Source organism: Cyprinodon tularosa, unplaced genomic scaffold (genome assembly GCF_016077235.1).
Source record: "Cyprinodon tularosa strain WSP-4 unplaced genomic scaffold, ASM1607723v1 ctg482, whole genome shotgun sequence".
Taxonomy (NCBI): domain Eukaryota; kingdom Metazoa; phylum Chordata; class Actinopteri; order Cyprinodontiformes; family Cyprinodontidae; genus Cyprinodon; species Cyprinodon tularosa.
In genome coordinates this window covers 264,214-408,392 of record NW_024039210.1, presented here as the reverse complement: position 1 = coordinate 408,392, position 144,179 = coordinate 264,214, and the positions used below count along the sequence as shown (strand labels likewise).

General features: G+C 38.6%; 6 protein-coding genes and 1 long non-coding RNA gene across 10 annotated transcripts in view; 5 read left to right on the top strand and 2 right to left on the bottom strand.

The window, feature by feature from the left end:
- LOC119794518 (immune-associated nucleotide-binding protein 13-like) overlaps positions 1-1,073 on the top strand; it is a 15,993-nt gene extending 14,920 nt beyond the window's left edge. The window contains exon 2 of the mRNA XM_038302136.1: positions 306-1,073. Within this exon, the coding sequence (XP_038158064.1) occupies positions 306-1,042 (737 nt within the window). The 3' untranslated portion in view covers positions 1,043-1,073. The remainder of the gene's footprint in view (positions 1-305) is intronic.
- A 19,324-nt stretch (positions 1,074-20,397) lies between these two features.
- Positions 20,398-30,059, top strand: LOC119794511 (E3 ubiquitin-protein ligase TRIM21-like). Its single transcript, XM_038302127.1, has 10 exons — positions 20,398-20,435; positions 23,545-23,775; positions 23,860-24,235; positions 24,336-24,431; positions 26,354-26,587; positions 26,788-26,935; positions 27,064-27,090; positions 27,237-27,301; positions 27,410-27,532; positions 28,752-30,059. Exons 2-10 carry the CDS (start codon positions 23,549-23,551, stop codon positions 29,136-29,138), a joined length of 1,683 nt encoding a protein of 560 aa, XP_038158055.1. The 5' UTR covers positions 20,398-20,435; positions 23,545-23,548; the 3' UTR covers positions 29,139-30,059.
- Positions 30,060-41,939: 11,880 nt separating this feature from the next.
- LOC119794512 lies at positions 41,940-42,718 on the bottom strand. Of its 2 annotated transcripts, none has more exons than XR_005282227.1 (2): positions 42,691-42,718; positions 41,940-42,340 (listed from the first exon to the last, which is right to left on the bottom strand). It is a non-coding gene; the product is annotated as an uncharacterized LOC119794512 (long non-coding RNA). The 2 variants fall into 2 exon arrangements; XR_005282226.1 differs by having other exon boundaries at positions 42,554-42,708.
- Positions 42,719-49,243: 6,525 nt separating this feature from the next.
- Positions 49,244-55,484, top strand: LOC119794510 (E3 ubiquitin-protein ligase TRIM21-like). The gene is made up of 10 exons (XM_038302126.1): positions 49,244-49,322; positions 49,942-50,172; positions 50,259-50,634; positions 50,735-50,830; positions 51,779-52,012; positions 52,213-52,360; positions 52,489-52,515; positions 52,662-52,726; positions 52,835-52,957; positions 54,264-55,484. Exons 2-10 carry the CDS (start codon positions 49,946-49,948, stop codon positions 54,648-54,650), a joined length of 1,683 nt encoding a protein of 560 aa, XP_038158054.1. The 5' UTR covers positions 49,244-49,322; positions 49,942-49,945; the 3' UTR covers positions 54,651-55,484.
- Positions 55,485-82,157: 26,673 nt separating this feature from the next.
- Positions 82,158-88,700, top strand: si:dkeyp-74b6.2 (cerebellin-1). The gene is made up of 4 exons (XM_038302131.1): positions 82,158-82,263; positions 83,936-84,597; positions 88,044-88,163; positions 88,332-88,700. Exons 2-4 carry the CDS (start codon positions 84,292-84,294, stop codon positions 88,527-88,529), a joined length of 624 nt encoding a protein of 207 aa, XP_038158059.1. The 5' UTR covers positions 82,158-82,263; positions 83,936-84,291; the 3' UTR covers positions 88,530-88,700.
- A 5,342-nt stretch (positions 88,701-94,042) lies between these two features.
- Positions 94,043-114,317, bottom strand: ripk3 (receptor-interacting serine-threonine kinase 3). 2 transcript variants are annotated; one of them, XM_038302104.1, is made up of 13 exons: positions 114,182-114,317; positions 109,720-109,883; positions 109,478-109,646; positions 108,780-108,935; positions 105,651-105,799; positions 105,329-105,378; positions 103,665-103,826; positions 102,083-102,165; positions 101,897-101,960; positions 101,753-101,823; positions 101,053-101,104; positions 100,797-100,972; positions 94,043-94,674 (listed from the first exon to the last, which is right to left on the bottom strand). In XM_038302104.1, the coding sequence occupies exons 2-13, from the start codon at positions 109,875-109,877 to the stop codon at positions 94,486-94,488; spliced, it is 1,479 nt and encodes a 492-aa protein (XP_038158032.1). In that variant the 5' UTR covers positions 109,878-109,883; positions 114,182-114,317; the 3' UTR covers positions 94,043-94,485. The 2 variants fall into 2 exon arrangements, with proteins under 2 accessions (XP_038158032.1, XP_038158033.1); XM_038302105.1 differs by having other exon boundaries at positions 108,780-108,932.
- A 3,607-nt stretch (positions 114,318-117,924) lies between these two features.
- On the top strand, positions 117,925-142,645 carry khnyn (KH and NYN domain containing). 2 transcript variants are annotated; one of them, XM_038302118.1, is made up of 9 exons: positions 117,925-118,336; positions 120,081-120,348; positions 126,989-127,123; positions 129,040-130,913; positions 134,075-134,205; positions 135,500-135,596; positions 138,260-138,367; positions 139,470-139,571; positions 140,946-142,645. In XM_038302118.1, exons 2-9 carry the CDS (start codon positions 120,118-120,120, stop codon positions 141,322-141,324), a joined length of 3,057 nt encoding a protein of 1,018 aa, XP_038158046.1. In that variant the 5' UTR covers positions 117,925-118,336; positions 120,081-120,117; the 3' UTR covers positions 141,325-142,645. The 2 variants fall into 2 exon arrangements, with proteins under 2 accessions (XP_038158046.1, XP_038158047.1); XM_038302119.1 differs by having other exon boundaries at positions 117,925-118,414.
- Positions 142,646-144,179: the final 1,534 nt, after the last annotated feature.

The following is a 144,179-nucleotide window of genomic DNA, read 5'->3' as shown; positions in this document are numbered from 1 at the left end:
GCCATAACTCAGTAGTAAGGAGCTTTTATCATGTATGAGTTTGTTTTTCACTAGCCTGTCAATCAGTTGGTTAAATAGCAAATTGTTACTTTAAGGTAATGCTGATCCATTTGCTGTTGATAAACTATTAAATTAAAATATTATTTTTGTGTATCTTTTTAATAATTCCCACTTGACCTAAACGTGATGTAGTGCTCACATCGAAATGTTGTAATAGAATATTTATAAACCTGTAAATTGGTTTAATAATTGTTATATCATTGCTATCATTTAAGTAATCAAAAATAACATGTTTTTTTTTTAAGGACCAAAAGAAATCTGTATTTTCCTGCTGGGAATAACTGGTATTGGGAAGAGCAGCCTGGGAAATACCATCCTAGGAGACAGCGAGTTTAAGGGAAAAACATCTCCTACATCTGAAACAGATTTGGGCCAAGCAGAAACAAAATACATCAATGGGGTACCTATCAAAGTGATCGACACTCCTGGCTTCTTTGGCAACACCATGGATGAAGAAACACTAAAGCGTGAGATAATACACAGTGTCAAACTGTGTGGAGGCAAGATTGATGCCTTTCTTATCGTGCTGAGAGTGGATCGATACGCAGCCCAGGACAGGGAAGTCATCAAGCAAATAGAGCAGTGTTTCTCAGAGGAGGCTCTGAAACATGCTGTGGTTGTGTTTACGCATGGAGACCAACTGAAAGATGGAGAGACAATTGAGGATTTTGTTAAAAAGGATTCTGATCTGAAAAAGCTAGTAGAGAGGTGTGGCGGCAGATGCCAAGTTGTTGATAACAAATACTGGAAAAACCAGCAGAAAGGTTACAGGAGTAACAAGTCTCAGGTGGAGCAGCTTCTCAACACAATAAAAACAATGAAAAACAGCCAGGGCTCCTACATCAATCAGCTTCTTGAGTTATTGGGGGAAGAAAAAAAAGGGGGGGGCTTGGGGCACCTTTTGATTACCTCAGCGAGAGCCACAGTGAGAGCACTTTTCAGTGCTTTTGCGCATATACCTAACCCTGCAGATTGGCTTTAGTAGCTAAAGGAGCAGTGGTTGGAACAGCAGTAGGAGGTGTAGTGGTGGTAGTGGTGGTTGGGGTGGGGGTGGGGGTTTTGGGCGGGGGGTTGCAAACTAGCACCAAAGTGCAGATCCAAAGGAAGCTGTGCTGGAATAATTTATCAAGACAGGCGGTAAAGATTAAGACTTCAATTGGAAAAACCGAAAATGGAAAAAATAACATTTAAGGTCCAATAAAAGAATAATCGAGAAACTTACAACTGCAACATACAATTTACCGTAAACACATACTTTTTATGTTTGTCTTCATGGAGAACTAAAACTGAGGATGAATAATAAAATATAAACCAAACAAAACTATAGAATACTAAAGTAAAATCAATGTGTAATTCTCATTTTATTCTTTTTGAAATGTAAGAATTTGTGCATGAGTTTGATAACATGAAGCTTTTTGTCCATATTATTAATTAGCAGTGGAGAAGAGTGGTTTTACAACCATGATAATTTAATCTTAAATGTCTCATCTCTGATGTAATGTGGGCCAAAAAAGTTAATTACAACCATTTAACATATTTCTGTTTGATCAAGCGGTGTGAAGCTAATTTTAAGACATTCACAGTTTTTTGCATAAGTTTTAGATAGTTAGAATGCTTTCTCTGTTACGACTGTTACGATTTTCTTGTTCTTGTCTTTGCAAAGACCAAATAAACTGCAGACTAAATGATTACCAATGACCTCCCTTTTTTCAACTGATGTAGCATAGATGAATAATGTTTTCCTACAACAGGTAACCAAAGTCTAAAATACACTTTTATAATAGATATCAGTAACATTGGCATACTATGCTTCACCGTAATTCTACATGGTTTTTTATTTTCATCTTGCAGTACATACATTAAGTCAATTACCTCAAAAGCTATCTAACTGTATGTACCAGTGACTGTTTACCACATTGACAAACTTCAACTCCATTTTTTTCTTTGCAATGTTTTAGTTTATTTTATTTCTCAAAACAAAAATTTTAATTATTTTTAACTTTATTTCTTACTGAGGTGGGATGGTGTTTAATCCTCTCCACTTAGCCTAACTGATTATTTAATATCATTGTTAAACAAATTTGTATTCACACCTTTAAGCTTTCTCTCCCCGATTCTTTCCTGAGAACACAGTAGTTAAAGGTTGTTGGGGTTCGAGTTTGTGGGGGTTGTCTAGTTCTTTTTCAGTTCCTCCATGCATCCACCAGATGGTGCCATTTTTCTCTGCTAGTCTGGAGGGCTTTGTGTTCTTCTCAACCTCTCACACCTGCAGCCTATTTGGTCATCACTACCTGTGCAGTATTTAAGCAGTAGACTGTCTTCACAAGCCTCCACAAACGGGAACTCTGGAACCTCCCCAAACAACCACAGTGAGTCCAAGCCAACCCTTGAATTCAGACATCACAGCCAGTTTTCCCACAGACTTTGAACTCATCACTCTGATCTCCTCCTAGAGCTTCCGTTTCTTGTTCACCAGACTGCTGGATTTCCCCCAAGCTGAGAAAACCCAGTTTAGTCTCTCTGAGAACCTCCTTTGTTTGTCTTTCTGAGTGCCACATCTTCAATAAACTGTTTAACTTTTTCCGTGCCTCTGAGTGGCGTTCTGCATGTGGGCTATACTTAGAAACCCTTCATAACAAAGGTATGGTGAAGAATTTTAGCAAATTTTTGAAAAGACCCGCACCCTCCACTTTAAAAAAACAAAAATGCACATGCAAAACCCTGTAGCCACTTCTGAAAGGGAACGGCTATTAAAGGTGCACGAAGGCATACACAAGCCCATTTCTCCTCGTACATGCTTTGTTTAAAAGTTGCTGTCTGTGTCGCTCATACAAGCTTACTGTCCAAAAGAAGATTTGCAATTTTCTCACTGTCAGACTCACCACTGCTAAGTTAAAATTGGGACAGCACATAGAACGTCTTATGTAAACATATCACCAGAATGATTGACAATTAGGAGAACCACTTTTTTTGACAATCCACCCACAAAAAAATAACACCCTCCATTACTTAGACTTAGTCAACGTTTATTGTCATTTTGTATACATACAAAACAAAATTTCGTTTTGTATTGCACAGCTCTCATGACATTTCTATTTCTTAACCTCTTAACACCCATCTCATTTTGGGTATTCCTCGCCTATTTGCATACCCAAATGGAAAAGCAAATAACTTAGGAAATGTAAACCCAAATTACATTTGCAATACTATATTTGAAAGCTAGCACCATCTTATTTCCTAATATATAATTTAAAATTGGGTGACTAGAACACAGACCAACCTGCATCAGTTCAAAGTAGTTTTTTATTATTCTCGGAAATGATAGGTCTTTTTTGAAAAGCAGTAATGAAGACATTCTTGAGGAAAAAGAAGGTTTTATTGTATTACATTTCTTCTGCATCATGCCAACCACAAATGCAGAAAATTACAGACCTCTAGCTATAATAGTTCCAGAGCTGTGGGGCTTTGAACTTTTGGTGTCAGCTTGAAGCTGCGCACAATTGCTCCACCTGCTGGTTTAAATTTTACCGGTGGAAGTTTATGCATTCTGAGTTATTACCCCCACTTAAGGTTTTAAGAGGTTAAAGTGCAGCAGTAATCAAATGTATACATTGTGGGAGAAAAAAACAACTAAACATGGTGCAAAAAAAACGCATTGATATGATCAGTTAATGCAGAGTCTGTGACATAATTTAGAGTTTTTTCAACATTCAGCTGTCTAATGGCGGTGGGGAAGAAGCTGTTTTGGAATCTGTTGGACCTGCAGAAATCATTACACCTTTAAGAAATCACTCGGAGCAGACACTTTAGATAACACTTCATAATATCTACGTTTTTAAAATAAGCATGGGACATGATTAACAGAATTTAAGAAAAATTGTAATCTTACTCAGACCAGAGAAATTGCTCAGGCTTACAGAGCAGCACTTACCAACCAGGCTACCTGTTTCTTAAAGTTGAACCTGAATCACATTTAAAGAACAAGCAACATTATCCGGGTGGAACCCATATGAAGTACAACACGTGATAAAGGTTCAGGATAGGGCCACAATTTCAGAAATCGGCCAAGAAGATGTAATGATGCAATTCTCACTTTCCACTGTACTGACAAAGTGAGCATACCGAGGCGCAACAGACCAATCCAGGAACCCACTAAAACTAGTCCTCCTCCTACTGTGGTCTGTTGCCAAAATTTCTCTTAAATGACAAATTGTTTATCTTTGAGACATGTAGTCATCGCTAAGCACAGTACTAGTCATTTAAAAAAAAATGTCACTAGTTGCAGGTTAAGCTTATGTCGGAAATGTCTGTGAAACATTCATACAAATGTATTATTATATAATAACTGATCTATTTCCAAGCACCACTCAATTCTTCCTTCATCATGAAGATGTGCACAGTACTCCGCTGTCGTTTTGGCATATCTGCATTGAAATGCCATTTAGAGAGATTTTTCAAACTCTCCTTAAAGACAAGTAAAAACAAAACATGACAAGCACGGGACGGATTGTAAAGCGCAAGAAATTTGAAAAGAGAATGTAACTACATCATTGTCCGTCTACATAGAGCAATAAACCCATTCATTAGCCGAACATACTTCAAAGCATGAGAGGCTAGTAGCAACAGTCGCATCAGGCAAAAATAGACCCAAATCAGCATGCCACAGCGGGCAAAATTAAAAACCAAATGTCCTTACCTTAACTTAAAATGGTGTGTTGATCTCAGGGCTTCTCGCAATTGTCCCACTTAAATCCACAGTTTAACAAAAGCAACGCAGCTAGCAAGCTGGATATATGGAATGCAAATATTGTTTTATTTTTTCTTCCCATTTCTTCAGTTCTTTCCGTTCTTCCAGATGCTCTTCTTTCCTTTTTCTATTCTGGAATCCGCTTAAGTACTTCTTTTCGGTATCTATCATTGCTAACACATTGTACGTAACGGTTATGGTTTAATCTACGCTCTGGTTTTAGTCTAACATGATATGATGTCTTGCACGCTGCACGCACGTTACATACGCAATATGTTCAGTCAGTTCATCATAACCTATAATTACAAGTCATAATTTAATAAAAAAAATACTCAAATACATTGTTCTTTTAAGGTCTTTATTGTAGTTTGAAACATATTATACGAGTGTATTTTTTACCAACCGTTTAATGAACTATACACAGTTATTAACATACTAATTAACAACTGCTTTGCTATCGGTGTCGTGTTTAAACAGCTCACCATCATGTTGAAATCTGGCATACTGAAATGCGGTCAGTCACTTCAGTATCACGTGGGTTTCAAAGGAATTTTTTGCACCATTATATGTGCAAAGAGACGTCCTAGACCTGTTTGTTACACGTCTCAACTGGGTTGAAACAATTGCAACAAATTATATTTCGTTGACCTCTTCACTTCTCTTCCTCTCAGAGTGCAAAGCCTGTCAAAGAGCTGTCAGCGTCATCAGACAAAGTCCGCGGCTGGGACTTCCTTCGTCTATGATGCCCCGGGGAGGATCCTGTGTGCTGGTGATGAAAGGGGAAGCATCTTTTCTTCCCTCTTTGACATGGCAACAGGGAAGTTGACCAAAGCCAAGTGGCTGGTGGTGAGTGAAGGCAGCTCCATCTGCAGCATATCTGCTCGTTCCTGGATCAGCCGTGAAGCCAGAGAACGCTCCCTGCTGGTCAACGCCTGTGTCAATAAGCTGCTGCTCTACAGGGTTGTGGACAATGAAGGAACACTACAGCTGAAGAGAAGCTTTTCCATCCAGCACGGATCTCAGCACGTTCATAGCATTTTTTGCCCCCTCATGTCTTTCAGACAAGGGGCCTATGTGGTGACCGGCAGCGAAGATGCTACTGTCTACTTCGATGTCGGACGGAACACCAAGGCCATTGTCAACAAGCTGCAGGGTCACGGTGGACCGGTTCTGGATGTGAGTTTCAACTGCGATGAAAGTCTGCTGTCTTCTGTCGACTCTACCGGCATGGTTATCATCTGGAGGAGAAAGCAGAAATAATTCCATCCACTACATGTAAAAAATAAAATAAAAATCTTCCTGCTCTTTAACCATCCAGTTCCAATGTGTAGGTTTTTCACTGGAAAAACAAACAAAAGTGCAATCAAGTAAAACATTTTCCTGTGTTGGTGATGAGGATGTTGTAGAAATTCGTTGGGAGTGTTGAAGAAAAATTATTATTTTTAGTCTTTAATACAGTTAATCTTATGGCATGTGTAAACACTCTCACTTGAACATATTTCTTAATTTTGAACAAGGTTGTGTTAATGATTTAAAACTAGGCTATTGAGGGGTAAGTATTTAGAGCACCAGGCCATAAAATGAGTATCTCCTGAAGGCGAACATCATTTAAGCCTGCAGGAGAGATTTCTGCTTGGTTTACAGAAGGTCAAAAGTCTTCCAGAATAAACAACCAGGGATGTTGTGAAACTGAATCAGGAAGAGGCCCGCATTCCACAAGCTGTCTGTGAAAGCTTATCTTGTGTTTTATGACTTTAAGAATTCTAGATGCCAGGACAAGCTTTCCGCTTTTTCTTGTTAAAACAAAGAAGCAAATGACCCCAGATTGTTTGCAGTAAATTAGGTGAAGCTCTAGGCAGTGTCAGAGATGGCTTCTGGTTGGAGGACCAAGGGCCAGCCTTATTTGAATAAATTAAATACAAGAGGATAAAGCTTTCTACATAGAAGTAAAAAATCAGATTTGCAACATTCTTGCAACTCTCCAAAGATGTCTTTGTACGTCTTTGCTTTATTTTCTTCTCTCCATTTATGTCAGGTAAATTGAATGTATGTCTCCGTTGTTCTGCAGTTTCTGGTGTAAGTTTGTGCATTGTCTTATTTTTAGGTTTATGCATTGTCTTATTTTGGATTAAACTCTGTAATTCTGTGACGTCAACACGCAATGCTGGTTTTATTACCACACGCAGCTCGCCGAGTGGACCTGGGAAAGGAAGAATGAAAAGCCAACCTTTTTCCAAAGTTAACTATGTTAGAATATTTTCTTCCTTAACAGGAGGGAAGGTGGGCAGTGTGTGCATGTCAGCCCTCCCACAGCTGCAACTGGGGGACGGCTTTACTACCATCCATGCGTCATGGCTCACCTCCAGCTCGCCTGGCTGTGGTTGAACTCGTGAACGGGGCGCCATGTAATCTTCCTGAAAAAAAGTGATGGTTAGAATTTCCCACTTTATGGTGTATCACATTTACAATTGCGTAGGGGGCCCACCAGGTGTCAGTGATAGGGCCCCTAAAAGATTGTGGTCCCGTCAGCAACTGGTGTTACGCCATTGACTCCAGTATAGCACCCTGCCACATCTTCACATCACATTACATCATAAGTTTTTATAAATGTTTGGATCCCTGGCCTAAGCCATATCAAACTATTACTGTTTGTTTGTTTGTTTTGGATCCCCGTGAGCTTCGGCATAATTTATTACCTCACATTACAAACTATATAATACATGCTTTACAATTAATGCCATTGATTACAAAAAAAAAAATCAATCAATCAATAACTAATAAACATAAATAAAATATTACTATTCCAAATAGATCTATATCAGAGAATAACCTAACAGCATCTACAACCGTATCTCCTTAATTAAAATAACATTAGCTATCTACAGTAAATGTTATAACATTTCTAAGTAAAATTTTGAAACCATACAAAGTGTTTTGCAGTTTGATAGTATTTGGGAGCGAATTCCATTCACACATTGCCCAGGTGAAGGCTGGTGGAGTTTTCTCCAGGGGGGCTAGAAATTCTCAATAGATGTACACAATAAACTGTAACTACAACATCTTGTAGTTTGGTGCCCACACAGCAAGCAAATTTGAAGTTATAGATGATTAGTTAAAAAAAAAAACAGGACGACCTTTACTGTGCCATTTTGGAACAGTTTGGATCAAATGTTGAAATTTGGAATTCATTAATAAAATTTTAAATTTGCTTATATATATATACATATATATATATACAGTGTTTGGAAAGTTCTCTTTCTACGTGAACTAGTTCAAAGTTCAGTTCACACATTTTCAAATGAACTAGTTCAGTTCATAGTTCATAATTCAATTCCAAAGAACGAACTAGTTCATAGTTCTTTTTTTTTTTTTCATATATTGCTCAATTACACCATAGCCTACTGTAGAACCACAGACAGCAATTATTTTATCAGTTGTAACTCTGAAACTGTGCGTCAGATTTCATCTTCATATCCAGTTTTGAATCCTTATCCAACCAGGGTTTACATTAGCATTGAGGGGACAGCATTTCCCCATTGTTGCTTTAACGCTTTGTTGCTGTCCATTCACTTCACACCTTAGCAGCTGCAGCTTTCACCCCTACAGTATATTCTCAAAAACATCAGGAAAAATTTGCTGCTTGAATGGTCTTTTTTATGAGTAATTATTAAAAGAAAAATAGGAAAGTAGTCTTTAAGGTGCAAATGTTTTTTTTTATTTTAATAATTTTTTCCATTTGAAATTCCATTTCAATACATACTAAAAAGGAATCCTGGAAAATTATACCAGGCAGGTTTAACAAACAAGTTACATGGATAGTAAAACCCTCAAGAACAGGGGTCTTCTATGTTTTCCAGACCAAGGACCCCCAAACTGATGGCGAGATGGAGCGGGGACCCCCTAACTATGTAAATAATGACCCATTGGTTATTCCTTGGTGACCGGACTTTTCCTTTAAGAACCAACCGACAGTTTGCATTTTCATTACCTTATTTTAAAGGCACACTATGCAACATTTTTCAGTTAATTAATGTGTTCCATAACGTTATGGATGACTAAATGAGTCATTTCAGGTTGAACAAAGGTATTCTCGGCCGCCCTGGTGGTCTGTGGGGGAAATACTGCACTTGCAACTGCAGGAGCACCGACCCGCACCCACAGGCTCAGAAGTCTTGCGAGAGTCAGTCTTGCTTTACGGCGAGAACTGCTACACGCCCCCAGTTAAAAGCATTCTCGTTGCTAGCACAGTGGTAATCTTTGTGCAGTTATGCTACGTTCACGCAGCAAAAGCAGCAAAATCGCGTCTGCTGCTTCATTTTTGCTGCTTGTACCAGTTAGTTCTGACGCGCGGCTGAAGCAGCTTTGCTGCTCTGGTGCAAAAGTGTGTCTGAGGCGCGTTGGGCGGAGCTTCACTATCCTTTCTCTGCCTTGCAGCTATATTTGCTGTGATCAGTGGGAATAAAGTAGTTTTAATATGTGTTTAAGTGAGATAATACACCTGAAAACGTAATCAGTGCAGTCAGTTCATTCAGATTATTATCCTGCCTTCAATATTTTTTCTGTCGGAGCCGCTCAGACCCCCACATACCAGCGGTGCGCCGACAGTATGGATCCCTTCATCAGCAGCGGTTCACCGCGGCAGCTGGTAGGTGTTTTTCATCTAAATAATCCAAACTGCATATTCTGCCGGCAGATTTCTGCATTTTCAGTTAATTTAGGCGTCAATAAACTGTTTAAGGGGAGTGATCATCAGCGCTGTGTCTCTCTCCCTGCGTTAAACGCACCCGATGCGCTGCTTCAGCTGCTCAGACGTGCTGCGCCTGGTGCGCGGGACCTTTTGCAACACCTTGACGCGCGTCAACCATTGACTTTGCATGTAAACTCGCTGCTTCTGTCGGGCCAGCTACGTCCAGTGTGAACGCAGCGTTAGTCATTCGCTGCTAAGCTCAAAACAACCGCGCCTGGCTTGACGGAGAAACCAGGAGAACAGCTGAGCATATTTACGACAGTGCACTTTTACTTTCGCCCTCTGGAGGGAGCCTCGCTGGAAAATCAACACCAGTTGCATAGTGTACCTTTAAAAACTGCTGGCATGCTTCTTGCAGCTTTTCCAAATGAAGCAAAGCAAGTGTACATCAAATACCTTACATACCCGGATTTGTCAGTATGTATTCTGTCACTTTTATACCCTTTGTTTAAAATGTATATGTCAATCTTAGGGACTTTATTGCTTATTTATCTTCCTGGAACCAGCAGCTTCGTGCTCCAGTTTTTATGCTTGGTTACCAAACTTTGTTGGCAGCAGAGCCAGTAACAGTGGATAATCTGGTTTTACAGCTTATTAATCCTCGTTCTCTGTCTTTCCATCATGTTTTTGTTTTTCTTGCATTAGAAGCATAGCTTCACGTATTTTAATGTTCATTTAATTTTTTTTCTACACACAGCTTTTTTGATGTTTGTTTTTTAGGAAGCTTGAGTTATTAAACACTGGAAAAATGTATCACTTTGAAACAAGAGAATAACTGATTAATTTTTAAATGTTTAGAACGAACTGTATAAATATAGCGTGACAGTGTGGGGTCATTTCCCAATGCATCCGACCGATGCACATCGGTTAATTATGATTAATAAAGTCTTTTTTATAAAGGAAGAGAAAACCATGTACTGGTTGTGCAACATGACTGCACATGCACAACGTGCAAACATTGTTCTTTCACAAATAAATTCTTGACGAAGTTAAGAGTACAGTTCTGTTTAGACTATTATTTTTAGCAAAATTAAACACCACCCTGTCTATCATCTCAAAGGAATGTTCATAGATGTATTTTAAAAATATATCAACTCTACTTTTAAATTGTGAGTAAACAAAGACTTTGGGATATTTAAAAGAAAAGGATTATATCATAAATTCCTTAATAAAAAATTATGTATGCAAAGAATTGTTAAAGGCACAAGCTAAAATTAGGGGGAAAATCCTGTTTTGTTCATACATTAGGCGCACCTGATTTAAAGCCGCAGGTATTTTAGTGGTTAATTACCATATGTAAGAGAATATGCACAAAGCTGCATTACCAGGAAAAAGACTGCTGTTTAGGAACAACTCTCTTTTACGAACAGTTTGAAAAGCAAGCTATCGCTACATATTTAAATAACCTTTAATCTATATGCTCGACTACTGTTAACTACAAGTACTAAACATGTACAGTGCTGTTTAAATGAGTAGCAAATGTATTCTATAACAATAACCTGCAGGACACCAGAAAAAAAAATAATCCAAATCTTGTCAAATTGTCTGCAAGACACAAAAAACTGGATGGCACAAAAGTTCTTAAATCTAAATGGAAACAAAACCAAAGTTGTATTATTTGTAAATTTTAACACTGAAGATATTGCCATACTTGGTTCTCTATCTCCCTATGTTCGTCCATTTGTGAGGAATCTTGGCGTCATGTTGGACAACTCCTTTAAACTATACAAGCATATCAGCTCAGTCGTCAAAATTAGCTTTTTCCAGTTACGCCTTTTAGGCAAAGTAAAATCTTACATTCCCTCAAACGAACTGGAAAAAGCCATATATGCCCTCATCATAATTTCGTTTGGATTATTGTAACGCCTTATGCTATTGTTTGAACCAAGCATCCATTAAAAGGCTGCAAATGGTCCAGAAGGCAGCAGCCCGTTTTCACTATTTCACTATTTTTCTTCAGCCTGTGTTAAACTGACAGCATTACAATCATGACTGTATTGTTGGCTAAAAGGGTTTTTGGACTGAATATTGCTCTGTTGATACTGGAATTGTAAAGAGTTAACATTAACTTATTGGATTAGATATATCTCTGTTGATACTGAAATTGTAAAGAGAAAACATTAACTTTTAGATTAGATTTTGCTCTTCTTTAATGCAGCCATTTTTTTTTGTTGCATATATTTACCAGGCCCATTTCTGTTCATTTAGATGAGGGTTAACGTTCATTTGCAGATATTATACAACAACAAAAACAACAGATTTCTGAGCTGAGATACTAGGTATATTTTTAACCACATTCAAGATCCCTGGTTTCCAATGAGAAGAGGGCTCTTTGAACCAACTGATGTTTGTAGAACCTGGCAGCCTTGTGCAAGGCTCAGCGTTGTACAGAGGTTCCCAAGCCTTTGTAAAAACAAATGCAGAAACTGAAAACAAATGCAGTCCACATTAAATACAGTATCTATTAGTCAAATGACAGTACACTCCTTTCTGCGCCCTTTTTTACAGGAAGGGGTGCTGAAGCGAGCCAAAGCACAAGTGAAACAGAAAAGTCAAACAATGTTTGAGTCCAACTAGCAAGAAAGAAAACACCCTGGGAGGACAAATGCCACATTTTACAGAAAGGTCTGATTACCACTAAAACCTTTGCTTTGTCATCAGAATCAGAATTGTTTATTAATCCCTTGCGGGAAATTATTTTCTTGCAGTGCAATCAATTACAGAAGAGATAAAATTACCGTAACAGAATAAAATAAAGAACTATAAGACAGAATAAAATAAGTAAAATTAGCAAAGTTCCAACCCACACAGCAATATTACACCCTTCCCATATAAAATGAGATATAAGAATAAAATAAGATAAGGATCACGTTATATACAATTGGTTGCAGTGGTGGCTGGTAGAGTTTTCTCCAGGGGGACTATACATTCAAAGTAGATGTGTACCAACAACCCATCTTCCGGTCACCCTCAGAAGGTGCTTCTGTGGGTGACCAGCACATCCTTGAGAGGATGTGCAGAGTTGTCCAGCTAGACTTTATCCTGGCAAATATTCAGAAAGGAATATTATACCGTTTGTGCACTTAAAGAGGGACACTCCCAAGCACCAAGAAGAGGGCTCTTTAAAGAAGAAAAGAAAACACATACAGTACACAGCAAATTGAAAAGTGTTAAATAATATGGTGTTACTAGACTTTGTTCAAAGACAGTGTTAATATAGCTCTTAGAGTTATATTATACAAATATAACTCTACATGTTAGTAGTTAAAATTGAGTGTTAAAAAATAGTGTTACATAATAAATCTGGAGTTGTTAAAATAGAAAAAAACAACTCTTTGTCTATCAACTCTGAACTCCTATAGTGGATTTGTCACCCAAAGAGTACATTCACAGAATCAGGCTCCAATGCTACATGTACGGAACAAAGCTGAGGGAAAATTTACTCTCCATTTTGCTCTTATACAGACCCGTTTACCCAGACTGGTAAATAATTTCTCTCAGATGGTTTAAGTTTTTGATTTGCTTTCGAACTCTATGGCATTTTTTGAGTCAAGATAGAGCCGTGTGATAGACATTTGCTACATTGCTTTGGTGATAGCCTAATCATGTTAGGGTAACTTGTAATCTTTGTAACTATAGTGTTGAAAACAGGTTTGTAGACAAATAATTTAAGTATTTTTTGGCTGAACTAATTAACATCGATACACCCTAAAGTATTATTTGGGAAATGTTATCGTGAACACATAAAGTGCTGATCATTCAGCACACTTTGAGGAGGATCCAGTATTTAGGCTAGACAGAAAGTGAGATAATTCAAAGGGCATTTATGTATGCCAAAAGCAACTCTCGCCACTGGCCACAGGAACGAGAACAATGTCATCTGGCCCTGATAGCTGGATTCAAGTACCTATATCAAAGCAAAAGTGGCATAAAACCTGATCTTGGTGGGTCTGTCATGGTGTTTTAAAGAGATCTGACCCACATGCAGGAAACCACTCAGAGAAACCAGAGTAAAAGTTTAACAGGTTTATTTGGAGTCCAAATGGGTTGGATTCAGGTGAAATCAGAGGGCTGGTGAACCGGAACTGGAAGTAAGAGGGGAAGTTCACCGAGGTTAGTTAAGGGTCCGTGGGAACTTTGACCGACATCTTGCAAAAACAGAGGTTAACTGGACTCAGTATCCAGTCAGTGTGGGTTTTTCCAGAGATAGAGTGGCTCATTGGAGGGCAGACAGGTTTTTGTTTGGTTGGTTCCTGAGGAGCAATGGAGCGGACTGCCACTTTGATTTCCAGGAGTACTTAAACAGGACGTGTGGAGATAAATCCCCTGCTCAGTGTGAAGCTCAAACAAATCCTTCCGGGGGGGGAGAAGGCCAATAATCCAATATGCAGGATGACTTTCTGCCAAAAGGCAAAAGACAAAAATGTTAGAACTCAGAGAAACAAAGACTCAGTTAGACTCACCTAAACTCAGCATGGCTAGAGTACACAAAACGGGGTAAACACTCTGGCGTCGAGGTAGTGACAGTCCGCCGCTCAAATACTCCTCTGTGATGAGCCAACCAGCTGCAGGTGTATGGGAGAACCAACGAGAACAGGGCGCCACCTGGTATTGGAGGGGGAAAACACAAAAACACAGCACACACAGACTGGATTCCTAACAGGGTCTGGAGCAAAATGTTTTCATGTTCTTCATCAAAACAAAACAAAATTAATCAAACACAAAAGACTTGTGAAAGAGATTTCGAGGGATTTTAATGTAGAAATTAGGATATTGTCAGCAAACAAAGAGATGTAATGTTATGTATTGAGAATTTTGATTCTATATCCTTAGATTACAGGATTGTCTTTGCCAAGGATAGGTAAATATATTATCAAACAATCATTAATTTACAAATTAGACTTGGACCATTTTTATTGTCATTTTGTATACACAGAGTTTATACAAAACAAAATTTTGTTTGTACAGCTTTCAGACATTGAAAGAGCAGAAGCTTAGCAGTAAAATTATCATTCCCTTTTCATAAAGTACAGCAGCGATCATATTTAAACAGGTGCTAAAAACGCATAGATATGGAAGTTTAGAGCAAGGTAAATACATATGGTGCAGATATGCAGTATTTTGGTTTGGTATTATCAGTGTGCAGTGTATGCAGAGTCTGTGACATGATTCAGTTTTTTTTAACAGTTCAGCTGTGTAATGGCAGTGGGGAAGAAGCTGTTGCAGAATCTGCTGGTCCTGCATCGAATGCTGCGAAGCCTCTTCCCAGGGGGCAGCAGGGAGAACAGTCCATGGTGGGGGGGTCATTGATGGCGTTACATGACGCGCAGCGATAGGAGGTAATTGTGCACTTTGTGGAACGTCAAATATAATAGCAAGGCAGACGTAAGTTATTTTGAGCATTTGTTGCACCCTTAAAACAAAATGCCACATGGATTCTTCTTTAGTGGTTTGCAAATTTGATTAATAAATAAAAATAAATAAAATAAAACACACAGGCATACTCTTTTTTTATATACATTTTCCATTACTCCTCTACATCTTTATCTCTTCTTAAAGGAGCAGTACAACATTTGCATCCTCTGTCTAAAGGCAATAATTGGGTCATTCCATGAAAACTGTTAAGTTTGGGTCCATAACATTCAAAGAGGAATAGGAAGCATAATAAAAGTCAGTAATACTTTAAGTGTCTAAAGCCATTGATTCAAGTTTAGTTGGTAGCATGAGGTCAAATAAAATTTAATAAATATATATTTTGCACATTAACAACTTTTTATATTAAACTGCAATCATTTTCTAATGTCCGCTCTGACCATCTTTCTCATTCGTGTAATGTAAAACTAAAGAAATGTGAAATAAATCTCAAAACTTTTTGTTGTTATGGTTAGAAATACTTTCCTCTTAATAGGAAATGTGTTAATTATATTAAAATGTCATTTTTTAAAATTAAAATAGCATGATTTTTCTGTCTATGAATTTCATATTCCACCCCGTCACACCAATGTAATTTTGCACCAAAATACAATACACTTCCTGGAAGTGACATCACTAGCATGAAGTGACATCATTCAAGAGTTTGAAGAAGAGAAGTCCAAACAATGGTGAGTTTTGATTTTTCTTTAAGAAATTTTTTGGTAAATTTTTCCTTCAAAATCTTTTCTGTTAACCATAACATATCCACCCCGTCACACACAAAAAGTGGGAAAAACAATTTGTTAATCAAATTTTGAAATTATATTTTTCTTAATCATTCATTTTTCATTGTACTTAATGCTAACAGCAACATTTGAAGAGATTGGCCAGAAAAAAAAACAAAGACAGACTACATAAAGAAATTGAGAGGCTAAAAAAAACACCTGAAAAAGGAAATAAAACAAGCAGACAAATTCCCGTAAAACTCAGGGCACCTTTCCTCAGTCAAAAGTGACAATTTTCACCAGAACAGGCAGAGTAAACCCAGTTTAAAAAAAAACAACAAAAAACATTACTCAAAATGTTCTTGCTGAGAACAGCTGTAAACTATCCTACTACCCAAAGTTAGTTGTGATTTTATTTTTTGGAGGAGCTGTTCTTCTTAGATTTGTCACTTCCATCCTGTCACAGTGTTCCACTCCGTCACACTATATTCCACCCCGTCAGAGTGATTTTTTTTTTCAAAGACAAAAGGTAATTTAGTGGTCAAAGCAATACACATAGTTTATATTTGCAATAATGTACATATTATGTAAGTTTCATTGTAGATTCTGAAGTCAGACTGTAAATGTTAGCAAAGAGAGTATAATCTCTTGCATATTACATTTATTAATAATGCTGTACATCAAATAAAAACATAAAAAAAACACAACTCACTATTGGTATTTTTGAACAAAATGACACTTTCTGAAGTGAATAACATTTTGTTTGTCTTACTTTTATCTAAAATTACCCTAGAATTTGTTAACCTTTGTACTGTGACGGGGTGGAAAAAGAAACTCTGTACTCTCGATATAATGCACTAAAATATTTGCAGAAAACAGTGTCTGAGCTTAAAAAATATGTTTTATTGCAAGTGTTACATGTTCTATAGGCTATGAAACCGGAAAAAAAGGTTATGATCAAAAACCTCTAAATTCAGAGGTCCAATCATAACACTTTCCATGGAATGACCCAATTAACTTTGTGACATAAATGAAATGAACTTCTCAATAATGTAATTTAAATTATTAAGCTCATAATGACAAATAAAACCCAGATAGAAGCAGTAGCTTTTCTTTCTTGAACAATACACTGAATAATAAATTTATGTTTGTTTGTTTTTTCAAAGTTTTAAGAAGTGAAATGTTGTGACTTCATGTTATTTAATCACAAATCTTTTGGATGTGTTGTTCTGTAAATACATGCCCAACTGCTTCAAGTTCATTAAAAATGATCAGTGTAGAAAAAAAAGACACATGCACTAATAAGGCCTCAAGGTGGCGCCACACAAACAAGTTTAGACAAGTAGGATTTCATGTCAAGTACATTGACAAATTAATGGCAGGATATGTGGACAGCACTATAACAAACAAATCCATGATCCAAGAAAACATATATAGATATCCATATGTATATCTTCATATATAGATATACATATCGATATATAGAGCATACACACAGGGTAGCAGACCTATCCACCCCCACATACCATATATAAAGTACCACAGAGCAATAAGCAATGATGAATAGCAGACCAGAGTTTTTTTCAAACAAGACATGCTGAGTTAGAATTCAGCGGCTTTGTCCTCCGAACGCCGGATTCGTTGGTCGATTACATCATAGTGCTGCGCAGAGGCCTGTTAAGATTGGAAGACTCCAAGTCATGCAGTGTCACTACCTGATCCATACCAGAAGCATGATCCATACCATCAGCTCATTTGCGCAAAGCAAGGTCTCCCACTGCAGGGGCAGGGTGCTAGCATTTTTTTTACAATACATCATTCCGGAAGTGCACACTGGAACTAAGTGAATTTAGCCTTATTTTCAAGCCTTTTTTTTATTGAGTTATTTCATTTTGAACGTTCATTTTTTTAGTTTATGCCCTATTTTCCAGCTTTCTTACATACGTTAATTCTGAATGCTGTTTGTAGAGATGTTTGAACACTGTTCTTTGTTTACTTGAAAATCTATATTTTGCCAAATAAATTATTTCAAACAAACACAGAGAGAAAACAAAAGTTAACACCGATGTTTCAAGGCAAACCAAACCCAAAGGTCCTTGGATATAATACCTGATATGTTACCTTTGATGGATGTGGGAAGGTGTCAAATGAAAGAAAACCAAAACAAAACAGTTTTACCCTCATGGATGAATGGATTTCTTGACACATCTAAAGTGAAACTTATAGTATAGAGGAAAACTGGAGTAACTAGTCTGTCTCAATCAAAACACATGTCTTAAACACATCCACCCATGGACTTTGGAGCGCATTGGAAGCTGGGCAAGCCCACTGGGCAATATTCCAAATACCTTTACCTAATGCACATGGGCATGCACATGTTCCTTGATAAGACATCATTGGACAAATTAAACCTTTTCTAGACACCAGGATGTATTGCTTTCTTAGGCCACTGTCCCTGAACGAAATAAAATGGACCTTATAATTGAAGGTCAGCTACCAAGTCTTTATTTTTCACTTTTTTCCAGCATTTACCCACCCAAGGCCTAATTTATTTCCACTTAGGATTATTAAATCACAGCTAATAAAATATAAAATATAGTCATGCTGTGTGAAGTCCCGGGCTATCCTCACAGCATCCAGCGCTGTCAACACATGCCTGTGTGTATCAGTGCACATCAAGTTACTAAGTCTTATCTGGATCATTGTTGATCTTAGATATATTTCTATGAGGCTGTCTGTGTCTGGTACTGTAGCATAGTGGTAAGGTGGAGCAGTAGACCTTTCTTCCTCAGAAAGCTGTTCTTTTTTCTCTGTTTCATTATTGGTAAAACTTTAATGCTAACAAAGTAGAAGCCATTAGCAGCACCAGGCGGCTGGTATTTGTGTGAGAAAAGTTTTGCTTACATAACATGGCAACTAGCCAATATATTTTTAGGTTATTTCTTCCTCTCTCATAGGAGAATGATACTGCTGGTGTTATGAACTACAGCTCAGGATAAAATATGTGTTAAATAGTTCAACTTTATTTATATTTATTTAAGATGTCATGTTTAGTGATGAAAAGAAGGTAGAGCCTCCCATACTGTGGTCCTTGCATCATCCAATAAGAGCAGGCAGTGTTCAGACCACTCTCCCTTTTGACCAGTTGGTTAAATCTCCGTACCCTTTACACCCACACATGCTCTCCTTGGGTTTCTGTTACTTAGTAAAATCGTTTCAACCAAAATGATTTTTCCATCAGGTGCTTTGGCCAAACCATTGCTCCAGCAAGTCTGTTGGACTCTTGTTACCTTCCTTCTTGTTATTTTCCCTCCTCTCTGATGTTGACATCTTCCTGCTATGTTGATCTTTTAATGGCATTCCCTATTAAAACCTGTTTCTCTCTCTCTGATGTCAATCATTACCAGCATTATTATCCACTACTCTTTGTCTTCTGTGTTGCCATTGCTGCATTTAAACCTGTGACCATTACTCCTGTCACTAAAAGAACAGGTCTCGACACCTCACACTTCAAAAATCTTCATCCTATCTGTAATCTACCCTTCATATTCAAAGTTTTTTTTAAAACAGTCACCAGTCAACTGAAATTAAATTGACCATACAAAAGGTTGGATAAAGAGTTTTAATTTGATTTTGGAAACTACCACAGGATTTTTTTTAAAAAGATACTCCTCCTCACTGCTGACTGATGTTTTATTTGTCCTTTTTCTTCTCGACCAGAGTGCAGCCTTTGAAATCCCTGATCTTTCCATCCTACAGACTAATATCAGTTTCATTTCTGATACCCCTTTAGACTGGTTCGTATCATACATCTCTGGCTGCACACAGTTCATTCAAATTCAATGTTTTCATTCTCATTCCTAACCAGGGTATACTGGTGTGCCCCAAGGTTCCATCCTTGGGCCCCTCCAATTATTTATGTTCTTTCTCTGGGCCACATCTTCTGCAAATTTCGGATCAGGTTTTATTTCTAAGCTTATGAAAACCCGGCTGTTCTCCAAACAAAACTCCAATATCCCCACCCTCTACCTCTAACCCTCTACCTTATAATTTGTTTTAAGGAGCTCAATCACTAGTTTTCAATATTTTCTGAATTGAAACAGAGGAAAAAAAGAGCTCTTCCTTGTTGACACAAAAATCGTTTTAGTAAATCTGATTAGTTTCTTTTCTTGCTCTCAACCTACGGATGGTTTAGAGATTGGACGTCTGTGTTGTCATCAAAAATCCTTCTTATAATCAGATCACTCCTGTCCTGCAGAAGCTTTCATGGCTCTTGTTTAAATCCTGCATCCTCTGCAAAATTATTTTACTCACTCTCGAAGCTATTCATAATCTCATCCCTCCAGATTTATTTCACCTACTGGTCCTCATTGCCATGCATTCAGCCTCCTTTCTGCTCCACCAGTCATCACCATGGGGTGCAGGGTCTTTAGTCCCTCTATTACATGCTGACCAAAACTAGTCAGAAAGCCCATCTCTTTAAAATAGCCCATCCTTTTAACCCATACGGATATACTTTTCTTGATCTTTTCTTAATCTTTTCTGTGTGCTGTTATGAGAGCAAACATAGTAAAAAAGGAAGTCTTTAAAGGATTTCTCAGTTAATGAAACTTAGAGCGGACAGGAAAACTGGAGTAACAAGTTGCTCTTTATGCCCTTGTGGGAGTAGCTTACCCATATGTCTTAGTGTCATAACAGTCAGTTGGTGCTGCAACAGTCACACACTTGGTGAAGGCTGCTACAGGTAAGACATTGTCAGTTTTTGTACCTTGCATAATGGCCATGCTTTATTTTGGATATTTAAAAAATAGATAATTGCATTTTTGAAAAAGGTCACCAAAATTGTGAAACCTAAAAACAATGTGATTTACACTGGCATTCTCCTCCTGCAGTCCTGTGCATGTTTCAAAACCTTCCAGGTGTGAATATGAGCAGAACTGTTTCGTATATGCCTGAGAAATCTGCAGGATATTATTCTTTCTTTTATTATTATTTTTTTTTTTTTTTATAGTAATCTTGAGATCTCCTGGGTGTGTTAAAATAAAAAAAAATAAAAAACAGAACTGAATGGAGGAGTTTATGAAACATTAGAAAGGGGATTACAGCATGTGCTGGACTAAGCATGGTACATGCTAGAAATAATCGTCAGGAAATTTAGATTTTTTTTTTTTTTTTGCAAGACACCGTCCCAAATAGTTTTCCTAAAGTGTGTTTTAAGAAATTATTCATTTGAAAGATCTGTGTAATAATTTAGCAATTTCCTTATGGAGTTACATCAGTGCTTTAGGTCTGTGCTCTGCATTAGTTTTACAGGTAGGAGATAAAACCGACTGGGATCTTGGTGTAGCCAAGGAGTCCATTAACAGGAAGGGCTCCATTACTGTCCTTTTTCCTCTCGACCAGAGTGCAGCCTTTGAAATCCCTGATCTTTCCATCCTACAGACTAACATCAGTTGCATTTCTGATACCCCTTTAGACTGGTTCGTATCATACATCTCTGGCTGCACACAGTTCATTCAAATTCAATGTTTTCATTCTCATTCCTAACCAGGGTATAGTGGTGTGCCCCAAGGTTCCGTCCTTGGGCCCCTCCAATTATTTATGTTCTTTCTCTGGGCCACATCTTCTGCAAATTTGGGATCAGGTTTTATTTCTAAGCTTATGAAACCCAGCTGTACTCCAAAGAAAGCTCCAATATCCCCACCCTCTACCTCTAACCCTCTACCTTATAATTTGTTTTAAGGAGCTCGATCACTAGTTTTCAATATTTTCTGAATTGAAACAGAGGAAAAAAAGAGCTCTTCCTTGTTGACACAAAAATCGTTTTAGTAAATCTGATTAGTTTCTTTTCTTGCTCTCAACCTACGGATGGTTTAGAGATTGGACGTCTGTGTTGTCATCAAAAATCCTTCTTATAATCAGATCACTCCTGTCCTGCAGAAGCTTTCATGGCTCTTGTTTAAATCCTGCATCCTCTGCAAAATTATTTTACTCACTCTCGAAGCTATTCATAATCTCATCCCTCCAGATTTATTTCACCTACTGGTCCTCATTGCCATGCATTCAGCCTCCTTTCTGCTCCACCAGTCATCACCATGGGGTGCAGGGTCTTTAGTCCCTCTATTACATGCTGACCAAAACTAGTCAGAAAGCCCATCTCTTTAAAATAGCCCATCCTTTTAACCCATACGGATATACTTTTCTTAATCTTTTCTTAATCTTTTCTGTGTGCTGTTATGAGAGCAAACATAGTAAAAAAGGAAGTCTTTAAAGGATTTCTCAGTTAATGAAACTTAGAGCGGACAGGAAAACTGGAGTAACAAGTTGCTCTTTATGCCCTTGTGGGAGTAGCTTACCCATATGTCTTAGTGTCATAACAGTCAGTTGGTGCTGCAACAGTCACACACTTGGTGAAGGCTGCTACAGGTAAGACATTGTCAGTTTTTGTACCTTGCATAATGGCCATGCTTTATTTTGGATATTTAAAAAATAGATAATTGCATTTTTGAAAAAGGTCACCAAAATTGTGAAACCTAAAAACAATGTGATTTACACTGGCATTCTCCTCCTGCAGTCCTGTGCATGTTTCAAAACCTTCCAGGTGTGAATATGAGCAGAACTGTTTCGTATATGCCTGAGAAATCTGCAGGATATTATTCTTTCTTTTATTATTATTTTTTTTTTTTTGTATAGTAATCTTGAGATCTCCTGGGTGTGTTAAAATAAAAAAATAAAAAACATAACTGAATGGAGGAGTTTATGAAAAATCAGAAAGGGGATTACAGCATGTGCTGGACTAAGCGTGGTACATGCTAGAAATAATCATCAGGAAATTTAGATATATATATATTTTTTTTGCAAGACACTGTCCCATAATTAACATAACCAAAACTTTATATTTGAAAAGTCAAAAGCAGACATTTGTTACTGTCTCTATTTGTTTTGCTTTATTTCGTAATGCGCCTTATGAAATGTTGCTCGCATTCACATGTTCTGCATTAAAATCAGTAATGAAATTTCTCCTACAAAGATGTTTAATTAGACTCAGCATGGCTGCAGAAAAACGCTAGATCCAAATACGATGCATTTATTTTAGAATCATGAGGATGTGATTAATGGTACAGTATTTATTATTAAGAAATTGTGATTACGAGCAGACGTAGTAAACATGCATAGAAATTAGTCAGATGGGAAAATTGAAACATAAATATGAATAAATTTGTCCCAGGGAAAATTTTTAACAAAACTGCCATCATTATCTACGTTTGCTTTAGCTACACCATTCAGGTCTGCATCTTGCCTGCTCCCGCTCCACACAACATACAGTGACCCTTTGAGAGTAAAATTTGCAACATATTTATCCTCCTTTGAGATTAAAAAGTACTTTGTACTCAAAGTCAATTAATACCTAAACCGAATTTAACTCAGAAAATGGATAAAAGTGTTAAATAATATGAACTTTCTTGACACTTTGCTTGTGAGGATTTCAGGATAAAAAATCTGACTATGCATATTCATTTATTTATTTAGATGTATTATATAATGAGAAACTTAGTTTTTATTAATAACTAGTATATATTTTTTTACCTTTTAAAAATAATTAACATGTAAAGGTCCACTGTAATTTCATTTGTGAAATGTAAAAAAAAAAAAAAAAAAAATCATATGGTCTGTAATATAATAAAACACTCACTAGTTTATTTTATTTTTTTTGTTTGTTAACGTTCACAACTCTTTTAATTGTTAGGTAATAACCACAGTTTTTTCTTGCAAACAGAATAAAGCATATTTTATTTTATCTGCCTCTCACTTCCATGAAAAGGTAACCTTGAATCTCTTGTTTTCTTACCCAGAAACATGGCATTTATTCTGACTCAGGACCAAGTTCTGTGCGTCATTTGCATGGATAGTTTCACCGATCCGGTGTCTATCCCATGTGGCCACAACTTCTGCATGGATTGTATTCAGGGTTTCTGGGATGCGAGCCGCAAATGTGAATGTCCACTTTGCAAAAAGGCATTCCAAACCCGACCAACCCTCAGGGTGAATGTAGGCTTGAAAGACATTACAGAACAATACAAAAGGTATGGAGCTAGTACAATATTTTAAGCATATTAAATATGTCTGTTTTCCATTTTATTAAACATATGTTCTTTTTTAACACAAAGATCTATAAAAACAAAACAAGATTGCAAACCAGAGCCAGCACCAAGGAAAAATTCCTCCAGACGGTCCTTGAAATCTGACACTATAGCTTGCGACATCTGCAGAGAAAACAAGCTGACAGCAGTGAAGTCATGCCTGGTCTGCCAAGCATCTTATTGTGAAAAGCACCTGGCCCCTCATCTGAGGGATCCGGTGATGATGAAGCATAGTCTGACGGATCCGGCCACCTTTAGCACAAGACACCTCTGCAGAAAACACAACAGGCCGCTGGAGATGTTCTGCAAAAAGGACCAGACTCCTGTTTGTCGGAGCTGCACTGAGAGAGACCATAAGCAACATGAAATCGTTCCTATGGAGAAAGAGAGCAGGAGGATCAAGGTAACCCATAATAAATACCCGTCATAATTCCAAACTATCTACTACTATCCTAATGAATCAAACTGTATTAATCAATGCTATAATTTTAACTCTTTTCCAGGCACATTTGAAGGTGGCTCAATCTGAGATTCAACAAATGATTCAAAACAGGCTCAAAAGATGTGAGGAGCTCAAGAACTCTATAGAGCTGAGCAGGGTAAGGCTTTTATTTCATTTAAGATTGAGTTCAAAGTATCTTTTGCTAAATTAAAAGTTTTCAATAAACGTATTGCAATGTATACATTATTACAATGTCAGTACGATACCAGTGTATGATCAGGAGAGCTATTTGTAGTGAATTCTGCCAGTTTAATCTTATCTGGTTTAATAAGATTGCTTTTCTTACCTTACATTTTTTTATCTGAATTTTTTTTTCTCACATAACTTTCTGTAAGGATATGACATTTGGGCTGTTTTATCATCTTGTTTTGAAAATACATGAGCAGTAACACCATCTTTCAAGTAGACAATAATTCAGCCATAAATGTATTTTTTGTTTGTTTTTTTGAAAGTCCACAAAGCAGGTAAAGGCATTTCGGGAACTGAAAGAATTTGGTTAACAGGAAACCATAGTTTGACTTTCAGTTGAATTGCGGATAACAGTAAAAGAAAATGACTGAACTTGACAAACGTGGATTTTCACTTTAAGCTCTACCATTTTCTCAAAAGAAGTGCATTTATTTTGCACTATTGGGCTTTTGCAACATAAAAACTGTATTTATTGAAAATGTACATCCAAGATATGTTCTGGTTAATTTTTTTCAAGTTTTTTTTTTGTCCGTGATCTTGAGTCAAGTTAAAGAGACATTATGTACGTGTTCACTAAAAAGTATGTCCAAAATAGCCTTTTTATTTGTGACTAAAACCTTGTTAAGTGAGCAAACTGACACCTTGGCAATTCAGCACCGATGCATCTATAAGCTTATGGCCTATTTTTCAGTAATGTACTTCGGGTCAGTGGTTGCCGCACTGTTTAACGGATGTGACGTCAATCCCATCCATGTTAGATGGGTAAAAACTAGCAAATATTTAAAGCATTATTTTTACAATTTTTTTATTACTTTTTTTGGGAAATTCCGCTGCCCAGCTCATATCAGACACCAATAGCAGCCTCATTACGAGAACCACAGAGGGGCGCTGCACTTCTATGTTTTCGCCACAGGTGGCAGTAACATTAAAAAAACCTCCGTAATGGCTTTTTATGTCATTAAAGAATTGACATTGCATAATTACGGTAATATCAATACAATGTAGGAAGTGAAATGGTTTATAGGTAAAATATGGTGAACATTTGTGTGATAAGTAAAACTCATTAGTAATTTAATTATTATTATTACATTTTAGTTGCTGCAAGGTAACAACAGGACTCTAAAAATGCATGTAACTAAACCCTGAGGCTATATTTTGGAAAAATGTTCCTCATGTTCTTTCACATATTCCTACTATGTAGCAATTAATTGAATTAGTGAACAAACATTAGCATCTTCACTTTGTTTTTGATCAGACTTGTTTATGACTCACCTTGTAAAATCTTTGACGTAGTTCAATGAATCACCCGAGAACAAAGTTACTGAAAAAAATTTCAATTCATAGTTTTGATCTTTCATATTGAGCATTTGATTGAGCTGCATTTGAACAGGTCTCTGCAGAGAAGCAGAGAAGCAGAAAACAAAAACAATAGACTGTAGATTAGTCAAATATGTGAGAAGAAAAGTTTGGTCTAGTATAAAAAACAGATAATTTAGAAAAAAATGACTTTAGATCTGAACCTGTACCTTTGATTGGACTGACCTGTACTTATGCAGAGCTTTAAAAGATCCCAACTGCTTCGTTTGGAACAAAACCAATCAGGGTTATGTTCAGTTATCAATAATTTGTCTCAACTACTTATTGCTACAGGAAGTATAGGTTGTGATGTTTTCATTGGGTAACAAATATAATAAGTATAATAAGATGTAAGCATAAAGTGACGTTTTGAAATATATTCTGGCAACAAATTGTGTTCAATCTCAAAAAGCTTAGGGTAATTTCATGAAAATGAAAAAGACTTCTAGATAATTCTGTTTCCTTTTTTTGCAGATTGATAAAGACAAAGAGATACAAACTAGTGCTCATATTGCCAGCATGGCAATAAAGGCCATTGAGAGAAACCAAGCTCTGCTCATAGAGGAGATTGAAGAGAAGCATGAAGCAGCAAAGAGGAGAGGAGAAGACCTAATAGAAGAGCTCAACCAGGAGATCGATGAACTGCAGAGGAGATGCAGTGAGCTGCAATATCTGAAGGACACCAAGGACCAGCTTCATCTCCTGCAGGTCAGACATTTTAACCATAATGTAAACTAATCTTTCATAAAGCACTACTTGTTTTAATGTGATTGCAGGTTAAATTTAGCAGCAAATTAGACACATGAGATATTAATTCACTCTGCTTGTCCTGTTAGAAATATATAACAGCAGCATTTTTCTGCCTAATAAACGTAAAAAAATTTTGCATTCGGAATTTACTATTCCAGAGCTTCCCATGCCTGACTTCTCCTCCATCATCCACAAACTGGTCTGAGGTCAGTGTTGAGCCTGATATTTACATTAGAAGTGTCAGGGCAAGTTTCTCCAAGCTGGTGGACTTGTGCCGGGAATTGGAAAATAACCTTTGTGCAGAAGGTCAGTACTTATTCAATTGACATAACAGAAAACGCTTCATGTAGTCTTTTATAAAGATTTGACCATGTTGCATCCAAGATAATTCACTGAATAATTTTAAAACCTTTTTTTTCCCTCTTTCTTTTCAGAAATCAACAAGATTGGCAATTATGCAGGTATGCATGTGAATCTTTAAGAGGGTTCCTTTACTATAGTTTATAAATTGTCTCAAACTTCTGCATCTGAACAATTTTGTTTTTATTGATTGAAACTTTATTGATACTGAGTGACGTTTCCATTCTTTATATCCATCTATTTTTAGTGGATGTGACTCTGGATCCTAGAACTGCTGCTAACTGGTTGCTTCTGTCCCCCGATGGTAAAAAGGTGTGTTTCACAGTGAGACGCTTTCGTCTGTCACTATAAACCCTTCTCAGACTTTTGGATGTCAGTGTTTTTGTTGCTAATATGTAATAATCTCCTGGTGATCCATAGGTGAGCCTGAGCGGCCAGCAAGGAATACAGTCGCTCCCTAAGGACCCCCGCAGGTTCGATTCCTGTGTTGCCGTCCTGGGGCAGCAAAGCTACACATTTGGGAGGAGATATTGGGTGGTTAAGGTAGGTTTTTAGAGTTAGACCCATTGCTGAACTGCAAACACTACACAGTCAAATACTGTGGTAAAAACAAGTCATATGTGGAGATAATTTAGATCTTGAATATTGATGGAAACTACAACAAAAAAGTTAAAATGTAAATGTTTATCATGCATGTTTTATTAACAATGATTATAACAAAATAACCAGCTGCATCAAAAGGCTTGGAATTTTGTATCTATAGAGTATTTTATTTCATTTGGGTAAGTATCACACTTATCCGTAAGTAGTCTGGCAGAGACTCAAAGGATCAGACATTGAGCTGCTGGTCAATTTAATTTTATTCAGACAAGAAAGTAAACTCAGGCTTAGAAAGCTCAAAAGTTTAAAGAGAAATAAAGCTTTTATTGAACAATATCTTTAAAATAGACTTTTTTTTTTTTACCCTTTACCACTAAAACATCATTTGATGAGCAGACTGGCTCCTCAGTAGATCAGCGCCGATGCATATATAAGATTGTAGCCTATTTTCCTCATTTGACTTTGGGTCAGAAGTTCTGGAGCTGTTTGTGGATGTGATGTCAAGTTTATGTTCATGTTATATCTGTCTGACCTAGCAATCAGTGTTATAATCAAGGTGGATTTTATGGATGCTCAGACACCAGTGGCAACTCCACTCCGTAAAATGAATAAAAAATAAAAACAGAGATCATTGAACAAATAAAGAACACTGAGCTATTAAAACAAACAGAAGAGAGCTGCAGTTCTGTGTTTTGGCCACAGGTGGCAGTATTATAAGGAAATGCTGTAATGCCTCTTTAACAAGCATTCTTTATAAGCCTTAATTTTTACAGTACGTTTGTGGTTTTTGTTTTGTCTTATAATAGAATGACATATGCCGCTCATCATTCTTGTGATTGATTTTTGCTGCTTCATCTACAAAGAAACATTTCAGTGGCGTCATATCCTCAATCTCCTGTTTGTCAAAAGGATTGGCCCTGTGACAAATAGTACTTTTTGTTACTCAAAAACATATATTATGGCAAAACAGCATATTTCAACAAGGTCCATGGTTGGGATGTAGTATACGCTCTGGACAGACCGCTGTAGCAATTATCAGAAATAGTTTTCCTAAAGTGTGTTTTAAGGAATTATTCATTTGAAAGATCTGTGTAATAATTTAGCAATTTCCTTATGCAGTTACATCCGTGCTTTAGTTCTGTGCTCTGCATTTGTTTTACAGGTAGGAGATAAAACCGACTGGGATCTTGGTGTAGCCAAGGAGTCCATTAACAGGAAGGGCTCCATTACTGTCCGTCCAGACAACGGTTACTGGGCGATCTGCAGGAGGAAGGGTGAGAGTCTTCGGGCCTGTGCTGGACCATCCGTTATCCTAAAGCTTCAGGAAATCCCATCGAAAGTGGGCGTTTACTTGGACTATGAAGATGGATCGGTGTCATTCTACAATGCAGATACAAAGAGTCATATCTACACCTACAAAGGGTGTTGTTTTACAGAGCCTGTCTACCCGTACTTTAATCCCTGCCTTCATGACAATGGGAAGAACACAGTGCCACTGATTATCTGTCCGGTGGAAACTGGGCTCACTCTAGAGACTGCAGTGCACTAAACTTAATTCAGTGAAAGAGATATAAGGTTTACAGCATTTTAAAGGTTTTCACAAGCAGTTGGTTAACCTTTGTTAAACTTTTTATGTTTTTTATTAGTAACCCATTGAGTATGTTGGAAAAACTTAAAGGAAAATTCTCCCTCTTCAAGTTAGCAATCCAACAACGAAAAATGGCCGGTCACGGCCTCAGTGAAAAATATTGTTTTTATTTTTGTACTGATTAACTCTTAATTCATTAAATCAATGCAAACTGATTAGTTTTAGGTGTAAATAATGACCCATTGGTTATTCCTTGGTGACCGGACTTTTCCTTTAAGAACCAACCGACAGTTTGCATTTTCATGACAATATTTTAAAAACTGCTGGCATGCTTCTTGCAGCTTTTCCAAATGAAGCAAAGCAAGTGTACATCAAATACCTTACATACCCGGATTTGTCAGTATGTATTCTGTCACTTTTATACCCTTTGTTTAAAATGTATATGTCAATCTTAGGGACTTTATTGCTTCTTTATCTTCCTGGAACCAGCAGCTTCGTGCTCCAGTTTTTATGCTTGGTTACCAAACATTGTTGGCAGCAAAGCCAGTAACAGTGGATAATCTGGTTTTACAGCTTATTAATCCTCGTTCTCTGTCTTTCCATCATGTTTTTGTTTTTCTTGCATTAGAAGCATAGCTTCACGTATTTTAATGTTCATTTAATTTTTTTTCTACACACAGCTTTTTTTATGTTTGTTTTTTAGGAAGCTTGAGTAATTTAACATTGGAAAAATGTATCACTTTGAAACAAGAGAATAACTGATTAATTTTTAAATGTTTAGAACGAACTGTATAAATATAGCGTGACAGTGTGGGGTCATTTACCTATGCATCCGACTGATGCACATCGGTTAATTATGATTAATAAAGTCTTTTTTATAAAGGAAGAGAAAACCATGTACTGGTTGTGCAACATGACTGCACATGCACGACGTGCAAACATTGTTCTTTACAAATAAATTCTTGATGAAGTTAAGAGTACAGTTCTGTTTAGACTATTATTTTTAGCAAAATTAAACACCACCCTGTCTATCATCTCAAAGGAATGTTCATGCATCAGATGTATTTTAAAAATATATCTACTCTACTTTTAAACTGTGAGTAAACAAAGACTTTGGGATTTTTAAAAGCAAAGGATTATATCATAAATTCCTTAATAAAAAATTATGTATGCAAAGAATTGTTAAATGCACAAGCTAAAATTAGGGGGAAAATCTTGTTTTGTTCATACATTAGGCGCACCTGATTTAAAGCTGCAGGTGTTTTAGTGGTTAATTACCATATGTAAGAGAATATGCACAAAGCTGTATTACCAGGAAAAAGACTGCTGTTTGGGAACAACTCTCTTTTATGAACAGTTTGAAAAGCAAGCTACTGCTACAAATTTAAATACATCTATTTGCTCAACTACTGGTAACTACAAGTACTAAACATGCACCGTGCTGTTTAAATGAGTAGCAAATGTATTCTATAACAATAACCTGCAGGACACCAGAAAAAAATAGATTCAGTTTACCTTTTGGCCTAAGGTGCAGTTTATGCTTTAACAAGAAGAAAAGTCAGTCATTCCTTCCTTGTTCTCACCATCAGCTCATTTGCGCATGTGCATCCAGATATACATACAGGTCGCCCTCGATTTTATTTGGTAAAAAAGACCTAAATTATGCTTTTCCCTCCCAAAATATGGTAAGCTACTAAACTATAACCTGTTAAAGGTTAATAATGTAATTCCTGAGAAAATAAATGCCTTAAAATCCTTTTTGTTTTATCAGTCGTCTGTGCTCGATCTGCTCCGTAAATGGGATCCTATACTACGTCAGGGAGCTAACTGTTTTGGCTTTGGATTTAAACATAAATATACTCATTTTAAACATTATGTATCTTTGTGTTAAAATTATAGTATATAGTGCGTAATCTAAAGAAAGAAACAACTAAAATACAGATAAACATGGTTGCTAAGGTCGCTTCCCTTAGCACTCTTGCAGCCACTCCTTCATTACGCCTTGCATCAGCCACCCTTTCTGGTTGACTTTATGCCGCTTGGGATCTCTTCTCTTGGCCTGGTCATCCGCTTAGAAATCATTATCAGTTTTAACCCGGATGCTGTGAAACCCAGAACACAAGTGAAATTCGTTCTCTCATGGTTCTCACCGTGATGGATGATTGACTTTGCTTATTAACAGTCCTATTAAGAGCCAGCTCAAACATAAAAGGCAATTCATTATTATAATGATCTCATCTGGTCCTATGAAATATTCGTTTATATTTCTTAGTGTGAATTTGCAGAAGTTTATTTTTTCTGTGTAGTCGGGAGCAGGGGCGGATCTAGAAAAATATTTATGGGGTGGCAAGAGGGGGGCAGGAATTTTTTAGGGGTGGCAACATATGGCATTTGTTTACACTGAATTTAATCACAGTTATCACAGTTTGGTGAGAATAGTATGTACAGTACTAGTGTTTCATGTGAAACAGTTCATATTAATACATCGTACAATGTGATCTCACTTAATAGGAGATAGAAGAATGATAACATTACTTCTAGAGGGGCCTTATGACAGGAAAGGTATTAAGGTAAGACACAGGTGCTGAGTCGCAGATGTGTGAGATTGACTGTCAGAGAGGCAGCTTTGCAGCATTTGCACAAGAAGAAACTATAGAAAGAAATCTATGGACTGAGCTGTATTAAAGTGAGCATCACTACACAGTAGAAATAAATGGGTCAAGGCACCCGAACAAGGTACTGGACATCTATGTAATGTTTACTCTGAACACAGATTTACCCCATTTGTTCCTCAGTAACTTGACATACAGCAGTTAAGGCAACATGAAAGGGACATTTCATGCATGTTAATATGCTGTAGATAGAGCTGTATATGGAGGACCAACTCCGCCATATTTAAAAATAAATACAGAAATAAATAAATGCTCAATAAATAAATAAGCATACAATTAATTGCCACCAAAAATACAATCAACAAATAAATGTAATTAGAAATTATATTATAATGGCAGGCAGAAATGTTAAAAGGGCAGGCAGAAAGAAATAGCGGCGAAGAAATAACTAGGGTAAAAAAACACAAAGGAAGAATAAAACAGACAAAAATATGATAACATGCACATAAATAAATACTTAAAAATATAAGTAATTTAAAAATGAAGTTGAAGATAATAAATGACGAAAAAATAAATAAGGTAAATATTAAAAAGGCAAAGAAATAAATAAGCCAATTAAAAGAGTTATATACCTTTATGACTAGCTGTATAACTTAATTTCTACTTACATTTATTTGTTGTTTGTATTTTTGGTGGCAATTAATTGTATGCTTATTTATTTATTAAGCATTTATTTATTTCTGTATTTATTTTTAAATATGGCAGAGTTGGTCCTCCATACTGCTGTATCAACAAATCAACAAAAAGGCGGGTTCTGTATGTTACATCAAAATCTCCACAAATCTGAAAAGAAGCAACATAAAAATACATTTTGCTTGTGAGTAGGTTCATACGGGTCATTTCTGGATAGTTTCATATTATATATACAAAAAAAGAAACAACAACACTGCTTCATATTAAGCAGGATTTACACCAGTATCACATTTTTTACTTTTAACACTTTTGGTTTTATTAAAGGAAATATCAGATTTTCTCAGGTGCCAAAACAAAATGTAGCAGCTCTGTAAAGGCTCACCAGAGAGCAGAACATAAAGTTAACATGACTATAACAGCTGAATGCAGCGATTTCCATGTTGCTCAGCAAAACGCTACACAACCTTATTTAGATCCAATGCCTTTGTGCGTTTTGATTTGAGTTCAACCAAACTTGATAGTCTCTTTTCTGTCATAGTTGACCGCAAATATGTCTTTCTGAACCTGAGACGTCAGGCCTAATGTAGCACTATTCAAATTGTAAAAGGACTAGATGGAAGAAATTCAGAAGACTAGAATTCGTCTACTGGAGCCGTTGTCAGTAATCAATAAAATGACACAAAACTGCTTTCAATACCATGTATTAGACAAATTTAAAGTAAACAATACAAGACAACAAACATAGAACCCAAAATAAATACAAAAACAAATATATACACAGTACTGTGGCAATCCTTCTTTTGTTTGTGCACAACTGGTCTTAAATTCCCCGCTGATCAGTCCAGAGTCTGACCGACACACATTCAGAAATCCATGGTTGGATTATCCAGATATTTAAGTTGAAGAATGACCAGTAAATTTCCAGCCGGCTAGTTAACTAGACTTTTCCAGTTTCACACAGAAATAAATGCAAAATCTTATCAGACCAAATAAAGAACATTTATCTCATTATCTTACAGTTGGATTACAACAATTGATCACACTTAGCATTTGCTGCCACCAACATGCTAAAACAACAAACATTTTGCTCTCTACTCACCAATTCCAATAAAAGATGAGTATGGCAGCTCCAAGGCTCCAAACTCACTGGATTTCTCGGATCTACATGATTTTTATATTGTGAGGTTAAACAGTGCATTACAAACAAAGAGAAACTGATTGTTTGGGAACACCAACCTGTAGCTCCTTTGTCTCCAGCTCTCCCTCTCACATCTGACTAGGGAAAGCTGGAGCAAGCCTAAATAATTGTCTCAGGTGTGTCAATTGGCTGCATGCACTGTGTGACTGACTGTCACTCTAACCAATGGGGCAGTAAGGCGGGACTAAGGGCAGTTTTCACCCTGGGTTACACCCTCCCCCCTTTAAATCATGCACGTCCCGTGACATGTAAACATTAAACAATGTGAACATTGCTGGAAGTGGTGGGTGTCAAAACTAAAGCATCAGACAAACTGTGCAATAAAGTTTGAACAACTGAAATAAGCGGATTGCCTAAAGTAGTATATTGAAGCCGTTTAGGCGCCACTCTGTGACGTGTTGATCGTCTTAGAGAAATGTCATCAATTTGATTTATGCCATCAAGGTTTGGGGATCTGTTCAAAGAAATTTCAGAATCAGGAACAGGAACAGTTTCACCAACGGGGCTGCCTGGATCAGGTAAGTCTTCAGGATGAGGTGGAACTTGTTCTGCAGAAACATCAGGTTGCTCTTTGACACTAGATTCTGGTTCAATTGATTCCACTTCAACAACTGACTTCAAACTCTCAGAATCTGAAAGAATTTCAACAGGTTGTTTTTCCACTGGAGAAACTGTGGGAACAACAGAGTTTTCTTCATCATAAGGAGGTGATGACTGTCTGAGTGGTTTCTCCATTTTAAATTCTAATGGAGGTGGAACTAGATAGAATGGAATCTCTTCTTGCTCACAGTTCTCACCTTCTGCAGAGTCCTCAGAAGATTCTTGACATTTCTTGGTGTGTTGACGTGTCTGGGGTTTTGTGACTGGAACTGTCTCAGTGTGTCTTTCAGCATCTGTCATGGGGAGAAAACCACATGGAAGAAGAAGGTCTCTGTGTAGAGTGCGTAGTGGGCCATCTTTGCACTCTGGTTTCACCGTATAAACTGGGAGATCCCCAGCACACTTCACCACTACAAATACATCTTGCTCCCATTTATCACAGAGTTTGTGTTTACCTCTGAGTCTCACATTCCGCACAAGTACTCGGTCTCCAACTTCCAGCTTGGATGGTAGAACTCGCTGATCAAACCGAGTCTTGTTTCTTTGAGCACTTCTGGCAGAGTTCTTTGATGCTATCTGATAACTCTCTTTCAACCGTGACTTCAGGTTCTGTACATACTGCGAATGTGATGGACATTTCTCTTCACAGATAGGAAGACCAAAAGCAAGATCAATCGGGAGTCGAGGACAGCGTCCAAACATAAGTTCATAAGGACTATATCCTGTCACTTCATTTCTGGTACAATTGTACGCATGAACGAGAGGTTTAACATATTCTTTCCATTTTGACTTCTGTTTTGGTTCAAGAGTTCCCAACATTGCTAAGAGTGTGCGATTAAACCTTTCTACAGGGTTTCCTCTGGGATGGTATGGTGTTGTATGACACTTTTTAATTCCTGTCATAGCACACAGCTCTTTTATCAATTTGGACTCAAAATCAGATCCTTGATCTGTATGTAGTCTTTCTGGAATTCCAAAATAGATAATGAAATTGTCCAAAAGACATTTGGCGACCGTTCTTGCCTTTTGATTCGGTGTTGGAATAGCAATGGCAAACTTAGTGAAATGATCTGTCAACATGAGAATGTCTTTGGTATTGCTGGTATCAGGTTCAAGACTGAGAAAATCCATACAAATGAGCTCCAGTGGGCGTGAAGTCCGAATGTTAACTAGTGGAGCAGCTCTCTCTGTTAGAGTCTTTCGACGAACACAACGTCCACATGCTTTTATTTTCTGCTCCACATACATAGCCATTCTAGGCCAATAGAATCGAGCTCTAACAAGATCCAGGGTTCGCTCTATTCCCGGGTGGCCCATGTCATTGTGAAGACTATGAAGAACAGATTCACGGAGGTCTGCTGGAAGGACCAGTTGATATACATGTTGCTCATTTTCTTGCCGTTTCCTGTAAAGAATGCCATCAATCATCTCCAGTTTTGTAAATTCTCTAAGGAGAAGATGAAGTTCTGGAAGTTCACTCCTGACTGTTGGGGGAATTTTTTCACCTGACTCCAACTGATGGATAATTTCCCTGACAGTAGGATCAGCTCTCTGATGATCTTTTAGGTCAGAATGAGACATTACAGGAACAACAGGAAGTCCATGTGCCTCTTCAGAGTAATCCACAGGAATTACATCTGCCCTGGCTGAGAGTGATTCAACCAAAAGACTTTCAACTTGGGTCCGAACCAGACGACTTTGGCAGATTGCATCCATCACTTCAGGTGACATCTCATTGTTGCTGTTGTCTAAAAGATGTTGTTGAGCAAACTGAGAGATGAGTTCCTGATCTTTATGTGCAACCTCATCTATGACAGGATTTTCACAGGGACGACGAGAGAGTGCATCAGCATCCTGGTTGTGTTTCCCTGCTCGATACTGCAACTTAAAGGAGAAAGTAGAAAGTGCAGCCAGCCAACGATGACTGGTAGCATCCAGCTTAGCTGAGGTTAGGATGTAAGTAAGTGGATTATTATCAGTGACAACTGTAAAATCTGCTCCATACAAATAATCTTGAAATTTTTCTGTTACACTCCACTTCAGTGCTAAGAATTCAAGTTTATGAGCTGGATAACGACTTTCGCTGGCTGACAACCCTCGACTAGCATAAGCTATTACCCTGAGCTTCCCCTCATGTTCCTGGTATAGGGCAGCACCCAGTCCAGTGGTGCTGGCATCTGTGTGAAGGATGTAAGGTAGTGCAGGATCAGCAAACCCCAGGACTGGTGCAGTGGTAAGTTTGTCGATCAGGGTATCAAAAGCCAGCTGACACTCAGGAGTCCACCTGGAACCAAAAGGTTGCTTTGGATCAAACTGTGGGCACTTAGAAGATTGTACTCTTGAGGGTTTATTAGTTGGGGGGTACCCACGGGTCAAATTGTTAAGAGGCTTGGCAATAGTGGCGTATCCTTTTATGAAACGTCTATAATAGCCAGTAAATCCCAGAAAAGATCTTAAAGATTTCAAATTAGTAGGAACTGGCCAGGATTTCACTGTGGAAATCTTTTCTGGGTCTGTCGCAACACCTTTTTCTGAAACTATATGACCCAAGTATCTGACAGAGGTTTGGAAAAATTTACATTTTTCCAAAGAAAGTTTCAATCCAAACTCTTTCAGACGATTTAGAACTCTCAGCAGACGGTTTTCATGTTCTTCAAGACTGTTTGAGAATATGATCAAGTCATCCAAAAAAAACAATACCTCTTTCAAATGCAGGTCACCCATACATTTCTCCATCAATCTTTGAAAGGTTGATGGTGCATTTGTAACCCCCTGTGGCATTCGGTTAAACTCCCAAAACCCAAGTGGAGTAACAAAAGCAGTTTTAGCTTTATCAGCTTCATTCATTTCAATCTGATAATAACCAGATTTCAGATCAAGCACTGAAAACCACTTTGATCCTCTGAGAGCTGTAAATGATTCTTCCAGGTTGGGCAAAGCATATGCATCTTTGACAGTTTGTAAATTAAGTTTACGGTAGTCAATGCACAGTCGAATGTCTCCATTTTTTTTCTTAACAACAATTGGAGATGAGAAAGGGGATTCAGATTCTCTGATAACACCAGCATCCAGAAGTTCACGTAAGTGTTTGCGAACAGCCTCTATATCTTGTGGGTGAATCGGTCTCGCACGATGTTTGAAAGGAGTATTATCATGAAGATTAATGTGATGTTTCACTTGCTTGGTACATCCAAAATCTAAATCATGATGAGCAAAAACTTCAGGTACAGCATTTAACTTTGTTATGATTCTTTCCTTTCATTCTGATGGTATTGGAGACTCACCAAAATTGATTTTCAAAGATGCTGTTGATGTTTTCTCAGCCATGTGGTTGGTCACATGGTGCTCTGAGATGATACCTGCATAGGCTTCCAGTTCAGCAATGATACTTAAAGCTGGTATGGAAATGACTTGCTTTGTTTCATTGGAAACAGCAACTGCAACCTTATTGAGTGAGTCAGCTTGAAGTGCAACCAGACAGCTACTGACAACCAGGCCACCCGGCAGGCCTGAAACCGGGTGCCGAACAACAGCACACTGACTGGCTGTAGAAGAGAGCTTGGCACGACCCTCGACCACCATTGTGCAACCAGCTGGAATAAGTACAGGAGTTTTACTATGGAGAGTAACAACACCCAAATGATTGCCACAGTTCTGCTGATGCATTAACTGATGCAGAACTGTTTTAAACCCGTATGAGGTAGGTTGGAATGTGGGACAATCACTGGAACAAAACTTTTCATAGAGAATTTCAAGTGTATTCATGCCAATTAGTACTGAAGCTGGAAATCCAGGTCTCACATCAGGAATAACCAAAGCAAGGGTTTCAACTGTTAGTTCACTCCCAATAAAGTCTTTTGGAAAAGTTATTGGTATTTCAACATAACCCAAATATGGAACTTGTTGACCTGCAGCCCCTTCAACATGAAGTAGGTCATTTAATGAATGCACTGGATGATCTGAGAGATGCTCATTGAAGAAAGAAACTGGAATTGTAGTGACTTGAGAACCGGTATCTAGAAGACATTGAGAGCTGTGGCCAGCAATATTGACTTCTGCTGTACAGGTGCTGGTCATAAAATTAGAATATCATGAAAAAGTTGATTGACTTCAGTAATTCCATTTAAAAAGTGAAACTTGTATATTATATTCATACATTACATACAAACTCATATATTTCAGATGTTTATTTTGTTTAATTTTGATGATTACAAATGACAACAAATGAAAATCTCAAATTCATCATATCAGAAAATTAGAATATTGTGAAAAGGTTCAAAATTGATGGCCCCTGGTGCCACACTCTAATCAGCTAATTAACTCAAACCACCTGCAAAAGCCTTTAAATGGTCTTTCAGTCTAGTTCTATAGGCTACACAATCATGGGGAAGACTGCTGACTTGACAGTTGTCCAAAAGACGACCATCGACACCTTGCACAAGGAGGGCAAGACACAAAAGGTCATCGCTAAAGAGGCTGGCTGTTCACAGAGCTCAGTGTCCAAGCACATTAATAGAGAGGCGAAGGGAAGGAAAAGATGTGGTCGAAAAAAGTGTACAAGCAAGAGAGATAACCGCACCCTGGAGAGGATTGTGAAACAAAACCCCTTCAAAAATGTGGGGGAGATTCACAAAGAGTGGACTGCAGCTGGAGTGAGTGCTTCAAGAACCACCACACACAGACGTATGAAAGACATGGGTTTCTGCTGTCGCATTCCTTGTGTCAAGCCACTCTTGAACCACAGACAGCGTCAGAAGCGTCTAAAGAGAAACAGGACTGGACTGCTGGTGAGTGGTCCAAAGTCATGTTCTCTGATGAAAGTAAATTTTGCATTTCCTTTGGAAATCAAGGTCCCAGAGTCTGGAGGAAAAGAAGAGAGGCACTTCATCCACGTTGCTTGAAGTCCAGTGTAAAGTTTCCACAGTCAGTGATGGTTTGGGGTGCCATGTCATCTGCTGGTGTTGGTCCATTGTGTTTTCTGAGGTCCAGGGTCAACGCAGCCACATACCAGGAAGTTTTAGAGCACTTCATGCTTCCTGCAGCTGACAAACTTTTTGGAGATGCAGATTTCATTTTCCAACAGGACTTGGCACCTGCACACAGTGCCAAAGCTACCAGTACCTGGTTGAAGGACCATGGTATCCCTGTTCTTAATTGGCCAGCAAACTCTCCTGACCTTAACCCCATAGAAAATCTATGGGGTATTGTGAAGAAGAAGATGCAATACACCAGACCCAACAATTCAGAAGAGCTAAAAGCCACTATTAGAGCAACCTGGGCTATCATAACACCTGAGCAGTGCCACAGACTGATCGACTCCATGCCACGCCGCATTGCTGCAGTAATACAGGCCAAAGGAGGCCCAACTAAATACTGAGTGCTGTACATGCTCATACTTTTCATGTTCATACTTTTCAGTTGGCCAACATTTCTATAAATCCTTTGTTTTTATTGGTCTTCAGTAATATTCTAATTTTCTGATATGATGAATTTGAGATTTTCATTTGTTGTCATTTGTAATCATCAAAATTAAACAAAATAAACATCTGAAATATATGAGTTTGTATGTAATGTATGAAAATAATATACAAGTTTCACTTTTTAAATGGAATTACTGAAATCAATCTACTTTTTCATGATATTCTAATTTTATGACCAGCACCTGTACATCTGGATCCGATTAATCCTTTTGGTAAGTAAATTTTGGTTTTTGTCTGCATCTTTGCACACTTAACAGACCCTCTCTCTGTAGGACAAAGTTGGTCCAGCTCAGTTCCTGTTCGTCCCTCAACAGGAACTGGAACTAGTTTAAATGTGCTGTAGGAGAGGGATTTTGTCCCTGTCTCTTCTGTTTGTCATAAAATATTTTCCGCTTTGCACTGACCAATGCTGAATTGGGCTCATTATCACATCGAGGCTTAATATGGCCATCCTCCCCACAACGGAAACAAAACCCAGGTTTAGAGCTAGACATGCTGAATTTTACATCTTTAACAGTCTTTTTCACACTAGGCTTTGAAGTAACTCTTCCAGCAAAAGGTAGCTTAGTGCCCATTTGACCTGCTGTTAAAGCAGTGAGCTGCTGCTGTATTGCAGCCATCTGTTGTGAAAGCTGTTTAGTCATGTTATTCAGAGCAACACACAAGTTAGTTTCCTGATCAGTATGTGCAAACTGGACCTGAGACGCAACCTTCTGTTTAGTGGTTCCCAAATGATGCTTCATCCTCAAGGTCTTTGCTGCTTCCCTGTCCTCTTCAGTTCTCAGTAACAACAAAAGTTCAGCAAATGATGGTGGATTATTTTTTCTCTGTTTAAGTTGAAGTTCTGAGATTAGATTGTTGTCCCAACACCCTCTGCAGAATTGGGTCAACAGTCGTGCATCCATGTCCTTCTCCAAAACACCTCCTCTCTTTACTGCACTCTGTAATACAACCTGCAGACGCTGCAAATAGGCAGACGGCTTTTCTCCACTGTCCTGATAGGTGTCCATGAATTTAACATACAACTCCTCTCCATCTTGAACAGTTCCATAAGCTGAATCAAGTTGTTCCAGGTATACTTTTGGTAATGTGTCAGGACTCAAATGTTTCACTATATCACAGGCAGGTGGAAGTAAACTGTCACGAATTACTCTGGTACATTGCAGCTGTGACATAGAGGGATCTTGAAGAACTAATTCAACACTTGAACGCCACGTGTCATAGTCTGTCTCATGACTTGGCCTGGGGACTTTTCCAGAGAATGCTCTAAGTCTATGGGATGTGTGCATATTTAGAGAGCTGTCCCCACTCCTAACAACATGCTCCACAACGTATCGTTGCACCTCAGGAGGATTAAGATCACCAGCGGAAATGGGTGTGGACCGCCTCTCCTGACTTGGCACTTCAGCTCTGTTGGAGACAGCAGAGCTGGATGGGAGAGGAACTGACTGTGAGAGGGACGACAGAGGAAAAGGGGGTTGAGTTGTGGCATGAGCTGATGGCTGCTGCCCTCCATCTTCATCTGCAACCTCTTTTGCCTTCTTTAGCACCACAGGACAGAACTCTGCAATAGACTGCTGTATCTGGGACATCACTTCTGTGAGAACTTCAGTGTAATTTTTTCCGGACATTTTGGCAATTTCTTGTAAATCATCCAAATACTTGTTTGTCTTTAAACCACCAACCTTTGAGGCATAAATCTCAGATAAACTTTCAATATGAAATTTATCACCCACACTTGATGTAAATGTATATGGTAATATTGAAGATAAGCGTGCTAAAGACAACCCAGAATCAAATTCAACAACCAACATTTGATCAAATTCTGATTCAGATGAATCGATGGTAGTTCTCTGCTTAATATCACCATATTGTTCAAGAAAATCAATAAGTTCATCAGTGGGGTTCCCTGGGTCTCCATCAATAAATACTGTGTTAGGGATTTTTAGACCAAGGGTTTCAAAAACCTCCATAATGGAAATTGAATTGGTGAGTAGGAACCTTATTTGTGCAACTTTACTCAACTGTTTTCTATTGATTACTGATCAAAACAGCTCCTGGCTAGCTCGCCAATAATGTAGCACTATTCAAATTGTAAAAGGACTAGATGGAAGAAATTCAGAAGACTAGAATTCGTCTACTGGAGCCGTTGTCAGTAATCAATAAAATGACACAAAACTGCTTTCAATACCATGTATTAGACAAATTTAAAGTAAACAATACAAGACAACAAACATAGAACCCAAAATAAATACAAAAACAAATATATACACAGTACTGTGGCAATCCTTCTTTTGTTTGTGCACAACTGGTCTTAAATTCCCCGCTGATCAGTCCAGAGTCTGACCGACACACATTCAGAAATCCATGGTTGGATTATCCAGATATTTAAGTTGAAGAATGTCCCAGCGCAAGTTGTTTCAGATGAAGAGGTGAATAATGAAGTGTATGCCTGAGTGGTGAGATGGAGGGGGGAAATGATACAGACCAGTCCACTGTGGAGTGTTTCTTAAGGCTCTCCTGGCTCCAGCCAGTTTTCAGAAGCTCGCCATCTTTTTCCCTAAAAAGGGATCACCTGGCCTGTATTAAAATAAACAGGACCAGTAAATTTCCAGCCGGCTAGTTAACTAGACTTTTCCAGTTTCACACAGAAATAAATGCAAAATCTTATCTATCAGACCAAATAAAGAACATTTATCTCATTATCTTACAGTTGGATTACAACAATTGATCACACTTAGCATTTGCTGCCACCAACATGCTAAAACAACAAACATTTTGCTCTCTACTCACCAATTCCAATAAAAGATGAGTATGGCAGCTCCAAGGCTCCAAACTCACTGGATTTCTCGGATCTACATGATTTTTATATTGTGAGGTTAAACAGTGCATTACAAACAAAGAGAAACTGATTGTTTGGGAACACCAACCTGTAGCTCCTTTGTCTCCAGCTCTCCCTCTCACATCTGACTAGGGAGAGCTGGAGCAAGCCTAAATAATTGCCTCAGGTGTGTCAATTGGCTGCATGCACTGTGTGACTGACTGTCACTCTAACCAATGGGGCAGTAAGGCGGGACTAAGGGCAGTTTTCACCCTGGGTTACACAAACTAACATCATAGATAGAGAAATAACGTTCTGCAACCTGATTTTTATCATCTCAAAATCAGCACTGCAGCTATGCTAGCAACATTGTGCTTTCATTATGATTTAATTTCTCGATAGATAGTTAATCAATTTTTACCTGTTTCATCCCGTTTCTCCTCTCCCCATGACCCCTGGCTCCCTCGCTTTGCCCCATTCGGTTTTCAAAACAATCAGTCTCAGTCGCTCTCGCGTCATCTCGTGCTGCATTCACTGCAGTCCGACATTGGAAATTAGCGGTCGTAATTCTCAAACGATCCATAATTTATAAGCCTCGCCACCCCTACCGCCAACTGGGGTGGCAGCAGGGGTGGCAAGGCTGTCATTTAGGGTGGCTTTTGCCACCCTATGCCACCCCAGTAGATCCGCCTATGGTCGGGAGAGAGTTGCTGACACAAAATCATCCACACCCTGTAATAATCGCTGTGCTCTTTCTGATCTAGTTTCCTTTTTGAACTAAAATGTAGGGCACTACTTTGCCTGGCGGATGAACTTATGACCAACATACAACTCCAACTAACTACTTTCCATTGATACTGTGTTTCTGATACAAGCTCTTCCACCAGGCCAACAGTGGACAAATCCTCTTACGATGTCACAAAAATCATGAAAAATCCATAGAAAAGCTGCACCGTACTATAAACCACAGGGTTCAAAGCTTGTGCAAAAAGTCGTGGTTTAAATTCAGAAAATTATGGTAGTTCTCTGACAAGCTAATAGTGTTAGCTATCAGATGAAATTGTTGAAGATCCCAACAAAATTTTACACAATTGATTAGATGTTGGCATTTCAACAGAATGAAGTTGTCAGAAACTGGAGCCGTAAGTAGTAGTTATTGTTTCCATCTTCCTCTTGTCCCAGGCCCTATTTTCCAGCTTTCTTTTGTTTACTTGAAAATCTATATTTCGTCAAATAAATTATTTCAAACAAACACAGAGAGAAAAACAAAAGTTCACACCAATGTTTTAAAGCAAACTAAAAGCAAAGGACCTTGTACATAATACCAAAACCTCTGTTGTTACCTTTGATTGATCCCCCCCAAACACATCCACCCATGGACTTTGGAACGCATTGGAAGCTGGACAGGCCCACTGGGCTCTTTTCCAAATACCTTTACCTAATACACATTGGCATCTACAAAACAGCAGTATTCTCTTGTTAAGACACCATTAGACAAAGTAAACCTTTTCTAGACACCAAAATGCATTGCTGACAAAGGCTGCTGTCCCTGAATGTGATATTTACAGTGTTTATTTTTTTTACTTTTTTCTGACATTTACCCACCCAATGCCCAATTTATTTCCACTTAGGATTATTAAATCACAGCTGATAAAATATAGGTTATAAGCATAAAGGTAGTTTTAAAAGAAATGTCAAGCACAACTCTGCTCTAAAACTCCCTGAAGTGGTTGAGCCTGTCATGCTGTATGAAGTCCGGGGCTATCCTCACAGCATCCACCGCTGTCAACACATGCCTGTGTGTATCAGTGCACATCAAGTTACTAAGTCTTATCTGGATCATTATTGATCTTAGATATATTTCTATGAGGCTGTCTGTGTCTGGTACTGTAGCATAGTGGTAAGGTGGAGCAGTAGACCTTTCTTCCTCAGAAAGCTGTTCTTTTTGCTTTGTTTCAGTATTGGTAAAACTTTAATGCTAACAAAGTAGAAGCCATTAGCAGCACCAGGCGGCTGGTATTTCTGTGAGAAAAGTTTTGCTTACATAACATGGCAACTAGCCAATATATTTTTAGGTTATTTCTTCCTCTCTCATAGGAGAATGATACTGCTGGTGTTATGAACTACAGCTCAGGATAAAATATGTGTTAAATAGTTCAACTTTATTTATATTTATTTAAGATGTCATGTTTAGTGATGAAAAGAAGGTAGAGCCTCCCATACTGTGGTCCTTGCATCATCCAATAAAAGCAGGCAGTTTTCAGACCACTCTCCCTTTTGACCAGTTGGTTAAATCTCCGTACCCTTTACACCCACAAATGCTCTCCTTAGGTTTCTGTAACTTAGTGAAATCATTTTGACAAAATAGATTTTTCCATCAGCTGCTTTGACCAAACCATTGCTCCAGCATGTCTGTTGGACTCTTGTTACCTTCCTTCTTGGTATTTTCCCTCCTCTCTGATGTTGACATCTTCCTGCTATGTTGATCTTTTAATGGCATTCCCTATTAAAACCTGTTTTTCTCTCTCTGATGTCAATCATTACCAGCATTATTATCCACTACTCTTTGTCTTCTGTGTTGCCATTGCTACACCTCAAACTTCAAGTTTTAATCTGGTTTTGGAACTTACCACAGGATAAAAAAAAAAAAACATACTCCTCCTCACTGCTGACTGATGTTTTGTTTGTCCTTTTTCTTCTCGACCAGACTGCAGCCTTTGAAATCACTGACCTTTCAGTCCTACAGACTAACATCAGTTGCATTTCTGATACCCCTTTAGACTGGTTCGTATCATACATCTCTGGCTGCACACAGTTCAATTTCAGTGTTTTCATTCTCAGTCCTAACCAGAGTATACTGGTGTGCCCCAGGGTTCAGTCCTAGGGCCCCTCCTATTATCTTCTACCCGGCTGTACTCCAAACAAAAGTCCACAATCCCCTCCCTCATGTCAGCATATCACGTTCGATGTGATAATTTCCTAGTACACCTACACAGGTTGGAAAACTGATTGTTCTAGCTAATGAATTTCATCATTAGTATAGACCACGCTCCCAACCCAGCTGTTACAATAGATTAACCGGGATATTTATTTATAAATGTGTGTATGTATATATATATATATATATATATATATATATATATATATATATATATATATATATATATATATATATATATATATATATATATAAAAAGCACTTAAAAAGTTACATCTGGAATTGCTTTTCAACAGGTTCGGATCCTAGATTTGTTGTCTTTAATATTTTGCATTTTATCATTTACATATAGAAATCGAAAACTACAAAAAATAAACCTTGAAAACCCACGGAAGACTATAAGAAACAATTCAGAAAAGTTAAAAAACAATTCATTGTACTTTATTTCCAAGGTTGAAGACGTTTTGCTTACCATCCAGGAAGTTTTTTTTTATTGAAAATGTCAGAAATAGCTTTGAGTTTGTGACTTAATAAAGTAGACCAAAAACAAAGTCTTGATTTAGAACATCCTAAAGATCCCTTTACGTGATTGCTTCAGATAAAACAGCCATTTGTTGAAAGTTTTCAGAAAGCTTTCAGTTATAAGAACTTTGTTTAAAATAGAGGGACATGATTACCTGATAATATGGTAAAAGATGGGATGTGGGTTTTGACAGAATATCCAAATGGATTGCCAGAATAGCTTTAAATAGAATTGCATAATGCCTGATGACAAAGGCTGCTGATCAGGCAAAAGTTATTTTTCTTCCAGAAAATCTAAGCTACTGGCAATACTTTAACAAAGTCATGAGGTGATGATTTGGAAGCAGTTTCACAAAAGCAATGCTGAAAAATTCTTGTAATTATGGCCGTCAAAGTTGACGTGTACATGCACATACCTGTAAAGGCAAATTCTTTTTGACAACACAGGGTTATTTTTAAAACATGATTAAACAGCATGCTTCTATGTGCACTGTAGTTTGAACATTTTTGTGTTATTTTTTAGTTCAGCTGTTTCATCCATTTCTTAAAAGTCCAAGAGTGTCTGACCTTCACTATAAATCGCTTCCGCTTTCCCCTTTTTCTCTGTCATGGAAATGCATTCAGGTATAATTAATGATGCATTTGTTCAGAATTCTGTTCCTTATAGACATATTTACCCAAAGCAGAAGACATTGAAAAAAAGGTGTTTGCGTTTCAATTTGTATCAAAGTTTAAAACAAATGTTTTTAATAAAACGAAATGCAACAGCACTTCCAACAGAGGAAATATAACGTCCAACACAGCACTTAGGGCCAAACCACAGCTGTAAGTCTCACTCTATTGATTTGATGTCAAACAGTATTATAGGAAGAGCTATTTCTCAAAATATTCATACAGTATTCTTGCAGGGAGTACTACTCCAAAACAGTTCTGAATGGGAGCATTTTTTTTTTAAATCAATTTAGCATTTTTATCACTTTAGCAGAGGCATCACCATCAGTGGTTACACTCTCTTGGTCAGTGTTGGAATCCCCCCCCTCCCTTTACCACAAGGGAAACAACAGCGATTAAAAAAAGGGAAGAAGAGACCAATCTTCCCTTTACCCTTGCAACCACTGACCAAGCATAGGTAATTGATATAGAACAGAAATACATAACTGCTATAATGCAATTTCTTCCATCATAACAACATCCACAGAGATAGCAACATATACACTCACATGTATGCAAATAAAATTACTAGAAAAATTTATAGTACCATAGTATGTCCATGATAGTCAAGACAAGATATGATAACAGTCCTAGTAAAGCATGATGGGAATACACCTTACTACAGAGGTCTCTATCAGCTTCCACCAATAATTTGGATAAGAGATTCTGGCATGATGCAGGCGAGCTGTAGAGATCTCTAATTGTGCAGCGCCTGGGTAAGCAAGAAGCCATTCCCTCATTTATAGTAGACATGGAGGTATCCTACGACCAATTAGCATTATTTGAGTGGCTGTTAGGCCAGCCAACAGTACTTTTAATGATTAGGTGCCATTAAGTAATAACAAAGACTGAGAATCAGGGTTGGTCTTTCCTGTATAAGTATGAAAGCAATAAGCATCTTCTCAATTAGAAAAGAATAGTTGTGGAAAACGAGGGACTGAGTAAAGAATTTTTTCTTTGTTTTTTTGCAAAAGGATTGAATTGCCATCGTATAGTAAAAGGATGTGAAATAATAGGCCCATAATTTCATTAACTATTTTATTGGGTATAATGGAGTTTATCAAACAAGACAAACTATGTGGATATCTTGGCGCTGAACAAAGCACCACGAGTACCATTCAAAGTTAGGCAGACTGACGCCCCTGACAGTTTAGATCTTTGTAGAGTGGAGACTTTAATCCTTGGTGTCTTTATTCCATAAAAATGTTTTTATGACCAAATGCAGTTTTTCCAATAACCCCCTGGGAGAACTAGAGGTATCATTGAAATAACAAAGTTAACAACGGCAAGATATTCATCTTGATCACTAACAGTCACCCTTGAAAGGAAGTAAAAATCAAGCTTCACCCTCTCAGGTCTCCATCGGTATCATTTAATACTTTATTATAATTTTCATTAATTATTTGAGTAAGAGAAGGAAGAATTGCTAACCCCTAAAAATTTTAATTTATCAACCACAGAATCAACAGACATAGATGTCTGGTCATACCGTCCTGCCGTAGAATAAAGAATAAAGGCAATTTTTCCTTGTTTTTCTCAACCAGAGTGCAGCTTTTGAAATCCCTGATCTTTCCATCCTACAGACTAACATCAGTTGCATTTCTGATACCCCTTTAGACTGGTTCATGTCATACATCTCTGGCTGCGCACAGTTCATTTAAAGTCAATGGTTTCGTTCTCAGTCCTAACCAGGGTGTACTGGTGTGCCCCAAGGTTCCGTCCTTGGGCCCCTCCAATTATTTATCTTCTTTCTCTGGGCCACATCTTCTGCAAATTTGGGATCCGTTTTTATTTCTAGGCCTATGAAACCCAGCTGTACTCCAAACAAAGCACCACCATCCCTCCCTCTTCCTCTAACACTCTACCTTACCATTTATCATATTGGTGAGCTCAATCACTAGTTTTTAATATTTTCTGAATTTAAACAGCGGAAAAAGACACAAACAAAAAAAGCCTTTAACCAAATCTGATTAGTTTGTTTTCTTCCTCTCAACCTACGGATGGTTCAGAGATTAAACGTCTGTGTTGTCATCAAAAACCTTTCTTATAATCAGATCACTCCTGTCCAGCAAAAGCTTTCATGGCTCTTGTTTAAATCCTGCATCCTCTGCAAAATTCTTTTACTCACTTTCGAAGATATTCACAATCTCATCCATCCATATTTATTTCACCTACTGGTCCTCATTGCCATGCATTCAGCCTCCTTTCTGCTCCACCAGTCATCACCATGGGGTGCAGGGTCTTTAGTCCCTCTATTACATGCTGACCTGCGGCGCATCCCTTTTTTCTCACTGTTCAAAACTAGTCAGAAAGCGCATCTCTTCAAAATAGCCCATCCATACGGATGGGCTATTTTTTCTTAATGTTTGCTTTCATTGTGTGCTGTTATGGGAGCAAACATAGAAAAAAGGGCAAGTCTGTACAGGAATTTGTCAGTAATGACGGACAGGAAAACTGGACTAACAAGTTGGTCTTATTGTCGTTGTGGGAGTAGCTTAGTCCACATGTCTTAATGTCATAACAGTCAGTTGGTGCTGCAACAGTCACACACCTGGTGAAGACTGCTACAGGTAAGACATTCTCAGTTTTTCTACCTTGCATAATGGCCATGCTTTATTTTGGATATTTAATAAAACAGATAATTGCATGTTTAAAAAAGGTCACCAAAATTGTGAAACCTAAAAACAATGTAAAAATTACCTAATTTATATAAAAGTATTTTTTGAGTATATCATCATTCAAACATAAGGTAGATTTAAGTGCTTTAAAGGAAAATGGAAGCTCATTTTATTTATAAATTTACATTGACCTTCTCCTACTGCCGTCCTGTGCATGTTTCAAAACCTTCCAGGTGTGAATATGAGCAGAACTGTTTCCTACTTGACTGAGAAATCTGCAGGATATACATTTTTTGTTTATTAGGTTTTTTTTTATATTAATCTCCTGGGTGTGTTAAAATTAAAAAATGAAAACAGAACTGAATGCAGAGGTTTATGAAACATTAAAAAGGGGATTACAGCATGTGCTGGACTTTAAACCTTTAACCACTCTACATGGTGGATATATTGGTCAGGAAATGTAGATATTCATTTGATGAAATCTTTTATGCAGTCCCATGATTAACATAACCACAACTATAGATTTACTTCCATGAAAATGTAACCTTGAATCTCTTGTTTTCTTACCCAGAAACATGGCATTTATTCTGACTCAGGACCAAGTTCTGTGCGTCATTTGCATGGATAGTTTCACCGATCCTGTGTCTATCCCATGTGGCCACAACTTCTGCATGGATTGTATTCAGGGTTTCTGGGATGCGAGCCGCAAGTGTGAATGTCCACTTTGCAAAGAGGCATTCCAAACCCGACCAACCCTCAGGGTGAATGTAAGCTTAAAAGACATTACGGAACAATTCAAAAGGTATGGAGCTAGTACAATATTTTAAACACATTAAATATGTCTGTTTTCCATTTTATTAAACATATGTTCTTTTTTTTAACACAAAGATCTATAAAAACAAAACAAGATTGCAAACCAGAGCCAGCACCAAGGAAAAATACCTCCCGACGGTCCTTGAAATCTGACACAATACCTTGCGACATCTGCAGCGAAAACAAGCAGACAGCAGTGAAGTCATGCCTGGTCTGCCAAGCGTCTTATTGTGAAATGCACCTGGGCCCTCATCTGAGGGATCCGGTGATGATGAAGCATAGTCTGACAGATCCGGCCACCTTTAGCACTAGACACCTCTGCAGAAAACACAACAGGCCGCTGGAGATGTTCTGCAAAAAGGACCAGACTCCTGTTTGTCGGAGCTGCACTGAGAGAGACCATAAGCAACATGAAATCGTTCCTATGGAGAAAGAGAGCAGGAGGATCAAGGTAACCCATAATAAATACCCGTCATAATTCCAAACAATCTACTACTATCCTAATGAATCAAACTGTATTAATCAATGCTCTAATTTTAACTCTTTTCCAGGCACATTTGAAGGTGGCTCAATCTGAGATTCAACAAATGATTCAGAACAGGCTAAAAAAATGTGAAGAGCTGAAGAACTCTATAGAGCTGAGCAGGGTAAGGCTTTTATTTCAGCTAAAACTTTTGCCAAATAAAAGTATTCAACGAATGTATTACAATGTATACATTAATTACAATGTCAGTACGATACTAGTGCATGATCAGGAGAGCTAGTTAGTTTGGTTTAGACATAGTTGGATATCTATTTAGAGTGACTAGCTATTTGTAGTGAGTTCTGTCTGTTTAATCTTATCTGGTTTATGTCTGATATTAGGCTGCTTTTCCTACCTTTAGTTTTTGTTATCTAAGTGTTTTATTTATCATAACTTTCTGTAAGGCCAATAAATGTCATTGGGTTCAACCCTAGAGCTATATTTTGGAAAAATGTTTGTCATGCGCTTTCACACCTTCCTACTATGTAGCAATTAATTCAGCTAGTCAACAAACATCAGCATCTTCACTTTGTTTATGATCAGACTTGTTTATGACTCACCTTCTAAAATCTTTGCCATAGTTCAATAAGTCACCCGAGAACAAAGTTACTGAAAGAAAAAGTTTCCATCCATATTGAACATTTGATTGAGCTGCTTTCCGAACAGATTCCACTGGACGTTTCAGATGCCTGAGAACAGGTCTCTGCAGAGAAGCAGAAAACAAAAACAATAGACTGTAGATTAGCCAAATATGTGAGAAGCAAAGTTTGGTCTCGATAAAAAACAGATAATTTAGAAAAAAAGGGACTCTAGATCTGAACCTGTACCTTTGATTGGACTGACCTGTACTTACACGGTGCTTTAAGAGGTCCCAACTGCTTTGTTTGGGGATTAACCAATCAGGGTTATGTTCAATTACAATTAATAAAGTGAAGTTTTCAAATATATTCTGGCAACAAATTGTGTTCAATGTCAAAAAACTTTGTAGCTGAGTTACATGATTTTTAGGAGGGTCGTTTTATGAAAATGAAAAAGATCTAATCCTGTTTCCTTTCTTTTTTTATATTTGCAGATTGATAAAGACAAAGAGATACAAACTAGTGCTCATATTGCCAGCATGGCAATAAAGGCCATTGAGAGAAACCAAGCTCTGCTCATAGAGGAGATCGAAGAGAAGCATGAAGCAGCAAAGAGGAGAGGAGAAGACCTAATAGAAGAGCTCAACCAGGAGATCGATGAACTGCAGAGGAGATGGAGTGAGCTGCAATATCTGAAGGACACCAAGGACCAGCTACATCTCCTGCAGGTCAGACATTTTAACCATAATGTAAACTAATCTTTCATAAAGCACTACTTGTTTTAATGTGATTCCAGGTTAAATTTAGCAGCAAATTAGACACATGAGATATTAATTCACTCTGCTTGTCCTGTTAGAAATATATAACAGCAGCATTTTTCTGCCTAATAAACGTAAAAAAATTTTGCATTCGGAATTTACTATTCCAGAGCTTCCCATGCCTGACTTCTCCTCCATCATCCACAAACTGGTCTGAGGTCAGTGTTGAGCCTGATATTTACATTAGAAGTGTCAGGGCAAGTTTCTCCAAGCTGGTGGACCTCTGCCGGGAATTGGAAAAGAACCTTTGTGCAGAAGGTCAGTACTTATATAATTGTCATAACAGAAAAATCTCCATTTAGTCTTTTATAAGGATTTGACCATGTTGCACCCAAGATAATTCACTGAATAATTTTAAAACCTTTTTTTTCCCTCTTTCTTTTCAGAAATCAACAAGATTGGCAATTATGCAGGTATGCATGTGAATCTTTAAGAGGGTTCCTTTACTATAGTTTATAAATTGTCTCAAACTTCTGCATCTGAACAATTTTGTTTTTAGTGATTTAAACTTTATTGATACTGAGCGACGTTTCCATTCTTTATATCCATTTGTTTTTAGTGGATGTGACTCTGGATCCTAGAACTGCTGCTAACTGGTTGCTTCTGTCCCCCGATGGTAAAAAGGTGTGTTTCACAGTGAGACGCCTTCGTCTGTCACTATAAACCCTTCTCAGACTTTTGGATGTCAGTGTTTTTGTTGCTAATATGTAATAATCTCCTGGTGATCCATAGGTGAGCCTGAGCGGCCAGCAAGGAATACAGTCGCTCCCTAAGGACCCCCGCAGGTTCGATTCCTGTGTTGCCGTCCTGGGGCAGCAAAGCTACACCTTTGGGAGGAGATATTGGGTGGTTAAGGTAGGTTGGTAGAGTTAGACCCATTGCTGAACTGTAAACACTACAAAGTCAAATACTGTGGTAAAAACAAGTCAGATGTGGAGATAATTTAGAGCTTGAATATTGATGGAAAATACAACAAAAAAGTTAAAATGTAAATGTTTATTATCCATGTTTTTAAATTTATTAACATTGATTATAACTAAATAACCATCTGCATCAAAAGGCTTGGGATTTTGTATCTATAGAGTATTTAGTTTATTTTTTATTTGGGTAAGTATCACACTTATCCGTAAGTAGTCTGGCAGAGACTCAGAGGATCAGACATTGAGCTGCTGGTCAAGTTAATTTTATTCAGAAAAGAAAGTAAACTCAGGCTTAGAAAGCTCAAAAGTTTACAGAGAAATAAAGCTTTTATTGAACAATATCTTTAAAATAGACTTTATTGAACCCTTTACGACTAAAACATCGTTTGATGAGCAGACTGGCTCCTCAGTAGATCAGTGCCGATGCATCTATAAGCCTGTAGCCTATTTTCCTGATTTTATTGTGGGTCAGAAGTTCTGGAGCTGTTTTGTGGATTTGACCTCAAGCGTGTTCATGTTATATCTGTCCGACCTAGCAATCAAAGTGTTTTAATCAAGGTGGATTTTATGGATGCTCAGACACCAGTGGCAACTCCACTCCGTAAGGTGAAAAAAGTATAAAAGAAAGAACCTTGTAAAGTACGAGCTATGAGAACGAGCAGAAGAGAGCTGCAGTTCGGTCTTTTGGCCACAGGTGGCAGTAATATTAGGAAATGCTGTAATGCCTCTTTAACAAGCATTCTTTATAAGCCTTATTTTTCACAGTAGTTTTTATTTTGTCTTTAAATAGAATGACATATCCCACTCATGATTTCTGTGACTGACTTTTGCTGCTTCATCTACAAAGATAGAAAAGTTTTCGTCATATCCTCATCCGCCTGTTTGTCAAAAGGATCTGCCCCGTGACAAATAGTACTGTATGTTATTCAAAGACATATATTATGGCAAAACAGCATATTTCAACAAGGAAGTTATTTTATATCCAGGATGTATCCATACAATCCACCTGGCCCTCCATTTTCTGTACTCTCTAAATGCTACTATGGGCTCCCCGGGTCTCTAGGTCCATGGTTGGGATGTAGTGTATGCTCTGGACAGACCGCTGTAGCAATTATCAGAAATACTTTTCCTAAAGTGTGTTTTAAGAAATGATTCATTTGAAAGATCTGTGTAATAATTTAGCAATTTCCTTATGGAGTTACATCCGTGCTTTAGGTCTGTGCTCTGCATTTGTTTTACAGGTAGGAGATAAAACCGACTGGGATCTTGGTGTAGCCAAGGAGTCCATTAACAGGAAGGGCTCCATTACTGTCCGTCCAGACAACGGTTACTGGGCGATCTGCAGGAGGAAGGGTGAGAGTCTTCGGGCCTGTGCTGGACCATCCGTTATCCTAAAGCTTCAGGAAATCCCATCGAAAGTGGGCGTTTACTTGGACTATGAAGATGGATCGGTGTCATTCTACAATGCCGATACAAAGAGTCATATCTACACCTACAAAGGGTGTTGTTTTACAGAGCCTGTCTACCCGTACTTTAATCCCTGCCTTCATGACAATGGGAGGAACACAGCGCCACTGATTATCTGTCCGGTGGAAACTGGGCTCACTCTAGAGACTGCAGTGCACTAAGGTTAATATAATGAATGAGATATAATGAAGTTTACAGCACTTTAAAGAATTTTACAAGACACTTGGTTTACCTGTTTTTAGTTTTTTTATGTTTATTATCAGTAACCCATTGAGTATGTTGGAAAAACTTAAAAGAAAAGTCGGTCATATTCAGAATACAAACTTTTGGAAGGACTTTAGGTATGAAATGATTACATAGTTTTCAATAAATGATAAGTGATTTTAATTAAGAGTAATTCGCGCTCGGCTTATCGCGCCGTTACATCACTGCTTGAAGATGTAAGTAGTAAGGTGTTACTATATTTGGGCTAAAATGGCCAGTCGCGGACTCAGTGAAAAAATACTATTTTTATTTTTTTACTGATTAACTCTTAATTCATTAAATCAATGCAAACTGATTAGTTTTAGGTGTAAATAATGACCCATTGGTTATTCCTTGGTGACCGGACTTTTCCTTTAAGAACCAACTGACAGTTTGCATTTTCATGACCTTATTTTAAAGACTGCTGGCATGCTTCTTGTAGCTTTTTCAAATGAAGCAAAGCAAGTGTACATCAAATACCTTGCATACCTGCATTTGTCAGTATGTATTCTGTCACTGCGATGCCTTTTGTTTTAAATGTCTATGTAAATCTTTGAGAGTTTATTGCATCTTTATCTTCCTGGAACCAGCAGCTTCGTGCTCCAGTTTTTATGCTTGGTTACCAAACATTGTTGGCAGCAAAGCCAGTAACAGTGGATAATCTGGTTTTACAGCTTATTAATCCTCGTTCTCTGTCTTTCCATCATGTTTTTGTTTTTCCTGCATTAGAAGCATAGCTTCACGTATTTAAATGTTCACACAGCTTTTGTGATGTTTGTTGTTAATTAATGAATTAATTAGTGTGACATTGTGGGGTCATGTCACTATGGATCCACCCAATGATGCACCTTGGTTAGTGTGCCACAGTAGCTAAGTTGTAAGAGTATTGAAATAATGAGGTATGATACCCAAGTTAATAAAGTGTTTTTTATAAAGGAAGAGAAAACCATGTACTGGTTGTGCAACATGACTGCACATGCACGACGTGCAAACATTGTTCTTTCACAAAATAAATTCTTGATGAAGTTAAAAGTACAGTTCTGTTAAGACTACTCTTTTTTAGCAATATTAAACGCCACCTTGTCTATCATCTCAAAGGAATGTTTGTGCATTGAGTTTTAGATGTGTCCTAAAAATATATCTACTCTACTTTTATACCATAAGTAAACAAAGACTCTGGGATATTTAAAGGCAAAGGTTTATATGATAATCTCCTGAATAAAATATAATGTATGCAGAGAATGTTTGCAAGAAAAGATATGTACTAGCGTTCTTTAATGAGTTAAGGATAGAAATATATAATTTTTGTATTATAATTACAATATTTATGGACACCCGGATGCATATCTGGTTGCGCATGCGCAAATGAGCTGATGGTACGGATCATGCATCCACCCTTTCTTGTTGACTTCAACTGGGATGCCACGCGAGATCTCATCATTCTTGGTAGTTTAACCCGGATGGTGTGAAACCCAGAACCCAAGTAAAATTCGTTCTCTCATGGTTCTCATCGTTTTCACTGTGATGAATGATTAACTTTGCCTATTACCAGTCCTAGTGAGAGGCAAGTCAAACGTCAAAGGCACTTCATCATTATTAATGATCTCATCTGCTCCAATGGAGTATTCTTTTATTTTTCTAAATGTGAGTTTGTGGAAGTTTGTTATTTTTTTCTGTATGGGAGGGAGGGAGTTGCTGACACAAAGTCTTCCGCACCCTGATGGACGTTACGTCTCCTGTATAATCGCCTTGCTCTTGCTAATCTAGTTTCCTTTTTGCGCTAAAACGTACTGCACTACTTTGCCTGGCGGATGGATATATGACCAACATACCACTCTTTTCCATCGATACTGTCTGTCTGATCACATGCCCTTCCGCCAGGCAAAGTAGTGCCGTACAACAGCGGACAAACCAAAACAAATCCTCTTACGTTGTCACAAAAATCATGAAAAGTCTGTAGAAAAGCCGCACCGTACTATCAACCCCAAAAAGTAATGGCCTATAGTCAGAAAATGACAGTAGTTCTATGACAAGCTAATAGTGTTAGCTATCTGAGGGAATTGCTGAAGATCCCAAAATAATTTTACACAAATGATTAGATGTTGGCATTTCAACAGAAAGAAGTTGTCAGAAACTGTGGAGACGTAAGTAGTAGTTATTGTTTCCATCTTGGAAGGGAGGGTTGGACTACAAACTCATAAAATGGCCAGCCCTATCCCGAAGGCAAATGTTAGACTACAAAACTCCAAACAATTGGTTTCAAGAACTTAGAAAATGGCCGCCCCTAACATGCGGTTGCATACGGTTCAAAAGGTATAAGGACCCTCAACAACTCTACTACAATAACATCAGGACAAAAGTGGAAACAAGAAAAACAAGATGAAAAAGAACACATAAACTCATTCCCACCAATCACACCACATTCATTCACACCATGAAATCAGAGGTCTTTATAAACACTTTCAGTTTAAACATCTACGTAAAGTGTCCAAATTTCAAATAAATTCTTTGCGAAACCTGACTTAATTAGCTCGCCAAAGCTCAGCACCTCATTTAAGGCATCAGATGGAATACTGAAAGGTTTAACTGAGAGACGACTTGCAGTCCAGATGAGGGGGAAGAAAGGAGCAGGGAAGGCAGCTTCGGATGTCAGCTCCACACAAATCCATCTCCCAAACCGGGTCGGTTCTCTGGGAAAGTCTCAGATATGTCTGATGCAAACAGCAACGGAATCTGATGGGCTTTAATCAAGGTAGTTAACTTATGGTTATCGACAGAGGGCATCCCCCCGTGATTGGACCGTAAAGGCATTGTAACGCTGGATCCTCGAAGGGGAATTCTGTTTTCAAGCAGGATACTCCGTCTTCTCATCTAACCTCAGCAGGTTGGTACAACGATACACTGCAGTCAGTGGCTTTTGACGGCAGGACAAGGGGAAAGCTATTTCAGCTAGCTTCCAGGAAAAATTCCATGTGAAATTACAACATAATGCTGCGCCAATTCACAACACATATAATCCCAAGGAACTTTAGAGAGACTAGAGAGAATACTGTCAGATTGTGAAAACCAGATGATTGCATCCAACCCAGACCTTCTGTTGTGTACCTTGTCACATTAGCTAAGTTGCAAAAGAATATCAATATAATGAGGTATGGTACCCAAATAAAAAAAAATCACACTCTATCTTTATGTGAAAGAAAGCCAAAACCATTGAAGTTTTATGCACGATGTCATTTATAGAAAGGAAGACATCTCTCATGGTCTGAGCATTTGTCAGAGAACACAATGTACTAGTTATGCAGCAAAACTGCACAAGAATGACGTGCAAACATTGTTCTTACAATAAACAAATCTTGATGAACTCAAGGTGTACAGTTCTTAGATTTTATCTTGAAAACGTGACTTTTGTTTTTTAGAGAAATGAAAGGCAGCACTGGAATCAACATTCATCTCACAGGAATGTTGATTTTTAGATGTATTCTAAAAATATATCCACTCTACTTTTGAACTGCAATAATCAATTTTTAGGCTGACTCTGGGATATTTAATGGCAAAGGCTTATATGATAAAATCCTAAATAAAATATAATGTATGCAGAGAATTGTTAAAGGCTTGTACTTGTCACATACAGCTTTCCATAGATGCAGTTATTTAGTCCGTACTTAATTCATCCACCACTGAACGGTTTGAACTGTTCATAAACAAGCCAGATTGAGACCACATTTAAAAAATAATAATAAAAGAATATATAAACTCATTAAATAAAAACTACTCCAAGATCTTTATGACTTAAACTTCAAATCCAATTACTGGGAAACTATCTCATGTGTCATTACCACATCAAGGTGTGGGTTCACAGGGGACAAGTCCCTTGCACTTTTTCAAAAGTCAGTTTTGGTTCCCTGCACTTTTTACTGTCCAAAGAAACGATGTTATGCTACAGTACACAAACAATCGCCTAGCACTAGGACCTATTCAAAAACTACAGCTGAAGATTCAGATACTCAATTCACAAGAACACGAATATGGATTCGGGTCCTCGCCAAGTATGTTTTTTAGAAAAACACAGGAAAGTATGGACTCTGGGAGAATGGGAGCAACATCTTTTTCTGAATCCAAAACTGTAGCATGGCATGACAATTCGTGTTTACAGTTTGACGAACACCTGCTTGCTTCTGATGATTTCCTTTGGCGTCAGCACAAATTTGACGAATAGTTGACCAATGAGTGTTTACATTATATGACTCATCCAATGACACTAGTTTTCACTAGATGTGAATGGTGCCAATGATCTGCATTGGATGGCGCACATGAGTAACGAGAAACCTTTGTTTTAAAAATGGAATAGAAAGTACAGATACTTGTGTGAAAATGTAATGAGTCAGAAGTAGGAAGAAAAATAAGTAATGGAGTAAAGTATAGATACCTTAAAAGTATACTTAAAGGGTAACACCGTTTTTTGTTTTTTTTACATTGACCCCTTGATTTTACGTTATTACATTATGTTCTACTCACCCATATGAGTTTCGTGTCATTTTGAGCTGTTCCGATGATATTTGGTTTTGTAATCTAATTAACGTCTTCCTATGGGCAACGAGTTGAAGGCACAAACTAAACTGTTCACAATTTATTATTTATGGTACGGCAGCATTCATAACATGTAGGCGAATCACTGTCCCCCAGACATCCGCGGTTATATTTTTTATATTTTTTTTAACCAAAGCAGAGTGTGTATGACGTCATCTGCGTGCCAGCGTGCCAGCTACCATTCATTCATCCTGTTCGCTGAACTGTTGTTAGTTTTACTCACATGCCTGGAAGATGTCTAGTGCTACTACCACAGATGATCTCGCTCTTTAAATGGAATTGAACGATTCATATTAGTTAGCCGAATTAATAGAAGGGGTAGAGCATAGCAGCCTTTGCCCGGGCTGCCTGTCACAACTCCAGTCCGGCACACGGAAGACGTCATACACACTCCATACACACACTTGCATTGGTCTCATGTGTGAGTGTTTGTGTGTTTGGTTATTAGACTGGCAGCGAGGGTGTCTGAAAAGAGTAAGAGAGACATAAGAGACTTCTTTAAAAGTCAAAGTGTAAGTTACATACCTCCTAAAACAACTTCACTGGCTCCATAAAGCAGCAGATCCCATTCAAGATCCTCCACCGCATTTTAAAACTTTTCATAAGCTTGTAAAGTATATTTATGTTATTATCATTATTATCATCAAAAAAGGAACATGTAATCTATGAATGTGATTTTATATATCCTAGCTCATAATAATTTGAATCTACGTTTTGCACCCCAAATTGTTCATGTATCTATATTGTGCAAGAGAAAGGGGAGGAAACAAACACAGATCTTCGAGAAAACACGCTTAGCTTAGTTTAGTTAGTCAGTCAGTCAGTCAGTTAGTGAGTTAATTAGTTATGTTAAAAAATAAAAAAATACTTGTGCACCCCCCCCCCCCCCCCCCACACACACACACACACATAGAATTGTTGATTGTTACTGAAGATCCCAAGATAATTTTACACAACAAATTAAATCTTGGCCTTCCAGCAGAAAGAAGTTTTCAGAAAACCATGGATCTGTGAGTAGTAGTTATTGGATCAATCTTCCTCCTGTCCCATGTTGAAATAGGCCTGGGCAAGGTGCTTACTGTAACTTGTAGTTGCCTACCAAGTTAGAAATTTTTCTAGAGATTAATTTGAGGTGCTAAGAATGGCTTTATGACTGGCACACACTGTATGATTTTTAGGCCCTTTTTGAGCCAATTTTTCAGTCGTGCCATATCTTTTTGGATCCGGCTAAGTTTCAGCCTTATCCTGCATCAGGTAGTATACAGGAGGTAACGAAGGTTGATTAGCCTCTCACAACCACCTCCCAATCAAGAATTGTGAGGTCAGATGAAAATTAATCATGTTTTAAATTGATCCGTCTCTCATGAAGTGATCGTGCATGGGTGTGGAAGCCCAAAATTACGTCATTTGGCCATTTGCACATTGCAAATGTGTCAAGCATAAACCAAGCTTAATCAGCAGAGTCAAGCAGAAAAGGGCAAGTAGCCAGCCAGCCAGCCCAAAAACAAGAAAAAAGAGACAGGCTGCATTACCTTGGATGTGCAGATGTTTCAACATAGCTCTGGTGTAAAGTCCTTTTAGAGGTCTGGTTGACCCAAGAAATTCTATTCAATTAAATTCAGATTATTTATTTATTACCAATTCACAACATATGCCCTCATAAAGGACTTTACAGAGACAATACTCTCAGATTGCTTAAAATTGTAAAAGAGTATCAAAATAATGAGATACAGTATGGTACCCAAATTAATAAAATCAGACTCTATCTTTATACAAAAAAAAGCCAAAACCATGGCGTTTGTTATGCACAATGTGATTTATATAAAAGAAGAAATCTCCCATGGTCTGAGCATTCGTCAGAGAACACCATGTACTACTGTAGTTGTGTAGCATGAGTGCACAAGAACAACGTGCAAACATTGTTGATTTTAGATGTGTTCTAAAAACATACCTGATCTACTTTTAAACTGCAAATAACACATTTTTATGGTGACACTGTGACATTTAAAGGCAAAGGATTATATGATAAATTTCAGAATAAAATACAACGTAAGCAGAGAATTGTTAATGGCCAGCAATGTATGGTTTAAATGTTTTACTGAACAAGCCAGCTTTAAACCACAATTTAAAAATGTATAACATATAAAGCCATCAAATAAAAACTATTCCAAGATTTTTATGTGTTAAACTTTAAAACCAATTATTGGGACACTACATAACCTGGCATTGCTTTTATGCCTCCATGAAAACAGAGTGTTCTCACTGTTTGTTGGCCACTCAAAGAAAGAACAGTCATGATTTTGACTAAAATTTGGTGTACACGACACTCTTAAGCAAAAAAAAAAAAAAAAGTGCTCTACACTCTGTCAGTCACCTGTTTATGCTTGATACTGTAACCCAGAGGTTAACAGAGCCACCAAAGTGTTAATAAAAACAACAATAAATGCTTAAAATAAAAAGTCAATAAATTAGTTCATATGGTAAAATATATCTAAAAATATCTAACAAGTTTTATTTCATTTTACTGTATATTATTTGATTAAAAAACAAACATACATCCAAAATAATTATTTACATTATTAAATGGTTGAAACCCATGTAGATTTCTATTAGGAAGGGCATTTTGTTCTAAAGCCTCTGCAGCAACTTGCATCCAATCAGATCATTGCGGGAATTCCCCATGTTGGTGAGACACATGCAAAGTGCTGCATTAAAATTAGCAGAGAAGCAAGTGGAGAAATTGAGTCTAAACCTGAAAAGTACATTTTGGTACTCCAAAGAAGATATTTTTGTTTTTAACTCCAACGAAGGTATTTTTGTTTTCACTCCAGAGAAGATATTTTTTTTTTGTTTTCCGGTTTTGAGCTATTGGTGTTTTGCAAAGCAACCTGACTCTGTATTGATGGTTTGTGTACTGGATTAAACGGGACTTGGTGAGTTGAAACAATGCAATTTCTTTTCTGTAAACTAACTATGTTTATACTAAGTACATGTTTAGTGAATTCTAAGCCAAATTAGAGCATTGTTTTTGGAAGTTAAATCTTTGTCCTTTTTTTTTTTTTTTTTTCTTTTCCGTGCTGTTTTAACATGCATGTAGGATCAGAAATCTGCAGAAATTTGCTTTTCCTTAGTTTTAGACCCATCTAGTTTTTGTATTGTGTTATTTATTTTATTTTGTTTATGTTAGGCCAACTTAGGTTGGGATGAAGGATTGTTGATTAGACACCGGATTTGGAAATTGGAAGATTCAAGATGGTGAGCCACCCCATGGACACAGTGTGAACTGTGCATGAGCCAGGATTGCACCCCGTGCTGGATGTTTCATGGTTTACATCTGAACTGGTAGGATCTTTTCACCTTCCACCAAACTAGTGGATCCAGGTGGATAACATTGGACTGATAATTCAGAGAAAGAAAAACAAGCAGAATCGGAAGGAAGAGACTTTATTCTGTGGAATACAGACTTGTTCAGTCTTTTGCTGAATATGTTGAGTTTTGTAACAGTTTGACTGTATTTTATTTTCTTTATTCATTGTTTGGTTCCAAATGCTAAAACAACATTTTGTCTAAATTCAATGATACCTATACGAAACTAAAAGAGTTGAGATAAATAGAACTAAACTCATTAATAAAAGAGTTAAATAGAGAAATACCTTGAACTACCTTGAACTGAAGATTAAAATAGCTAAAGGTTGCAACCTATATTGATAGGACCCAAAAGGAATTCAATATCCTAAAATTAAACTAAGAAGGTTTAACACAAAAAGGGATTTATTCCAAAATAAATGTTAAATGTAAGTCATTGTCGTTTGTCCATATGTTCAATAACAAGCCGGCATTTAAACTTTACTCTCTGGTCTGTGTCTCTTATTTATCTTAAGTTTTATCCTACTCCTCTTAATCGAGTCTAGGTTTCTGATCTTGGTCCATAGAACTTTATCATACTATAGTGACCCTTGGAGGTGCTATAATACGTTTTTATGATTTTATGATTAAATGCTGTGATACTGATATTTTTGCCTGGTGTTGGTTATTAAATATTGCATGTAGGCAAGCAGTAAAACATATTGTAACTCAAAATGTTCCTATTAACTATAAACTTATTGTGGTTACTGATAGGGTACATCCTTGATCTGATTTTAAACTTTCTAACATTTCTTTCAATATTTTTTACTCTAATATACAGCAAACATTTTTTGGCCAAATGTGTTCAGAAGACCTCCATTTCAAGAGGTCTTGGAGGTGGGAAAGATAGAAAGAAAAACTAGAGGAAGTCACAAATGGTAGAAAATGTTGTGTCATCTTTAGGTCCAGGTGTAGCGGTAAGCTAAGGATTGTTACCATGGACATCTGGAGGCAAGAGAGGCTTGCTGCAGACCTGCATTGTGAAGTATCCTGTGCTGTTAGAACCGGAAGTTCATTCAAAGCCTTTCAAAATGAAGTCAAAATAAAAATGTAATGTAAATTCCTTTATTGTCCCACAATGGAGAAATTCACTCTCTGCATTTGACCCATCCCCTTGGGGGAGCTGTGGGCTGCCATTGTGTGGTGCCCGGGGAGCTGTGGGCTGCCATTGAGTGGCACCCAGGGAGCAGTGGGCTGCCATTGTGTGGTGCCCGGGGAGCAGTGGGCTGCCATTGTGTGGTGCCCGGGGAGCAGTGGGCTGCCATTGTGTTGTACCCAGGGAGCAGTGGGCTGCCATTGTGTGGTACCCAGGGAGCAGTGGGCTGCCATTGTGTGGTGCCCGGGGAGCAGTGGACTGCCATTGTGTGGCACCCAGGGAGCAGTGGGCTGCCATTGTGTGGTGCCCGGGGAGCAGTGGGCTGCCATTGTGTTGTACCCAGGGAGCAGTGGGCTGCCATTGTGTGGTACCCAGGGAGCAGTGGGCTGCCATTGTGTGGTACCCAGGGAGCAGTGGGCTGCCATTGTGTGGTGCCCGGGGAGCAGTGGGCTGCCATTGAGTGGCACCCAGGGAGCAGTGGGCTGCCATTGTGTGGTGCCCGGGGAGCAGTGGGCTGCCATTGTGTTGTACCCAGGGAGCAGTGGGCTGCCATTGTGTGGTACCCAGGGAGCAGTGGGCTGCCATTGTGTGGTGCCCGGGGAGCAGTGGACTGCCATTGTGTGGTACCCAGGGAGGAGTGGGCTGGCATTGTGTGGTGCCCGGGGAGCAGTGTGGAGTTTTGCTCAGGAGCCCAGAATGCGCACAAGCGCACTGCTCTAACCACCCAGGCCAACACTCCCCTCACAATAAAAGCTAGTTGTCATGCTGAGAACGTGTGACTCTGAAGAGGCGCAAAAACTGAGACAGTTGGATAATGAGAAAAAGTTTATTGAAAAATGGAAATGGACAAGATTGGATTTCGGCTGTTCGGAGGTCTGGTGAGCTCTGCTGGAAAAGATAGGGAGGATGGTGAATAAACTGAGCTTTGGGATTTGTGAGAATTTGGGTTTTGATGGTGAACTCACGGAGGTGGCGGCTAGGGCTTGGTCTGGGGAAAGAAGTGCTGTTCGGTGGTCCGGGTTGTTGGTGCAGGTCCAGATTCTCTCTCAGTGTTTTGTTTTGTTGGAGGGTGGACAGGCAGGCGAGTGCAGGCAGGAGGGCTGACAGATGGATCCGGGGTTCTTCTCTGGAAAGAGAACGTTCCAGGTTTCTCTCTGACTCTGATTCCAGGCTTGAGTTTCCAGGCCTTAAACTTGATGGCTTTCTGTAAGGAGATCACAGGGACGAGGTTAGATTAGGTTTCACAGAAAACGAGGCAAACAAAGAGTTGTAAACGAACTGACGCCCTCCTCCTGGTTTCAGCTCCTTATGAAGACTGGTAATTAGCTCTGATGGAATGCACCTGCCCGTCCAGCCCTGCAGAGGAGAGGGAGAAAGAAAACACAGACCTGCACCTAGACCACAGAGTATGACACTAGTATATCGCATCGTATATATTTTACGTTTATGTTCCTATATTTTTTTTCCTGGGTTTTTTTCAAATAAAAATATTTTTGTCTGTTAATGTGTTTAACGATTTAGATATAACATCCTTCCAGTTCAACTGGATAAGGTTAAAAATTTAAGAAAATGTCAAAATAACAAAATTAACTCTTGTTCTTTATATTATATATTCTTTATTCTTTTAGTATTGTTTCTGATATATTCTTACCTTTGCTGTTGGACCAAATAGATTTGCCAATTGCTACGTTTACATGGACACAACTAATCGGATTGAAGGCCTGATCAGATCAAAAATGTTTCATGTAAACATGTCAGACTGAAGATTCTAATCCGATTCGGTCCGATCGGATCTAAATTTAATTCCGAATGAGAGAGGTGGTTTTTGCCGATCGCCATTCCGATTGGCGTCCATGTAAAAACCCATTCGGATCTGAAGAATAAAATAATCTTCACTGCGCCTGTGTGCGATGTCAGCGTGACGTTTTTCCGCCTTGTCAACAACAGGAAACCACCGGTCGCTCTTGCTCTCGCTGTGAACAACATGGCGGGGGGAGTCTAGGAACGCCGACTTATACACTCAAGTTAATATAAAGCTGCAGGAAGCAGGAATTTATCCTCCTCCTCTTTTCTCTCTCCACAGCCCACTCGCTCTCCCACGCCGGTTCAATCGCTCATTCTCTACATTTTCTCTCGGACATTTCGCTGCCAAGCGCTTTTTTCCTCCTCTCTCCTTTTTTCTTTCCGCTCGCTCCGAGCGCATCGTTTGTCAGGCCTCCCAAAAACCAGACGTAGACAGAACTGCCAAGTTTGGCAGGAAGTTCTGCGCATGCTTAAAAGATTTAATCTGATCCAACGCTTGGTACATGTATACACACGTCATGATCGGATCATTTCATTTAGTGTCCATGTAAACGGAGATTTTGAATTTCCGATCAACCAAGGTTTGGATCGGATCGGGGAAATTTTGCGCATGTAAACGTAGCTAATGTAGCGTGTATTTCAAATTAACTGTGAATTACTAAATACCTAGATACATGACCAAAAATAGCCACTAACTTGTGTTTTTTTCCCATGACACATGAAAAAAACAGTAGACAGAAAACAAACTGTATCAACGTCTACCTATTTTATTTTAATGGAGGTGATTTTATCGTCGAAATATAAGATTTCACAGCCTGGCGGGCAGTGTTTAACTATTGGGAAATTTCCAGCGGGAGTCACTTTGAAACATATATCCGTAAGACATGATAATTAAAGTAAAAGAAAATCCAGTAAAAAAATATGTTAAATCATGGTTTTCTTGGTCTCTAAGTGGGGAAGGTACATTTAAGTGTTACTGGAGTTGTCATGATCTGGCCTGTTTGCTCTCCCTTAATTAGTCATTCCTTTCACCTGTCGTTTTCCCTCCCTGCCACAATTATAATTTATTCCTCTCGCCTGTTTCCTGTGGTTTATATTCAGTTCAGCCTGAGCATTCAGTGCCAGATCATTACTTGTCTTTTTGTTAGTCTGTCCGTTCAGTTTTTGCATTGGTTCATGTCCTGGACCCTGGTGGCCAATGGAAAGAGGGTTTTAGTGTTTGTCTAGTCTACTGATCATCCACTGTTCCTCCCCCGCGGAGTCCTCTGGGTTTTTGGCTCTAAATGTGGGGAGGTTCAGTTTTTATTCCAGTAAGCCTGGCTCCAGGGAGGAGACCAGTTTAAAGTACTGCATCTAGTTCTGGTTCCACGTCGTGTCTCGGCTACCCTCTTCCACTGAGCCTGCCTGTCTGCACCTGATCCTGTCTGCTCCTGTGCGTGACCACCTGGTCATGCTTCTGGTCCCAGTCAGACTCTGAACCCTCCTGGGAGCTTGTGGATGCCTGGAAGTCTGGATCCTGCCACCTGTTTCTGTTCCTGCCTGATCTGGATCCTGTTCCTGTCTGTTCTGGATCCCTGACCAGGATCGGCTTCTCTGGAACTGCAGCACTTGGGGACATTCATGGACTGAACTGCTAAACCAGAGTGTCTATGATTGGGTGGTGCCCTGCTCCCCATCCTGCGGTGTCCGCAAGCCACAGCTCCACTTTAGTTTTTGCTTTATTATTTAATAAACGTTTTGAACTTTCCCACTGCCTGTCTCGCCCTGAATTCTGGGTCCAACTGCCTGAGATCATTACAGGAGTTTCAAAATATTGAAATTTTAACAAAGCTAAAAACACCAAAATATCTTCTCAGCTAGTGAGAAAAAAACAGATGATTTAAATCCATCTGATCACTTTGGTCTAACTAAATTGAAAGATTTAACTTCCAAGTTAATCTCATTGCATTAACAGCCTTATAACTAGATGCTGTTTGTGGATTCCATAACCACATCCCAAAAATCAAAACTCCCAAGTTATATTTCAGAGTCAATTCCAGTCCAAAATAGGTTAGATGCCTCGAAATATAACTTAGATCTCTTTGTCTTTTTGTGATTTTTTTTGTTCAATGCCCATCCAGGTAGGGTGTCACATTAATGTTGGGATTTTCTATTTCTACATCTTATGTAATCAGATATTATTTTGGCTGTTATATACTGTTTATGAACACACGCCATACTAGCTGTGTGTTAGAACAATAAATGAAAGAGTGATTCGAGTACTGATCAGGGTCAAACAGTTAATTCCGCACATGCATGGAATAAATTCACCTCAACTTCTGTTCAAAATAGAAGTTTATTAACAAAAATCATTTAACTCTAAGTCAAACATATTTCAGTTTAACACTCTTAGTGGGGAACACCTTTTTTTCACACTGTGCCCTTGATTTGACATTATTAGATCATGTTCTACTCACCCATATGAGTGTTGTGTCTTTTGGAGCTGTTACAAATATATTCCGTTAGGTTATATCCAAGTTAAGTCTTCATATGGGCAACAAGTTGAAGGCACAAACTAAACTGTTCATAATTTGTTCTTTATGGTACGCCAGCATTCATATCATGTAGGCGAATCACTGTCCCCCAGACATCCGTGGTTATGTTTTATATATTTATATTTTTTTAAATCAAAATAGAGTGTGTATGACATCATCCGTGCCAGACTGGAGTTGTGACAGGCAGCCATGGCCACAGGCGGCTACGCTAGCTAAGTGCACGCAGCAAGAGAGATCATCTGTGGTAGTAGCACCAGATATCTTCCAGGCACGTGAGTAAAACTAGCTGCATTTCAACGGACAGGATGATTGAACGGTAGCCGGCAGGATCTCCATCTTGCCGGAGATGGACCCCAGCTTCATGGGCAAGGGAGAGGAGGCAAAAAGAAAGAAATCTGGTTTTCTCTGTGGTTTTGTCTGTTCTCACAGAGAGGGGGCTGGCAAGTCCCAACTCTTGCTGAAAGGGGGGGGGGCCTCAGCAGTTAGTCACCAAAGTGACACCCAACAGAAAGAGGGTGGATTCAAACTAAATTGCTTAAAATCCCTTAAAGAAAAGGTGAAGGATAAGCTAAATTGCTAATAAATCCTTAAATGTTAAGTTTTGTGGTAAACTGCCAATAAAGAGAGGTAAAGCATGCGCTAAAAAGCGGATGAATCCTAAAACAAGGTGTAGCATATTTAGCACAAAGAAAAGTGTTTCTTTGATTTTACAGAAACACTTCTTTTTTTGTTGTAACTTGTGTTTTTTTTTGTCATCAGCTAAAAATGGATCTAAGTACTCTCAATACTAAACACATCATTGACTCCACAGACGTAGAGAAACAAAAAGGCATTGTTGCAAATATTATCCACTTATCTCCAGAAAAGTTAGATATCCTAAACAGCTCTAACCTCAGTCTATGTGAGGAAAAGATTCAAGAATTAATTCACTTAATTCAAAACACAACTGAAAACATTCTGATTACAGATGTACTCTGTGAGTTCACTCTGTTGCATCAGCGTAAATACCAACGAGAATCTGAAAGGTATGAACAGTTGGAAGCTGAATATCAAATGACCCTGCACAGAGTTAGTGCTTCAAGACTTTTATTGTCAGAATCTGAGAAAAGGTTAGTGTTCTGTTCTCCGATATGTATCTTAAACAATATGTTGAGGCGACACAGAAGCACCCGTGACCAGTCTTCAATTTAGCAGGTACACTTTATATTTGTTCCCCCCCTCCAACACAATACAGTACAAAGGTTCCTATGCACAGATAGCCTGATACTACAGTTAGAGGAAGCTGAAAGGATCAGTGGCCAACAAGGCCAGAGTGACATTGCTTTCGAACAAAAGGTTTCAACCCCCCTCTCCGAGGAGCTATGCCATAAACAATGCCAGCAGACTTTGAATCAGCAGGACGTCAAACCAGTTGAAAGGAAAACAGTTACTAAAACAGACCAAAAGACACATCTTCAAAATCTTTCATATAAAGGTGAATGAGTAGCCCTTCAGTCATCAAAGGTTAGCTCAAAATTCCCCACTATTTTATGAGCAGAACCAACTTCCTGATGAGCCCGGTCATCTACACATCAGAATAGAATTCAATAGATTGAATTCTTGGCCAAAGACATAGAGATTTTTGATCTAGAAATTCAACACTCCAACATAACTGATTATCTGGAAGAAGTTGAGCTACTGCACAGTAGACAGTGCTCAACAATTGTGATGGGGCTCAACCTTAAGAGAAGAATATTCTGTTTACAGAGATGCAGCTTTAGCAACGCTTGAGGCATCTTTAGTTCTCCAAGAAGAACATGAAACACTCAGAGAACATTACTTTCGCTTGAGAGAGGTTTATTTTTGAGGGCTGCAGTTCTCCAGATATTGAGGAAGAAGATCCCATATTTATGGCATTGTTCATTCAAAATCTACATGAAAGTGTAGCAATGCAATGCAGGACAGAGAACCTTTCTATGCAGGAGACTCACGAGTACGCTCAGCTTGTTTGGTAAATACATCTCAAATCAGATAGATTTCAAAGCAAGCTTAGAGTCTTAAACCTTCGGACAAAGAACAGGACCAAAAAGAAGCACAGGTTCAGTTCCCCAGTGGTTCCCCAAAATGAAGGATTTAATGACTTAGGAGAACGAAAACCAGAACCCCCCAGATATAAATCACAAACCTTGCCACACTGCAAAACCAAAGGGTTGACACGGTTAAAGGGGAAATAAATAAGTTAGAGAAATAATATCAAAAGAAAACTTTCCCAATAATGGCCTTGAATAAAAATATCAGGAATATACTTCCTGTCCTGACAGTGTGCAGGTCTGCAGCAAGACCTCTTTGTCTGTAGGAGTGTCAGATTGTTAGCTTTGGCAGTAATGTTCTATAGTTGGATTTGTAGTCATTTGAGCTTTAAAACACATAAAAAACAGGAACGTTTCATTGTCACTCAGTATTTTATGTCTTCTGTTTCTGGTTAAACCTTGCCTGTTAATGAGAAATACACCAATAACTGACCCTCTGCTTACTTTATATTCATGTAACTTCATTATATCTAACCTTCACAGTTGAAAATGTCTTCAAGTGACATAGCATTGATATGAACCATAATTTAAGACGACAAAATGTGCTCCCCAGGTTGTCCAAATACAAATATTAAAAATATGATGTTTTGTGTAATTATCCCTCAGGAAGATCTTTTGAACTGCATAGAATTCAGTGTAGATGTCATAGCTAGAGAACTATTTATGCATTACAAGTCAGTGTGACAAGCAAAAAAAAGCCAGTGAGCATTGAATTCCATGTTGAACACTTGATATATTTCCTGTTGGCAGAACAAGACTCTTTTCCTACAGATAGATAAAGCAATGGCAGACGCTGGCAGAGTGCTCAGCTCCAGACTCCAGCTTCTTGCATATTTTAAATAATGTTATAACAAAGTCAAGAATTGCTCAGTTTGGGTCCATGATGAGATCACATAATTACACTACCTCAGGTTTTAAATGTAGACACTAAAGGATCCCTACAGATGAGACCTGGAGGAAACTTAAATAATGACCGTCTAACCGCATTTTACACACAGATGATAAAAAACTCAGGAATTGAACTGGACTCGTTCGTCTTTACTTGTTAAGTTAAACAAAATTAAAGTATGTAAGCAAAAGTTATTCTAAGAATGCATTTTAAAATGATATAAAAGCCTTTGCAGCCACGTCTCTCTGGATCACACAGGAGATATTAAAAAACTATGACTGCTTTTGTCTGACACCAGAAAACCCCAGACTATTTGTGTGAAGAAGTGAATTAATTGATGTCTTGCCAAAAATTCCTTTCTAATTGGTGAATGACGAAAGCATGCATGGCTCTAAAAAACAACACGGAAAATATTTCAGTGAGAAAAAGATCCTTATTATTACCCAACCAGAGGAATTTCTAGGTGAGTCAGCAGCCAAAGCATTGGTCTGATTATTGCTATTTGTAGGCATTGAGTTTGAGGTATTATATATATATATATATATATATATATATATATATATATATATATATATATATATATATATATATATATATATATAATTTGCTTTAGGTTGGCTATTGTGATGGGGCTCTTTATTCTTCAAGAATCCAGGCTCAGTTGGGTTACAGATGTTGGTGGTTTATTGTGCTCCTCAAGTCAAAACAGGGTGCCAAGAAAACTACATATTTACAAGGTCTTTTGGACCTCAGCCTTCCTCCAGTTACCAGCAATGTAACAGAGAAAAACAAAATGGCCGCCCTTCTTCCCACAGCCCTCAATAAATAGATTAAGCCCCTCCCCTCAGGCTCAATTATCCCTGATTTCCCCATAAAAATAATTTTATCCAAATATTATTACCAAAATGTGGGTACAGTGAAGATGAATGCTTTTTGAAGGTGTTAGTGGTGTTATGTGACAGATTTTGGAAACAGTAGATGAGCCCCTGGTCTAATGCGCCATCTGGCTTGAGAAACCAGTTCAAAGACCTACTTTTACAGTGGGGCAAAAAAGTATTTAGTCAGCCACTAATAGTGCAAGTTCTCCCACTTAAAAAGATGAGAGAGGCCGGTAATTTTTAAAGAATTTATTTGTAAAATATGGTGGAAAATAAGTATTTGGTCAATAACAAAAATTTCATCTCAATGCTTTGTTACATACCCTTTGTTGGCAATGACAGAGATCAAACGTTTTCTGTAAGTCTTCACAAGGTTTTCACACACTGTTGCTGGTATTTTGGCCCATTCCTCCATGCAGATCTCCTCAAGAGCAGTAATGTTCTGGGGCTGTCGCTGGGCAACACGGACTTTCAACTCCCTCCAAAGATTTTCTATGGGGTTGAGATCTGGAGACTGGCTAGGCCACTCCAGAACCTTGAAATGCTTCTTACGAAGCCACTCATTCGTTACCCGGGCGGTGCGTTTGGGATCATTGTCATGCTGAAAGACCCAGCCACGTTTCATCTTCAATGCCCTTGCTGATGGAAGGAGGTTTTCACTCAAAATTTGACGATACATGGCTCATTCATTCTTTCCTTCACGCGGATCAGTCGTCCTGGTCCCTTAGCAGAAAAACAGCCCCAAAGCATGATGTTTCCACCCCCATGCTTCACTGTAGGTATGTGTGCTTTGGATGCAACTCAGCATTCTCTCTCCTCCAAACACGACGAGTAGAGTTTTTACCAAAAAGTTCTATTTTGGTTTCATCTGACCATATGATATTCTCTATTCTATTCTGGGATTTTTACTCACCGTTCTTGTGATCATTTTGACCCCACGGGGTGAGATCTTGCGTGGAGCCCCAGATCGAGGAAGATTATCAGTGGTCTTGTATGTTTTCCATTTTCTAATAATTGATCCCACAGTTGATTTCTTCACACCAAGCTGCTAACCTATTGTAGATTCAGACTTCCCAGCCTGGTGCAGGTCTATAATTTTGTTTCGGGTGTCCTTTGACAGCTCTCCATGGTGGAGTTTAGAGTGTGACTGAGGTTGTGGACAGGTGTATTTTATACTGATAACGAGTTCAAACAGGTGCCATTAATGAAGGTAACGAGTGGAGGACAGAGGAGCCTCTTACAGAAGAAGTTACAGGTCTGCGAGAGCCAGAAATCTTGCTTGTTTGTAACTGACCTAATACTTATTTTCCACCATATTTTGCAAATTAAATTCTTTAAAAATCAGACAATGTGAATTTTTTGATTTTTTTTTCTCATTTTGTCTCCCATAGTTGAGGTATATCTATGATGAAAATTACCGGCCTCTCTCATCTTTTTAAGTGGGAGAACTTGCACTATTGGTGGCTGACTAAATACTTTTTTGCCCCACTGTACTTATTATTTAGATAGCACACACAAATCATCCTTAACTTATTTCATTCATATCCTTATCTTATTTTGTTCTTAAATCCTATTTGTACTTACAATCTTATGTTTTCCTCTTCTGTAAATGGTTCCACTGCAAGAAAAAAAATTCTGCAACGGATTAATAAACTAATTCTTATTCTGATTCATGACTCCCTTTGGCAGCAAGAAGGTTCTAGGTTTGATTCCCGGCTTGGGATCTTTTGGCTCCCACAGTCCAAAAAATTACTGTTAGGTAATTGGCTTCTCTAAATTGTCTTTAGGTGTGAGCGTGTGCATGAATGGTTGTTTGTCTCTGCATTGCTCTGTGATGGACTGGCCAACAGTCCAGAGTGTACCCCACCACTTGCCCGTAGACAGCTGGAGATAGTCACCAGCACCACTTGCGACCCCAGCAGGGATAAAGTGTGATCAAAAATAGATGGATGGATGGATGGATGGATGGATGGATGGATGGATGGATGGATGGATGGACCAATGGATCGATGGATGGACCAATGGACTGTTGTGATTCTATAGTTAAACTCTATTCCCAGCCTGCTGGGAATTTATGTTTCTGAAACTTTAAGATGTTTATTGCCCTCCCCTGTAGGGGTGGTAAAATATCTTATTTAATCAGATATTATTTTAGCTGTTATATACTGTTTATGACACACAGTCCTACTAACTGTGTGTTAGAACAATAGATGAAAGAGTGATTCGAGCACTAATCATAGTCAAACAGCTATTTCTGCACATACATGGAATAAATTCACCACAACTTCTGTTCAAAAAATAAGAGTTTATTAACAAAATGCATTCAGCTCCAAGTCAAACATATTTCAGTTTAACACTCTCAACTAAGACTAGTAAAACTCAACTAAACTAAACTAACTACTATGTACAAAGGGAAAGGGGGAAACGGTTGAAAAACATATTACAGTTTAAGATGGATTCTGTGTTTGAAACCAAAGTTTATCTGGAATAATTTGGGATATGATCAAATTAGCTTTTCACTAATTTTAAAGAAATTGGAATGTTTTCAGACCAATTCACAATGCAAATCCATGAGGTGACATGAAGGTAAAACATTATTGGCCAAATAATGTTTTATTAAATTATTTGCTTAATCAAGAACCAATAACCTTTAGCTAAATGATTCTTCACCCTCCTTGAAATAGCTAGCAGCGAATAGACATCAGGATTCCACTAAATGACTCTTGGTCAGACTTGGTAATGGAAATGTAATGAGCATCTGAGGAACACATGAACACTAATGTTATGTCAGTGTTTAAACCATTAGTGAATAAAGCTTGTCTAAACTTTAGCAACAGCTCAACACATATTCCTGTAGCATAGCGTAGCATGCAGTCCATTCTTTAGCATCAATTAGCGTTGTCTTTACTCAGCAGTAAACACACGATATGATCAGCATCATCAAAAGACACATTGCTTGTTCTGTCCCTAATCATGCCAGACCTGCAAACCTTTTTCCATGTCCATTTGGAAAGCTTGAGTTTCATCCAGTTTTGCAGCTCTGCAGTCAGGGTTTCTTTGTCTCAGTCTCACAGCAGGGGTCCCCTCAGTGTCACACCCATGGGCATCCAGTTTGGCTCTAAAAGTTCTGAAACTCAAGAGAAATGTGTTGCAAAAGTTCTGTTTGCAGCAGTTCGGTTCTGCAAAGTTCTGACTTATCCTCAATGGTTCTGGGGATCTGGTTCCACTGGGGCCTGCATCCATAGGTGGATCTACTGGGGTGGCATAGGGTGGCAAATGCTACCCTAAATGACAGCTTTGCCACCCCTGCTGCCACCCCAGTTGGCGGTAGGGGTGGCGAGGCTTATAAATTATGGATAATTTGAGAATTACCGACCGCTAATTTCCAATTTCGGACTGCAGTGAATGCAGCACGAGATGACGCGAGAGCGACTGAGACTGATTTGTTTTGAAAACCGAATGGGGCAAAGCGAGGGAGCCAGGGGTCATTGGGAGAGGAGACACGGGATGAAACAGGTAAGGATGTTAGTTAGGCCTGAAGACTCAGGCTCATAAAGACATATTTGCGATCAACTATGACAGAAAAGAGAAGGTTTGGTTGAACTCAAATCAAAGCGCACATAGGCATTGGATCTAAATAAATTTGTGTAGCGTTTTGCTGAGCAACATGGAAATCGCCGCATTCAGCTGTTATAGTCATGTTAACTTTATGTTATGCTCTCTGGTGAACCTTTACAGAGCTGTTACATCTGATATTTCCTTTAATAAAACCAAAAGTGTTAAAAGTAAAGTTAAAAATGTGATACTAGTGTAAATCCTGCTTATTATGAAGCAGTGTTGTTTCTTTTTTTGTATATAAAGTATGAACCTATCCAGAAATGACCTGTATGAACCTACTTACAACGTTTTTTGTACTTTTTCAGACTGGAAGCAAAACATATTTTTATGTTGCTCCTTTAAGATAAGTGGAGATTTTGATGTAACATACAGTACCTGCCTTTATGTTGATTTGTTGATACAGCAGCTCTATCTAAAGCATATTTACATGCATGAAATGTCCCTTTCATGTTGCCTTAACTGCTGTATGTCAGGTTACTGAGGAACAAATGGGGTAAATGTGTGTTCAGAGTAAACAATACATAGATGTCTGGTACCTTGTTCGGGTGCCTTGACCCATTTATTTCTACTGTGTAGTTCTGCTCACTTTAGAACAGCTCAGTCCATAGATCTCTGCTGGGTTACTTTTTCTTTCTATAGTTTCTTCTTGTGCAAATGCTGCAAAGCTGCCTCTCTGACAGTCAATCTCACACATCTGAGACTCAGCACCTGTGTCTTACCTTAATACCTTTCCTGTCATAAGGCCCCTCTAGAAGTAGTGTTACCATTCTTCTATCTCCTATTTAGGGAGATCACATTGTACGATGTATTTCTAATATGAACTGCTTCACATGAAACACCAAACTGTGATAATTGTGATTAAATTCAGTGTAAACAAATGCCATATGTTGCCACCCCTCAAAAATTCCTGCCCCCCTCTCGCCACCCCATAAATATTTTTCTAGATCCGCCCCTGCCTGCATCTCCACTGTGGGCCACAGTGGGCCCCAGCTTTGAGCGAAGGAGCAGAAGGGACCAGGAGAGAGGTGCTTGAGCAGAGAAAGAGACAGAGGCCCCGTCCACACGAAGCCGAACCCTGGCCTAAACGCACAAATTTTTCACCAAACCAGCCTCTCATCCACACGAAGCCGGCGTTTCGGGGGTCTGTAAACGATCTTTTTTTTTATTCAGCCTTCAGAGTGGGAAGATTTTGAAACGCCGTTTTCGCGGTTCCATCTTTAAGCTCTAACCACATTTTTTTTTTTACACGCATGCGTCATAGCGTCGCCTCTAAACACGCATGCGCGACACAGTATCACAACAACAATGGCGCCGTACTGTGTTGAATGGTTGCTGCTCATGCTACTCACCCTGCTGTCGGGCTTACAACAGAATCTTCTTCTTCTGGAATATCTCCAGGAAGAACAGAGCAATATCGACGACATGGTTCAGCACCTGAATTTGACTGAACCACGAAAATGGACCCGCAGGGCAACAATGTATAGATATTAGTGCGCATGCCCAACATTTTGTCGCCTATTTTTGCTTTGGCACGACAGCGCCATTTACAGGCCTGGCATACATTTTGCAGCGTTTTCATGCATTCGTGTGGACGATCACATTTATTTTACGTCTCCGTCTTTACGACAAACGTTTTGACTTCGTGTGGACGGGGCCAGAATCCTGTGTGCTCTGTGGTTTTCTCTGTCCTCACAGGGAGGGGGGTATGTTTTCACACCTCTGGTAGCTCCCATGTGACTTGCTTGTGACTGAAAAAGGGGGGGCTGCAGAAGTCCCCCAGCTGTTATTCACCAAAGCTGCGTTTCCTCCTCATGTCATCCTTTCAAGAGGAAATATGAGCTGCGTCTCAATTCGCAGGCTGCGTACTTCCGAGGACGCAGCCTACCTAGCCTCCGGAGGACCCAGACTTGGTAGGCTGCTCCGGAGGATCCTCAGCCGTTGGTAAATGGGACGGTCTAGCCTTTGGAGTACTTCCTGGTTGCGGCACGACGTCATCACGTTTACCCCAAAAACAGCGCGAAACAAAATCCGACAGCTCGAGAAATCCGGAAAGAAACAACAAAAAAATAGATATGGAAATTTTTATTTTTTTTATTTACTTGTTATTGGAGGAGGAGAGTCGCTTTGACGGCTTCGGCGGCAGCAAAACCGGCGACGGATTTTTCTCAGGCTGGGAGAGCGCAGTGGAGAGGTAAGATCTACCTGCTATTATTCTAACCCACAGGGCCCTGCTAATGATCAGAATATACCAGTTATTAAATAAACGCTTGTCAGCAGATTGATGATAATGTTTAAATATCAAATTTTATATTTATTTGTAAGTTTGTAATTTATTTGTTTGTAACTTTAGTAATTTGAATTGAATAGTTAAGTGTGTACAAACCCTGTAAATAACTGACTTAAATCACTACTTCACAATCACTAATGTTGTGTTGAGAAGCCAAACTGTTGAGAAATAAATCATTTTTTGTCTAAATTGTTATCCCCTTACTGCCTGATTTTATTTGCAATTATATATATAAAAAACATAATACAGGAAAAAAATAAGTTAAATAGTGGATCTAGATCAAGTAACATTTAAATTCTAATAAATCATGTAATAAAGATAATGGAAAAAAAGATAGATGAATGAATAAAAGTAAATATTTTTGTCTTTTTTTCCTACAGGTCATAACAGCATGTGCTATCCTGCACAACATCTGCCTGGGAGCCGGTGACATCACGGCCCCAGAGGATGACATGCCAGAGGATAAGGAGGGGAGAAGGTGTTGGAGGCAGTCAGTGGTGCTCCATGGAGGGACCAACTGTCTGCCGAGGTGTCTGCCTCTGGAGGAGGGTCTACCCGACCACTGTTACATTTAGATGGCAAGTAGAATCACATTTTAGCTGTTCTTATTTCAGGGTTATGAAAACAGTTTTAGTAAAGTCATTCTTTTCTGCGTCTTTTTAAACTTTTATAGTAACATGGCAGCCGTCGATTGGGTCAGCCCTGCAAACCCTGATGGACGATGTGGTGAACAGTGGAGAGAGGCACCCCAACCCCCCAGATGATGTCCCACTCGCAGTCAGAAGACTCCAAGGTCGTCTGTGTGGCATCCCATCCAGTCCAGCATCCCATCCAGTCCAAAGTATGAAAAATAATAACAGTAACTCCATTGAAATTATTCAAAACTAAAGTAACGAGACAATTTTTTAAAATGTAAGGAGTAGAAAGTACAGATATTTGTGTTAAAATATAAGGAGTAGAAGTAAAAAGTCGCCATAAAAATAAGTAGTAAAGTAAAGTAAAAATATCAGAAAAATCTACTTGAGTACAGTAATGAAGTATTTGTACTTCGTTACTTCCCATCTCCGCAGATACCATCTGTTTGAAATTTATATGTGTGTATATATGAAGAACTGCATACTACTTGGATGTAAAATAATTGCCATCATGGCTTTGTCAAGCTGCTGCCTACCTTTGTGAAGCAGGAAAAAGACTAATACAAAGTGAATCCAGTAGAACTTTTTATTGCCTACCTTGAATGGGTGACAATAGTTGGATAAACTTTTGGCTCTCAAAATGGTATTGGTGCTCTATTTGTTTGTTCTCGCCGGTACCGATACCACCATTTTAGTGCTGGATTGGGGCTCAGCCCGCTACTGGTACCGGTACCGGTGCAACACTAATTTGTAGGCATTGAGTTTTTCAGGTTTCTAGTGTTTTGTTTTTTTTGTGTTGCTTTTTAAATATATATACAGTTAATACTTGGGTTGCACAGTGTTGCGTGGGCAGCACTGTTGCCCCTGCAGTAAGAAGGTTCCAGGTTTGATTCCTGGCCCAGGGTCTTTTTGCATTGAGTTTGCATGTTCTCCCTTTGCATGCATGGTTTCTCTCCAGGTACTTTGTCTTTCTCCCACAGTGCTAAAAAATATGACTGTTAGGTTGATTGACTTCTCTAAACCCTCCTCAGGTGTGAGTGTTTGCGTGAATGGTTGTTTGTCCTTTTTGTCTCTGTGTTGGCCTGAGATAGACTGGCGACCTGTGCAGGGTGTACCCTGGTTCTCACATATTCAGAGCTGGAGACAGACACCAGCACCTCTCAATTCAATTCAGTTTATTTATATAGCGCCAATTCACAACACATGTCATCTCAAGGCACTTTACAGTTCACCAGATCATGTAGTCAAATTGATTCAAAGTTTTCTATTGTTAAAATGAGGAAGTTTGTCCCCTAAAAAAGCCAGTTGCACCTCGGGGGCTTCCTCACGGTCCTTTTCCTGGGAGCATGTTATTTACTACTCTTAACTCAAACTGGGTAAAACCATATAAAAAGGACTACAAAACAGGAGTAAAAAATAACAGAGTTTATTCCAGATCAGGTCGTTACAGGACAGAGAAAAATGCTTGGAGCTTGCACAGCTGTGGGCTCAAAAATCACGTCAGCGAGCATCCGGCAAAGATTGAGCCCCGAACAAGGTCATCTCCTGTTTCTTATACCTTATGAGTCTATGGGTTGCATCATGTGGATGCTTAGCTGTCCGTATCAGAAACTGATACGCCATCAATGCCCTGACCCATATGCAGCTTGCTTCTATGCTTCAGGGTTACAGATAGCTATCCTCTATCAGCAGCACAGCTGATATTTCCCTCCAGGATGGTGTCACAGCCAAACAGGAACAGACGAGGCGAAGCTGAGGAAAAGCAGAGAAAGCATAACGTTAGAGATTGAATTGACAGATTTTGCAGAGTGGGAGAATAGAAATAGAATGAAGCAGAATGATGAAATAGGGGTCCCTATGTACTCCAGAAGTCTAAACCTATAGCAGCATAACTATAGAGATAGCTCAGGATAACCTGAGCCACTCTAACTATAAGCTGTATCAAAAAGGAACGTTTTAAGCCCATTGGTAGTTGGTTCCTGTTGTCGGAAAATTTAGATTTCTCTAATTTATCCTATTTACTCAGTCGGTTTCACTTTCAAGGCCACACCAACTCTGTAGGATGGTGTTTGTAGACCCGACATAGTTTCTGCCCATAACAAACCACATTCTTTCTCAAGGTTTATTCATAACATGTCACTGTTAAACCAAAGTGTCTGTAATTTGTTTTGACTCTGACTGCTTTTCCATTGTTGTAAGTAAGGGGGAACGAACGCTGCTCATGCAGAACAGGGCAGAATGCTGTGCCATAAGGGCTGTATGGTGATTTGTTCTCTCTTTGCAAAGATATGAATAAATGTGCCGACTGAGTGAAATCCATCGATCTCTGTTTATTTAACTAGGATGAATATTTCAATACTTTTTCCCACAACAATTCCACAGGAGAGGAGCCTGATAACTCAAAGATCTGCCTCCCATGCCATCCATCCATCCATTTTCTTCCTCTTATCTGGGGGCGGGTCGCGGAGGCAGAAGTCTAAGCAAAGATGCCCAGACTTCCCGATCTACGCACACTTCCTCCAGCTGCATGGGGGGGACCCCGAGGCGACACCAGGCCAGCTTAGAGACATGGATGGATGGATGGATGGATGGATGGATGGATGGATGGATGGATGGATGGATGGATGGATGTGGATGGATGTGGATGGATGGATGGATGGATGGATGGATAATACTTTTATCTCCTTAGTCTTAAAAACATGAGCTAATCTCCACAGATAACTTCATTAAAATAAACACTTTACTGTTCACTCCATATTCCTCCTGCTAAATATGAATAGATGCCGCACTAAAATTATATTCATTTAAAATCTCATGAATATACTCTTTATGAAAGTATTTTGAGTCCTCTTATTATGCATCTACATTTAAGTTGAAGAGACCTGTTAATAGCAAATTATGATTTGCTATAATTATTTCAAAGTCCTCACTGAACAAATCCCCGCAAAACATTTTATTACATACATTGGAGCACCAGACTTTCCCATCCCTACTTAAATTTTTGCCATTCTGCTCTGAGTTTAGTGTTGCTTTACAATGTGTGCGCTCATCTACAAATTATAGCTGCACTTTCATGTAAAGCACTTCATAACAACACCAAAAAAAAACATAGAAACAAGAAAGAATACACCGTAATATGACGAAAGTCCAACACAAAACAAATAAGAATAAGTCAAAATGCAGATCATAAAAAGGGGTGTTTATGGTCAGTTTTAAAAAAAGAAAGTGCTTTAAAGTGCAGAGGTAGATTAGCAAATCTCCAAATTTTCACCTAAACCTTGTATACCTATAGAGGCTGCTGTTCAGTTATGAGTTACACCAGTAAAATCCTTCCATTATTTAAAAGCAAAAATATCATTGAACCTATTGTGAAGTCAGGAAAAATCATAAAAATAATTATACATGTCCTCCAAAAATGATGAAAGTAACAAATTATCAAATAAATATTAAATATATAAGATATCTGTGTTTCACATAAATATAATTAGGCATGTTCGAAAAAAAGAGGACATAAAAGAGGGCAAGTAAGTAAAGTAGGGTGCCAAATAGGCATGAAACCAGCTTGATGTGATTAAACGTCTGTTTGAACACAGGGGTTCCCTGGAACAGAGAGAGAGGCACGTAGAAAAAGAGGAGGAGCAGAGATAAAGCTGGAGATAAAGGCTGAAGTGACTCTTGGGAGGATCCAACTGTCCCCAGATCAAGCTGTATTTGCTCTAAGAAGTAAAAGGTAAGTAAAGCTCCTTTAGAATTTTAAGTTTTTCTTATTGTTTTGTTTGCAAAAATGCTTTTCGTTCAACATTGGTGCCAACTTTGTAGTTTGAGCCACTTTTTTATCCAAATACGTCTTATTTGTTTTAGTCTTTTACAAAGGACTTGGTAAATTTAATATTTGAAAAGATTGCATTATTTGGTGTAATCCTCAGTCTTCATGACTTTGTGTGAAGGAATGCAGACAGTGAGTGGGATCGAAAAGGAAAGATGGATGAGAGTGGGAGTGTGTACCTACAGATGGCCTCTCGGTGGTGCCACTCTGATGGTCCACGTTCCTGGATCCTGAGCCCAGCTGGCATCGCTGATGCAGGCCGATTCCAGGCCAAAGCATTACCTCATCGCTTAATTTAATCCTCCTTATATTCCATTTTCTAATTATAGTCAGATTTAACTCTTTACAGTCTGCCTTTTACTAGTTTCAGCAAACTAAAGAAGGTTAGCAGATTTTTCTGTCAGAAAGACTGCAGTCGTAATTTAAGTGCCTAATTGATTCACTATAATACAAACAGCCAAACAATGTTTCCTTAAAAAAGAAAAGCTGGCAAAAGGTGTTTTTAGATTTAAAATCTAATTTATTTTTAAAGGAAATAAATACGAAATTAAGTCTCTGCTTATAAGTTACTGTATGTTTAGCCATGCCTTTTATGATTTAATTTTAAGTAGAAAAACAAAAGAAAAGCAGTGTATACTTTTGCAACAGCATATAATTTACTATGTATTTACTGTAAAGATACTTTACAGTAAATATATAGTAAATTATATGCTTTTCATAAGCTTTCTTGTACTCTGAAAATATTCAGGTAAAAAAACAAAGCTTTAATTGTTTGGTATGCATTTAACCGGTCAAAAGTGTGGTACCGGATATTTGTACCACTGTGACAATCCTATTATTAACTATAGAACACAGAAACAGATGATCTATAACATATGTTCATTTTCTTTCTCCAATAAAAGTTGGAGTTAATTAGTTGTACTCTTAAAACATAAAGTGCTATGAAGCATGTCGGTCAGAGAGTATACAGTCATCTGCATACAAGCTTAAAAACAGCATTGTGCTTCATACAATTAAGTTCCGAAATTCAGAGTTCAGAAAGGCCTGAATTGTCCATCTGCTAAACTGGACAACTGACAGTTGCCTTTTTTTAATTCAATGTTAAGTAGTAACATCATAGAAGAAATTCCCCCAAAAAGTAAAAAAAAAAATAGAAAAACAGACGACTGGACTTTGTTTTCCAAGTTTGAAGACGTTTCGCTTCCCATCCAGAAAGCTCTCTCAATTCAAAATGTCTGGAGTAGCGTTTGATTTCCAGGCTTAATAGAGCAGCAGAACAAAAGCCAAAATCACTGCTCCAGACATTTTGAATTGAGATAGCTTACTGGATGGGAAGCAAAACGTCTTCAAACTTGGAAAACAAAGTCCAGTGGTTTGTTTTTAACTTCTTTTTGGAATGACTATGACCTGGATACCTGAGAATTTTCCCCAGCAACATCAAAGAAAAGAAGTTTTACAGTAAATAGTATGTTTATATGCTGTATCCCTTAGAGATATGCTTAATATAATGTTTACATGATTAGAGAATGTCACACATTCATTTAAGTTAAATATCATGTCATCTATTGCTTCACAGGTCGCAGGCCACCTGCATCAGTTCCAGCTACCTGGTGTAGCATTCGGACCAGGACACTTTTACCTTAACTGATGGATCTTCTGTTTGAAATGGAGCACTTTTCTTCTTGGCACCATCTAAGATAAATCTCCAGAGAGAATCCACCTTCAGTCAGAGCTATCAGAACTTCGCCTGAAGCACTAATTTGTCTTGAGAGGATTCCATGGGGTATGTTTTCTTTTCTGTTGAAAGGCTGACTTTGTAACCTGAGTGAATTTGTATCATAAGAAATCATCTCTGAGGAGTAACTGTGCTTTCCAGGAGGAAAACACAAACAACGAGCTGAAAACACTGAAACTTTGACCTACTTTGGAAATATGGCATCCCGCTCTTTTAGTCCTGCACTTTCTGTGGTTGCCAAATTAACCTGTCTTGTTGGACTGTTGCTTATTGACCAATGGGGGCCCTCAGGGATCAACTGCCAGAATGATACAGAGCCGATTGTGCTGGAGGGAAAGTGCCTGGTTGTATGCGACTCAACTCCAACAGCAGAGCCGTCAGGCAACGCTCTGGGCATGTCGGTGAGGTCAGGCACAGGTCGGGTGGCTTTTTCAGCAATCCGCAACACCAACCATGAACCATCTGAGATGAGCAACCGCACCATGACCATCTATTTTGATCAGGTAGGTCAATGCAAGACTGGCTGCAAGCAGGGAAAAAAAAGGAGGTATAAAAAAAAGTCACAGGTAGAAAAAGTCCAGATATGACCAGAGTCCGAAACTTTTGAAAGGGCAGGCCAAGTAAAGAACGCAGCCAAGGCTGGTGGGGAAAATTGTCACTGGAGACATTTAAAGTTTAAATTGAATTAAAAGTTTTAATTGATAATAAGTTGTGTAAAAACTGAACAATGTAAAATTGAATTGTTTATCCTTACTGAAGATCCCAAGACAATTTTACACAACTGATTAGATGTTGGGTTTTCAACAGAGGGACATTTTCAGAATACTGTAGATCCGTGAGTAGTAGTTATTGGTTCCATTTTCCTCCCGTCCCATGTTGAAGTTCCCTTGTGCAAGGTGCTTAAACTGTAGTTGCCTACAAGTTCCACGCATTTTTTATAGATTTTTTAAGGTGCTAGGAATGGCTTTAGAGCAGGCATGCACTGTACGATTATATTGTGCCCTTTCTGGGCCAGTTTTTCACTCGGGCAACAATTTTTTGATCCGACTAAGTTTTAGCTTACAAGCCGATTTACCTCAAACATGCATAATGTACATGTGTAAACAGGGGAAATCTTCTCTAACTTTACTTCCGGATAGATGAGTTTTATGAGGACCATCTCGTTACAGGGCTGAGTCTGATGAGTGGTTTTTGGTCAGACAGTGATCGCATTAGGGCAGAGGGATGTACAGTCTAAGAACAAATATCATTGGCTGTGAACTTTTAAACCCTGCAGTTTCCTTGCACAGTTTGAGCTGTAGCTGAGTACAACGATGGAAAATACCACGCACTGTATGCAAAAATTTAGAGAACTTGATATTTGAGACAGACATGGTGTGGTGCTTAAAAAGTTTATTGAAAGGCCTTGGTATGGCTGACTGAACAGGAGATGCAGGCAGAAAAGACTGGTGAAAGGTAGACATAGTCCAGGTTGAGACCAGAGACAGAAGCAGATAAGAACCCAGTGTGAGCGGCAATCTGCTGAGGCCAACTAGGGTTCAAGGAGAAAGAAGCAGGCAAAAACATAAAAAGAAGCAGAGATACAAATGATAAATGTTAACAAGCTCCATCCGTGGTACTGTCCAGTAAAGACACAACTAGGCATACAAGCTCCAAGATAACTCCCATGTCAGAGGATGAAAGAGAGCACATACAGGTAGTCACAGTAAGAGAAATGGAGTACAAAATAAATTTGATGTCACCAAAAAGGCAAGGTAAGAGAGATGAAAAACAGCTGAAACAAGACTAACAGTAAATAATCAGACCATAAGTCGAAAAGGTATATGGATTACCAAAATAAATAGGAAGTTAGATTTTAAAAGAGCTATTAAAAACAGAAATAGAAAACAAGAACCGAGAAGTAGACTGAGAATAATGACTAAAGCTTAACAATAACCCCTAACCCACAAAACAAGTTCACAGGAAAATAACACAGTAGGAAGTTAAGGAGTTACCTAAAAAAAAGAAGAAAAACACTGGATAAAAAAACAGGATGAAAGAATGATTTAAAGATGACAATATGAAGAAGGAAGCACATTTCATTGGGGTATAGACTCATGTTACTCCATTATAATACAATATATAAACAGACTTAAAAAAAAAAAAAAAAAAACAGATGAAAAGGTACAAAAACAACACATTTTTATGTTGCTACTTTAAACAATTGAATGCAAAAGAAAAGCCTGATTGATACAACATAGTTTAAGAATAGATAGAGTTATCATTTCTTGTCAGTGAAAATACTAACCCAAATTATATTGACTGATAGGCTGGCTTTATTGAGCTCACAGTGGAGAAAGTTATATCAGTATCAATGCCATCTTAACTACAATTAAGAAAACCACAATAACAAACTAACCTTCTATTATAAAGTCTTTTCCCTACATTTTCCGAAGTGTTTTTGAGTGTATTATAAGTATTTGTGTGTGTGGTTTTTTTTTTCTTTTTTAGACTGTGGTAGATGTATTTAACCTGTTCTGGGGTTAGTTAGCAGCATTAAGCTAAATCATGGACATGAGCTTTTACCTCTGACCTAAATTTACAGCTTAAATATCTTTATTTTGATGGAGGAGTGGAGGACATCATGCCAGGAAAAATAATCCATGTAATTGCATAAAAAAAACGTACAATTACACAGCTTAAAATACAATTAATTAATTGATTTTATAACATTTTGAGAACAGACCCTAAAATGTGTGCTTAAAGCTAATTTCTTTGTTTGCTCTGATATTTGATAATTATTCTCAGTGGGTATTCTCTGATCTGAAGGTCCGGTATAATAACCAGGGAAAGCTAGATCTGTTGGTGATAGCCTTCAATAGAAGCTGTTTATCATTATAATCAAACATTTGCTGACAAGTTAATAAATCTGGGTAATTCAAGATGAAATAAAAAAAAAACTACGAAAGTAAAAGCAATTAAAAAAATCATGCACTCTATCAAAATATATATTAATAAAAAAAGTTTTGGTGGTAAAGATTCTCAGTCATCCAGGTCATAGTCATTCCAAAATAGTAAACAAAAAAGTTAAATAGACTTAGATTTCAGCTTTCAAAAACCTACAATAGAGCAATTGAGTTGATTTCTTCCTCCTAACATCGCAACCTCCATCCCCTTACAGGGGAACAGAAGACCTTGCCTGTTCAGCCAGGCCAACGATTCCCTTTAATTACCCCTTTTTCAGAGACATAGACAGGTATGGGGCATTGCAGTCTAACAAAAGAAACCAAACGACCCCCATCGCTAAGGAGCTGACCAGTTCGTCCGGTTCAATTTTCATTTTTTCTAAGCCATAACAAGGCTTTGTTTTTGGCCCACTCTATAAAGCCTCAATCTCAATGCTATTTCTGACATTTTGATTTGAAAAAGCTTCCTGGAAGGGAGAAGAAATGTCTTCAAACTTGGAAACAAAGTCCAATGGATTAGTTTTTTGTTACTTTTTTGGGGGGAAAAAGTCATCTTTATTTATTTTAAATAAGATTTTCTATTGAATAGTTTTAAACTGCTGTGTGCATTTACAGCTTAGGGCAAAGCTATTCTTACCCAAGATCAATACCCACAAAACAATGGTGATCATGAAAAAAATAATAATTACAATATTAAAAATCTGACCTCATCATAGTGACATTTTTTAACAACTCATTCTTGTTTGGTTTATTTAAAGTGAAATGGTATCCCTTTTACTTAAGTCATGCCATCTGGGTAATTCTATTATTTCATCTTATTTGAGTTTTTTCCTCTGGTGCTTTTTGTCAATTTCTCTTTAGCATTAATAGATCAAAATATTCAGGAAACGTACTAAACTGTTGATCTGAAGACAAAGAAATCCTGAAAAACAAGCATTATTTTTACAAAGATAGTTTTTGTTGATTTTTCTAACCCTGCAAACTCCCCTTCTCCCCTCTCATAGATACTAGTGAATGTCGGCAGCCATTTTGACCCAGCAACAAGCATCTTTGTGGCCCCCAGAAAAGGAGTCTACAGCTTCAGCTTTCATGTGGTTAAAGTTTACAACAGGCAAACAATACAAGTAAGAATAATGGATTTAGAAGGAAATTTTACATGAAAAAAGCTGTTTATTCATAGCTGAGTCTTCAGATTTTAGTTATTTCTGCCAAAGAGTGTTTTATTTTATCTAATCTAGCGTTGGAGATAAAGGTTTCTATCTAACCGTCTTCCTCCCATCCTGTCTTTCTAGGTGAGCTTGGTCCTTAACGGCTGGCCAGTGATCTCAGCGTTTGCAGGTGATCAGGATGTGACGAGGGAAGCAGCCACAAACGCAGGGCTGGTGTTAATGGAGCGAGGGGACAAGGCTTACCTTAAACTGGAGAGGGGGAACCTGATGGGAGGGTGGAAGTACTCCACATTTTCTGGGTTTCTGGTGTTCCCATTGTAGGGTTCGTTTAGGCTGGAGGATGTTTTAAATAAAGGCTGGTATATTACCTACAGCATAAAGGAGGAAGCAATGATGGCTGGATTTATTCTGTGTTATTAGGATCCACATTGGACTGCATATGATGTGTATTAGAAGAGTGAGTGATTTAACTTTGCACCAGTCTTGAATGTAATAGCCCCATTTACACTACCCTTGAAAAACCGATCCAGGCCCAGACCGGTCCGAGCTTGGATCGGTAACCAGGCCAAGCTCAGTTTTGACGACCGTTCACACGTCACACTTATCTCGGTTATCTCGACTCCTCGCCTCCTAGTGACGATGTGCGGTATTACTGCTAGGATTGAAGGAGGGACTCAAGCAGCTGGTGGCGGTAATGCACCAAACGCTGTTTGTCAACCGCCGTAAAACCCAAGAAGAAGAAGACGAAGGAGGAGGGAATCAAGCAAATCAAAATGGCGGCGCCCGTCACATTCAGAAAGTTATACTTGATTATTATTGCTGTACTTCCGTGTTTGCGGTGGGTCAGGCGAAGACGGCAACCTTGCGCGGATGTACTTGAATGGAGTGTGAATCGGCATGTTCAGCCAGTCGGCGATGACGCGTTCTGCTCATGCGCTCTTGTTATCAGAGAACCGAGCCAGGAAAAAACCGAGCCGAACCCACCTCGGGAACTGGTCTGCAGTTAGCGCGATCCGGTTATGTCTATCTCGGTTCAGTTCAGGTTGTTTCCGTTCACACACGACAAGTTATCTCAGTTACTGAGCTCGGACCGGTCTCGGCTCAGTTTTTTAAGGGTAGTGTAAACGGGGTAAATGTCTGTGACCACAGCTCTCTTGTGGCTTGTCATTAATTTAGGCTTATTGTGTCTCTATGTGATTGCTTCAATCTGGTGTAATCTCTTTAATGCATGAAAAACCAAATGTAGCACATGTTTGTTGGCAATAAATTAAAAACGTTCATCTCCTTCTGCCTTTTTATGGCTGCTGATAAAATCTGTTTATACTTTTGTTTTATCAAAAACATTTAAAGCTCTAAAGGGGAAGGTCAACTTAACAGCCACATATGGAAATATGTCATTGCCAATTATTGCATCAATCCATCCCCTAATTAAAGGTACCCTGAGAATGTTTTTTTTTTTTTTCAGGTGAAGCAATTACTTTGTATGAGGTTCATTGCATAAATTGGTGACTTTAGATTTTGCTGTCTAAAATCTACACCAACCACAAACCTGAGAACAGCTTTTCTGAATTTACTGAAATAGTTCTTGTAATCGGAAATTTAAAATCTGAACATTTAGGGTTTTAGCTTCTCAAATTAACTTTGCCATACATTTCCTACTGATCTGTGTATCCGTTTCTGAGTGTGTGTGTGTGTGTAAACTCCTGGAGTGCTTGATATGATTATAAAAGTATTTTATATGAGACAATCTAAAGTCGAAGGGAAATCATATTTAAATTTCAAATTATTCTGGCCTAAAAAGGTATATAAACGTACTCTTTATCAGACCATATTGTCCCAGAATTTAGAACATTTCTATTTTAAAAAAAATCCTGTCCTAAGGTTCGTGGTTTTTTTTTTCATTATCTTATGCAGGCCAGTTAGTTATACGTCAGCTTGTACACCTAATTTCGGCCAATCATATATCAACGGTCATCTGTCAATCAAATTTTTTCAGTCATAGTATCTTGATTTGTATTACGCAGCTAATATAATAAGAAATAAGAATCATTTACTTTCCCATCCCAGTGTTCACAGGGATGGACGTCTGTGTCTTCAGCAGGCGTAGAGCTAACAGAACTGGCAGCGTTGCGAGGCAAGGGCTCAAACATGTACGGCTGGAAGCCTTCTACACCAAACCAAGCTTCTGCCGCCCTGGCATCCTCTTCAGCAACAATTTCTTCCCCGCTTTCCTCCTCTGAATAAAAATGTATGACAGAGGAGACTCATCCACGACCTCCGACACAGAACTCTCCTCCTCTTGCATGTTTCCGCTGTCCATAGCGTTCCTTGACAGTGTTGTTTCTAAGACACCAATTTAACGCTACTTGGTCCCAATGGAATTTCCCATTGGGAACCTACTAGCACTAAGCACTAAAGTTGTTAAATGGTTAGCAAGATGCTTCCGAGACACCGGCCACAACCAAAATTTCGCCACAACAATCCCAGCATTCTTCAGATTTTCATGTATAAAGTATTTTAAAAACTGGCATAATTTCTGCAAGTACTGATATGGCTCAGTCTACGGTCAGACTGAGGAGCCTTAGTGATATTTAGGAGGAGAATTTCATAAAGTTTGTGTTTTGAAAAAGACTAAAGCATAGACAGGGTCATGGGGTAAGGATAGTAAGAGTTTAATGATAAAGTGTGAAAAAAAGAAACAGAAGAACTAAATGTAACACAGGAAGTAGAAACACAGGCAGAAACCAGGAGGAAAAGAAGAACAGCCATACAGAAAGAAAGTAACAGAAGAAAGATCAACTTCAATACTGAGGGAAGAGTGGAGAATGACATTGGATGCAGGTGATAATTTGGAACAGCTGGGTAGAATGGAAGCAGGAAATTAAAAGGAGAAGACTAATTAAAACAGAAACAGCTGTACTAAGACCCAAATAAACAAAATTGAATACACATGGTAAGGATCATAGGCAAATATTAATAACCTAACTATTTAACTGATTGTCATTTTCCATGCACTGTGAGCTTTCTGCCTCCTTGCTTTCAGCCTTGAAGGTTTCTGCATGGCCGCTCCACCATCCACCTAAACTTTGGGTTTTGTTTTATTGTGCTACCTGAGGGACTCGTTTCCCCCATCAGGTTAGGGTTTGTTTGTTTTGTTTTTTTCCTAAACCTATCGAGGCCTTTATTATCTGCTTTTCAGCAAGAAAGATTATTATATTTAAAGCTTTGCATCATTTTAACTGTCTAACTATCAATTGGGTGCTTAATACTTTTGATTGTTTATTTGCACAGTAATTAACCTTTGGAGGCTAAGTTTTGATGGAAAATATACCAGATGTTTATTGTCCGTACATTTCCTGCAATATGCGGCAATGACCAACAGAAAAGTTAGAAACTTTATTTATTTTATTATTTATACATGTTGCCTTTTGCTTTTTACAATATTGACAATGTAGCAGAAAACAGGAAATGAGAGCCATACTTAACTTAATTATGTTGTTCCAAATAATATTCTCAACTTTTGCTGATTTTCTCTATTCAAGCTGAAAGAAATAGATTTTGTTTTGTGTGTGAGTGTGTTTGTGTGTGTGTACCTGTCTAGCCCTCAGATTGAGGACCATTTTTCCAATTTCACCATCAAACTGAGGACCATTTGTTGCAAAGTGAGGACATTTTGCTGGTCCTTACAAGCCATTTTGCTAAATGATTATGTTTAGGGCTAAGGTGTCAGTTGGGTTAGGATTAGGGTGAGGTATGCATTGGTAATGGTTAGGTTTAGGGTTAGTTTTAGGGTTAGGGCATAGAAAGGGTTGAAAATGACTGACAATTAATGGAAGTCAATACATGGTCCTCAAGAGAGAGAGAAAATAAAACAAAACAGCAAAAATAGACAATAAAAATGTACAGTAAGTCCTAGAATGATGCTTCCATACCTGTATGAGACATAAAACAAAGAAGATTAGATATCCATGTTTGGAAGGCAAAATCTATGCTGATTACACAATATTATTTAGGGTGGTATACGTATATCTCTAGCTGCAGCTTAGTTTTAGATTTTTTCTTAAATTAGATTTATATCTGTTCATTTTTAGTCCATCCTTGTATAACATGAGGAGGTTCCTGTATGATATCAAAATCTATTCCAGTTTTTGAAAGTAACTCTGTGTTTTTTGTAATCCCAAAACACTCAGACATCCATTTCTGAGTTTTGTCGTTCCTGCTGATGCACAGAGGCCTCGCTCTGCATCTTCTCTGCAGTGGATCCGGTGGCAGATGGAGGATTGGCTGCGGAGATGGAAACCAGTGCCAGAACCTTGCTGGGTTCATGCTGGACCATCACAAGTGATTTGTGTCAACTTCCTGGGACTCAGCAGAGGGCTGTGTTAGCATTTTTCAGATACGTGTTTGGAGTGCAAAAAGGACATTATGTGAAGAGAAGAAAATCAAACACAGGAAAACTGTATTGATACGTTTACTTCATTAGGAACCTCATTTTGTGTCTGTGATACTTTTAATCCTCTTTTTATCGACTCTCTGCTGAGCATTATTTGCTTTAGATGTAGTTCTCCTCAATTCAACACATACTGTTAAAATGCCACCATTTATACATGAAGAGACCGTGATAAATCATATGTCAACTATTTTCTTAGTATAATGGAACATTGAGCCAGTTCAATTTAAGTGAAAACCCTGTTAGAGTGAAGAAAATTAAAAAGGAAGCAAAAATGTTAACTCATGGATTACAAAGTTCATGTTGGGTTAGTACTAAAAGGTTTGTTTGCATCTCGGTGATGAACATTTCTTTAAATAATCCAAAGAAAAAAATAGAATATATATTAAATAATAAAAAAAATCCTGCGCTGCTTTGATTTAGCAGACAGAACATCTATTTTTAAAAACAAGTGGGAAAGGCTCATTTTATAAAAGCTCTTTCAAATTGAGCTCTTTCATAAAAATCTCACTTTCAAAACTTTGAATATTTTTTATTTTGTTTTTTGTTTCATGAAGTTGCATATTCAAAGGATTCAAAGCCCTCATCTCTGCATTAACAATATCCCCATTTATTGTTTTGAGCTGTGGAGAGTTTTTTTTGGCTCTAAATGAAAAACCTTCATAACTCATAGAATAGAGGCGAATTGTTATTGAAGAAAATGTTTAGAAATATTCTGATTAAGTGATTGCATGTCGCATCAAGTTGAGGAGTCTTCACATTCTGGCATGAAATACAAGTTATGTGATCCTTTCCAGATGGACCACCATACGTTAAACAAACAACATTAAGTACATTAAAACACATCTAAACACAATTTTATTGCATTTTATGAATCACAGTAAACTCCTTATTTTATGATATGCGAGACCTGATTTCAGTTGTTCACTTGTAGCATCTTAATAAAGGATGTGGTTACATTAACCTATGCAATGGGACATTACTGTGAATTTTTTCTCAATTGTAACTTTGATCTAAAAAGTTTGACTTCCACACACACACAAAAATCCCTTTTATACAAAGCTGAAAACTCCCAAAATTTTAGAAGAGAACATCACCTTTAACAATGTACCATAAAAATATTTTACATACACTTGCTGCATCACTTCACTGAAGCTACAGTGTTTTGACATTTTGATTTTAAAAGCAAACTTAGCATTGCTTCTTCTGTACAAGTTTATAGAAAAGAAAAAGAGATCAACATCATATCTGAACATAACAGATTAGAAATTCTGCACATTATCAAACACTTCATAAAAACTGGAACTGTATCCGGCAGTTCCAAAATTAAAAAGCAACATTATGCAATGCGTTCCAAAAATAGCATCTGTACCTTTAAAACCCTTAAAATGGGAAGAAATCTACTGCTTATGTTATCTTTCACTAAATGTAAATTCTGAAAAGTGTCAAAACAGGCGCTTACTTTTTTAAATCATAGTCAGCTGGTAGTGAAGGCAAGCTCTGGCATCTTTAGGCATGCTGGCCTCTGTTACTATAGATATTTTCTGACCACATTTGGTGAAGAAAAAAAAAAACAGCAGTCTTGGCTTGTTTTTATGATGCTGAATGTGCAAAATGCTGGACGGGAGATTTTTTTTTTTCTTGCTGGTTAAACAAAATTCCAAACAAAGGAAGCAGAACCAAAAGCTGGCAAAAGGCCCTCTGAAAAGGCCGTCAATACATTCATGCAAAAAATAAAATAAAAAAATAAATAACTGATATAAAAAGGGTCAAATAGGAAAAGGAAAATAAAAATAGTTCCAGAAACTCCAGACAAAGAAAGTCAACTCAGCGTTGTGTGGAGCTAACAATAGATGGCGCTGTTGGGTGCCTCTTCCTCTCAGAGGAGCCAGAGGAGTAAATGTACATTTTGTTGTTGTTTCCAAACTGAGCATTAGACACATTGGAGTATTGAACGTAGAATGCCTGAGGCGGTGACGGTCGGCTGGGGAAGCTTTCCGGACTGGAAATCTGACGCTATAGAGAAAAGATTGATTAGAAATGTTTATGTTTTGGTTGTGAATGAAAAACCCTGTTTAAACATCAAAGAGAGTCTGGCTGCAAGCCTGCAATGCCAGCACCTAGACCTGCACTGCTAGAACCAAGACCTGCACTGCCAGCACCCAGACCTGCACTGCCAGAACCTAGACCTGCACTGCCAGAACCCAGACCTGCACTGCCAGAACCTAGACCTGCACTGCCAGAACCTAGACCTGCACTGCCAGAACCCAGACCTGCACTGCCAGAACCCAGACCTGCACTGCTAGAACCCAGACCTGCACTGCCAGAACCCAGACCTGCACTGCTAGAACCCAGACCTGCACTGCTAGAACCCAGACCTGCACTGCTAGAACCCAGACCTGCAATGCCAGCACCCAGACCTGCACTGCCAGAACCTAGACCTGCACTGCTAGAACCCAGACCTGCACTGCTAGAACCCAGACCTGCAATGCCAGAACCTAGACCTGCACTGCCAGAACCCAGACCTGCAATGCCAGCACCCAGACCTGCACTGCCAGAACCTAGACCTGCACTGCCAGAACCCAGACCTGCACTGCTAGAACCCAGACCTGCACTGCCAGAACCCAGACCTGCACTGCTAGAACCCAGACCTGCACTGCCAGAACCCAGACCTGCAATGCCAGCACCTAGACCTGCACTGCTAGAACCAAGACCTGCACTGCCAGCACCCAGACCTGCACTGCCAGAACCTAGACCTGCACTGCCAGAACCCAGACCTGCACTGCCAGAACCCAGACCTGCACTGCTAGAACCCAGACCTGCACTGCTAGAACCCAGACCTGCACTGCTAGAACCCAGACCTGCAATGCCAGCACCCAGACCTGCACTGCCAGAACCTAGACCTGCACTGCTAGAACCCAGACCTGCACTGCTAGAACCCAGACCTGCAATGCCAGAACCTAGACCTGCACTGCCAGAACCCAGACCTGCAATGCCAGCACCCAGACCTGCACTGCCAGAACCTAGACCTGCACTGCCAGAACCCAGACCTGCACTGCTAGAACCCAGACCTGCACTGCCAGAACCCAGACCTGCACTGCTAGAACCCAGACCTGCACTGCTAGAACCCAGACCTGCAATGCCAGCACCTAGACCTGCACTGCTAGAACCAAGACCTGCACTGCCAGCACCCAGACCTGCACTGCCAGAACCTAGACCTGCACTGTCAGAACCCAGACCTGCACTGCTAGAACCCAGACCTGCACTGCCAGAACCCAGACCTGCACTGCTAGAACCCAGACCTGCACTGCTAGAACCCAGACCTGCACTGCTAGAACCCAGACCTGCAATGCCAGCACCCAGACCTGCACTGCCAGAACCTAGACCTGCACTGCTAGAACCCAGACCTGCACTGCTAGAACCCAGACCTGCAATGCCAGAACCTAGACCTGCACTGCCAGAACCCAGACCTGCACTGTTAGAACCCAGACCTGCACTGTTAGAACCCAGACCTGCACTGTTAGAACCCAGACCTGCACTGCCAGAACCCAGACCTGCACTGTTAGAACCCAGACCTGCACTGTTAGAACCCAGACCTGCACTGCTAGAACCCAGACCTGCACTGCTAGAACCCAGACCTGCACTGCCAGAACCCAGACCTGCACTGCCAGAACCCAGACCTGCACTGCTAGAACCCAGACCTGCACTGCTAGAACCCAGACCTGCACTGGCAGCACCCAGACCTGCACTGCCAGAACCCAGACCTGCACTGCTAGAACCCAGACCTGCACTGCTAGAACCCAGACCTGCACTGCTAGAACCCAGACCTGCACTGCTAGAACCCAGACCTGCACTGCCAGCACTCAGACCTGCACTGCTAGAACCCAGACCTGCACTGCCAGCACCCAGACCTGCACTGCTAGAACCCAGACCTGCACTGCCAGAACCCAGACCTGCAATGCCAGAACCTAGACCTGCACTGCCAGAACCCAGACCTGCACTGCCAGAACCCAGACCTGCACTGCTAGAACCCAGACCTGCACTGCCAGAACCCAGACCTGCACTGCCAGAACCCAGACCTGCACTCCCAGAACCCAGACCTGCACTGCCAGAACCCAGACCTGCACTGCTAGAACCCAGACCTGCACTGCTAGAACCCAGACCTGCACTGGCAGCACCCAGACCTGCACTGCCAGAACCCAGACCTGCACTGCTAGAACCCAGACCTGCACTGCTAGAACCCAGACCTGCACTGCTAGAACCCAGACCTGCACTGCCAGCACCCAGACCTGCACTGCTAGAACCCAGACCTGCACTGCCAGCACCCAGACCTGCACTGCTAGAACCCAGACCTGCACTGCCAGAACCCAGACCTGCAATGCCAGAACCTAGACCTGCACTGCCAGAACCCAGACCTGCACTGCCAGAACCCAGACCTGCACTGCTAGAACCCAGACCTGCACTGCCAGAACCCAGACCTGCAATGCCAGAACCTAGACCTGCACTGCCAGAACCCAGACCTGCACTGCCAGAACCCAGACCTGCACTGCTAGAACCCAGACCTGCACTGCCAGAACCCAGACCTGCACTGCTAGAACCCAGACCTGCACCGCCAGAACCTAGACCTGCACTGCTAGAACCCAGACCTGCACCGCCAGAACCCAGACCTGCACTGCCAGAACCCAGACCTGCACTGCCAGAACCTAGACCTGCACTGCCAGAACCTAGACCTGCACTGCCAGAACCCAGACCTGCACTGCCAGAACCCAGACCTTCACTGTTAAAACCCAGACCTGCACTGCCAGAATCCATTGTTGCAGACCTGCAAAATGGGATCTCCTGTACTGTTAGGACCGGAAGTTTATTCCGGATGATTAAAGTTTATGACAGTATTTAACTATAGCCAACTTCGATTGTCATTTAGAAAATGTCTTATAGACCAAATAAGCAATCCAAATACAGAGACTTATTTCTATGTAGCACATATCTATTATTCCAGATAGGAGTTTGGTGGGGAGTATACATGTGCATGTGAGTTTTTTCCATAACAACAGTTGTTTGTGAAAGGAAACTAGCTTCATGAGGAGTTTATCAGCGCTCGCTTTTACTTTAGAAAGGCTTCAGATCAACTTAGCTTTTACTTTGAAAGTCTTTGAATAAACTTCAGGTTCCAACAGTGCAGGAGACCTCACAGTGCAGCTCTGGGTCCTGAAAATGCAGGTCTGCAGCCAGAGACCACTCTCTAAATAACTGAGCGTTAAACCCTACTGCACCTATCTCAGACTATCTCTGGAATAGTTAATTATAGCAGCTGGAGGTTGAACTAGATTATTATGATAGTTTCGGTAGAAATTCCTAAACTTTTAGCCTTAGTTTGGGTCTTTAAAACTTTTTTTTCTATCCAAAAATAGTTTATTTAAAGTCTATATTGATAAAAATATTTATATATATATATATACAGTGTTGTGCCTGAACGCGTTCATTGAATGAAAGTTCATGAACTCGTTCATATTTTGGGCGAACGTGAACTGAAGTACTGTATTACTGCCTGATGAACGTTATTGTGAACTCGTTCATTCTGGTGTCTGTGAACGGCACGCTCTCTCAGTTCAGCTCCGTTCAATAGTTGCCAGATTTCTATGGAGCCCCCCAGGCGAAACCCCGGCTAAATCACACCGTAAACAGGCCTTAATATGTAGCGGGAAAAACACCCAATCTGGCAACACCAGCTACCAGCGTCGTAGCCTACAGCCGCGTGCGTCATCAAAACAAAATGCAGCGTGGAAGCCACAGCAGCATGGAGGCGACCGTGGAGGCGACAAAGCAGCAGTATGATCACTTAAAACAGTTTTATGACCAGGTGGTCGGTGAGGATGATGGCAACAATCTTACATTTCTCTGCAAACTTTGCCCGCCGACTTTCAGTAAAAAAATCAGCACTTCAGTAACCTTAAAATCCTACCTCAGCCTGGTCCCTCAGTTTCTGTCAGTAAAATGTTCTTGAGGGTTTTACTATTCATGTAACTTGTTTGTTAAACCTGCCTGGTATAATTTTCCAGGATTCCTTTTTAGTATGTACTGAAATGGAATTTCAAATTGAAAAAAATATTTAAATAAAAAAAACATTTGCACCTTAAAGACTACTTTCCTATTTTTCTTTTAATAATTACTCATAAAAAAGACCATTCAAGCAGCACATTTTTCCTGATGTTTTTGAGAATATACTGTAGGGGTGAAAGCTGCAGCTGCTACTAGTGTGAAGTGAATGGACAGCAACAAAGCATTAAAGCAACAATGGGGAAATGCTGTCCCCTCAATGCTAATGTAAACCCTGGTTGGATAAGGATTCAAAACTGGATATGAAGATGAAATCTGACGCACAGTTTCAGTGTTACAACTGATAAAATAATTGCTGTCTGTGGTTCTACAGTAGGCTATGGTGTAATTGAGCAATATATGAAAAAAAAAAAAAAACTGAACTAGTTCATTTTTTGGAACTGTGAACTTAGTTCAAAATTTTGAATTATGAACTATGAACTGAACTAGTTCATTTTAAAATGTGTGAACTGAACTTTGAACTAGTTCACGTAGAAAGAGAACTTTCCCAACACTGTATATATATGTATATATATGATGGACATAGAAACTGAAGCATTATGGGGAAATAAATGGTCTAAATTGTGCTCATTGTTTTACAGCATTAAGGTGTTTTGACATATAGTTGGGCCTCACACTGAAACCACCTGAGCGTCTTGTTGAATTCAAAACCACAGCAGAGTTCTGGGACACGACTGCAAATATCTATTTGCTAAAGGACTTTTATTTTCCTCATAATCCTGCTCACTTAGGGTTAGAGTGAACAGAAGGAGGTGGTTGGATGGATCTATTGGGTTTTTAATTTTTTATTTTAAACAAATTTTAGCTTGAGAAAAATTATTCAATTCAATTTGAACATTTTAAGTTGTTTTTGTTATTTCGAACGTACAGTAATGCAGAATAACAGGCAGCAGTGGTATAAACAGGACAGCAGTGACGATGTATAAACACTTCTTTGCTGGTGTTTGTTAAATTGTAGCGAACATTGTGAAACCTGTATGGTACACTGCTAACTACCTAACAAAAAAAGGAAAAAAAATTGATGAGCAGTATATTCAATTAAAAAGACACACAGCTTACTGTACTTTGGCAAATGCATGGTCAAAGGGTTTACCAGATCTGGACAACATTTGACTTTGCATTTTCTTTGTACCGAATTGTGCTATACAAATGATTTGCCTTGCCTTGCCTTGCCTATTGCTGTATGATCACGGCTAATTATTAACTAGTTAGTGAGTCATTAACCCAGGATATTTAGTCATTTCTAGTCATCCCAGCATTGCTTTGGTGTGAGTTACTTTATATGGGAGCCTAATGTAATATTTTCCTGTGTTAGATTAAAAACTATACATATATATCCTGAAAAAAGATAAATATTGCAAGTTCCCCTTACGGTTCTGATTTAGTGATGATCCTTTCCTCCAATAGTTTTAGTCTTTATTCTCTATTATTTGTGATAACTGATCACACTCATTTACAATAAAATCTACTGGTGATACAAACCACCCAGCAATAGTTTCTCTACATTTCTTGACAGCTGATGGATTAAAATCCAATCTCTTAATCTGTCAACACTAAACCACGATATTACAACATTTAGTAAATCAGAGATTTTCTACTGCATTTTGTGCCTCGCATCCAAAAGCAATCAAAACCTGCCATTTTCAAAAGCAAAGCAGAGGTCTGAATTAGAGAGCTGTCGTTAAATAAACAAAAAACTGCACTGTGTCTACATGGATTGTTCCAGTTAGCCCCACCTGCTGGTACATCATTGGCATTAAAACCTTTTTATTTGAATTCAGTATCATGTAGAAGCAGATTTTCTTTTCAAAAAAGGGGGGAAATATCAGTAAAAAAAAAAAATTGCAGCTGGAGCTACAGCTGTACATGTGTTTAATATTGTCAACATGGCCGTCTTCCTTTTTAAAAAAGGTTCAAGATTGTCCTCTTTATGATTGGCTAAAGTTTTCTAATTAAAGTGGCTTCCAGTAAAGCTTTTTAGGAATCGGTTTGTTACAGGGTATCTAGTGACAGACTATTACCTGGTAATTAGACTGCTTTATGTCCTTCAGCCTTGTTGCTTTGGCTGTGGGCTGTGGCAGGGGAGCCTGGGAGGACACCGTCATAGGTTCTACAGAGGATTGGTTGGTTATCTGGGCCGTTGCTGAGGGACCCTGGTCAACTTCACACATGTTTTTAGCGTGGCCAGGTGACGAATCTGAAAAATAAAACATCTATGAATGTTTTTAATCATAATATTTCCCTAACCCTGAGCGGTTTCAGCTATCAGTTACTTACTTTCAACCGGTGCATTGTGTCTTTGATTTTCTCGCTCACCGCCAACCATTTCCTGAAGCACAAAAGGTAAAGCTGTTGGTTAATGTGGCTATGAATAGAGCTCCTTGATATGAAACAATGCTGTCTTCTTTAAATTGTTGGTCAAAAACCATCTAATGACTCACTGCTTCTGAATCATATACCAACACTTTCACAGAACAAGCAGAGTTGCAGAGATTATTTCATGTAGGTGAAATTAGGTCTGTAGAGCCATAGCAAATGGTTTCTAACAGTAGTTCTCCCTTTCATACAAAAACCAGTTTGTGGCCATTATTTAATGTGTCTTAAAAGCTTTTGTAACGTTTGCTTCACCACTCTTTCCTGTGAAAGCCCCTCCAGTGAGGCAGGAAGAGATGTGCACAATAGTTCACCACCGCAGCAAAAAAAAAAACCTGCAGTGAAGTAACACCAGAGGACTGACCGAGTTATTGCAATAAAGAAATATCTTCCCAGTCTGAGTCACAAAGTGTTGTTTTTCTTTTCTTTTTTGGCTTAAAGATCAGCCTTTCTTTCTCTCATCCTCACCATAAAGATGCCAGTCCAAATACAAAATGTAACTTTTAACTACTTTATCTTTTTTTTGGTTCATAAACCCTACTTGCATTAAATTCTGGGTCATTTAACGATCAGAGTCTTCCTGACAGAATTTCTTTAATCCCACCTGAACCGGTGGAGGTCCCGTCTTCACAATGTCAGGAGAAGCGTGGAGTCTTGGGGCCACTGCTGCAACAACTACAAAAAGAGAAAGCAAAAGGTCAAGACAGACAGACATACAGACATTGTTTGATTAATAAATCTAACTGACCGTCACTCTCTGAAATGGAAATCCTGGTAGTCTGCTCAGAAATGATTTCTTCCTCATATTGGTCCTAGAAGGAGGAAGAGAAAATGCGGCTCCGTTTAGGAAAAAATGTGCAGACCCACATAACAATACGATGCATCACATTAAAACTTTTCATCACGTCAGCTTGACTTCACATCTGTTCCTCACCAGTTTCTTTAGGACCTGATGGACGGCATCATGGATTGTGTGCTTGTGTAACTTGTGCAATTCTTCTGTCTCAGTTGTGCATTCTATAAAAAATAAACATACATAAGAAAAACCCAAATTATGTTATGTTCAAAAGTCACTCAAAAATGTTTAAAAAAAATCTTTGCAGGGGCTGATCTGACAAGCACTTTAACTAGAGTTTAATTCAACTCAATCCAGTTCTTCTGTTTGATAAATTTTAATTGTATTTGTTTACACTGTTCCTTATACATTCTCCATCCTTGAATGCTTGTAGCCCCTCCCACTGGCTGACTTTTATTCACAGATATATCCTTGGACTTGTTCCTACATACATATTTATGTGAGCATATGTGTAAAAAACTTGAATCAATATGAATTCATTCTCAGAAAATCATCTTGATGCAGAAACCTGCATCAAGATGCAAAAAAAGCTTTAAAATTCTGCAATGAGGACAGAAGGATCTGATAATGAGAACTTTTTTTATAACCATGTGACCATTAAGTTGCCATCTTGGCCAGAGAAATAAAATGGGTTTTTAATCTCAAGGAGATTCTTTTGCCTGGTTGAGTAAAATAATTCAGTTTGGACAGATGTTTCTCCTTGGCTCTACCTTGGCCCTACTGTGGCTCTACCTTTCTCGTACCTCATCCAAAATAGTTAGATTATCCTTAGTTATATTGTATATTTTATGCTGCTATATATTCAGGTTTCTGGATCACAAAGGGGCCACTTTTCATTCTGCTTTATTCTATCTGTGGTCTCCCATTCTGCAGTATTTGTTAAGTTTCACTCATAACTTTATGTTCTCTCTGCTTTTTCCCATAGTAGCTTAATCTGGCCTGTTCCTGTTTATCTGTGACTCCGTCATGGAAAAAAAAACATCAGCTGTGCTGCTGCCATTAGATTAGGAGCTTGGCATGTTTTTTAGTGTAGTCCTGTTTCTCTGACTGTGACTAAATGTATGAGTTCTCATCCTGTGACATTGGAGTTGGCTCGGAGCTCGTGTGCCTGGTTGTGTGTTTCCTGGACGGGGCCTCCTGTGGAGCTGGTTTACAGTCGCCTTTTTTTATCTCTGCTTCTTTTTCTTGAACCGCAGTCGGCCTCGGCAGATGAGCGCTTTGACTGAGCCTGGTTCTGCTGGAGGTTTCTTCCTGTTAAAGGGAGTTTTCCTCTCCTCTCTTGCTATATGCATGCTCAATATGAGGGATTGCTGAAGAGCCAATGACAAAATGTAGGCAAAAATCACCTCCATAAGCTCATCCGGGAGGACCATGTCTTGCAGGTCAATGACTGGATGCAATCAACTGGTTTTCCTTGTTAGAAACTTTAAACCAATCTAACTGTATTGTCTCTGTATAGTGCTTTGAGATGACGTGTGTTGTGATTTGGCGCTATATAAATAAACTGAACTGAATTAGTCTTTTATGGACATATGCTTCATTCAGATTGGGTTTTTATATTGATACAAAAAATGTTAATAAAAAAAAGGAAATTTTCCAAGTTAACAAGCTGACCTGCTTTAAATTTCATGTTTATACAGGGATATTATGTTTTACTAACCACGGGAGCAAGGCCTCTGGTTGGGATTTGTGTGCCAGCATCGCTGCATGAGGTTGATGAGGGTCGTCAGTCCTGCCACTCCTGCAGCCTGACACCTTATCTCATCTAGAGACGGACGGTCTCCCTGCGGGATGCGTAAACGCACTATGGTGGACCTGGCATCTGCAGAAAAGGAAGGAATCAGAGTCAAAGTTATGTAGAAGAAAACATATTTTAAGAAAATGCCCTCCTATTTTCCTATTAAAGTTAAAACACACTTTTTTCTTCTTCTTTTTTTACAAACAGGCTGGAAAAGTTCAGGGAAACCCCTGATAAAGAAATGTGTTCTTAAGTAATGGTTAAACTTTAATTTTGTTCAAGATAATCCAAAGTTTTTTTTAATAGTTTAAATTATGGCTGAGCCAAACCGTTTATTCCCATCAAAGGTTTATTTTGGCACTTTTTAATGTCGGATTTTCTCACAAGAGGCTAAGGCCGCTATCCCTTACACAACACTATAGTTTTTGGCCTTGAAACTTATTTATTTAAACCAGACATCTCAGTTTTTTACATAATATTCTTACAATATAAGCTGCAGTTTGAAACTGGTCTGATATTTCTGACGACTCCAAAGCATAACATCTGAACTGCTGATGCCGACTGTAAAACTATAACAACCAGAAAAAAGATATTATCAATAACACATTTTTGTTATTTAGGAGAATTTCTTAAGATTTACTGCCAATGCCTAACATTTAGCTGCAAAAAGCTAAATCTGCATGTTAAATTCAAATATGTATAATAAATATATCCTAAATCTAAATATATCTTGATATAATTTCTGCTATAAGAAGGTGAACCCTAACTCATTTAAGACTGAGCTTTAGATTGCTCTGTCTATCCCACTGTCTGTAGGATCACTGTGGATTTTTTTTTATGTATTTATCCACTCAGAGTTTCCCACTTGAGTTCAAAATAAACACTAAGAACCTGCTTGAGTATTAGGTATATTTCTAACTACAGTATTGTAACTATAATTGGCTTTAGATTTCCGGATTTCATCCATTTCACTTGATCTTGTAAAGTAAATAGAAGCATATCCTAAATTAATGCAGTGTCTTTAGCACTCTTTGTGAACTTTGAAGCTTTTCATTTTATATAAAATAGCACTTTTATAGCTTTTATTTGCAATATAAACCTTGTTGAATTTAACTAACCTGAAGCTAAAACAACATAAATATAAATGAAGATAAATGGGTGCTTTTGTAATTTTTTTAAATGAATGTCAGTCAGTCAGTGAGTCAAAGACAACTTAAATAGGCCATAATGTGAAAATCAGCGATATCAGTTTGTTGAATTAACATCAGTCTGAAAACTGTTGCAGTTGCATCACCGTTTAAAGGGGAAGGGTGTAATTTAACTTATTTTAATTACTTATTTCATTCTGTCTTATTTTTGATTTTGCTCTATTTTAATTTTACAATACAAGAAAATTATTTTTGCAAGGTATTAATAAAGTAATTCAGATCTGTTAGTCACCATCAGGTTTAAAAATGGGGGGAAAAAAGGCTTTCAAACATTTTTCCAAACCCAAACCTCCCTTTTTTTTTTCTTTTTCAAATAAACCCAATAAGGAAAGCGTTGAAAGCTGAATTCAGACTGTAAGTAACCTAATATTGACTTACTTGCATATGGCTGTTTTCCTGTGACAATGGACCACAGAAGTATACCATAGCTGAAACATAAAGTTTGTAACAATATAATCAGTAATTAAAGAAATGGATCCAGTTCTGTGAAAGAGGAAATCACAAGAGCTCTTTAATCACATATACTGGAAAGGCTTAGCTGAAACATGTTTCCTCATGTTTCTTACTTCCTCCAACAACTGTTTACTCTTTCACTCATTTAAATTCAATGAATACTGACTATTTCACTCACCCGATCTAAATAAGCAGACATTTTTATTATTAATTCACGAACTTTAAAACTGCTCTGTGATTTTTCTACCTGTAGATATCAGAGGCCCTTGTTGGATCGTATGAAACCTCAAACGCCTCTGGAGGCATGTAGCTGAGAGTTCCTCCTTCCTCTTCACTGTCTTTCTTGGAAACTCGTGTGACGCTGCTGGAAAACCTTGCAAGGCCAAAGTCTGTGAGCTGGCAAGGGGAAGGAGGGATATTAGTACAATTACACTATCACAATAATCCCTTATTATTTACATCCTATATTAGGGGGAGCGACGGTTGCCGGTTCAAATCCCAGCTTCATCCTTGGGCAAGATGCTTCCCCCTAATTGCCCAGTGGCGGGCAGCGGGTAAAGCTATCTGAAGGGCGTCCACAGCCAATGGAGGAATTTCTTTCTCAATCATTGTTAATAGGAGTTTCTAGATGTTACGTATAAATACCAGAAACAAAGGGAATAGGTGTGTTATTGGGATTTTTCCATTTTTAAACTTAAGAATCTGACATCTGTCAGGAATATGTTTATGAATAACAAAATAGAAGCAAAAAATAAATTGATATACAAATACAGGCAATTTAACATTTTAGAATATAAACCATTGTTGGTGCTAAAATTGTTAAGTTTTTCTCAAGATTTTAGTTTCTCCTTCTATTTATTTTAACTGTTAATTATTTATCAACGGTTCAAGGTCTTTTCATTTATTCAAAAGGACAAGAAGGATTTTTTTTTCTGCTAACAAATAAGTAACTGGGTAAGTTTTAAAGGAACACTTTTTTTCAGTTAAAATTTTTTTGTTGTATTTTCTATTTACATTTTTATTGGTAACTTCTCTTGTACTTGGTGAAAATGCTTCATTAAAGGTTCTGTAACTTCTCTTTTTACAGCAAGTACTGTACAGGAGTGATGGGGTGCAATCAGATTTCAAGGGGGGGGGGGGGGTCCAGTGCTCCCACTGCTCCCCCCCACTATGCACCCACTGGTCAGAGGCTTCTTGTGGGTACGGCAGCCTTACTTCTGTCAGTATGCTCCAAACCAGCTGTGGCTACAATACAGCTTACCGCCATCAATGCGAGAATGTCTGCATAAATGGGTGAATGGATGAATATATTGATGTTACTTTGAAGTACTGTGACCTGAAAACATGGTAAATACATCCCGGCCTTTAGCCTATTTCTTCCTTTGGGACATTGATTAATCCTTCAGGATTTTCATCTGTCGTTCAGTAGATCGGATAAGCTTTGTTCTGTTAATAAGAAATGTATTTTAGACTACAAGGACCATGGAGGCTTGTGTCCTCTTTCAATCATCTAGAGCAGGGGTGGTCCAGTCCAGTCCTCAAGAGCTACATTCCGGTAACGTAATTATTTTACATTAATTGTATTTCTCAACCATAATGTTTTTTATGTAATTGGTATTGTAATTTTATCTTGTGATTTTATACTTGTGTTTATTTTTAAGGTTGCCTTTTTTATACCTGGCTGGGGGACTACCGATGAAAATTAGCACTCCTTAGCTAACTCGGGTATATTTACATTGTTTTAATGTTGATTAATGTAGACTGTCCCCTTTCAAATAAACAATAAATGAAATGAAATGAACATTTTGATGCACCCCATTTTTAACACACCTGAATCAAATGAGTGGCTCGTTACCATGACTCTGCTGGGCTAAATAAGGCGATCGAACCTTTAGATTCAGGTGTGTTAGAGAAGAGATGCATCTAAACCTAACAGGATGGTAGCTCTTGAAGACTGGACTTGAACACCTCTGATCTAGAGCAGTGATTCCCAACAGGGGGTAGGCATACCACTAATGGTCCACGACTACATTGCAAGGTGTACATGAAAATGTTTTATTGTTTTAGGTAGTACAATAAAAAGGGCTGGGATCTTTTTTTGCTTCGTGAGGACCTGATTGAAAAAATAAACAAGCTTTCATCAACCAAAAAGTAATTTTTTATTATATGTTTGAGTTCACCTTCAGCTTTGACAAACATCCAAACCAAGCAGAGAAACAGACTGGATGTAGAGAACAGCCTGGGATCTGCTGTTTTTCACACTGAACTATCGGAGCTCATCAAAGCAGCTCAGCTGTCTTGATAAAAACAAAATAAAACTAATTAAGTCAGACTGACTATAATTTCTGTTCAGTGTTTTGTTCCCATTTTATCAGGTCTAAATTTGAGTATAAGGGAGTTTCTCAGAGAAGCTCCACTTTTATAAATAGAGGTTTATAATATGATTTTATTTTGCATTTATTTCGACAACTTCCAGGCAACGTATTTATGTTGTTTTTTATTTTTTTGTTTTTACTTGAGATTGAAAAAAATAAAATGCCCTAGACTTAAATGCTCAAATTAAAAGATTAAGTAAAATAGCTTTATTTTACAATCAGTTGTACTTTCCACTTTTGGACAATCATCAATTCTTTTGACTGAGAGGGGTACAGAAAAGGTTGGGAAACAGTGATCTAGAGGACAGATTCTACAGAGTGATGGGCTGCAGGAAACAAAACAAAAAAAGCCAATTGGATTTCCTAAAACCACTTTTTTTCTCCTTAACCTGCCGTGGAATTTGTAAGAAAACATTGTTAACAACTTTTAGAACTAAATAATATATCTTATACATTGACAGCACAGATAAAAAGTCTGTTTAAACCAACATCAGCATAAATGTAATATTAACCATTCTTTGTCCAGGGGACTACTGAACAAGCAACTTCAAAGAATGTAAGAATAAGAATTAGTTGCACACATTTTGGGTATTCTAACTCTGCTCTAATCCATTCAGTATAAAACAATGCATTTAATTTTCCTTTTTTATTGATCTATCCCTGATATACTGATAGGTCAGCCAGTGAAACAGCTTTAAAACATGATGCTACCACCACCATTCTTTACATTTGCTGCAGTGCTCATGGGTTGGAAAGCCTTACTCTGGTTTTCCAAACATATTTCTAGATGCTGTAACAATAACACCATTAGAGCATTTCAAGAACTTAATAAACTTATCGAAGGAGCCGGTCTTTAATATAGAGTGTCCTCAACAAAAACAAATGGGTGCGAACCATGATAACCTGCTAGTTTAGAGTTTAGAAGGTAGGAGATTTTTTTTTTATCACATTCTTATGAGCATTTAAATGTGTGGAGCTCCAGCCAGAAGCACCGGACTCACCTTGGCGTTCAAATTGAAGTCCAGCAGTACGTTGCTTGGCTTCAGGTCTAAGTGCAGCACAGCAGGTGAGAGACTGTGTAGGAAGTTTATACCCAGAGCCACCTGGTGAGTCAGTCTGAAAGCCAGCGGCCAGGGTGGAGGTCCTTGTAAAGTCTTCTGATAAAAGAGATTTTGAACAGTAATGCAATAACTGTGTTGTACACAAAAAAAAAAAAAAAAAAAAATAGCAAAATGCATTTACTTAATCACATTTAGTAACTTTAACAAAATTGTTTCATGTTAGCAGGGTAGGACATAAAACAATTGTGTTAAAGTAACTAAATATGATTACGGTAAGAAAATGCCAAAAGCTTTTGGATTATTTTTTTCTGTGTATATTTTATACTCTTTTAGCTCATTTTCTTACTTTAAGCTGTCTGAGTACTAGCATCTTCAGATGACACAGACCGGATGTGTTGCACTAACGCTTTTTTTCTTTTACCTGGTTGACCTCGTTTCTACTCTCAGCCTTAACCACAGCAGCTTTCCATCTCAACTTGAGTGCTAAACCCAATCAAAGTTTTGTGAAAGCATTGAAACAGACTGTCTAAAATCCAACAACTCAATCACAGAAAGAGATATAATGTGTGACAATATTAAACTTTATGGTAAAACATTCAAAGCGGTTTGAGATTGTTTAATGCGGCCCAGTTGGTTACCTGAAGGTTGGTCAGACATCCTCTCTCCATGAACTCCATGACCAACCCCAGCTGTGTTGTTGGTCCAGAAGAAGGCAATCGACCCTGAAAAATCCCATGGACGTGTATGACATAAGGGTTGGCTCCCTGACGCATCATGGCCAATTCCCTCAGCAAAGCCTGGCTGGTCCTGTGGTTGCAGGTTTAACCCATCAGCACGTTCTTTAACTCCTCCCCCAAACAGCCACTCTTTCACTACTCACCCATTGTCATAATGAAGCACTTTAATTGCCACATCGCAGCACCACTGCTGGTGCCGGGCTTTGTAGACCTGTCCGAACCCTCCGGATCCTTTCACCTCCCAGCCCGTCAGATGAGAGTCCTGAATCACCACTGGAGCAGGACAGCTGAGCAGCTCCATGGTTCACTAGAGACACCATAACATCTTTTAACTCCTCAGAACATATTTCACTCTGGATAAAGCTTAAAGTTGCTTTTATAATTAGTGTTGCACCGATACCGATACCAGTATTGGGCGGGGGCCCGATCCAGAGCTAAAATGGTGGTATCAGTATTTGGCAAGTACCAACAAATAGGGCATTGATACCATTTTGAGAGGCAAAAGTTTAGTCAACTATTGTCACCCATTCCAGGTAGGCAATAAAAAAATCTACTGGATTCACTTTGTATTAGTCTTTTTCCTGCTTCACAAAGGTAGGCAGCAGCTTGACAAGCCATGATGGCAATTATTTAACATCCAAGTAGTTTGCAGTTCTTCATATAGACACACACACACATCAATTTCAAACAGATGGTATCGGCCGATACTGTACAGCCAGGTATCAGGTATCGGTATCGGGGCCAAAAAAATGGCATCGGCTTAACACTAGTTATAATATCACATTTGTAACAACTGACTGGATATTATGTATGCATGGTCTGGATCTTTGATCAGTTTACTATGTATTCAGGTTGTTACTCAGATACATGGAGGCTCTCCCTGTATCAACATGCACTACAGCATAAAACTAGACAACTGCTTTTTTTGAATATCACTTAATGAAAATACAGTTTCAGGCTCAAATGTGAAGTAATGTAAATAAATCTCAGATCGCCTTCTTTTGCTTCTGTTTGTTTTTGCATGAAGATTTCCTGTTGCTGTTTTAACATGTATATATTGGATCGGAGGTCTTTAACAGGGGTCCGCGACCCCTAGGGGGTCCACAGAGGTACTGCATGGGGGTCGCGAAAGTTTTGGTTGATTAGACATTTTGTATATTCCCCCCTACAATTTTTTCCACTAATTGAAATGTCTTTAAATAAACATTAACATGAATTCAACACACTGTAGTAAACAGATAAATGGAGGCAGAAGTCTTTCAGTCATCAATGCACACATTCATCGACACACAGGAGCTCTTTCAAACTGGGCACCGTTTCATCCACAACACCTGTCCCATCAACCAGGAATCAGAATCAGAAATACTTTAATAATCCCAGGGAGAAATTACTTTCATTACATTCCTCCATCTGTAATAGAGTGACTATAGGACTAGTTTGATATAACACAATTTCATACAATATATATAATTAGGGGGTCCCCGCTCCATCTCGCCATTAGTTTGGAGGTCCTTAGCCTGGAAAATGTTAAAGACCCCTGCCTTAGATGAAGCTGCAGTTGGTTAGAGACATAGGAAAGCAGTTGATTAATGAAGTGGTCATTACTCTGCTTGATCTGCAGTGTTGTTTTTGACAGCCATCTTAGATTCAGTCTTAGTTTTCATCTTCAGGACGAAAACTATCATCAGTTAAGTCACATTTTTGTCATTACTTTATGTGATACTTTTAGTCCAGATTAAGTCGACTAAACCTCAAAAAGGTTTTAGTCTAGTTTTATGTTGCACTTCAGAAAAAAGTAAACCTTTACAATTTTCTAATAAAAAAATGCTACTGTGCAGTTCATCATTGCTGTTGGTCAGAAAACTGAAAAATTAAAACAAACTTGTTTACGAATGAATGTCCTATTTTATACAGAAGTGTCTCACAAAATTTGTGAAAATAGCAGATCTAGTTCATCACATCATATTAGTTAAAAGAGCAGACTTAAGAGCTAACAAAATGTAAGATAAAGGAATGCTTTTAGACACACAAGGGAAGAGCAGAGTTTGTAAGAATTAAGCACCTGCCGCTGCTGCAATGGTCCATCTGTGGTCATGCAGAATGTGCACCACTGCATGCCAGGTGGGCGGTGTAACCAAACAGGATGCAGCATCATACTGCTTAGCACAATTATGCATTTTAAAGGTCTGACAGACCACCTGCTAACATTTTTATTCTAGTCTCGTCCCGTCAATAAATACTCATACCCATGAGTCGTCATGTTTTCGTCATGTTGATGGGCCTTTATGAAAACCATTTGGGCCCTCAGTGCTGATCTCTTTATTAGGTAAATAGTATTAGAGTGCAGTTTCTGTTTCAGAGTTGGCCTTACAGCAGGGTTAGCATTTTAACCCTGAGACCCCAACAGTAAGAGTGCAACATAATTGCAACCCCATAACAAAACATATAAGTATATTCGTATATATCTTGCATCTAAGTTGAAAGGCCTTTTTTTCTCTGTCATTATGATCAATCTAGCATCCTTATCCTTAAACAGCAACGTTTGGGCTTCACTGGTTTTAAATTCTGTATATAATGTCCCTTCAGTCACCTTTTGCTATCCGATTATTAATCCATTCATCCAAAAAGTTGTTCAATTCAATTCAGTCTATTTCTATAGCGCCAATTCACAACACATGTCATCTCAAGGCACTTTACAGTTCAACCAGATCATACAGTCAAATTGATTCAAAGTTTTGTATCTAAGGTAAACCAATCCCTCACACTAAGCATGCTTGTAGCGACAGTGGAGAGGATAAACTCCCTTTTAACAGGAAGAAATCTCCAACAGAACCCGGCAAAACAACATGATGTAATGAAGACATAGCTTATTGAAATAGGAACTAGCAGTCAAGCTCCCCATCAGGGAATCGAACCCTAGTCTCTCACGTGACAGGTGGGGATCCTCACCACTAAATACTTTAAAATGGTCAATCAAACGCTATTTTTAAAAGTATGGATATTTTAAAATTAAAATCACTTTACTTTAAATGTATAAATAATAACAGAATAAGCTGCTTATATGTATTTTTAGGGGGGCGCCACTCTGTTGAGTTGTTATTTTTAGGGTCACAGGCTGAAAAGTTTGGGGAGCACTGAAGGAAATGATGATTGCCCCATCCCAGTTACCTTAGTGTAAACAGATAAGTGGTTGTTATGGTAACATCGTGTGCAGGTGTTAAGCCTCTGTTTTGCTTTGAGCAGGGTTGTTATCAGAATCCTCCCAGATTCCTGTTTGATAGTCCATGCTGCTTCAACAAGTTGCAGCAGGTTATTTGAGCAGCAGCAGCAGCAGCAGTGCAGCCATTTTACAGAGGAAGCCCTGTGCTGTGAGGTGGAACACAAACCGAGGCTTAGGAGACTTCTATAATAGCTAAACCAGAAACATTTTGATCCTGTTTGTGGTTGAGAGAGTAAATAATTTTGGATTTGAACTTTAAAAAAAGAATGTAAATAAAACAGTCCTTTTATTTTTATTTGTTTTAGTCTTGGTAATTGTATTCTTCTTTCAAATAGATGAATGTGAATCATCATATTGAATGCTCTGGTACTGTTTCAACCTTCATGTAATAATATTCTGCAGGGAATTAATAGAGACTCTGCAGTGCTTCAGAGTTTCAGGGTTTGGACAGTTATAAATGATAGCTGCTACATCCTTAACTGTTTCACCAAGTTACAATAAGCATGCACTATCCAGGAATATGGAAACCCCAAACATGCAAAGAAGTTCACCATTAAAGTGTCAACGTGAGAAAAGAAATGGATCATTTTTGGAAAAGCAAAGCCTCACCTTTAGTTTATTCAGTTGTTGGGGAAGTCGCTACAGCAAGAACTGAATAGTGAAAGTCACTGTGCAAACAAAGCTCATCCGTTTCTTTTTCCTGTCTATTGTTCCTTTTTTTTATTCTCTTAATTTTATTTTAGAACTACTTAATCAAATCTGAGGATCTTTTAGTAAGACTTATACAGAAACGCAGTACATTTTCAATATTTATACACCTTTACTGAACCTGTAGATGTAGCTCCTAAACCCTTGAGTCTAAGGTTTAGATCATCCCCCACCTAAAGTGGATTTTCTTTGGTTAGACTGTTTCTCAGGAAAGTCCCAAGATGTGGAACAAAGGTCATTTCTAGCTTCTATGCAGCACTTCAAAAATTCAACTCAAAGCTTCTTTTTCCAATCCGTTCCATTTTTTTTTTTTTTTACTTTTATCAAACATTTAGATTATTTTTAGACAACTTGAATGTTTGTACATGCCAGTGCACTTTGTTTTACTCATCACCCAGTAGGCAGGAAGCATATTCTTTTGTTGCCCAGGATTATCAGTGGAAAAGTATGACTTAAAAATAAATCACTTGTAATAAAATGCTTCTTAACATCAGAACCTCTACTAAACTTTTTTTGAGATTCTGCTCTATTGAAGAATGGCTTAATCATATTAGCAGACTTCAAAAAGATTCATTATTCATTCAAATGAAACCATGAACAACGTTTCAGGCAAAAGGTCCCACTTCTGGGAGGATCACAGTGATTTTGTTTTCTAAAGAAAGAGGGGAACTACTCACCCTTTGAGATTTGCTCTGCTCTCTCATCATTCAGCTGTCCTGAAAGAGTTTCAGGAGAGTAAAAACCCTCTCATTAAACCACGCTCAACACACTGTTTGTAGCTGTTGGTTCAAAGAGAAGTGAAACCTGTCAGAGCCGTCCCTTCCAACTCATTTACTTCTGCTTCCGGGGTTGCACAATAAACAGGGTCGATTATTCTAACTGTTAGTCTGGCTATCAATACATGTAATTCAGCCAATTAAGGGGTTTATATAGAGTTTTAATAATGAATAAACCATATTTGCCCACTTTAAACAAAGCTTAAAAAGATTATCAAAGTTTATTTTACCTTTAAATTCCAAAATCCAACAAATTAAACCTAATTTGTATATATTTTACTCTTTATTATTATTTTTTTTTTCATTATTATTTCTTGCTGGTGTTTAAATAAGGTGGTGTCCCAAGCCAGTTCCTTAAAACACAGGGTGGTTTGCTTTAATTCAGCCAGCAGAGGGCGGTAGAAACTACTAAAACAGGGGGGCTGTTATCACAGGTAGCTGACCTGACACTTTAACAGGAAGTATTAAAACAAAACTGATACAATCAAGAACAGGAGGCTCTAACCAACCAGGCTGTTGTTTTTCTTTTTAATTCTGAGAGTTTTCAGGAGTAATTAATCTCTAATCTGACTGAAAATAACATTTAAAGGTCATAAAGTGGTTAGTTTTAACATCCGCAGCCACAGAGCAAAGTCTCAGGGTGTGTTTGTGTGTGTGAGGTTATCTGTGCTGAAATCTCATCCACACAACTACTTGTGATTCACAACAGATTACAGCAAGCGTTACCTATAGTGATGTCAGATCTTTAGAAGGACTAAATGTTTTAGGGGAAATAGCAGGAGTTTGGAGATACAGATTTAAATTAGGGGACAACCAGAGATAACCAAATTCAAGTTCCGCTCAGGCCCTGAGTGAGTTCTACATCAGTGGATCTAAAGTAATAATGATTTTATTATGGTCGTCATATTTCCTCCTAACTGCAGTTTAAATGGTGGTAACATGTAAAATAGGATGGACAACAAAAGTGCTGTAAAACATTAGGTATCCCACACAGGAAAGGCATTGTAAAGTCTGGCAATTTATCTACATCAAGGACAATTTTTTTTTTTTATTTTGCATAATGACTGATGTATGATATAGCATATAAATACATGAAATAAAGCTTTTTTTTATGTGTCTTGTACTAAGTCCCTTAGTCTGGGGTCTCTGAGGATCTGCTGTTTCCTTATGCTCTTAGCAGGACCTAATGTTGGTAGTCCAATCTTTTGAAGTTATTTACTTTTTAAGTTATTAGAATAGAATAGAATAGAAAATTCCTTTGTTGTCCCACAGTGGGGAAATTCTGGTGTTTACAGCAGCAAAAAGACTATAGAAATTGTCACAGAAATGTGGACCTTAAAAATGTATAAGAATAACATAATAGTGAAGAGTTAATAAATAAAGAAATAAAATACTGTACTGTAATGTGTTTTTAACATTAAAACTGTGCAACTGGAGATAAATAACCAATATACAGCTATGGACATTTTTACAGTAATGGATATTTGAAAATAGCAGCAGCATCAGAGATGTGCAAAATGACAGCAGCAGGTTATTTACCTGACTGATATAGAAACTGTAAAAATCATCATGACTGTTGCAACTTTCTGAGGTTGTTGGGAACAGTGATTGTTGTAAAGTCTTAGAGCTGCTGGGAGGAAGGATGAGTGATAACGCTGCCTGGTGCATTTAGGGTGCAGGAAGAGCTCCTCTTTGGTAGTGTAATAACACAGTTTAAACTGTAGGGAAGTTCCCAGTTGGTTGGATGGTTTTAACTGATTGAAGTTGTTTAAATAAAACTTAATTTGAATAAAATTTGTCCAATCACATGAATCTAGCCTATCCCTTTTATTGAGTCTTTTATAAACCTTATAAAAACCTCAATCTTTTGTTAGATGTTTTCTTATTCTTCTCTCTTTTGATCAGTGCTCGGTAGGGCTGAGACAATTAATTGTGATTAAATCAATTATTGGAATAATTGTCAATTATTCATTAAAATATGCCTTTAGCTGACAGAGCGACCCACTCAGAGCAGCAACTATAACAAAAATAAAAAAATAAAAAACTTTTTGTGCTAAAAAAATCTTAGTCTGTCTATAATGCACAGTGGGTAGCTCTGCTGCCTTGCAGCAAGAAGGTTCTGGGTTCTATTCCTGGCCCGGGGTCTTTCTGCATGGAGTTTTCATGTTCCCCCTTGAGCATGCGTGGGTTCTCTCCGGGTACTCCGACTTCCTCCCACAGTCCAAAAACATGACTGTGAGGTTGATTGGCTTCTCTAGATTCTCCTTAGGTGTGAGTGTGGGCGTAAATGGTGGTTTGTCCTGTTTGTCACTGTGTTGCCCTGTGATGGACTGGCGACCTGTCCAGGGTGTACCCCGCCTCTTGCCCATTGACAACTGGAGATAGGCACGAGCAGCCCTCGCGACCCCAATTGGGACAAGCGTGTCAGAAAATGGATGGATGGATGGATGGATTATACATCAATTAGGCCTAACAAAAAAATAAACTGATTTGTCTTTAGGAAAAGGATCTGATAGGGTTAATAATCATAACCACTTATTGTCCAAGAAATTATTTTCTTTTCTGCAGAAAAGGGAGAGAGAGGAAAGTCCAAGGGTGAGACCCCTTGAAAAGTCTGTACTCAACTCTGCCCAAACCTCTCTTTTCTGCTGCTTTTATTATTGGACTTCAAACGAATTATAGGAGGGGTCTGATGTTACCAGGAGGGGTCTGATGTTACCAGGAGGGGTATGATGTTACCAGGAGGGGTCTGATGTTACCAGGAGTGGTCTGATGTTACCAGGAGGGGTCAGACGTTATCAGGAGGGGTCAGATGTTATCAGGAGGGGTCTGAAGTTATCAGTCACTTATGGCTGCATAGCTGGATAATACCAGTCCCTGAAAGAAATATTTGTTCATTGTTCAAATAATGTTCATTTAGAATAACACTTAACATTCTTGGGATAGATACCTGTAAATTCAAATAAAATGATAACATATACATTTTTCTAACATGATAATTACTAGCAGCCCTTGTACTCAGATAAATTAGGCATAATATTTCACTTATTCATATCTTAAGGTCTACACTTTAGACTTTAATGTCTCATACTTGCCTTTTTTGTTTCATTTTTTAGCCGATTTAACATCTTTGACCCTTTTTGACCAATCAATCATAATCTTATTTGAAATGAATTGAAAAGACAAATGGAAACTAAAGGAATTGATGGAGTTTATAGGAAAATGCCCTATCATAGTGAGCTTTTTTATCATAGTGAGGAAATACTTTGCTTCCTGTTTAGTACAGAACAAAAAAATCCGTTTTCCTTTTAAAGGCTTTTTAGTAAGATTTTTTTTTTTATCTGTTGTTCCGACCGAGGTTGGTGGAAAACGCTCAAACATTGCGCAGCAGAGGGTTAAAAAAAGTCATGTCCGACGTCACTGGAAATTCCCCTCGCGTTGTTTCTGAGTCTGACGCGGCTCAAAACAAACTTTAAACCATAAAATATGTTTTTAAACCCAAATATTGTATATCTAAAAAAAATAAATAAATAAAAAAAAAAAAAAACAAGCGGTGAAGTTTATTAGCTGGTGTTTGAATAAAGAGAGCGCTTTGAAGTAAAGTGAAGGAGCGGTTTGTTTTGACTTGTTGCGCATGCGCACTCCTCTGTCTGTGCAGCCCCTCTGTCCTCAGCTTCAGCTCAGCTTCCAGCTCCTGCTTCACTTTCAGTTTTGCCTTCGGGTTTTTTTCGTCGCTAGTGTGATGCTCGGGGTCAGGCCCTCAGCTCTGTTGGGGACCGCCGCTGTGACGTCACCGTGGGCCCCTGGCAGCGCGTGCCCTCCTCCTCCTCCTTCCCTCCCAGCAGCAGAACTTTGGACTCCCAGCTTGTTTGTTTGTTTTTTTAGACTGCGGAAGATCCGCTTTCAGTCAGAATCCACCGCGCAGAGACTGATCCACCTTTAATGAAGAGAGATCTAATGAAATATTCATGGTTTGGATCCATGTTGGAACTTTCTGATGCCTTTCCAGCACGAGGACAGCCTCTGTTTCCTGGTTTGTTTTCTCCCAGATGTGAGGTAAAACCTTTCCCCCCACAGGCCCTCATCCAGAGGCTGCTTTCACTTTACGTTTCTTCATAAATGTTGGATGTTGCTGTAAGTAGAGCTGCTGTGTTGGTTCTGTACTGCTGTGGATTAGAAGCATCTAATGGGGTCAGCTCTATAAACACAAACTTGGACTGTTTTTAATTTGGTCTAGACTTTTTATTGTTTTTTAAAGCGGATCATCCACTTTGTTTCTTGTTTTAATAAAGCACATTTGATCATGGAGTAATTAGATCACATGATTTATGGGTCTTTAAGGCAGAAGTTCCCAAACTTGTAAACTTTTGACCCACAAAATGTGTTATGTACGAAGAGGATTAGGGCCACTGAAAAAATAAAAAAACAAGTTAACTGATTTTTACATTTTATTTCAGCATAATATGAGAAAAAATTCAGAATTCTGACTTTAATCTCAGAATTCTGAGTTTTTTCTCAGAATTCTGACTTTAATCTCAGAATTCAGTCTTTAAACTCATAATTCTGACCTTTTTTCTCAGAATTCTGACTTTAATCTCAGAATTCAGTCTTTAAACTCAGAATTCAGACTTTAATCTCAAAATTCTGACTTTTTTTCTCATAATTATGACTTTTTTTTCTCAGAATTCTGACTTTAATCTCAGAATTCAGTCTTTAAACTCAGAATTCAGACTTTAATCTCAGAATTCTGACTTTTTTCTCAGAATTCTGACTTTAATCTCAGAATTCAGTCTTTAAACTCAGAATTCAGACTTTAATCTCAGAATTCTGACTTTTTTCTCAGAATTCAGTCTTTAAACTCAGAATTCAGTCTTTAAACTCAGAATTCAGTCTTTAATCTCAGAATTCTGACTTTTTTTCTTGGAATTCTGACTTCAATCTCAGAATTCAGTCTTTAAACTCAGAATTCAGACTTTAATCTCAGAATTCTGACTTTTTTTCTCAGAATTCAGTCTTTAAACTCAGAATTCAGTCTTTAAACTCAGAATTCAGTCTTTAAACTCAGAATTCAGTCTTTAAACTCAGAATTCTGACTTTTTTTCTTGGAATTCTGACTTTAATCTAAGAATTCTGACCTCAATCTCAGAATTCAGACTTTAATCTCAGAATTGTGGATCTTAATGTAGATGTGCACCATGAAGGAAGAGATGTGGGAGAACTCTGCTTCACTGACAAAGATGTGAGTTGTTTGGGAGGGCCAGGAACACATTGGGGGAAAACGATGGAATTAGGCGACTTTTTACATGCCCCAGAGGTCGCCAGAGATGCCATTTGATTAATGGAGGAGCAGAAGGTGATTAAAACAAGAAAGCTGGATAGGTCTCTAAAACAGACAAGGCTTGATGCTAACATGTCTGTTAGCTGCTAATTCAGTCAGAATTCTGAGATTAAAGTCTGGATTCTGAGATTAAAGTCAGAATTCTGACTTTTTTCTCATATTATATTGAAATAAAATGTAGCTTTTTATTTTTTTCATTGGCCCTAATCCTCTTCTGTACTTATGACATTTGTAGAGTAAAAAGCATTTCTACCACAGGTGTATCATTTTAAGAAAAGAAAAAAACAGCTACAACCAAATAAATTGGAAAAATGTCTTAAATTAAGTGTATTTACCCTTAATTTCAGTAGGGAAATTAGTTGTTTTCTCCTCATATTTGTCCTTCTTTATTATCATAATAAAATTACCAATCGCCTTCCATGATCTTAAGCATCTTGGCTGTTGTTTTTTTTCTTTTCACAGTATGTTTGAACCTTAGCTACTGATTTAAGACTGCAAGATGGACGCGAAAAGGAGCAGAGGGGCTGAAGGAGGGAGCGGAGAGCAAGAAGTCGAAGATGAGTTCGCTTGCGCTGGGATGCTCCGAGGATCTCTGACTTCCATGCACGCCACAGTGGAACGAATATTCAGGGTGACATTTGGAATAGGAGCGGACGATTTACCCAACGGGAACAACGGTCAGATATGGCTGAAGCTACAAGGCCAGAGCAGCGACGTGAAGGCTGCCAAAGTAAGACGCTTTTCCTGCTTTGTGTTACGTTTAATGAGCCGGTTTTCCCCAAAACAGAGATCCTCCTTGTATGTTTACTTTTATTTGAACCTTTTATTGACTGTCAGTGAAGTTGCATCTAAGCAGCCATATTGACTCCTTACATCCTGTAAATAAGAGGTGTCACACTCTGGTCACTGAGGGCCGCTGTCCTGCACCTTTTGTAAGTGTCTCAGCTTTAACACCCCTGAGGCAAATAATCAGGTCGTTAGCAGGACTTTGCAAAACTTGACGCCATACTGAGAAGGTAATTCAGCCATGTGAAGCAGAAGTGCAGGACCAGGGAATACTGTCCCTTAAGGTCTTCATTTTGACATTCCTGCTCTAAATACTTAAGCCCAGAGGGTCTTAGGAGCACATTTCGCTTGAAATTACATATTTGAATAAAAGCAAGTGCAGCTCCCAAAATATAAATTGGAAATGCAATTGTTTGTATTTGTATGACAGAAAGGCATTGAGGAATATTTTTCAGGTGGAACCACTATTGTAAATGTCACCATGTCTGATTTATAGTTGATTAAACAAACAAAAAAGGAAAATATTTAGCCTCGCCAAATTTGTTTCCAAAATAAACACCACAAAACACCCCATTTGAAACTCTGGATGAACCCTCAGACTTTGCATTTTTCCGCTCCTAAAAGAGATTTTTGTCAGACAAATGTGCTGATTTACATTTTTGGAGACCTTCTGCATAAGAAAAAAGCCTTTACTCCTAAGATTTAGCTGTTGTTTCATTGAAATTTACCAATAATTTCACCAAACTGAATAAAAAATATGAATAACAAATCAAGCTTATGTAACACATGCTGGTTACATCACCTGAAATGGTCGCACAATTACATCCAACCCCTCCATGGAAAGGTCTGAGCCTCTAGGTTGCCATTAGGGGGTGGGGCTAAAAATGAATACCTGCTGTTGCATTACTCCCACAGAGTCACACATGTCAGGTGTGAAAATATTTTAGAAATTTTAAAGCCCTATTTGAAAGGTGTGTGGATGAAACACCATGTGACAGTGTTTTGGCCTTTTCTATAAATACATAAACATGAGGAGGCGTCAGTTTGGCCCAGTACCGGGCATAAGGGGTTAAATCCATCCAAAGGTCAGCAAGCTGAAGACGGCTGATGTGAGGTCGGTCACGGATAAGCGGTAGCAATAGAACCATCGCCACTAATGCAGCAGTACTGTAACAAAGCAAAGTCAAATCAGTAAAGAAACAACAGATTCTGCTGAGCACCACCTACAGTGTCAGAAAGCAGAGGTAGGCCCACAATTTCGATGAGTCATTTAGAAACCAGTCTGGGTTTTAAAGCTCATCTGCATGTTCTGGCAGGAGGTGGTGAAACAACAACTTAATGTTGGCGCTAGTGTGTGTTTTTCTTTTTTTCTTATTTTTTTTATTATTGAAAATAATACCTCTGAGACGCATTAGCAATCATATAATATAATCTATATAATATATAATCTCATATAATTAAGCCTGCTTTAAGATGGGAAGCTGTGTATTGGTATAAACGACGGTAACCTAATTAGCCTGATCTGAATATTAGCACAGCAAAGAGATGGGGACATGGGGGGGACTCCTTTTTTTTCTATTTTCTTCAGTGGTTTAGGCAGACGTTTGCTTAAAATGGATTTACGTGTTTATAAATTGTCAGAGCAATACAAATAAATGTTCTAGTGGGGTAAAAAAGCTAGAAGTGTATAAGAAATGGATATTCCAGCCCAATCAATTAGCCTGTGATCTGCAGGTAAGATAAATAAGGATTATTATTATTTGTTGTTGTTGCTTATTGATTGATTGAACAATAAAAGACTTAGACAAATTTAATTGTCATTTTGTATACAGAGTTTATAATAGAATTTCAATACATACAGCTTTCCTGACACTGAATGAGCAGTTTAGCAGTAAAATGAAAATTTCCCTTAAAGTGCAGCGGTGATCAAAATGTAAACAGTATAGGAGAGACAAAAAATATAATGTTTTTCAATGTGGATATATGTTAATTAAGAGGATGTTTCAACACTTGTACTGTTTTGAGGTCATTAGATGCTAAGTATCCTTTGAGGTGTTATTAGAAAGGATATTTAGATTGATTTCAATTAAATCAGTTCAGAAATACTTTATTAATCGGAAAGGGAAAATGAATTATGGCTTTCATACATATGTTTGCCCATAACATAATTATCCCATTGCTAGACATCAGAAGAATGAAAAGTAAACCTCTGAAAAGGACTAGGTGCCACCCAGTGTTTGCACTTTCTCCATCTAGTTGGTGCAGATGATGAACTGCATGATGACGACAACAAGCATGAACATGATGGTCTCTTGACAATTTGTGTGGAAAGTTTTTGGTTATGCAAAACAAGTGTTGCATCAGCTGCCCAGCTGGTTGGTTTCAGACTATAATGGTGGAGGGACACTGGATGGTAAAATCCCTGAACGACCTTTGGTAGAGAAATAATATTCAGTATACGAGCAGCATCTCTGCAGGACATTCCCTCCGTCAGCGATACGACTGCATCCTCTCCGAAAAGGTGGGACATCTGTGACAATGTGCGGTCCAATAAAAGCCTGTATAAAGTGGCCTATTACTGTAGCCAGCAAGGCACACCTGTGCATTAATCCCAATGTCTACTCTCCATCTTGATTTGGCACTCATCAACAGATTTTAGAAGAATATTGGAAAGAAACTGACCTTTTGTCTCCAAAGAATGTCTTAGATCTATGGGTTCAGCTCATGAAAAATCGCAACATCATCCATGTGTTGTTTAGTGTTTTTACCCATTGTTTATCAGTGACTAACTTCATTGAAGTGTAGTTCTTCCCAGATGATGACTGGCTTACTTATAAAAATGCAAAACGTGTCACACCCAGAAGTGTCACACTCAAACCTGTTCAGAGGAGATGTCCCATGACTAATGAAAGCAATTACACTTTTGAAGTTTGTATCCATTTATAGTGCAGCAAAGTTTGTTGTGGTTCAATAACCTAACAGCAGCACATTTAGTGTCTAACTGGTGGTTCCAGGCATGTGTTGCTTCATCTCTCTTTGGGAGAGTATTACTCTGCTCTTCTTAGCTGTCATACTGTATATTCAGTCTAAAGGGCTGGTTATCCTCCCACAGCAGTGTGTCGCAGGGAGCTTGATGCAGATATTTTTGATTTATACTCAGTATTGAAGCATGGTCTGCGCTTCAATATTAAACGAACGTCACGAACTAGCTGTGGGTCTAGATACGGCCGAAGCAGTGAGAAAGTGGAAACAATGTAAGGGGGAAGTTTGTGCGACAACGGAGGGACATGAGAGCGAAAAAGAGCAGGGATCCATGTGGAAAAAGGGTCCCAGTGTTCTCGCCCACCTCGCTCTTCTAGCTGGTCCAACTTTGAGTCGTTTTCCACAATGGCGGTCATACAAACAAAACAAGCCAGTAAGGTACCAAACGGGAAATACGCATAGTGTAGAGCGGATGTAGATTTAACCAATCAGAGGCCTCCTGTTTGCGAAACTGTCTGTGGTCACCTACAATTTTGGAGACATGCAACCTGGTTTCTGAGCTTAAACCAGCCTTAAAGCATGGACACCACCCACTCTCATTTGTTTACCATTTAATCCACCTTTGTTTACCAGTTTATTACTGTTTATAGTTCCTCATTTTAATCTGGAAAAAAAGCTGACTCATTTTGTACTATCCCATCGTTTTTCTTGATTATTCCATCCATCCATCTTCTACCACTTGTCAGTCACAGTCACAGGAGGCTGGTGCCTATCTCCAACAGTTTATGCCCAAAAGCCTAGTTACACCTTGCACAGTTAACCAATTGAACTAAAAATAATTTCTTTTAATCTGGAGGAAGCTAGTTTACCTTTAAATAACCCATGCAATCACGTCAAAAAGACACAAATACATGCAAGACCCCAGGGTAAGAATCACACCCAGGACCTTTTTGCTGCAGTGTGTCAGAGTTAGCTATAGTTGTTAAACAAAATGAATTCCCTCAATTTAATCACCATAGAAAGCATTATGAATAAATAAGGAATCAGACAGACATGTTTGGCACAAAATGACCAAAATAAAATGGTACAGATACACAATAACCAGCTTCGCCCATTACTCTCCATCCCCTTATACCACCTACCATCATAAGCTGTTGTTTTGTTTTTGTTGTTGTTGTTTTAACCTGTCCCGTCTGCTTTAGATAAGAGTAGAATGAGGTTGTACGGATAGGAAATGATGCTAGAGGAAGTTTCTAAAGGGATCAGTTTTATAGGACGCTGTCTCCCATGGTCAACGAGCGATAGGTGTGATGCATACTATGCCAGCTAGCCAGCAGCCTGGCCAAGCACAGACCCACATTAAGATGTTGGGTCTGAAGGGGCGACCATTTGCAGGACTGGTGGGTGATGCGGTTGTCTTTCAAATCTCTGTATACCATAAGACAGTACTGTGACCAATCAGATCAACGAATGAGGTGTTATGAGAGTGGGGTTATTGGAGTTAGGTGTAACTTCTATTATAGGCTTTATGGGCTGAATTATTAAATAGAAATGTTGGATTTCTATTTTATGGATAAATCCTGTTGAAGGTTACTCCATTTCTATGTGAGATTAACCATCCCAAGCACGTTTCACAAAATGTTGTCCTTGAACACCTTGGTGGCCAGCATGTCGCACCATTCCTTTTGTCGTGACCGAGACTCAGGGGCTCCCGAAAATGAACTGGCAATAGCTGTGAATCTTCTCATGGTCACATTTACCCCGTCCAAGTATTGCTGCCACCTTTATCGGGTCCTCCATGAGTGCCATTAACAGCAACAATCATTAAGGGGATTGTGATTCAGTCCCATTTTTTATTTTGTGTTTACCTATATACCATACCCTTTCCATGTAAACGCAACATCCTCTCAAAGCGACAGTAATACTCCTTTCCTACTGGCGGAACAACAAGGTTTAAACCCAGAACAGTGACTGACCCGTGTCGACCCAGGTCAAACAACTTAGCAAGTGACAAGGGTTAAAATCGCCTTCAAACAGCTCAGCTCGAACTGCTGTGGGAGCATCAGACCTGGGTCAACCAGCTAAATTACCTGATACCATCGAGTGCAATGTACGGACGTCAATACATCACCCCACTCCCATCTGATAAGAAAAGTCATAACAACTCTGCTTACCTTCGATAAACATGGTGCAGCACTGATGAGAAAGATTCAGAGGGACAAAAAAAACAAAAAAAAAAAACAGTAAAGCACGCTGACTATGTCCTGGCTCCCTTTTATGTTGCTCTCCATTGTTTACTTTCCTGACTTCTGTCACACTGATGACATCATCAACGCTAACCCAGCGTGATGGCGTCAGACACATAGCAGAGCAGGCAGAGAGGCCACACAGCTTTCCAGCGGGGGTCAGATCAGACTTATTTTGCCAATGGGAAGGGAGGTAAATGCCAGTTGTTAGCGGGTCGAGCCAAACCCACGTTAACCTGCTAATTTCAGTGGGAAAGAGGCTTTAGTTCCATTTCCTGCCTTTGAAGAGGCTGTATTGTTTTCACCTGCATCTCGGTGCACTCACCTTCCTGGTGACTCTGTGTTTTCCCCATTTTCTTTGTCAGATCAGCTGTAGTTCCTCATCAGTCTCTATGATGGTCACCGTTTTAAGTGTAGATTGTTTTTTAAATTCTGTCAAACATTATCTTTCAGCAGAAGGCAGATTTTACACACCTTTAGTTTGCTGAATGCAACTAAAAGCTAAATTATTTCCTTTTTATGTGATCGTAGGTGATTATTGCGATCTGCTGTGATCAGTCTTTATCTCTTGTCTGTTTTGTCGGATTTTCTTTATGTTTTATGTATTTCTGATAATGAAGTCTCTCTTGAATGCCTCTTAGTAATTTTAAAAGGGTGAGATGTTTATCAGTAGCAGATGATATTAAAAGCTACAGTTTCATGATCACTAAAGTTTTCCATCATGTTCTTCCCGTGGTTTGAAGGCCTTTCAACGAAATTTTAAAAACTAGTGAAAGAAAAGCCAGACTCCAAGAAGTTTACAAAGGGAGTAATTTGTCCACTTATAGCAGGTTTACCAACCAGGTAACATTAGCTTGCATAAAATATTCAGCATTTACTACTAAACTTCCATTAGATTTTATGTTTATTAATTTTTGATTTTGTATTACATTGAAAAAATCAAAATCCTAAAAAATTTATGTCATGATAAAATTATTATAGCTGTAATAACTATTATATTGTATTATTATGGCAGTATTATCATCACATGATCATTTTTGGTCTTTAAAAAAGATGATTTTTTTACCCTGCAAGAAGTGAAACTTGCCCATATCTATCCATGAGATGCTGGTTGTCATTAAACGGTTACAAAATAAGTCTTAACTGTTGTATTCTCTGATACAGAATAACAAAAGAATAACCAAACTGCTTTCTTTTTTATATGGTAAGAAATATGAATATATGGAATTTGACACAATATAGACTATATTGAAAACTTCAAAAGACATTTAGTATTAATTGCAGTCCTAGGCTTGTAGTTATTGTCAGTTGAACAACACAGCATGGAGGGGACATTTTTTTTTTGTTATTTTCCAGTTATTTATAAAGGGAGTGGTGAATCAGGAGAATCAGCAGGAAGTCCCGTATCCAGGACCCCTTCACTGCATCTTCTGTGGAGCCAAAGGGCTGTTCATGGACAGCCTGATAAAAAACACGTCAGCACTCATTGTGGTAAGAACCAAACTTTCAGATACTGATCGCATCCAAAAAATGTTTCTGGTAATTTTTTTTTTAATGAAATGTCAGTTTAACATCTGTGGGTGAAATGAAGACCAAGTATTTAGAAATCGTTTGTGTCAGGACGTTTCTTTCCATAGTTGTCATACAGTTTGAATATGTAAAAGAGTGAAACTGTTCTTAGTTTGATTATTAATCATCAGGTTGTAAAAACAGAAAAGCAAATGCCTCTTAAAGGGACAGCATTTAGAAGACTGAGTCATTGGGAATAATCCCTAACAAATTAACAAATGACAAGTTTTACGTTTTTGTTTATGTTGCACTGCTAATATTAAGCAATAATAAAATATCTAAGAATTACATTTTTTTTTTTTTTTAAACTACACGATTGCTTAACTTCAGTGTTACATCATCAGCTAAAAACAAGACGCATTAAGGTGCCGTGTGACTGGGAATTTCTCGTCTATTAACAGCTTGGTTAAAAAGTAAAACTGCAACGTACCAGAAATTTACTTTTTTACGGCTTTCTTTTTCATTATGAGCTGCGGGGCTTGGAATTTACCCTTAGAAAAATTCCTTTCTAGTTGGTTTTGCAGGTTTTGCAAGGTTTGAAATTAACAGAAATAAACCCTCTTTTCTCTAAAAGTACTAATGAACTGCTTTCCCAATGATTTAAATTCCTTTAACTCAGAAAATTATGAATAATTTCAGATTCACCATCTATGTTTCGCTACAATTTAAAGGTACTTTTACCAACAGAAACTTGTTGCAAGAAAAGAACATTTCATTCATGTTGCTACCTCTATAAAGTTGCTGTTAGGTTTAGTCATACCAGCAATATGTACAGAAAAGAAAAGCATTTAATCTAAAATGTAGCTTCAACCTTCTTCCAAACTCTTTCATTCTTTGGCGTGTTTTATGGCTCAAGCAATTAATCAGATAATTAGTGATTAAATGATTTATTGAAATCGTTCTCTGGTATAAAGCCATTTGCCATTAGCCGAACAAGCAACCCACTCAAAGCAGTAATCATGCCATCCATCCATTTTCAATCACGCTTATCCCTACTGGGGTCGCGAGGGGTGCTGGTGCCTATCTCCAGCTGACAATGGGTGAGAGGCGGGGTACACCAGCAGAACAAACAGAACAAACAACCATTCAGTGCACAAGTGCATAGTATATACTGTAATTCAGGAAGTTTAATGGTAGTAGCTTTATACACTATAAAATAAACTGCAGCGTCTCTATGTGGTAATCAAACTGCTACAGAGATAGCCGCTAAAGCGTCATAGTCTTACAGTGTTTATTGAACCAAAAAGCTTATATGCAACAATAGCTGCGTTTACATGGACGTAAGTCAGAATAAACAAAAAAATATATGTGAATCAGTGTGTATATAAACGCCCGTCAGGATCAAGTTATGTTGAATAAGGCAAGCTGATCTGGATGAATGGTTAGACCCTACGCCAGAATGACACACAGAATGTTCAAACTGGCACGTTTACAGGCCACATTTTTAGTAGGACTGGTCTTTATGTTCCCATAACTTTATGCCTATATAAACAGTAAAATCCAATTAGTTTTGAGTTCAAACACGTTTCAATTAGATTTTGGGCATGTAAACATTTATAGCATGAGAAAAAAGTCCTGCCTTTTAAGCTCAGACTTGAGGAAAATGCCTCCTATAGATTCTTCTTCAGCCATCACTTGTTGATTGACATGAAATTATCTTTGTGGCAACAAGCAAAAACACATCTCTTTACATCTGAACTCTAGAATTCATTTTCAAAAGAAATTAAGTTAATTTATAATTGTGGTTTTAGAGGTCTGTGGGTCTACCTCATCTTTAAGTCACTAGGATTTTCTGTCAGATGACTGACTCTAATGTAATATTTTCTCTGACCAAATAGGTGGGCTCAATTGGATCACTGCTCATATCAGGTTTAGATGAGCCGGTGGTGCAAGCCTACTCCCTGATTGCAGACCTGGTGGCGAGGTATGAAGGCACGCAGACCAGACGCACTGAGGTGGGGGATAGAGGCCTGGGTGAGTCCCTGGATTCACGGAGGGCCTTCAAAGCATTGGTGGAGAAATGGGAGGATAGGCATATCCTGGATCTTCTTGTACTACCAGGAGCAGTGAAGGAAATCCTTCTGGATTTGGTGAAAGAATCAGGCCTTGGATCAAGTGCAAACTTAGCACTGGTGCATGAGAATATAGGTGTAAAATTACAGGGGGACTCTAGAGATGAATGGGGGAAATCCAGCGGGCATAATCAAACATACCTCCATCCTTTCAGCAGCACTGATTGGTTGGCTGAAGGAAAGCTGGTAAACGATGACTCTGTGGCCAAGAACTCCTCTGTCCAAGACATTTTTTCTCCTGTAGGCAACAGAGGAAAAGCAGAGGGGTCTGAGGAAAGACTCTTACACTCTCCCCAGGAAGTGGGAGAAGAGGAACAACTTGAGAAACAAGCAACGGGCGTCAACATGGACAAACAACAAGGGGACAGCGAAGAGCCAGAGCGGCAGTTGTCGATGGGAAACAAGGAGTTCTGGCTTCTTTTAAAATTCTTCACAGCCATGGGGTACACAGAGGACGTTGTGAAACGTGTCCTTAAAAAAACAGGACCTAAAGAGGCTTCGCAGATTCTAGACTTGGTTCAACAGGAGCAGGATCTCAGTGACCGAGAGCAGAACATTTGTAGTGGTTCAGGCACAAAAAAACAAGATGGTGTCGCTTTGGGAGAAGAACAGCCCTGTGAGACGGAGCACAAAGAGGAGGAGGATGTGGAACCAGGAGGGAGTAAAATAAAGCATAGCAATGGTGAAGTAAGAGGAGTTCTGGTAGGAGAGGAAGAGGAGGTTACAAGAAACACTCCAAAACACTCTCAGGGAGAGGCCAGTGTAGAGGAAAATGAGACAGAACAACAGGAAGACTTCGTGCTGGGGGTGATGAAGAAAGCGGCGGCTACCTGTGGGTACACTGAGGAGAATGTGACCAAAGTCTACAGCATGTTGGCTGAGGGGTCCACTCACCAGCTGCTTCTGGAGCTGCAGAAAAAAGGGAGTGGTGAGACGGAAGGCTACAAGGAAAAAACTGCTGAAATTCATGATGCGTTGATGGAGAGAGAAGGACCAAATTTCGGACCAGCGGTAACTGAAGCAAAGGGGGGATTTGACCTATTCAGCCATAAAGAGATAAGAAATTCTGATGAAGGACAAATTAAAGTGCCAACACATTCTGCACTGTTAGCAGAAGTGGACCTGTGTACCTGGGGTGATAAACCACAACAGCTGCCTACCAATCAATACACCTCACAGTCCAATTATCAACAGCCTTTAAACAAATTAAGACCTCACCAAGACGTCCTGCAGGAAGTCAAAGGGCCCCCCATGCCTACGTATTCCTCATCCCTAGATCCTCCACTCACCTCTCCTTTTTATCATAACAAGCAACAAGGCCAAAACAACTACCGGCTCAATCCAGCTACGTCCAAACAAAAGCACCAACCTCACATCAATGCAACCAACTCAAAACGCCACTCTGCAAATTCATCAAAACAAGAGCAGCAAGCTCTGCCCAACATCTTTTTGGGGAACGATCGACCCTCCACCAGAGCAAGAGATAGACAGCCGTTCATGCCCTCCCCTTCGGTGGTGGTGACGGGAGAGCAGCGCTTCCTGGAGGGTCTTCAGACCCCCTTTCTGCTAAAACTTACAGACAAGCCTGGAGACCCGAACCTGAGGGCAATTATTATCGACGGGAGCAACGTAGCAATGAGGTGAGAAGTCTTGAAAGCAGCTTTTTTTGTTTGTTTTTTAGAGGCAAACTTAAAAAAAGTCACACATTGAAAAATGTTAAAATAAGTCTATTTATCCTTAATTTGAGTAGGAAAATAAGATGATCTGCTAATGGAATGAGCATTTTTACCTTTCAAATCAGATAATTGGATAATATACACTTGAAATAAGAGACTGTAGTTTTTATTTCTTATTCTAAATGTTAATTGCCTTGTTCCATCTGCAAAGTGTCTCAATTCAAGAAAAAATGCACCTATTATAAGAAAAATTGAATTTTTTTGCAGTGTATAGTGGCTAGCATTCAGTAGATGGAAGAAATGAAAATTCTGTTTTTGTTTTCTTTGCAATGTGAGGATGTTTTGCTTTAAATGCCAATGCTAATCTGACCCTTAATGCAAGTGTTTGTTTATATATATTTTTCGGTCTTAAATGGATCGGTATGTAAACTTCCCAGGACAACTGTGTTGGTTGTTATATGAATTCAGATGTAGGCAGACACAATGAAAACCCGCTTAAATTAGCAATAATTTTTTGCGAAACATTTTTCAATATATCCGATAGTGAACACAAAGCCAGATTTCACCTGTACGGTAGATTACTCTGCATGTTCTTTGCACGCTGCTGTTTCACACTTTCTAAATACTTTTAATTTCCAAAGACTTTCTCACAGCTGTTTATATTTCTATCTATCAATCCATTTTCTATACCTGCTTATCCTTGCAAAGGAAGTGTAAATCCTGGACATGTTTTTGACCCATAAATGGGCCACAAAGAGATGTACAACCACACTAGGGTTGTCAAAAGTATCGATACTCAAAAAAGTATCGATACTGAAATGTTGTATCCGGATACAATACTCATTTTCAAAAGTATCGAGTACCAGTGGCGCCTAAACAGTCATTAATCTAAAGTGCAGAATAGAGGAAAATGCACTTTCAGAACACTGTGTGATTGAATAATTCTGTGCACTTTTCAGTATCAGACTTTTTTTGTAACAGGTGCAGCTGCTGAGAATTATTTTTGTTTCTTAACTGGTTTGGCTAGTGTCATTGTTACGTGTGCAAAGCATAGCCATGGAAGGAACACTTAATTTTAATTTTGTATGTTTTTTATCAAGCTTGCTTAATACGGTGCACAGCAAACAACCTTAAAATGTTGTTCTTATTGTTTATTGTATTTATTTATTTATTGTATTTTAATTCTTAATCAAAATACAAACAAACAGTTAAACGTAAAAGTGTCAAGAGCTCAGAACCTTGGACCCAATATTCAAAGCAGACAGTTCTGGAAAATTTCAAACAAGCCTTTATTTAGACTATAAAGGTGGTGCAGATAAACCGGATCCTCTGTAATGATAGAAACTCAGGTTAGTGACTTAGAATAAATGGCGGAACATGACTATGAGCAAAAGTATTTAACCTGGTTCTTAGTTCAGTCCGATCCCAGAGGAAGGAGATGAATCCGAACGGGAGATTTGTCCACCACTTGGCGCGGGTGCCTTCCCCAGAGTTCAGAGTGATGAGCGCAAGCCACCAGTGAGGAGCAACAATGTCCGTGAGGGAATATCCAGAGCCGAAATCAAAGTAGAGCCAGGTTTACAGACCAGAAGATCAGAGAGCCTAGGAGGTACCGGAGGAGAATCCAAGCCGAGGTCAGAAGCACATTCCAACTTCGGTTAATCGGCAGAATCCAGGAATCAGTCCAGAATAATTTCGACTAAAGGCTGATTTGTACTCAGAAAACAGGTCCTCTGCTTGTGTTAACACAGATATGCCCCTGCACCTTCCGCAGACACTCCGGTGCACCTCTCCGAAACTGTAGATGACCCTCAGACAGTGCCACAGACAGGAGGCCTCTGATTGGTCAAATCTACCTCCACTCTACACTATGCGTATTTCCTGTTTGGTACCTTACTGGCTTGTTTTGTTTGTATAACCGCCATTGCGTAAAACAACTTATGAAGATGGACCAGCTAGAAGAGTGAGGTGTGCGAGAACCCTGGGACCCTTTTTCCACTCCGTTGTCGCACAAACTTGCCCCTTGCGTTTTTCCACTTCCTCTGCCATATCCAGACCCACAGTTAGTTCGTGGTTGTCCCTCTTGCGTCGTGGCGTGGAATAGTATAGCTCAGCCCACACTTGAAAATTGGGCATAAATCAAAAATATCTGCGTCATACCTGCAACAAGCTCACTGCGACACACTGCTGCGGGAGGATAACCAGCCCTTAACGGAGCAGACAAGGGCAAAGCAAAACTCGGAAATCACAAAATGCAGAAACAGGTCAGAATGAATAACTCAGAGCAATATTAACAATGCTATAGTTACTCTTACCAAACAGCTCGAATAACCTGGAGCGATGGTAGGCAAACAGTTAGCAGGATCCAGGTGGACAAATGAACTTAATGAGCCGCCGGGCCAATTAGACAGGTGACAACAGTAAATGATAATGCCAACTATCAGAGCCAAGACCATGACAAAAGGGGTCTGGAGAGAAAATTAACCAAACACTCAACCTTTTATCTCTAGGAGGACGTCTCAAAATCTACAGAGAACCCATTGACTTACTGGGAGAACATATAAATTAAAAGCAAGAAATGTCTTGCTGCAATAAAACAGCGCAACCAGTCCTTTGATATTTTCAAATAGACCAATTTTTCTTTTTTTTAGTGGGAAGGAAATTGTTGACTTCATTCTAAAGCAATACAATCAAAGAAACATAGACGTTAGGTAAAAGGAATGTTTGTAGGTATCTAAAGCATTGGTATATCCTAATAGCTTTACCTGGTGAATGCTTACTAACAACTACCAGTTTATGACTAACAACCATGTTCTCATACATATACGTTTGAGTATAAGGAATTAAATACATTACTGGCTAATGGAGTGTTAGCTTAGTGGAAAAAAAAAAACAAATCCCAGCTTAAAAAATGTCAACTATTGGACCTTTTTTGTTTTGTGAGGCCTATGTAAATGAAATCTATAGAAATAAATTTGTATTCTAAACCTCAGATGTGTGGCAGCAGGTAATCTAAAAAGATAAAGGTAAATGATGACGACTGAAATGTTATTTTGGTATTATATCATTCCTTATTTGTTTATTAACTGTGTCTCTCTGTCTCTCTCTCTCTGGGTATTCCTCAGTCACGGCTTGGGTCATTTCTTCTCCTGCAGAGGAATAGCTCTTGCTGTTCAGCACTTTTGGGACAGAGGTCATCGTCACATTAGTGCTCTGGTGCCTCAGTGGAGACAGAAGAGTGACCCCAGGATCAAAGGTTACCATTGACATTTGTCTTTAAAATATAATAGATTTCCCTTCCTTTTTTAGTAACCAACTTCTTAGTGAGTTTTTTTTACAACGGAAAAAGATAAATATTAATCAAAAAGATGCTATTGATATTAAGACTTCAATAAGCTACATAATGCTTTAATATTATTATTATTGTTATTTTAGTGGACTTCTTGTCTGTTCTAATGTCATAGTTATTTATTTCAAATCATTAGAACCCTGTTCTACAGAGACATAAATGAGCAATTGAGATTACATTAATCATATAACAGAAGGAGCATCCGCTGGTTGCTCCGCTGGTTGATGGCAAACTAATGAACGTAACATTAAGAGCTTAATCTGCTGCAAACACATGAATGATGCAAACTCCAAAACACACAGGAACAAAAAAACTAGTTCCAAACAATAACTCTACGATAAAATCAGGCTGCAGTCCCAAAACATAGAATGCTCCTCAGGTACCGAAGTTCAAGAGGGACGAGAGCTTTCTCTATCACTGCTCCTTGTTTATGGAGTAACCTCCCGCTGCGCATCAGAGAGACTCCTTCAATGTCAAATTTTAAAATACGGCTTAAGACTCACTTTTAGTTGTTGGCCTTTAACACTAGCATGACTTAGTTGTAAGTATATATACATATATGCTATATTTTATTATTTTATTGTGCGTTTTTCATTGTTTTAACCGTGTTCAGCACTTTTATTTTCAACTATAGCTGTATTAAAGCACTCTACAAAAGATCATGATGGTGCGAACTCCAAAACACACTAAAAAAACAAACAAATGCAATAAATACTGCAAAAGAAAAGTGACAAAATCAGAGCTCAATTAAAATTTTGCAAGTGCCAAAAAAAAAGCAACTAAACACTTCTAGGCCATTATTTAGTCTTTCTCCCAGACAGTTGGAACCAGACTCTCAGTAAAGGTCAACATGCTAATGTTTCCTACATAATTATGATGATGTTCTATATTTAACGAAAGTCTACAGCCAATATTTACGTACATCCTTCTAGTAGTCTTACCAAAAACATCTTTGCATCATGTCTTAATTGTGAGGCCGGGATCACCAGACTTGGTGATTGCCTCCCCCTATTGGTCCACCCCACTCCTGTTTTTCTGTTGATGGAGCCAGTTTTCAGTTTCAATGTTTTACACCTTCTGTTGGTTTTGGTACTTGCAGCATCATGTCATTTTACTTGCATTGTTTATGTTTCTGCAAGGCGTTTGGTCGTTTGCTGCACATTATTGTGAACATTGTGCTGTTTGCTTGTGTTTTTTTCAGAGCAACACTATATGACAGACCTGCAGAACCTGGGCCTTCTCTCCTACACCCCCTCCAGGGAGGTCCAAGGCAAGAGGATCAGCTCATATGATGACAGGTAGAAAAAAAAAAACATCAAGTTAACTGCTTTTCTGCATTTTATCAAACTACTATCAAAAACTATAATCTCTGTTGCGGTTGGATGTGATTGGCTAACACAAAGTAAGGCAAAAATGATCATAAGTCATCTGAATAGTAGGTAGAGTCGATTTGTGTTTAACAAAAGTCATTAATCAGAGAGAAAGCCCCTTTGGAGGAGCAATAGGGATCAAATCTGTTGACATACATTTTTTTAGCCGCTCATCTGTTTACCAAGGAGGGGCTTAAAGGAATAGTACACCCAAAACATGATTAGCCTTCATTTTCTACTCACCCCCATGCTGAACAACACTCTGGAGTACTTTTTTGATATCTCAAATGCATCTGGAGATCTGGGAGGCTTCTTGCTGTCTGCTGACATTCAAATAATGGAGGTCTATGGCGCCTGAGGCAGAAAGGTCCATAAAAGTCCACAAAAAAACGTGTCAATATTCCTCCATACTGCTCGTCCAATGTATTCCAAGTGTCCTGAGTGGGTAGCATCCAGAATTTACTCGAAACGCAGTCATTTAGAATGTTTTTAAAGCATAAAGAGTAGTGTATAGGATTTCCTAAAAGCGCGTTCACGAGTCTACGGAAACCGCGGCAAACCAAACCAGACGAAAGTGCGCATTCAGCGTCTGCTCTGCCGATAATGCAAGCGTAGAAGAAGAAATGTGCTGTTTACCTGTGCAAAGAAAGAAACAACGAAAGAAAAATGTCTGAGGACTTCAGTGTTGAGGAAGAGCATTAGTTCTTTGCCGAGCTGAATGCGCACTTTCATCTGGTTTGGTCTGCCGCGGTTTCCGCAGCAATTAGATGGCTGATTTTAGATTAGCCACTAATGTTAAACTAAAGCAGATATTTAATGTTACGGTTGCCAGTTAACTAATATTGTACGTCCCAGTGAATGCCACACCCTAAAGATGAAAAAAAATAATAATTTTCAAGATTTGAGAATGGGGTGAAGGAAAGGTTTTCTAAAACATACAAACAGGGCTAATTTGCTGCTAATTTGTTTAGTTTTCCCCCTAAGCAAATGTATTAATAGAATGGCCTAGTCAAAGTTTAGAACAGTTTAGAATCCAGTTTAGAATAGTTTCCTAAGACATGAAAATTGATGTTCAGCATCAAAGGCTATCAAAAAAAAAAAAAAACAAGCTTAAAGAAGCTCCTTCATGTACTATCCCTAAACCAAAAACACAGAAACTCCTGAGTTAATGTTAAAATGAAGCATTGTGCGCCAAATATTAGTCCCTTTTGGACCTAAAAAATAATTTTCCACTGAACCCAATCAGCAGACATAAACATCTGCTGGTAGTGTTTAATCAGCAAGCTGTTCACCTGCCAGCATCCGAGGCTTTAGCACTATCTTCCTTCCTAACACATTCATATTTGTTTATTATATTATGAGCTGTAAAGGAATTCTCTGTGTTTACACTTTGAAGGTTTCTCTCTCCAGTTCTTTTCCTGCAAAGAGATCATTCAGGACAAACCCTTTAAATAACACTTCATAATGTATTAAATAACCAGGACATATGGCAACAGATTTTAGCAGAAATAATGATCTTACGCCGTTCAGAGAAGATGCTTAGGGTTACAGAAGGCAGCTGCTTACCAACTGGGCTCACATCTCGTTAAGTGGCCACGATTCACAGTTAGAGGAACATTTTATACAACTCCAGTCTGCCACATCATCACATTATTACATCCTACACGTCTGTAAACGAGGAGACAGCCATGACTCCAGCCTTATCAAAATATTACACTTTGTTCTTAGATCAGGAACGCCGCTCTCATTCCATTCCCAAACCTTTGCCATGTGCAGAATGAAGATGATAACTGTATAGCCGGACAGAGGAACTGTCCTAATTAGCTGACACTCAACAGACAGATATTATTAAATATTAAAAGATAAATACCAGTAATAATTATCCTAACAGAGTGCTACTGGGGTCCAATCCCTCTTGTTATCACATGGCTTCAGACTTTTCTCTCCCTTTTCATGCTGCCACTGGGAGGAGTTTGGCTCTATTACCTTGTGGTCTTGTTAAGGTAAATATACAAAACGCCAACGTTTTCTAATAAGCAAAAACACATAAATTAAATAGAATGAGCCAACAGGAAGCCGTCGTTCAATCTGAAAGCCTTTGTATGCAGTTGGATTGAGAAATGTGTAAACGATGGCAGCCCACTGCTCCTCAAGGGGAATTGGTTACATGCAGAGGTAAATGTGAGATCAATGAAGTTCAATTATTATTATTTATTAATGTTTATATTACTGCTCCCCTTTAAACTGTTCAGCAAAGAACGATTGTGCAAGAAATGTTGGCCTGTATGAGTGTAAAGCTCAGAGAGGTATACCAAAGAAGTCCTGCAGCTGGCTCTACTAAATGTTGACTCAGGCTTTTATCGTTAAAGAAGGAATTAAAATTTCCTTTTTTTTGCTTTATGATTATTCTCCACTTTGTTTTTATCTGTTGTATGAAATCTGTGCGAAAACACTGGAGCGTCTGGGTACGTTCGCAACTACCATGAAGCTTTACTGTTCTGATTGTTAGGTCTGATCCATGAAGGAATCTTTTGGTCTTTTAATGGTAGATGGTTTAAAACCGGATTTTTGTTTACCTTTTTTCCGCACAGATTAATCCTGCAGCTAGCACAAAGAAACGACGGAGTGATAGTCACCAATGACAACCTGAGAGACCTCTGCGATGAGACGCCTGTATGGAGAGACATCATCAAAAAGAGGTAAAAGATCGCCTCAGGGATGCAGTGGAGGCCTTTCTCTGTTTAGATTTGGATTTTTACCTTTAAGAACTCTGAAAGAATCCCTAATCTAATGTTGGTTAATTGCTAAAAGATAAAATATCTGGAGCAGCAGCAGTGGTGTTTCTAGATGAAAAATACCAGGGGGGCCCGGGTGGGGCCAGTGTCATCTTTTTTTTTTTTTTGTTTGTTTAATAGGGCAGATAAATAAAAACAAAAAAACAAATGTGGCAAATTAAATATTAAGTGAGCCACAAAGCCAAGGTTTCACACTGATGTAGCAGAAAAAAACTGTTATCCTACTTTAATGGCTGGAGCTTAAAGATGACTGTAATGTCTAGTTGCGGTCCCTTCTATCAGTGTAGATCATCATAAGAAATTTATTTAGTTATACGATGTTAGTTTTATTCATTTACTTACACAGCAAAAAATTTAAATCTTAATGATTTATCTTTTCTTCAAATAAGTACATTTTTTCTTGAATTGAGGAGGTAATTGAGACACTTTGCCAATGGAAAATGACATTTACTATTAAAATAAGAAAAAAACAATTGCATTGTCTAATATCAAGTGGGTATTATCTAATTTTCTTATTTTAAGAATAAAAAAAACAAATTCCTTTGGCAAATCATCTCAATTACCCACTCAAATCAAGGGTAAATACACTGAATTTTCTACATCTTTTTTTTGCAGTGTACACTGTAAAAACTACTCTAAAAAAATAGGATTTTCTTAAAATAACTGTATTAGCCCATAGTTTGAGCAAGCAAATAAGATGACCTACCAAAGGGTTCTGCTCTTCAGTGAGAAATTATCCTCTTGGAATAAGATTTTTTTTTTTTTTTTTTTTTTCTAAACATAAATAATATTATTCTATTGGAAGATCGTCTTACTTGCCTGATTAAAAAAAAAAAAAAAGGGAAAATACAAGGAATTTTATGAAAATGTGCATTGTGTCTGCAGTACAGGAGCTATAACAGGGGCCAGGAGCTGTTCTAAAGGGGCACTGGCCCCTGTTGGCCCCTGTCTAGAACCGCCCATGAGCTGCAGCTGTTCTCTAACTAATTTCTTGTTGCTCTTTCAGGCTTCTCCAGTACACATTTGTCGGGGATCTCTTCATGGTCCCGGACGACCCCCTGGGCAGAGGAGGGCCTCACCTCGATGATTTTTTACGTCTAGGACACAGGTAACAGAGATTTTAGTGAGAAAATGTATTTTATTATAAAAAAAACAACTTATGACTTCTTTTTTGTCTTTGATGTGGGTTTTATTTACATTGTAGACCAAGTATATCCTCATTTTTAAGTGGAAGGAAAGATTTTTTTATGTCCGGACAACATGGTATTATCACCCGAACAGATGTTGGATGATAAAAGAATTATTTACACCTTTTTTTATGCTCAACATAAGCCTGCTTCCAGATACCATCGTTTTTTCACAGGTGAACTAAGCTGTGTTTCTCTGTAGGTCCTCCATTGGGGCTCTTGGCTGGTTCTCTGCCAGATCCGATTAGAAGGACCGGTGTTTCTTTGTTTATTTACAGATCTGCTGAAAAGCTCAGAATTTATTTTTGTTTCAAAAAATCCAAACCTGCTTTAAACTGCTCAATCTTTATACCTGACTCATCTGTTCAACGATAAAAAGGAAATTTCATAATCAGATGTTCATTTAACACCCTACTTTTATCAAATGTTTTAACATCGCTGTCACTGCTACTCTCACCCTGCAGCTCGACTATTGTTTTTATAAGATTTTCTTTTGCTGATCGCATTTTTGCTGGTCTTTTTTTGAACGTGAATCTTCTGACATTGCACTCTGTAACTCTGTATTTCTTTGCTGCCTGACAGCTTTTTGATGCCTCCGCTGCATTGACCACTATTAGTTTATAACTGGCGTCATAACTCCGCCTAAAATGTCTGCAAACTTGTCTGACTTTTGATCCTCTCCGTTTTGGGCAGCCGATCTCCATCTGTAGGATCTTTGTCACTTCTCTTCTGTTATGATTTAAAAAATTACCCCAGCCACAGTGAGGTCACTGGCTTTACATAAAACTGGCGCCCTCTGCTGTTGTGTTCGTGTATCGACCCCAGACGCCTGTCAGCCTCTATCGACCTGTTAGACCCCGATTATAAGACAACCCCACATTTTCACATTGTTTTAATTGAAAAAAAACTGTAATGCCACACAGACACTAGATGCTAACTGTTAATTATTTTCTTTTAATGAAGTATTATCCTATTATCACACAGGAAAACAATCTAGAAATAAGTAAAAATGTCTTAAATTAAGTGTATTTACCCTTAATTTGAGTAGGTAAATGAGATAGTTTGCCAATGGAAAAAGTATGTTCACTCTTAAAATAAGATACTTAGATAATATGCACTTGAAATATTTTCTTATTTTAAGTGTAAAGCGGCAAAATGTCTCTTTTATCTCCTTAATCCAAGAACAAATGCACTTATTTTGAGAAAAAATGACAAAGCAAATGTGTTAGATCTGTAAATTACTGAACATACTAATCAGGCTATATGGTTATTTATGTTTTGTTGTTTCCCTTCAGGACACCTGATCCGGGAAATCACTCTTTCGCCGGTGTGGCCAGCACCTTTCCTTCCTCTAAACCACCACGTTCCCAAACCGAACCCTTAAACTTTCGCGACCGGAAACCAGGAAGCGCCCTGGATGCGCCGAGCATCGGCGGCCGAGGCAGAGGGAAAAGATGGGAGGCGGATCCCCAACACAGGCAGCCCGGGGCGGCCGCTCACAGACAGCCGGTCAACCCGGACAGGAACCCAGCAGAGACGGCTCAGCTGAGGGAGCAGCTGTTGTGCGTCTTCCCGGGACATGACAACATGGTGACATTGGTGCTGCAGTGCCATGCGGCAGAGAGAGACATCAACGTGCTCTCTGACCTCATCTTAGAGGAGCAGAAGAACTAGTCTCCATTTGAGAGTTTTTATCAAATGCTTTTTATGCTGAATTCCTTCAATTTTCCCAAATCAATCACGACACATTATTACAGATTATTCATACTTAATCTGAGGGCTCCCTCAAAGCCTTAACATTGAGAGCATCCCATCTCTGTGGTCTTATTTTTGCTGGGAACATTACGTTTGTGTCTTACTATTTATTTGAACTTCTGCTTTTAATCTTAAACATTTGCTTTGCACCTTAAAATGGAAAAAATATCCTCTCAGAAATTACCCTACAACTATCAGCCCCTAAAGACTGCAACTACTGTGACTTCTGCAATGATTCGTCTATAGTCTAGTAATTAGATGTGGCTATGGACCTCATTTAATGTCAAAGATAAATCCTCCATGAAGCAGAGTAGTTATAAAAAACTGATTATATTGCATTTATATAAGGGTTACTATTGCTAATCCCAGCAAGTGGCGGAGAATTGCAAATCTAGATTTTTAGTTTTCCCCGCTGGATTGGATCTGAACAGTAACTTTAAGAAAGGGAGTAAAATGTTTTTAATGGTTCAGACAAGAGATTTTTCTATGATTAGTTATTTAACCAGACGATGACTCTTTTCTGAGTCTCTTAAATCAGTAGCTTTGTGAAATTGTTCAGGCTAACATTAAATAGCTAATTAGCTTAACCACACACACTGAGCCATATTAGCAGCTTATCTTTTGTTTCGTTTGAAGATGTTGAATTATTTATTTTTTTTGTTTCCAGAGTGTCATTACTAAGCAAAGAGATCAAACGTTTGCCTTGTATGTTTCCAACACTTTGGTTTTATAAACCGCTTTTGTTCAGAGGAGTGAAACTGCTAACTGTTAGCATGCTACTGTAGAACCCAGAGTTAGCATGCTAATGCAGGAAACATCTAATATTCAGTGGACCTTTGATTAAATAATTTGTGACAAGGTGAGGTTTATTTGCTTGGCTTACTCAGATTTAAACAATTGGAGGGTTTTTGAATATTTAGATTCTATTTTTATGAAAAACAGTAATTAACTTTCTATCTATGTTTCTATGATGTGGATGTAGGTGTTAATTGATGTTTTGTGAAACACTTATCCAAACCAATATGCATTCTGTACATTTGGTTCTATATTTTTAAATATTTGGAGGGTTTTCCAATCTTGATAAGTTTTTCTATATGATGAAACTATGACCAAACCATAAAATCAAGAATTTTATTTTAATATGTTAGGGTCTCACTATTTTTTTCACAGATATCAGGATAATTTTACTTGCACTGTTTATATCTGTACATTTTAAAGTTTAATAAAGTTCTTAAATGTGTGTTTCTTTTTTCCTTTTGACTTCCTGTTTGTGGTGAAAACACTGTAAATATTGCTGCGGTTCTGACGTAAAGTTTTGTTCTTGAGTTTGTAGCAGCAGATAGAAATAAGGTTTGTTTCTGTATTTAAATTAAACGAAGCTTAAGCGTAAATTCAATCTGGAAGACTCTTATCATCTTCATATGAACCACCTGCAAATGTCCCTCATTCAGCTCCAGCCAATCAACTCAGGGGCTGCACCTTCTCCAAAGCCAATCATCCTGCAAGATTCCTTTCTTTTCGCTCCTGGCCCAGTCTCTCTCTCCTGCACGGAAGCAATCTCACCAACCTCCACCCCATCTCCTCCCTCATTCTCAGACTAAAGTACCCTCTGGCTTATTCCACCACCAGTGTCTGGGCCCCAGTGAAACACTGATCCTTTTCTAGGCCACTCATCCGAGCGCATGTTGATCCATTGCATTGAGGTCTTCTGCCGGGACCCAAGCGCCAGTGAACTTATTTTGTTTAAGTCTACATCTGCTTCTTGTCTCCTTGAACCCCAGTCGGCCTCGGCAGATGGCCACTCACAATGATCCTGGTCCTGCTGGAGGTTTCTTCCTGTTAAAAGGGGGTTTTCCTCTCCACTGTCGCTACATGCATGCTCAGTGCAAGGGATTACAGAGAATCAACCCTCGCAATCAGCTGGTTTTCCTTCGAAATTTTTTGAAGAGTATGATTGTGTTACCTGTATTAATAAATTTAATACTTTTCTTATCACAACTTTGTGTTTGTGAGTCTCTCCAGGCTGAATTGATTTAAGCAAGTAGTAAATCTGTTAGCAGAATAAAAAAAAAAAAAAAAGAAGACCTGGTTTTTGCTCTGCCTTAGCTTGTATTGCCTTGAAAATATACTTAGCGGGATTACTTCTATTTTTACAGTGGGGTTCATAGAAAAACGTTTTTTCCTCAATGAAGCAAGGGTCGATTTTAAGTCACGTGTTGGTCTAGTGCAGGGGTCACCAACGCGGTGCCCGTGGGTACCAAGGGGCCCTCAAGGACCACATGGGGTGCCCTCTTCGTCTTCTGAAAACAGTAGAACTCACTCATTGGGTTAAGTTACAAAAAATTTTATTCTGTTGCTCTTCTTTTTAATCATTTATGTATTATTTCATCATTTTAACTATTTCATCATATTTCAGTGGTTTCAAAATTACAATATTAAAAAGAAAATTAGAAATGAATAAAATAATAAAATAAGAATAAAAATGAGTTTTTATGGATGAGATTTACTGTAGGTGAACACTGATCCCTCCAGTTCATAGGTCAGTATTGGTAGCCCTTCCCATGACTCGCTAGCCATGAAGTAGCCCTCAGCCTTAAAAAGGTTAGTGACCCCTGGTCTAGTGGTTAGATTGGAGGACATTTATGTCCTGCAGAGGCATCTAGATCTCTAAGCAAGATATTTAATCCCAGAATGCTACCAGCTGTGCTACATGATGCTCCCTAAACACAGAGGACTAATTTCCCCATTCTAGGACTATACAGGGATCTTCACTT

Excerpts from the sequence above, each read along its gene's own strand:
- LOC119794511 (XM_038302127.1), top strand. The coding sequence starts at position 23,549 with ATGGCATTTATTCTGACTCAGGACCAAGTTCTGTGCGTCATTTGCATG. Across the intron at positions 26,936-27,063 it reads AAATAACCTTTGTGCAGAAG|AAATCAACAAGATTGGCAAT; the intron begins GTCAGTACTTAT and ends CTTTCTTTTCAG. Across the intron at positions 27,302-27,409 it reads TGTCCCCCGATGGTAAAAAG|GTGAGCCTGAGCGGCCAGCA; the intron begins GTGTGTTTCACA and ends GGTGATCCATAG.
- LOC119794510 (XM_038302126.1), top strand. The coding sequence starts at position 49,946 with ATGGCATTTATTCTGACTCAGGACCAAGTTCTGTGCGTCATTTGCATG. Across the intron at positions 52,013-52,212 it reads ACCAGCTACATCTCCTGCAG|AGCTTCCCATGCCTGACTTC; the intron begins GTCAGACATTTT and ends TTACTATTCCAG. Across the intron at positions 52,958-54,263 it reads GGAGATATTGGGTGGTTAAG|GTAGGAGATAAAACCGACTG; the intron begins GTAGGTTGGTAG and ends TTTGTTTTACAG.
- si:dkeyp-74b6.2 (XM_038302131.1), top strand. The coding sequence starts at position 84,292 with ATGGCATCCCGCTCTTTTAGTCCTGCACTTTCTGTGGTTGCCAAATTA. Across the intron at positions 84,598-88,043 it reads TGACCATCTATTTTGATCAG|ATACTAGTGAATGTCGGCAG; the intron begins GTAGGTCAATGC and ends CCCCTCTCATAG. Across the intron at positions 88,164-88,331 it reads ACAACAGGCAAACAATACAA|GTGAGCTTGGTCCTTAACGG; the intron begins GTAAGAATAATG and ends CTGTCTTTCTAG.
- ripk3 (XM_038302104.1), bottom strand. The coding sequence starts at position 109,877 with ATGGAGCTGCTCAGCTGTCCTGCTCCAGTGGTGATTCAGGACTCTCAT. Across the intron at positions 102,166-103,664 it reads CCAGAGGCCTTGCTCCCGTG|AATGCACAACTGAGACAGAA; the intron begins GTTAGTAAAACA and ends TATTTTTTATAG. Across the intron at positions 94,675-100,796 it reads TAAAGCAGTCTAATTACCAG|CGTCAGATTTCCAGTCCGGA; the intron begins GTAATAGTCTGT and ends TTTTCTCTATAG.
- khnyn (XM_038302118.1), top strand. The coding sequence starts at position 120,118 with ATGGACGCGAAAAGGAGCAGAGGGGCTGAAGGAGGGAGCGGAGAGCAA. Across the intron at positions 127,124-129,039 it reads ACACGTCAGCACTCATTGTG|GTGGGCTCAATTGGATCACT; the intron begins GTAAGAACCAAA and ends CTGACCAAATAG. Across the intron at positions 130,914-134,074 it reads GGGAGCAACGTAGCAATGAG|TCACGGCTTGGGTCATTTCT; the intron begins GTGAGAAGTCTT and ends GGTATTCCTCAG.